Source organism: Xiphophorus maculatus, chromosome 19 (genome assembly GCF_002775205.1).
Source record: "Xiphophorus maculatus strain JP 163 A chromosome 19, X_maculatus-5.0-male, whole genome shotgun sequence".
NCBI classification, from domain to species: Eukaryota; Metazoa; Chordata; class Actinopteri; order Cyprinodontiformes; family Poeciliidae; genus Xiphophorus; species Xiphophorus maculatus.
The window spans coordinates 18,843,685-18,956,647 of NC_036461.1; the positions used below are offsets into that span (position 1 = coordinate 18,843,685).

At 39.2% G+C, this 112,963-nt stretch overlaps 1 protein-coding gene across 3 annotated transcripts; it reads left to right on the forward strand.

The window, feature by feature from the left end:
- The first annotated feature begins 242 nt into the window (after positions 1–242).
- On the forward strand, positions 243–84,531 carry LOC102222041 (protein jagged-2-like). Of its 3 annotated transcripts, XR_002754453.1 has the most exons (28): positions 243–526; positions 2,576–2,887; positions 24,535–24,592; positions 41,574–41,828; positions 42,461–42,521; positions 52,215–52,345; positions 52,489–52,608; positions 52,714–52,827; positions 53,916–54,029; positions 56,759–56,872; positions 58,483–58,529; positions 59,039–59,212; positions 59,472–59,622; positions 59,729–59,893; positions 60,089–60,202; positions 61,540–61,653; positions 62,002–62,115; positions 62,216–62,329; positions 62,941–62,968; positions 65,416–65,501; positions 66,065–66,178; positions 67,617–67,732; positions 67,844–68,107; positions 69,608–69,739; positions 74,542–74,701; positions 83,894–84,112; positions 84,232–84,368; positions 84,440–84,531. XR_002754453.1 is itself a non-coding variant. In XM_023352403.1 (26 exons), exons 1-26 carry the CDS (start codon positions 458–460, stop codon positions 78,255–78,257), a joined length of 3,738 nt encoding a protein of 1,245 aa, XP_023208171.1. In that variant the 5' UTR covers positions 243–457; the 3' UTR covers positions 78,258–80,572. The 3 variants fall into 3 exon arrangements, 2 of the variants coding, with proteins under 2 accessions (XP_023208171.1, XP_023208172.1); XM_023352403.1 differs by lacking the exons at positions 83,894–84,112; positions 84,232–84,368; positions 84,440–84,531 and adding an exon at positions 77,761–80,572; XM_023352404.1 differs by lacking the exons at positions 56,759–56,872; positions 83,894–84,112; positions 84,232–84,368; positions 84,440–84,531 and adding an exon at positions 77,761–80,572.
- The last annotated feature ends 28,432 nt before the right edge of the window (positions 84,532–112,963 follow it).

The following is a 112,963-nucleotide window of genomic DNA, read 5'->3' on the forward strand; positions in this document are numbered from 1 at the left end:
TCTAATATTGTAAATAAATGACTCGACTAAATGCTTACGGTTGTTAAAATACTTGTAGCAACGCATCAGAGACCTCAACAATAAATCCATCAGCAGTCCCTTATTGAGTTTCTCCTTCTAATTGGCTCTCAGCTAGAAACGGTTCACCTCGCTGGACTATGATTGGCCCGCTGAACTGCCAGTCACAGCAGCCTCCTTGATTCTGCTTTGAGACGCGCTGCTGCTGCGCTGTCCAGCTGCTCATATCCCGGAGAGGAGCGGCGGAGGGAGGCGGACTGTACGCGGTTCAGACAGCAGCGGCAGCAGCGGTAGAGGTGCGCTTCTCCTCCTGCAGACCTGCACGCCCTCGACTATCTGGATACTGCTTTCCCTCCATCTCCAGCATTATTCTGACCCTCTGAGGCGCACATATCTGCTTCTTTTCCCTGATGAGTCTTTACTCTGAGCGGACTGAGACATGTGGAATAACCCGGGGAAAGCACATCGCTTCTTCATACTGTGTTTCCTGCTGACTGTATGCACCGAGGTGAGAACTTGATCAGGTTGTTCTCCAAGCTAGATGATAACTTTGCTTTTGATTCAGCTTTTTCCATGTTTTATTGTTTTCCATATTTTGTAACTCCATCATGTATTTGGAGCTGAAGTCACATCTATTATTTCTAAATATACTCCCTTCAGTGAATGCAAATATTTCTCAGCAGCATGACCTGCGTATTATTTTTAATCATGTCACTTTGAATTAGTGAAATAATGATCCATGTCTGAAATGTCTGTTATTAGTGGGGCAATCTCCAGTTTGCTGCATAAGCAAATGGTATATATATATATATATATATATATATATATATATATATATATATATATACACTTTAACAGGTCTGATCTCTTTTTAGTCAGTTTTAAAGTTGTTGTTTTTTTTGGGAAGAGAAAAAAAATCTTCAGGCTAAAGGTCAGTTGCACAGCTGCAACCTGAACTGCATCTCCAAATATTGCACTGAACTGCAGCTCTAGCAGAGCGTACAGTATCTGCAGAAAGTATGCAGCCTGAAAATTAAGAGGCATGAACTAGGAAATTTCACCTTTTTCCCAACACATGGCTGCAGGAATCAACTTCAGAGAAACTTGGTTAGTTTGGTGCAGTGGTCCCCAAAGTTGAGGTTTGGCATCACTGGGGGTCATAACTCACTAAGAATGGGCTCCTTTCGAGAACTCATATCCCTATTTTATTTACTAGTAAATGTTAAGAACTCAAACAGCAGTTGGAGCCTCATGTCTCCTCCAACAGTGTTTGTGGATTTGGAAGGTGGAAACGTTTGGGATTGATTTTTAGCAGCCAGTCGTCTGCAGCTCTTTGTGATTCAGCAAGCCAGTTCAGAAAGAGTTGATAAACGTTCTGTACTCTAAAAGGCTTTGATTTTCTGATGAATGAAACAAAGAAATATGCTGTTCAGATAATTCAAAATTCATATAACAAATTAGGAATCTGACCATCATATTTTAGTTTTTTTTTTTTTCAAATTTTAGCTCTTATTATAAGTCAAGTCAAAGTTTATTTAAATAGCACATTTACAACAACCTCAACAGACCAAAGTGCTTCACAACAATCACGTCACAGGAGGATTTTACTATTTAATGAAAACAATTCTAGTTTTTAACATGTGCAACCAACCCTTTTGTGAAAAGAAAACAAATTATATCCTTTTATGGATACAAGTTTATCTGTCAGATTTTTTATGAAACTCAAGTAAATAATTACATAAGTACATATTCAACTATAGTCCATAAATTGTTGGATTTGAAAGGAGAAAACATTTGGAATTTTCAGGATTTGATTTTCTGATCATCAATCAGAGAAACTTTGATGGGTCAAATTCATAAACAGCTGCTGAGCACTGTAACAAAAATATACTTAGATTATTTTGCATAGGTGAAAATTTTATACTACTAAGCGCAAATACACATACAAGAAGCTTGCAGCATCTATGTCTAAGTATTATAATTTCCTAATAGGAATGCCATAGTACACAAAACTGGATGACTTGTTGAGCTTCTAACCACTTTAAAGTTTAATTATTACACATACACTGATCAAGCCTTTCAAAGAATCTAGAAATTGTTGTCAATTAATTTCTAGATTAATCCTTGGAGGTATGACATGCTGATTCTGACCCTGAGTAATCCCATTTTTATTTGTGTGGTTCATAAAACCTAAAGCAGAAGAAATGTGATGCATTTGATAGAGGAAGGTTAAGCAAGCAGAAAAGGAAGGAATTACTTCACTGTCCCCTTTCAGTTCTTGAATCAGTTATCTCTAATGTGTATTGGATTTTTATTTAACCAAAATAAATGTGCATCAAAGAACCTACTGCTGATGGAGGTGTTTACAGCCTGAAGATGGTGAAAATACGTTGTTTGGATGCACTTCATGAATAAGCGAAAGAAAAATAGGATTTCTGGCTTTGATTGGCTGAACACCACATGGGAAAATGACTTCTGTCTGTTCATACCACACATTGAAAGCATGCAGTAGAGACAAGCAGCTTTAGCCTTCTTCACCTACCTGTCTGCCCCTCAGGTGTGTCAGTCTTCGGGTTACTTTGAGCTGCAACTCATCTCGGTGGAAAACCCAAGAGGTCAGCTCCTGAACGGCGACTGCTGTGACTCAGAGGGCCGCCAGGCAGATGGGAACTGCGGCCTGGACGAGTGTGATACTTACTTCAGGGTGTGCTTAAAGGAATACCAGCAGGAGGTGAAGATTGGCGGACCATGCACCTATGGGTCAGAAATCACCAAGGTGATTGGTGGGAATACTTTCCAGTTCAGAGGAAGCCAGAAAGGCAGTCACGACACTGGGAAGATTGTCATTCCCTTCCAGTTCTCATGGCCGGTAAGTTGATCATGTCATAGATTATTAAACTGCATAAGTTATTATTTCAGTTTATTTTCTTCAGAATTTCATAAAAATGTTTTTCTGGAACAAGTTAATGACTAATGTTTTTGACTTTATCACTTCTGCTACCTGGGGCACATCTGTATCCAGAGGTGGTTTTGGAGATCCTTTAGTCTATTTCATGTTGTCAGACATCTGTCAGTTGGTCGGGAAGGTTTCTGTTGCTGAGTGGCATCTTCAGTCAATAGGGAATGTGTCCTGTCTTATGCACTATGAATGAAAAATATTGCTGACTATTTGATTACCATCTATCTGTCTGAGCATTCACAGAGATGGACAAAGAGTAGACAGCTCCTCCTTTAATGTTTCTGTCAAGTATCATGATACAATGGGTTTTCCCAGAGTACTGGGTGTGTGTGTTTGCTTTTTTAGGGGGCTCACCTAGGGCATCTCTGATGCAAGAGCCACCTCTGTGTGTATCACCAGTTATCTGTCTGGACACATCACATTCCTGTGTGGGGGCTTTGAAGGTAAAGCTCCACGTCTTTCCTATGAAGACAGGACTTTGGTGCTCACAGTTGTGTCTTGGTTCAGCAGTTCAGTGCATAGCTTCAGCTGCTGATGACAGAGGAGTATGATGATTCCTGTGTTTAGTTGAGGAAAAACTAATGTTTTTTTCCAAAGTAGTTCTGAATAAGAAATGGCAGGTAACCTATTATCTCATCCAAACAGAGCAGCAAGCCAAACAAAACCTGCTCCAGCTCCTTACTTGGAGAGGCAGCGTGGGAAACTGGATCAGCACTGGCAATCAGAGCTGCAAAAAACTGTTGTCACACGAAGAGATCTTAATCAGGGGAGGTTTCATGGAAGATACGTCATTCGTTTGATTCCCATAATAGCTGATGACTTTGAGTCATTGTGAGCCCAACAACATGGGAGGGAAAACAGAGAATGAGATTGGGAATGAACCCAGTAATCAGGGAATGTTTTTATGTTTTGAAGGGTTCAGTCGGTTAATCAGTAAATCAGCTGCAAAACAAACTGCTTAAGCTTCTAATGACTGATTCTCTAAGCCAGTGGTTCTCAAATGGGGGTACGCGTACCCCTGGGGGTACGTGGACGTACTGCAGGGGGTACGTGAAGCTTTTCAAAATATCTTTAAAAAATCAGTAGGCTCCTCATAATAAGTCTTGGGAAAAATTATTTTGTAAAAAGTTCGATAAAATATAAATGTGTGTTCATGCACTGAATTTTATATTCAGTATTTACAGGGTATTTACAGCACTGTACCTCTTTTTTATTCCAAAAATGTTTTGCCCGTGTCAGGGGGTACTTGACTAAAATTATATTTTTAAGGGGGTACATCACTGAAAAAAATTTGAGAACCACTTCTCTAAGCTATCTGACTGAACAGTTTTTAGCTTCCTTTAAAGACTTAATACAATATTCAATCAGGACTTTGAATGCATTTTATATTGTGAAAAGAATAATATTAGAGCCAACATCACAGTCACAAAAAATGTTTTGTCCTACAAATCAAACTACATCAAACTAATGTAGTTTTAGGTTAAGATAAGTAGAGTAAGTTCAAAACGCAGTTTTTTTATATTCTGATTACTTTTACTACAGTAGACATCTATCCAAACCAACCTGACCTAGTATTCTTGTTATTTTGATTCAAGTCAAGTCAGACGTCCTGCTTCAGGACTTGGAGCTAGAGAGCAGAATTTGTCATGAGTTGTAGGTTTTGTGGAGAGGACAAACATGGCTGGACCCTGAATTGTTTTAATAATAAACAAAAGGTGAACAGAAATCCAGGCAACACAGATGAGGGATGAGGCAAGGAAAACGCTGACACTGGTAGCACTGGGAATACATGACATTAGACACACGACACAAACAAAATCCAAATCCTCACAGAATTAATCAGTTAACTCAAGTTATTCAGTTCCTGAAGCAGGATAGTAGCTGCAGACCGTAACACCATCACCATGTTTTACTTTGGGTAAGATATTCTTTTTCTTTAGCATTGTTAGTTTTTCACCATAAGTAATGGGGTACACATCTTCCAGGAAGTGCTACTTTTGTCTCATCCCTCCACAGAATATTCTTCCCAAAATCTTTAAGGTAAATGTAAAAGAAACCTTTGGGTGCTTTTGGGTCAGCAGTGGTTCTCTTTTTGTGTGTCTCTGTTTTTTATTGAACCATGAACTCTGACCTTCACTGTGGCAGTGTGGCCTGCAGAGCTGTAAATTTTGTTCTTGATTCTCCTCTTAGACTGGGCCACTCTTGGGAAGGTTTTCCACTGTTCCATGTTTTATTCTTTAATATATAAAGATCCTCGCTGTCAGTTTGGAGAGGGTTAACAAAAAACATTTCAATGGTTTTAGGAGTCTTGAGAATCACAAATGTCAGTAACTTTGTGGGGGGATTATTCAGGTCGTTTTGGATGTCTTTTTTCCCTTCACATAGATGAAATCATCATTTGAAAACTGCTTTTTGTTTTAACTTGGGTTATGCTTGTGTGATATTAACATTTGATTGATGATTTGAAACAATGAAGTGTGAGGAAAAAAAACAGGTAATATTATCGGAGAAAAAAATGTCTTTATCAGTCTTGTAAAGTTAAAGTTCCAAATTTGTCAATATTAAATAAGCAGCAGATTGTGCGTGCTATGGTGGTGCAGGGGATGGCACAACCCATGCTTGGAGGCCTTGAGTCCTCAACCCGGCCGTTGCGGGTTCGACTCCCGGACCCGGCAACATTTGCCGCATGTCTTCCCCCCTTTCCTGTCAGCCTATTTCCAAAATAAAAAATAAGGGACACTAGAGCCCACAAAAAGACCCCCTGGCGGGGTATAAAAAAAATAAGCAGCAGATCTATACACAAGAAATGTGTGTATGCACATCCTTTATTAAATACACTTTGTTGACAAAGTACTTTTATGATTTTAAATATATAATATTGTGTTGAGCTTTCTTTATATCTAAAGTTAAAGCCAATAAAATAGAGTCAGTGTGATCATGTCTGATCACACATGTTATGAGGGTTGTGTGCTTGGCTGGCTACACGACTCCTCCATTCATCACTCCTCACGGTCAGCTGTCAGCGGAGTGGAAGATGGAAGTAGTAAGTTGGGGCCCTGTGGGCAGATAGGATTACCACTAAGTTGTATGTGACACTGGAGCTGGATATCAATAACACCAACTACTCAAACAAGTGAAGATCCCTGGAGAATGTTGTCTGGGGATGCTTTTACCTCACAGTCTCTCAGGTTCAGGCTGCGTCTGTTATTGGGTCATTGTCTCACTCCACATGCATGGGATTGCCGCTTTTCACTGTGGAGGATGAAGAGTGCTGTGTGCAAATGCCAGCAACCTCTTCTAATGGAGGTCTTAGCATCGAAGCAGATTGAGTGCCAAGCAGTAGTATTAATAATAATAATAATAATAATAATAATAATAATACTTTATAAAATATATAAATACAAGTGGTGGAACTCGAATAGAACTTTTAATTGACTAAATTTCAGGATCTGTAATTAATGAATCACATTTTAATCAAAAACTATATGTTGACAAAAAAACAGCAACACTTTCAATTTCTCTCTGAATTCTGGTGATGATGATTTTTTGTTAGTGGGCTCTTTGGGTTATAAATGATAATAGCCTTTTGTTTAAGCTTGAAGGTGCAGGATTTGAAGTGCCTGGCTCACATGGCAAGATAATTATGCTGACTTTGACCTCATTTTCCCATTCCAACAATATTAATGCTTCTATTATCGCCATTGCTCTAAAAACAATCTTAGGAGATATTCCAACTGTATGTAGTGTGTAAAGAGTGATCTAGTCTGATTAGCAGGTGGTCTGGACTGCTCTGGATTGATTTATATTTTATGTATTTATCTTTTATTTTTTAACTTTTGATAGCTTTTATGCTTTTTTATATGTATTAAAAGAATATATCTGAATCTGATCTCAAATTGGAGGTGTTCAAATTAGAGGTGTTCAACATGTTAGATCATCTTGACACAATATCACAGGGTGTCTCTCGAGGACAAACGTGAGCACAGCCTGTTGAATACGATGTGTAGCCAATAAGAGCTCGAGGTGACAGAAAGCGGACACAGAAGACAAAACAACTGCCATGACCCAGAAAGTCTTTTGTATCATTTTTCCTCTGTTAAAAATAGTCCACAAACTATCATCTTTGCTTCTTCCTCATTGATCAGGTTTCTTTACTCTGATCTCACGTTTGATCTCGAGAGGTTTTAGAAGATTTAAATCTGAAATTTCATGAGTGAAATCTGTCCATGTGGTGTGTTGTCTTTGCCATATGATTTTCTCTTCCCAATACACACAGGAATCCAATACAGTTATAAACATCTCATCTATGTCCTCTGAGCAACAACCACTATTCAGTTTCACAAATTAAATCATGAAGGCATTCATATTTTCTGACTGAAAGTAGCTGTATTAAGAGCAGTCAAAGTAAAAATAATGTTTATAATTTATCAGCAATGGGCTTTTTGCACATACGGCACTGATGTCACATCCACATGAGCAAAATGCGGCTTTCTTGTTTCACCTTTGAGTTACCATGACAGCTAGAAAAGACAAAGTCGTATTTCAAACTCAAATAAAGCAATACTATGCACATTGTTGTCTTTCTAATATAATGGGCTTTTAAGTTTTCATGGATTGCCAAGCGATAATGAATTAAAAAGACAGTGGCTTGTAAATATTCGTTGCTACCAGTTAAAGCTAATGCCGCACAGCAAAGTTTGCAGCCTTCACTTCACTCTGGATCAACTTCTTCAACCTAAAACTACCGGGGGGAACGTGGGGACCGGTTGGTAAATAAAGGAGCCATCCAGTGTTATTTCTTTGGAATCACTTCTGTATTCAGCCCGAAAGAGCGAGTGTATGGGAACGAGTGAGCAGACCACAGTCAGAGAGCCAAACAACTGAGCCACCTGTACACACTGCTATAAACACCATCCAATTTGAGCTCTTCACAAGAAACATGCAAAAGTAATAATGCGAAATAACACGGCGACCTTAAAGAATGCGGCCATATTTTTCTAAAAGCAACAACTTTGAACCTGAAAAGTCAGCTAAACTGGAACTCTGATATCAGTGCTGTCCTACTTTTAAGCTATGGGACTTGTTGTGCTTACTCATGCTTCAGAAGCATAAAGTTTGAGCCGTAATCTCCCCCATTACTTGGTCTCTGTTTGACACTAACAGCAATAATCACACAAAATATACATTAAAATAAGTACAAAATAAGGTAAAAACATTGTCCCTTAGAATGGATTAAAATGCTTAGATACTTTAAATAGCACATTTTTACAAGAAAAATGTCAGAGAATATTGCCTACTAGCATAAGCTAAAGTTAATGTTAGCCGCAAAGCTTAAAGAAAGTAAAACTCACCTTCGTATCCGTAAATGTATAACAAGGCATACATCTTAAAACCTTTCTCCAGCTTACTTGTTGGGGCTTCGGATAGATGTACATCGTTAACTTTTACGTTGGCCCAGCCCTGCAAGTACCAAGTGTAAAATGCCATTTTCAATAGACCGGACACGACTGAGCCTCAGAAGCTGACGTGCAAAGAGCCCATTGAGATGGTCCAAGTGGTCCAAATCAGCTATGCAATGACACAATATATCTTAAGATAACTTAAGTTACTTATCAGTATGAAGCAGTTTAGAACAACCTTGATACTTCATACTTCAAAGCATGGAAACTATGAAAACCTTTGAAACCTAGGAAAACCATGTTTTCAAAGCATGGAAACCTCTGGTTTGGTGAAGAGAGCTCAGCAAAGTCTGAACTTTTTACATCGGATGAGAAGTGCAAACCTCACCACTTTCTATACACTGTAAAATGTGCCCTCTGGGAAAAGATTCAGCACATTCAAATGCTGAACAATCAGATTCCACAACAGCTTCATGCCTCATGCCATAAGAACACTAAACTCCCATTAATTTAATATTTTATTGTATGTATTTATATTTATACATTTATTTATTTATTTATTATTGGAGCCTTGCAACAGAATTTATTTCAATTTGTAAATTTTTAAATGTACAATTGAATGACAATAAAATCTATCTATGTAGCTGTATGTTTTTATGCACCCAGATTTTTTTATATTGTGTACAGTATACCTGTTTAGGTGATACCAGAACAGATTGAGTCAATCTTACCTCATGGTTCCACGTCAGGCACTAATGATCTAGTCTAGTAGTAAATGTTCTGCTTTGCCAGCAGATTGAATACTGATGACGTTAACTCAGTGTGTGTTTCAGGTTTTTCTAATGGTAGCTTTGGGTCCTTGCATTAATTTCACAGTTTGATGGTAATGTCAATCAGACTTTAAGACAAAAATTACAGATATGGTGTTTCGAGGTTGACCCTGATTATCAACTATTTAACAAACCAAAATGGTGGCTTCTTATTTTTTCTAACGACTTGACAGAAACAAACTGCCCTCACCTACTTAAAGAGGACACACATGTCAGAATCTACTGACAAGATTTGATTACACCTGGATAACAAAAAACATTAAATTACAAAACTATCAATGGAAATTCTGATCATCCATATTTTCATACATTTTTCTTTCTAAAATATTAAATGAACGAATAATATGAAATGTCTCCATCACTTTAATTTTAGTGAGGCAGTCATGTAAAAATCCATCAGGTACGAGCATTAAGGATCATTAGATTGTTTCCAACTAGCTGAAAATGTTATACATTGCGATATTATATCAAATATTCAGTGTATCAAATATTTGTGGTTGTTATATTGCACATATTGATATTTTCATGACAACAAGTAGATATAAAGAGTAGATATGGTTTCTGCTGTAATTCTGATGCAAGAAAGCTTGGATTGCTTTCTTGCATCAGATGATGAGAATCTAAACAAATCGGAAATGGACAAGCAAGATGTCAAAACAATTCTGCCTGAAAATGAAAGTTATATTAGAAATTTAGCAATTTTTTTTCATAACTGGTTTTATTGGTTTTGCATACTACTCCTTTTTTATGTTTGTATGAAAGAGCACCTTCTCTCTTTGCCCATTTCCTGTCTGATTAATGAGAATAAAGACCACTAGTGCCACAAATATCTTGAAAACAAAATGTATTGGGTGAAGGTTCAGCAAAGTTTCTCAACTAAAGGAGGACTAAAATTTCTGTGTTACTCAACCTCCCCATCACAAAGAAACTACTGTAATCCCCACATTTCTGAAACCATATGAGTGACCTTACAACAAGCCCAGTCTTCTTTAAGGCTAGTGTTGAGGAGTAGGTTGGTTGGTAGATTATAGATAAATCCATCTGGCATGCTCAGAAGAACATAGTATTTTTTCATCTTCTCGCTCTTGGTTGGGATCTGGGAAACATTGCTTAGTGGAGGTCCAGTCAGTGTTCCGTTGCTTTTTGTTATGTGATCTGCTACCTTTGCTGCAGTCATTTGTTAGTGTCTGAAATAGACAATATTCAGTTAGCGATGCATTGATCAGAGTTTGTTTTTCATTTCTGATCAAAAAAATTGATTGGAAAAAAAGTTAGCCTGCTGTTAACATTAATTCACTTTTGGGTGATTTTGATTTCTCTTTAACAATCATTGTTAAGAGGATTACTGCCTCTGCCACCATATAACACTTTTATTATTGTTACAAAATTAGTTCCGTCTGAGAGACTATCAGGCAGTATTACTTAAAGAATTAATTTATGTTAATACTTTCCATCGAAAGTGTTAGAATACTTTATTAAATTCAGATACAGTAATACAAAACTTTACATTTTGTTTGTTTCTTTTGATTGAAATGTAGAGAAAATGACTAATACTGAAGTTGGTACTGGACAATGAAATTGTTATACCTTTATATTCCTTATAATATTAGACATAGGAACCATAATACTAAAGAATCAGCTAGCATTCCTCCTGAGAAAACAGTTTCCTTTCAAATAGATATGCGCAGTATTGAACCAGTTAATGCCTGAATGTCGCCCTATATCAGCAGCTTATTTCCTAAGCTTTGGTGACAACAGTAACCTTGCATCACTTTGTTAAACTTGCTGAATGCCTCAACCTTAACAGTAGGCCACTGTTGAAATAATTGCCCTCCTGTGGAAGAATTCTGAACATAGGTCAGAATTACAGAATATCATACTGTCTAATGAAATGTGCAGCTGTGACCTAAAATGTCTGCAATATTCCACCCTGAATTTAACATTTTAGTATTTACAACAGAGCCGTTTGTCAATAACACAAACACATTTCTAATAGAGTATGAACTTATTTTAACTCAAACATGACTAAATGTACACAAATCTGTTTGTGCTGCTAACCTCAGATAACAAAATAGTTTTGTCTTTGCTGCTTCTTGACTTTGTAGTACAACAGCTACACCACACTGATGGTGCAGGAAAATCTGTGGACTCCAACCAAATTTAGACTACCTTCAGTTCCTCTTCCCAGTCAGGACCTTTGCCTTTGTCTAATTGTTAACAATTAGACCTTATTTTTAGAGCTGGGAGTTTGATGCTTTCATTTTGATTAATTAATTACATACATTTTAATGTTGTAAAATTTAAAATTGTAATACAATTAATCACTTTTTATATGTATAAATATTTTAAATATTATTTCCAAACACTCATTTCTGATAAATCTGAAGCACAAGTGACAACCAAATAACGACAAACAACAATGCAGCTTCTCTTGGCCCACAGGGTGTGCTTGAAAAAACTATAGTTGTGTTCAAGTTGTTTTAAAGGAGTTGACCTATCACTGAAGCTATCCAAACCTAAAAATAGCATTTAAATGCTAAACACGTTGCAGCATCACAGATGTCCACAACACTAATGTTGGTCCACATTTCTAAAGAATGATTTTTTTTTTTGAAAGAAGCTACATGAATTACCAGGTATAATAGCACTTTGCAGCTGATGGTCGAATAACCTAAATACCCAGAAAATTTAAAAAACAAACAAACGAACAAACCAATATATATGTGTGTCTGTTTATATATATGCGTTTGTTTGTAATACCTTGTGGGGATCATTTTCCTGACACATACTACATTGGCTGGTTCCTACAAGGGGAAACGCTGTTTTGGGTTCAGGGGATAGATTTAGGACTGAGGTGTGAATTGAGTTTTGGTTAGGGTTAGGATTAGGTATGTAATGGATAGGGTTAGGGTTAGGATAAGGGTAAGGGTGAGGTTTAGGCTGTAGAAATGAATGGAAGTCAATAGAAAGTCCCCACAAAGATAGCCACGGAAACGTGTGTGTATGTGCATGTAAATAATTTTTTTTGGCTCTAGTGGGCTTTATTTCAGTGAATGAACAGTTGCGTGAGAGGGGGAACACAGAGCAACAGGATGTGTTGTGACAGCCATGTGGGGGGCCGAGGCCTCCATGGATGAGTCATACGTTTTACCGCTGCGCCTCCTCCGTACCCCAATATATAGTTTTAATTAAATTGCGGTTGATTAATAAGAGACTCTGCAATCAAAAGTATTAATGGAGTCCCACGATATGCAGAATACTCTATTCTTCATGCACACTGCTTTCAATTAGTAAAGACTTGCTAACTTTTCAATGTAACTTTCACTTACCAAATGACATTATTTTTCCCTGCATTTTATCAGGTTCAATAATGTTGAAGAAATGTTTTTTGGGTTTCCCCAAGGCATGAATATCAGTTTACCTGTGGGACTATGCAACTGATGTGACCTTAAAGAGGAACAATGACTTTTTTCCACAGCTTTTATCCTGAGATATTGAGTTTTAGAGACAAGTTAGGAAGACAAAGGTGGAGAAGTTGGACACCATAACAGAAACAGAGAGAAATGGAGAGTATCAAGAATGGCTACATAAGGAAATATTTTTGAGGGCCATTACAATACCGTAATGTCTTTAGAGAGCAGTAGGCAGAATCTGGTACTTGCAGCTGCTTTATGTGTTGGTCAATAAATCACTAGAATCCATCTAGTTAGGTTTTATAGTCTGTGTGTGTCATCTGTCAAGTTTCAAATGTCTTACATTTCTGTTACTTGCAAGCAAAAACATAAAAACTAAAAAGATATTCTACAATATAGTGATCTATGAAGAATTTGTTCATGGGAACTCCACTCTGAACAAATTCTTTTGAGTGTATTCTCGCATAACACGATCAACAATAATGTTTAAAGTAATTCTGTGTTGCTTAATGAGTTGCACTGTTAGATTTCAGTGCAGTGGTACCATGAGAATGTAATAAATAATCGTGAACACAGTAAGAAAGTAGCTGTACATTTACCTTAGCGGGAGTCATAAATATAACGGTTGTTTTTCTTCTATAGAGTTTTAGTGGATCAGAGCAGTTCCACTTGGAAGGTCTGGGGGTCGTCCTTAGCCATGCTCTTATTGTGTTTTAACAAACATTTAAGTGATGCTGATGTACGTCTCCAAGACATATGTTGCACCCTGGAAGTATTTTATTTAGATTATTACTATTTTTTAAAGTTATGGATAAAATGCCATTTTATTAATTTATTTTATATACTTTATTTGCCTATGGAATTTTATTGTTTAAAACATTATGTCTAGTTATTTTGTTCAGGCACAGAAGTTTGACAGAATCTGATCTTTGTACTACGTCACTATTAGCAGAAGTAGCATCTGTAGCATAGATTAAGCTGTGTAACTCTTGATCTGTGCATCCATGCCTGGCTGATCCAGAGAGAACAATTTCAAAAAGTATGTGAAGGGTGGGGCAAATAAAGTTGCCAAAACAGAAGATGGAGTCCTGTCTGTTTTATGCGTGAAACACATACATACCGTAAGGCAGCGACATAAATCTCCAGAAGAAGGCTCCCTTATGCCTGTTTACCTCTAACTTGGATCCATCTATCACACTAACCACACACCTCAAGACTGTCTCTTCCATGTCTTTCACCATGCTCTTATTCTTTGCCACTCGTGACTTCCTAAAGCTGCCAGCTCAAGTGCAACGTAAGCCCAGTTAAGGGTTTCTCTTTTAAATAGTGATCCTGCATTAGCAGTTATTTCATATTTTTGTAAAGTTTTTGTTGTGATTTTGCTGCTTTAAAAAACTGAAAGAAACTGATATCATGCCTATATACATGTGGTCATATCAGTTCAGCTCAGTCTTGGCATTTGTTGGCAGCACCTCAGTGAACTGTTCTCTGAATTTGGCTCTCTGCTGATCACTTCTGTTAGTTGTGAAGTTGGGTACCCAATAGTTGTAGTTGTACAATAAGATAAACAGTAGATTTAGACATCTGGTGTGTTTCTGACAGGTGGGTGTATATGCTCCAGGTCCTTGTTCTGTATTCCCCGGCACTGTGATGCGGTACAGTCTTGTAGGATCCGAGTACAGATGATTTAATGAGATGGTAATAAAACTGCTGTACAATGATTTTATCTCTATACATACTGTGGCTTTGTGATTAGACCCACTGGCTCAGGAACAAACAGTTGTGCTAGGGTCTAATAATCCAGAAACTACAGGTCCTCACACACACGTTGGTCTCACTGTAAAAGACTAATTCACATAATTCTTCTGTCACTAAGCGTGACCTGGAGCTTTTTACAGGTTTGGTGTCAGAAAAGTGAATTGGGTCATTTCAGCATCTGTTTTTATACAGCACGGTATAAAAACCTGATTAGATTAGACGGTGGGCCTGTTTTGTTAATAACGTGCTAAATTAACCATCCGATCTCCTCTCTGCCAGGAGCAACATGTTTTATTCATGGTAATAGACTAACAGGTGCAAGTTGTCAAGCTGCACCTGCTTTTTTCCTTCCTCTTATTTCAAACAGATGAAAACTTGTTGGATCTCTGGTGCTGCTGTAAGCTTCATAGCTGAGGTTTAGTCTAGCTTTGTCCTCCAGAGTGAAATGGCTCCTGTAGGTGAATTGATCCCAGACAGTGTCATTTATTGGTTTGTGACCATTAGCTTGCTGGTTAAAGGGGCATACAATTAGTTATAAAAATTGACCTTATTTGGGAAATATTTATCTTAGATGTAAAAACAAAACAATAAATACTGTAGGTTATTTAGTTTTTATAAATTTTAATAAAATATTTTCACAGGAATGTTGCCATGTTGTTCACGCTGCAATGCATTCTGGGTAAAGGACGTGTAATGGTCCAACTGCCTGGCTCCTCCAGCCAAAACAATGATGAGTAACTTTATTAAGTCTTTTCAAATTGAACCAGAGCTCCTTGAAACCAATCAGAATGTAGAAATCAGAAGAGGTGATGATGAGAAGGAGGACCAAACAGAGGAAGAGGACATAGTAATTATGAGTTTTGGCGTATCAAAAACAGCAATTGTTAGGTAATAGGAAAATTGCAACGTATTTAGGCTAACATGTTCAACTAGTCCTGGATCCTTTTAAGTCTTCACCATGAGGTTATTATCATGACATTAATGTAATTATCTTTTTGCAATCAACTGTTTTTATTTCAGTTCTTTTACATCCACAAAAACATGTACAATACAGCATAATTACAATAGGAAGACATAGAAATAGACATAGAAATAGAAAGATTTATGTAACCCGCCTGCCCCCAACCCTCAACCCCATGGTGACCCCCAACCCCATTCCCCAAGATCTCAAAATGATGATTTCATTTGTAGATCTTTATCAATAAGATTAAATTGACTCTGGAAGTTGTGTGAAGCTATATGAAGTATGAAGGGAGAAATGTCAATCCCGAGGTATCTAAAATGGCTCACCACTGGGATGCCAGATGGCAAGGAGAGTGTTCTTGCGACTAAATTTAGATGCAACAATGACGACTTGCTCCAGTTAATTTTATAACCAAATAGTGAGCCGAACAGATCAAAGATGGATAGTAAATGTGTTAAAGAGAACCCTGTGTCACCAGTATAGAGTAAAATATTGTCTGCATATAAAAGTATGCAATGCTCAATGCCCTTGACTGAGATAGACAGAACTGAGGGGTGTTGTCTAATTTTCTGGGCCAGAGGTTCAAGGGAGAGGGTAAGAAGTAATGAGGCGAGGGGATAGCCCTGGCATGTGCCCCTTAGTATGGGGAATAGAGACGAACAAGTATTACCAGTATACACCATCGCAAATGGCTTAGCATAAAGAACCTTTACTATTTGGATAAATTGAGGACCTAGTTTGAAATTGTCCAAAGTGACCCAGAGATAAGGCCACTCCAGTCTGTCAAATGGTTTTTCAGCTTTGAGAGACAAGACAGAGCATGGGGAATCAGTTGTCTTTGCTATGTAAATAATGAATAGCGCCGTAGATTTTCAGATGCCAATCTGCCTCTTATAAATCCGGTCTGATCATTATCAGTCTAGATAAATAACTTTTAAGTCGCGTTGCAAGTACTTCGCATAGAGTTTGATATTCCCATTTAAGAGGGACAAGGGTCTATAGTTACTGTATTGTGCTGGGTCCTTATTAGGTTTGAGAAGCAATGTGATTATTGCGGCATTGGTACGTGGATTGAATGAACCTTTGTCAGTTACCACATTAATCATGGTGGGCCGAGTTTATCCCAGAAGGCGAGGTATAACTCTGGAGGGACACCGTCCCAACCTGGGGATTTACCTTTCCTCATAGAGGCAAAGGTTTTTTTCAACACTTGTAACGTAATGGAGGCACTAAGTTTTTCTGAATCTTGATCAGCAAGAGTAGGGAGCTGAAGATTCAGAAAAAACTGGTCACACTTTTCAGGATTCAACACTACTTCTAGGGAGTAAAGGGAAGAGTAATACATTTTGAATGGCAAATTAATTTCACAGGGTTCAGTAAGGGTACTGGTAGGTGTTGAATGGCCATAATGTTAGAATATTTCCCATTCTGTTTCAGTCTGAAGGCTTGCAAATGGCTTGGTCTAGAGCCATTAAAATAATTCCTTTTGGTTTTATGAATGAGGAATTCAGCTCTTTGTCTTAACAATGAGTTTCACTCTGTCTAAGTCACAGATATATTCCCCGATAGCTCACCATTCTGTTTATCCTGTCTTTCTAAATCAAGTTGATTAAGTGTAGTAATTGATTAAATATAGAGTAGTCAATGAGAAATAATGCAATGATTCAAAGATGCACCATATAGACAGTGACAACCATACTGGAAATCTGTACCCACCCATATAACTCTTTCGCCATGGCCCCAAAGCACTCAAAAAACAATGGAGGGCAGAACATCCATAATATAACATTTAACATAACAAACAGCTTTTAATGAGCGTAGACTACCCCAAAACATTGGACCCGTGATCTTAGAGCAATTTCCCTCACAACCCACAGACCTCCCCTCTTCAATTAAATCAAGAGTTTACCATTTTATGTAATTATTAATCAAGTAAGGTAGGTCTAATTTTAGTTGGAATCTAGTAATAAGCCCAGCAGTACATGCAAAAATTATAGTAAAAAAAAAGAGCTCTGTCAACTTCCATGAAAAAATAAAATATATAATGTTGTTACAGTGTTTTATCAGATCATCATACGCTGTCAGAATAGCATACATGCAGTGCCTGTGCATGTGCATTAAGAAGTCCAGTGATAACTAGATAGATATACTGTACATGCATTGTCGTGGTTTCAAAGTGTATTTAAAGCAGTTAAAGTAAAACTGCAGTCATCTACAAAACACGCCCGTGTAAAACTCTCCTCCCTGTTGCTTGATGATGGTCTGACTAGTTACCACCATCCTGACCATCCAGCTGTTAATAACAAAGTGTATGACAATCTACGTCATGATTCTATGTTGCTGATTAAATAAAATCATATGGTAATGACAGCGTATACGTGTCTGACAGATGTAGCCATGAGTTCGTGCAAATGGATTTTCTCTCATTATTGTTAGCATTTTTTTACTTTCTTGTGTGCTTATTTTTACTTATCAGTATTTGAGAAGCTGAAATTTTAAAAACGTTTCCAAAGCTTAAATTTTTAGAGTTTCCATGTAACCTTCTTCTCATGTTCCAATTATGACTTTCTTCATAAGCCACAGCTGTTATGAGATTTTCTTGATTCGAATTTGTCTCACTTTGTCCTGACTCTGTTGGTCTTAAACATCAGTTTAGACATGTTAAAGGAGTAAAGATGCAACAAGCCACAGTTATTTGGAAGGCAGCACTGCCTTAACCACAATTTTCTCATTCTTCCTTTCGTTTTTGCTGTTATTGCCAGGTACTGTAGTGAAAGTAAATGCTTTACCAGAGAACATGTGGATGGACACATGATATCTGTGTCCATCTTCTGATTATTTTACATCAAAAGAAAATATTTTATTAAACCAATATCTACTAGCCATCTCTTAGTAATTAAAAGTGACACACTGCATTTTTCAGGTTTTGTATGTTCAGACTAGGTCTATATGGTATTAGGACAGCATGAATTCAGTATCATTTCACAAAACAGATTAAATTACCATATTTTCCCAAGTTCTAACTTGTAAAAACATGACTTTTATTTCTTGGTAGTTACAATCCATCTTGGCAATATCTTGTTTGGTGTTGTTGTTTTTGGTTAGATGATTGAAGATTTGATAAACCAGACATGTTGGAAGTTTAACAATGTATTCTTTTAAGAAACAAGGATCTCAGTGCTGCGTGGGAGAATTGTATACATCCACAACAGCCAGATATCCCCTCACCTTTTCACCATTTTGGTTTCACACTACTGAAGGATGGCACAGCATTGTGCAACAGGATAGTCCACGCAATAACTTAAATGTATTGTTGACGAGTAAAGTTGTAGTGCATGGCAGCTGAAATGTTATTGTGCCTCCAACCTGTACTTTTCAATTGGAATATTTCACATAGACTAGGTTTCATATATACCTATACTTAAGACTCAAAGGCTAAAAATACTTGTGGTTTCTTCTATATTTTAGAGATTTTAAAAGATACTAAGCATGTTGTAACATCAATGTTTTTCTCATTACTGACCAGGACCCTTGAAACCCTTTAAAGAGGTCAGGAATTTCTTTAAAAAATTTAATTGTAATCTTTAAAATCCAAAACAGTTGCTGTAAATGCTAACATACAGTATGTTGCATATGTTAGCAACACATAGATCAAGTATTGCTACACTTGATCTATGACTTTTAATTGTACGTGACATAGATGTGATGACTGACTTTGCAAACTCAATTTAATCAAACCTGTGTGATTTGTTGTCTGTACATTGAACTGAGATAGTTGAAAGATGACAGGTCATCCATTCTTTTTCCTATTGATGACATTCCTGCTCTTATTCTTAGAATCAGACTAAAGAAAAAAAGCATAAGAAGACAGTTGTGTAAGTCTTTTTAGAAGACAGTAAAACTGTGCCTGGTCAGTGGATGTCCATGGAGTGAAACTCCAGACCATGAAGGCTGCAACCTTTAGATGTGTCCCTGGCCCAACACACCTAACCCAAACAGCAGACTAACTGCCTCAGCATGAAGTCACATTCTAGTCCAGATAGTAAATAATGCTTGATTAAGATGTTCTAATGCAGAGGCACATGTAAAGGTAGCTACATCCCAAGGCCGTGAATCAGCTTGTCTAAATGATTTTCATCAGACCGCTGTCCTTTTAAGTTCTCTGCTGTTGGAGAAGTTCCACTGAGGCAATAACCTATTAACATGTGATAAACCAACTTCCTGCATGTGAAGCAGCTCCAGACTATACAGTTGGTCTCTAGAGAACTGTGTGTTGAGGTTTGCTCATCCTGCTCAGTTTAAAGCAGTAATTTATTCAATAAACAGGTGAAGGCAGTGAGAAGTGTGTTGGTTTCTCCCTGTCTAATGAAAACTTAAATCCCTCAGACTTTTGAAGATTAGTTGTGAGGTGTTAGGTTTCTCCCAGCATGCCTGATTTCCTCTCTGTCTTTGTTCACTCTTAAAGCCATTGCATTGTGGGTAGTATGGACTTGAATCTGTCAGGATCTGTGTTTTTCTGTGTTTATTTAGAGTTTTCTGTGTCCTTACGTCTCTTCGTTGTCCTGTCCTCCCCTTGATTGTTCCCAGGTGTGTCTCGTTCTGTCATTACCCTCCCATGTATTTAACTCCACCTGTGTTCCTTGTTCCTCGTCGGGTCCTCGTCGAATGTGTGCTCTGTCTTCCGAGTTTCTGTTTTTGTTAGCGGTTGTTACCGGCGTCGAGCCCTGGCTTCAGCTCGGCCGTGCGGCCCATTCCTAGAGCGTGTTTGCCCATCATTAAAGACATCATTTTCATCTTACCTGGGTCTACAGCGTCTGCCTCACCAACCCTCACCACACCTCATGACAGTAGGACCCGACCAGGAAGTACGGTGAGGCACGCGTTTTCTTTTCACCATGGACCCGGAGGAGTTAAAGGAGCTGACGGACACGATCAGGGAGTACGAGGAAGCAATGGCCAAGCCGTACGCTGCCGGCCGACGCCTCGGTTTCGCCATCCGCTTGGGACTCTTGCTAGACTACTGGGTTCCTCGTTTTCCGCACCCGGGGTTGGTGGAGTTGCAGAGGGAGGCAGAGTGGGAGCGTATGGCGGCTCTAGCCGTCATGTCTGGCGAACCTCTGCCTCCCAAGCCGCACAGTTTCTCCGCCAGCCCGGATCCTGCTCCAGTTCCGGGACCAGCACCTCCAGCCGGCGCACCCGTTTCAGCCGGCGCACCCGAGGCCGTTTCTGCCGGCGTTTCAGCCGGCGCACCCGAGGCCGTTTCTGCCGGCGTTCCAACCGGCGCACCCGAGGCCGTTTCTGCCGGCGTTCCAACCGGCGCACCCGAGGCCGTTTCTGCCGGCGTTCCAGCCGGCGCACCCGAGGCCGTTTCTGCCGGCGTTCCAGCCGGCGCACCCGAGGCCGTTTCTGCCGGCGTTCCAGCCGGCGCACCCGAGGCCGAATCAGCCGGCGTTCCAGCCGGCGCACCCGAGGCCGAATCAGCCGGCGTGCCAGCCGGCGCACCTGAGGCCGAATCAGCCGGCATTCCAGCCGGCGCACCAGAGACTGAGACTCCCTGTGTTCCTACCGAGACTCCCTGCGTTCCTTCCGAGACCCCGACTCTCTGCGTTCCTTCCGAGACCCCGACTCTCTGCGTTCCACCTGAGACCGAGACTCCCTGTGTTCCACCTGAGACCGAGACTCCCTGCGTTCCTTCCGAGACCCAGACTCCCTGTGTTCCTCCTGAGACCCTGACCTCCAGCGTTCCTCCTGAGACCCTGACCTCCAGAGTTCCTCCTGAGACCCTGACCTCCAGCGTTCCACCCGAGACCCTGACCTCCAGCGTTCCACCCGAGACCGAGACCCCCAGCGTTCCACCCGAGACCGAGACCCCCAGCGTTCCACCCGAGACCGAGACCCCCAGCGTTCCACCCGAGACCGAGACCCCCAGCGATCCACCCGAGACCGAGACCCCCAGCGTTCCACCCGAGACCGAGACCCCCAGCGTTCCGACCGAGACCCCTTGTGCTCCGACCGAGACCCCCTGTGCTCCACCAGAGACCCTACCTCGGGGGGCTCGTCATCGCCGACTGTGGGCGGCCCCCGGGACTCCCCATTGCCACCTCCAGCGCCGCGGACGGCCGCTGGACCGCCTCCGGGGGTCCCGCGTCCGGGGTTCCCGCCTCCAGCGCCGCGGACGGCCGCCGGACCGCCTCCGTGGTTCCCGCCTCCGGCGTTCCCGCCTCCAGCGCCGCGGACGGCCGCCGGACCGCCTCCGTGGTTCCCGCCTCTGGGGTTCCCGCCTCCAGCGCCGCGGACGGCCGCCGGACCGCCTCCGTGGTTCCCGCCTCCAGCGCCGCGGGCGACCGCCGGACCACCTCCGTGGTTCCCGCCGCCGCGGACGACCGCCGGACCACCTCCGTGGTTCCCGCCTCCTTTGCCTCCACCCACCTTGTGGGTAGTTTTTTGTTTGTTTATGGACTCTTGGCCCTTCTTGTGTTTCCGCCCACGATGGTGGGTAGTTTTTTGTTTTTCTGGACTCTGGCCCCCCGTCAGAGGGGGGCCAAAAACACAACAAAAACACCCTTGTTGTGTTTTTGTTTTTTCTGGACTCTGGCCCCCCGTCCAGCGCCCCTCCGCCCACCCTCGTTGTGTTTTTGTTTTGTGGGCGTCTGGTAGCCGCCCTTGAGGGGGGGGGTACTGTCAGGATCTGTGTTTTTCTGTGTTTATTTAGAGTTTTCTGTGTCCTTACGTCTCTTCGTTGTCCTGTCCTCCCCTTGATTGTTCCCAGGTGTGTCTCGTTCTGTCATTACCCTCCCATGTATTTAACTCCACCTGTGTTCCTTGTTCCTCGTCGGGTCCTCGTCGAATGTGTGCTCTGTCTTCCGAGTTTCTGTTTTTGTTAGCGGTTGCTACCGGCGTCGAGCCCTGGCTTCACCTCGGCCGTGCGGCCCATTCCTAGAGCGTGTTTGCCCATCATTAAAGACATCATTTTCATCTTACCTGGGTCTACAGCGTCTGCCTCACCAACCCTCACCACACCTCATGACAGTATCTTTGTTCCTCAGTCCATCATGGTGCTCAAAAACACACACTTAGACACACCTTGAAATGTGACAAGCAGTTCAAACTGCAGAGAAGCTGTGTGGCAGCTACATCGGTTTTAGACCTGGGCTCTGTGACAACATATGGCATATAAATCATGATCATGTACACTTTTTCAGAGTTATGATTGCTTACAAATTACAGCTCTGTGTTTAGTAGCAAATCTAAATGGCAACCTTCACTAGCTGACCTTATGTCAAACGACTCATGTCTGATATTTTATATGAAATATGAAAGCATATTTGGTTGAGGATTCAAATTTTTGTCAGCTCTCCAGTTATCTTGGGGCATGCTCTGTCCCACTCTCTTGCAGTCTGAATGAACTGCAGTGACTGTATATGTCATAGAGCAAAAGTTTCCTTTTAAATAGCCTCTTCCATTGGGTGCTTCCTCTGTTTCTTTGAGCACCTCACTAAGAGTGGGAATTGGTACATCTGTGTCTCTTTCACTGAGCTATAGCCTCCACAACACAGAGTGTGATTGCCCTACCTGTGTATAGTGCATTCACCAATATGTTTCTTCTGAAAATAAAAATATTTCAGAGTGGCTCTAATCAAAATCTGACACCTGTTGGTTTGAGCCATTCTCCCCCTAATCTTTCTATGTACAAATATGTTCAGCTCTTCAGCCTGCTTGATGTTGTTGACACATCCTGACGCAACAAGTGCCAACATCATGAAAGCATATTTGGTTGAGAATTCTATTCAACATATGGACATTTCCCAACCACTAATCTATGTGCATGTAACATTTCTGGTTTTTATTTAGGTCTATGTCTCTAACATCAAGCAGCTCAACTTTGTTTCTTCTCCTGCAGTCTTCAGTAGCTCTGCACCAGACTTGGGTCACAGGAACTCACAGTTGCTTGAGTCCTGTTACCCAGGAACTCATGCAGCTGACAGAAAGCAAGGTCCATCTCCAATTTGCTTGCAGATGCTGATGAAAATAAAGGGGAAAGAAAAAAAGCCCTGCACCTGAATCAATCTGGAGTTTGAGTTGTTGATGGATTACATCTCCTCTGGAAATTAGGGCATTGAGTGCATCCATGCTGGGCTTCTTGACAGAAGATAAACAGTAGACAGCATCTATTTATATAATACTTAAAAAATAGATTTAAAAATAACTGTGTCATCAGTGATTAACCATAGACGTTCACATCAATATTTTTACCAATTTGAAGTAGCCCATAATTGTAAAGTTCTAGACCTTATTAGCTATTTTTCCAGTTTGCTGAAAAGTCTCCTCTGCTTGGAGCAGCTTCTTCTGCATACTTGCTGTCCCTTCACTGCTTTTAGTAAAATACAAACAGGACTTCTTAAGAGTTTCTTTCAAAAATGACCTTCTTCTTGACACTTGCCAAAATTACAAGGGGTATTATTACTATTATAGCACTCTTGTCCAATAAAAGAACCCCTCACTACTGAAGATAAGTAAAGGAAAAATCATAGCTTCTGTGACCAGGAGAAAAAAAAAAAGAAATAAACATGTCTAACCTAGATCAATATTTGCCTGATAGTACCCTGAGTTATTACCTCAAATGAAAATGATTTTTAAGATTCATTATGCAAGGCAACATTTAAAAACCAGTTGCTGGTTTCCAGGTGAATGTTTGCTGTGTCTTTAGCTATGTAGCAGCACTAGTTAACTAGCCCCGAGCACAGGGAAGCTAATGAGTGACAGCAGTGTGGGAACAACAGATTTTTTCCCACCATTATTCCTACAATAGAATGTGTGTATGAAAATATTCATGAGAAGATTTAAGAGTTTCTAAAATTTCTGTGTTTAAGGCATGTCAAGTAAGGCATGGATGACTGTGCCCCGGAAGGGTATAGATTGGAAGGTTGTCTGTTTGATTCCTCCTGTCACTTGTGGTTGAGCCCTTGATAAGGCACTACTGTAAACGCCAAGTTGCCTACCAATCGATGTGTTAAGTTGTGCATATTGTTGACTGTGTTTTATGTAACATTCTATATAGGTTTAGTCCATTCACCATGTAAATGTCTGTATCTTACAATGGACATCCCGAAGTGGCAGTAGAACCATTCATGCGTAAAGTTTTTGCATTAGTGTGCACTGTGATAACCTTTGCTCTCCCCTCTTTCTGTTTCAGCAAGATTACACTTTGATAGTGGAAGCTTGGGATAAGGACAACGGCACACGTGGCAGTGGTAAGAGTCTTCCTGTTTTTATCAAAATGTTCTAAGTTATTAAATGTAAGTATTTAAGATACAATGAAAAAAACTCAGAAATAGCAGAAGCAGCCATCTGATGTTACCTTGGTTAAACAAATGTGAGATTCTACACAGAACTGGAAGACTTGATCAAGACTGTCTTATCACAGAATCAAAAGGTATTGGTAAGGACTGAAAGAGTATACTTGTTGCTCCCATCAGTAACAGGGGAGTTTCCAAGTTTGAGTTTTTGCAGTTTATATTCACAGAAAAATGTTTTACTGGCAAAAAGATTTTCTCCATCCACTGACTCTGCTTATCTGAAATCAGGTGATGGTAGCTGGAGGGACCCCCAGACATCATTCTCTCCTTTTTGGGGATCCAAATGTAATGTAAAGCGAAATCCTCCATCAACTTCTAAGTCTGCAAAAATCTATTTTAAAGTTCCAAGTTTTAAAATCATTCTCCAGACTATTTCAGAGAACTCAGAGAATTTAAACTTAAAGGTAATTTTTTTTAAAACCTTAAAATTTTACAGAAATTTCTGTCCATTTCCTGACTATTTGGTTGAATTTTAAAAACTTTGAATAACTGCCTCATTAACTGGGTCATATTTGTGACCCTTTTGCTTTAACACATATATTTTCAACTATACCCCTCAATTTTTCTCTGGGAGTCTGATCCGGATAGACACTCAGAACATTGACTTTGTGTTCCTTAATTCACTTTATAACCAACTTGGTGGTACTCTGAGAGACAATGTCTATTTAGAAAACCCATTTGTGGTCAAGCTTCAACTTCTTGATTGATGTCTTGAAATATTACTTCAATGTCTCCTTTGCAGTCCCTCTTTTTCCTACAAAATGTAATGATGATCACAGTGGCCAAACACTGTAAGTTTAGTTTCATCAGACCACAGAACACCACAGAACAGTATCTCCAAAATGAAAGCCTTTTTTTGGAAGTACCTGTAATCTGTGTTTTTATGTTGGTTTTTGAGTAATGGCATTTTCATTTCTAAAATACCTTTAAAGTGGCCTTTCAAACTATGCAGGTACAGGACTAATTTCACTTTGAATCATGATACATTTTTACTGTCTTCAGCCAACCTCTTTATAAGGTGTGCCTCTATTCAACTTAGAAGATGTGAATTATCTTTCATTGGCAGCTTCCCAACCTATGACATCATAATCTGGACTTTTCCAAATTGCAAATTTTTGCGCATTTAAAAGTCTGAATTTGAACAATATTATGAAAAAATATCTCTTTCTTTAATTTGGCAATTAAAACTAATTTTAAACAAATAATGAGGTACATCTGTAAAGATGAGGCTTTGGGAGGATCTTTATAAGATAATAAGGTAAGAACATTCAGTCTCGGGTGGTTTTCGACAATGTTAAATAGGAAGACCTGAAATTAACGTGGTGTACTTTCTTTTTTGACAGTGGCTCTAGATGTTGTAACTAAATATATTTGTTAGATAAACACTTTAGAGACGTCTGAATATGTCATCTTGTCAGTTTCTTTCTGTAGAAAAACTTGAGGTAGAGGGATTATTGTTACTTAAAAATTACTAAGTGTGTTTTTAGTGTGCCTGCAGCATGCACGTGCAATTGTTCTTTTTGCATTTGTATCCTGTTTACCAAAACACCTCTGATCTCCATTTTCCACCCGACCTGGGAGAAAAATGGCTAAAGGAGGGATGCAATCTATGTGATTAGTCAAAACTGTAGTAGGTGTTTGCTGACTCTTCCATAAAGAATTTAGGAACCAGGGCGCCTAAAGTTTCTGACTTTTTTACATCTTGTTCACTGAAACGAGAGACAGCGTCAGTAATATAATTTAGATAGCTTTTTGAAATCATATGAATCACCTTATTACTTTTAAGCATTTATAAGCTAGTTTTAGTGAAACACCATGGCTCTTAAACTCAATTTCTGATTTTATTCTTATTTTTTAAAATTTCTAACCAATTGATAAATGACAAAAATTTATAGCTGTAATTAATCACGATCAATCACTTTGCTTAACTTCATCAGTTTAAAAAATAATGTTGAAGAAAATGTTTTATTGTCACAAACCAAACATTATCTCAAGATGATCAGTTCTCCAGGTTTTCGTATTCAGGTAGGCTTAAAAGATTGTTGTTTCAAACTTTAATTAAGAAATGTTAACTATAGGCAAGAGCCTTGGAGTATGTACATACTAGCTTGGTTTTACCCAAACTTCGCTAAGCTTGCAGCTAAGCACAACAATCTGACTCTCCTCACTCATCTTTTCACTCGTGTTTGCGACTTTACATTGTTGACCACAGTACAAGCGGGAGTAACACACTACTACACGTTACTAGATAACCCTCCATGGAAGAGAGGCTTTTAGGTCAAAATAAATAATGCCATTGATCTCTGTTACATAATGTCAACAAGTTAAGCTTTTTAGATTAACCAGTACTGCCATTTCACTGAGAAATATTGTCTCATATTTTTCTCTCACATGATTTGCTGCTTCTTTCTGAACCTTTGCGCTGACTGAATTGGGCAAGAAGGCTTTAATTCACTCTGTTGCATCTTCATGGAACTTGTTACAAGAAACTTTCAGATTGACTGAACTCATCTCGTTTAGTGCTTTTAAATCAGTTCTTGAAGCAGATTCTATGACATGTACCTGTTTTTGATAGCTTGACTGTCATGATCTTACTTTTCGTTGCTTCATTTCTTGATTCTCGTTTGTATTTAGCCGCACCTGTGCTCCCTGCTGGTCATGAGATCCTCTGTTTTGTTTGCCTGCTTTTGCTGTTCAGATTAGGTTTGCCTAGTGACTTTTAAACCTGTTTTCACTTCATCCTGGGTCTTACTGTGTCACCTCCTCATCATTCTCCCACACATCCACCATTAGCACATTTAACAGTGAGTGAATGAGGTTGATTGACAGCGCTAAGACTGTCCTACTAGTTCTGATTGGTTGTTTTGGCCAGAACGTTGCATTACTTTAGCCAGTAATAGTAGTTCAGGGAGCAGGTGGAGGAGATTGAGTGTTTTCACAGATTATCTGTCTCATAATAAATTGGCACGACATGGCGACAGTGTTAACAAATATGAAGAAAACATATTTTTTATTAAAGCTATATACTGCAGCTTGAATAAAATGCAACTACATAGCATTTTTTCAGAAGTCTGGATTGCTTCATGTATATTTTGCATGTTGCCTATGACGGTTGCTCGTGGGGAGAGACATTTCAGTAATCTAAAACTAATAGAAAAAAATAAGCAATCTTCTTGCATATTGTATGTGGACTGTTGCATGTAAAATTCATGAGCAGTAAATATTGTTCTAGTTATCAGTATTGAACCAAAGAAAGCACGGCAGTTGCAAGCCTTTAAAATTGTGACGCTTTTTTTTTTTTTATAAATTTTATTTTAAGTTTTCAAGGTTTAGAACATACAGATAGGCAAACAGACAAAACCCAGATGCACAGGTCATTTATGAAACAATCCAGTTGACAAATGGTGTACACACATAACAAATGTATACAAAGTCACATACATGAGAATACATACACCCATTAAGGGGAGGCAGAGGGGAGAGTCCATGGAAAAGCTTGTTCAACTCAGTCTAGTCTGTGAAAAGTGTTCCAGGAATGGATTCCAATAGTATGAAAAAGTGTCTTTAGAGCCTTTACGAAGTCTTTCCATCTGTATTATGGACATCATGTCCGTCACCCAAAGGCGAAATGAAGGGGGAGCAGAGGACTTCCAGTCCCTAAGGATTAGTCTCTTGGCAACAATCAGTCCCAGTTCTAACGGTTGCCGCATTGTAGCAGGTATAGTCCCCTGCACCAGAGGGCATCCAAAAATTATAAGTCCTGGTTCAGGTTGTATGGGAGTCTTATATGCCTTGGAGTACCAATCAAACACTTTGGACCAAAGACCCGTTAATGAAGAACAAGACCAAAAGGCATGAGACAGTGTTCCTTCAGAAATGTTACACCTGTCACACATTGGGGAGACAGAGGGATAAATATTATGCAATCTGACCTTTGAGTAGTGTAACCGATGCGTGATTTTAAACTGAATTAGCTGGTGCCTGCTGTTTATTGAACACGAGTGAATTTTGGAAAGGCATCTGTTCCATAAAGGTTCAGGGATTGTTATCCCCAGCTCACTTCCCCAGGCCTCCCTGATTTTTGTGGTGTGTGTCACAATGTGGTCACCAAGTAGATGTACAATTCTTGTGACGAGATGTCTAGAGTCAGGGGGACTCCCAAGGATGTCAAAAATGCCTATTTCCCGTGGAAGAGTGTCGAAGTTCTCAATTTTTGACTTAATGTAATGCCTGACCTGCAGATATCGAAAGAAGTGTGAATGAGGCAGATTGTATTTTTCTTTCAATAGGCTGAATGATGCAAACTTATTGTCAATATACATGTCCTTAATCGACACCAATCCCCTTTCCCTCCAATCATGATAAGCTTTGTCCTGCCAAGGAGGCAAAAAACTATGATTAAAGCACAACGGCGTCTGTGCTGATGTATTTGGCAGTGCAAGGAAAGTCCTGATCTGATTTAGAATTCTCACTTCATGCTTTAACACGAAGCTCAAATTTCGGTAGGCTTCTGGCTTTTCAAGCCGGGCAAACAGCATAGCTGGTAGGGAGGAATTATTTGCCAGATTGGATTCCGTCTTGAGCCACAGAGGGATATTAGTTATTAGGTCACCCGGGGAACCCTGTTGCCAATACATTAATGCTCTGATGTTGACAGCCCAAAAATAGTGTTTAAATACAGGTAGGCCCAGACCTCCCTCCGCCCTCGGCCTCTGTAAATGCACTTTAGAAATCCTAGCATTTTTCCCATTCCATATGTAGGATTGAATGATCGAATCTAAGTCCTTGTAGAAAGCTGCTGTAAGATAAATAGGAAGATTTTGGCATAAGTACAAGAATCTAGGCAGGGAGATCATTTTGATTGAATTAATGCGTCCAATCATTGACAGAGGCAAAGTCTTCCAGTACTCGATATTGTGCTTTAATCCCGATATAAATTCTGCAAAGTTTAGTTTGAATATAAGTTTGGGGTCTTTGGGTATAGCAAGACCGAGATAGGTAAGATGGCTCTCAACCACCTTGAACGGGACTTTTTGTAAGAATCTAGATGGGAACGTATTGGAAAGAGGCATCAACTCACTCTTTGACCAATTGATTGTATATCCGGAAATTTTACTGAAAGATGTAATCAGGCTGAGAAGGAAGGGGACAGATTTCTCAGTGTTGTCCAAGTATAATATCACATCATCGGCGTATAAACTAATGAGTGTTTCAACACCGCTGACTCGAAGACCTTCAATGCTCGGGTGTGCCCTTATCGCCACAGCAAGTGGTTCCAATGCTGTAGCAAAAAGTGCTGGTGACAGCGGGCAGCCCTGCTGAACTGAGCGCTGCAGGCGAAATGGAGCTGACCGATCATTGTTTGTCAGGATGGAGCACATGGGTTCTTGATACATCAGTTTCACCCAGGAAATGAAAGTCTCGCCGAACCCAAACCTACGCAATGATTCAAACATAAACGGCCATTCTACCTGGTCAAAGGCTTTGTGTGCATCAAGGGCCAGAATAGAGGCATTAGTATTTTTATGGTCGAAGTATACAGTGTTAAGTAATCGTCTTTCATTAAAAAAAGATAATCTACCAGGGATAAATCCTGTTTGATCCGGATGAATGATAGATGTTAAACATTTATTCAGTCTAGTGGCCAAAACTTTTGTGATTATCTTGCGATCCACGTTTTGCAGTGCAATTGGCCTAAAGCTGGCCGGGTCGGTTTTGTCCCTCCCCTCTTTAGGAAAAAGAGAAATGTTGGCCTCGTAGAGAGTTCTGGGCAGTTTTCCGTCCTTTTTTGAAGCAGACATCATTCTAAACAGGAGTGGTGCAAGAAGGTCACAAAATTTCTTATAGAAATCTGAGCCAAAGCCGTCAGGCCCGGCTACTTTGCCAGATGGGAGGGATTTTATAGCTTCTGTGACCTCTTGAAGCGTCAAGTCGGATTCCAGATAGTCCCTGTCAGACTTATTTAGTTTGGGCAACGGGAGGGAATCAAAAAAATCATTAAAATCAGATTGTGTTGCATTATTCTCGGAGGAATACAGGTTGGCGTAGAACTCTCTAAATCTACAATTTATGTCAGCAGGGTTGGTTAAGAGCACCCCGGATTTTGACTTAATGCTATAAATTGATCTTGTGGCTTGGGCACCCTTGAGCTGTAGTGCCAGCAATTTTCCAGGCTTATCACCAAGCTCAAAATTCTTTTGTCGTATTTTCCAAAGCAAGTTACTAACATGGCTGCTCATAATTTCGTTATATTCATATCTAAGTTTAAGTATTTCTTTATAGTCGTCAGGTGATTCAGAGATTTGGTACTTTCTTTCCAGGTTGGAGAGAGCACAATTGATTTCAAATAGACGTTTATCTCTTTCTTTTTTAAGGGCTGAAGTGTAGGAAATTATTTCACCACGCATAACGGTCTTTAATGCTTCCCACAAGATGGGATCAGAGACTTCACCATTATCGTTTATTTCTATAAAGTCCTTTAATTTGGAGGTTATGTTTTTAACAAAGTTATCATCGTTAAGAAGATTTGCATTAAGATGCCAGGAATAAGCCTGTCTGGGGAGGGACAGATTTAGTGATATAGCTAGGGGGCAATGGTCAGAGATCAGTATATTATGGTATCTAGAGTCAGCGATTTGAGAAATAAGATTGTTACTTATTAGAAAATAATCAATCCTGCTGTAGGATTTATGCACATGTGAGTAAAATGAGTACTCTCTACTCGTGGGATGTTGAGCCCTCCAAATATCAACCATATTCCTTGCTTTGAGAAGATTATTTAGAAGTTTGGTAGACGCCGCTTCAGGTGCTGGTCGTTTAGATGATCGGTCAAGAAAGGGGTCAAGATAACAGTTTAAATCCCCTGCTATTATTACGTTTGAATGGCTATCATCGGGAAGCAGATCAAAAACTTTTCTAAAAAAATTAGGATCATCTGAATTTGGGCCGTACACATTGAGGAGAATTAATGGTTTCGAGTTTAAGGTGCCAATTACCAACACGTATCTGCCCATAGGGTCATTGACCACAGATGATGCCTGAAATGGGATATTCTTTCTCAATAATATGGCCACACCACGAGCGTGTGAGGTAAATGGTGACTGGTATATTTGAGACACCCAGCTACACTTTAGTCTATCTTGTACGTCTTTTCTAATATGGGTCTCTTGTAGGAAAACAATGTCTGCAGCTAGGGACTTCAGGTGTTTAAAAACTTTCCCCCTCTTCCTTACACTACCAAGACCTTTTACATTCCATGAGATCAGTTGCAGATTTCTCCCCTTCATCCGCCCCCCACCAGGAGCATCAGTCATTGAACACATATATTGTCAGACGTGCTAGATTTGAAGCTGTGTGATACAAACAAATACCATATGCGCATCTGGGTAGAACAAAACAGACAAATAACACCCCCCCACCCCACCCGAACTCCCCCCCTCCCACATTCCAGCGTCTAAGGAACACGACGCACATTCCCCCCCCCAAAAGCAAGACAGGGGCTGCCGGACAGAAAGCGAACCGATCCCAGTCAAGTCGCAACATCCTCCACCACAACAACCCTTAGACTGGCAAAGAAATTAAACAACTCTACCAGATAATCTCAAAATATATTTTCTACAAGAACAGGCCCGGGTTATTCAGCATGCGCTCAGGGCGTCTGTACATTATTAAAGATATAGTTCGACAGATAAACCACTGCATGGTGCAGGTGGCTAACCACAGGGAGTCAGCACACCTTAAAGCAGAAAAGAGGAAAAAGGCCATGCCACCTAGCCCACTATTCCTTTTCAGTCGCGCTGCTCTTCTTTCGTAGGCGAGCCGCCTCCGCCAGATCCGGATTGTTGAATACGTCAGGGGGATTGCCGTCCAGCCATTGCACCTGCAGCCGGGCCGGGTACCGCAGCTGGAACTTCATTCCGTCCCCTCTCAAGGCTTGCATCACGTTTCGAAATGCGCGGCGCTGGCTCATCACTTCGCTGGTATAATCAGGAAAAATCAAAACTTTGTTCCCCTTGTATTCCAACGGCTGCGTCCTGGCCAGGCGTAGAATTTGCTCTTTCATCTGAAAGTGATGTATTCGGGCGATGATGGTACGCGGTTTCTCACCCGCCGCCGGCTTGGGCCACAGAGAGCGGTGTGCGCGGTCGACCTTCAGTGGATGCGGGAAATGTTGTTTGCCCAGCAATTCGGGAATGAGCTTAGAGACAAACTCAGTTGGTCTCCCTTCTTCTGAGTTTTCTTTTACGCCAACGATTTTGATGTTGTGCCTTCGGGAACGAGCCTCCAAGTCCAGCAACTTAGTTTGCTGCTGAGTAACAAGCTTTGCGAGCTCCGCACATTTCGTTTCAAGTTCCCCCAGACGCTCCTCGTGTGCGTTGATTGCTGATTCTTGGCCGATCATGCGGTTCTGTAGGTCAGTCTGTGCAGCTAGAACGGACTGGAGCCTGGCCTCAAAGGCGTCGAAACGCTCGTCAAGTTTCTCCAAAATTGAGGCCGACATATTTTTACATATTTCCTGGCACATTACCAGCATCTGGGCCTTGTCGCCAGAAGCGCAGTCCCCAATCTCGTTCGCAGTTCCGCTGGCGAGGCCACTGCTAGCATTAGCCTCGTTAGCATTAGCACCGCCGATGTATCCGTCCATGGTCTTATTTTTCCCGGAGTTTGTGGCTTTTTTCGGCGGCGGCATGATGCCCGGTTACTAGTCGGAGGTGCAGAGTCAACGATGCCTGCTCCTAGATGTTTTTATCGTGGTATTTAGATATTTGTTTAGAGTTGTGGTGGAGAGCGCAAACCAACACGTCTACATCCTACAGCCGCGCACTAGCGCCCCCCAAAATTGTGACGCTTTTGATAGGTCAGATAGACTCAAAAATTGTAACAGTAGCTGCATGGGGGTGCCAATTTAATTTTTTGTCATTGGGCCCAAGTTTCCTGGTGGCGCCCCTGCTTACGGCTACCGTAAGCTATCAGAGAGCTGCTCAGTACAGAGGATCATAATTATGAGTTTAATCATGGGCAGCGACAGGAAAAGAGAGTTAAATTTTGTGACGTGAGTTAGCAGCACTGCTAGCAGCTCGTTTCTCTGAAGAATAGACAGTAATAAAAAAGAAAAACAGAGAAGCTGGTCAGAGTTTTGAGCTGCCGTTTTGCGCCGACAATGTAAAGCACCAGAACTACATAATATTAGCTTGGTGTGATGTGAATTTTATTTTTTGTTTGAATTTAAAATAATAATAGTAATAATAATAATACGGGCTGCACAGTGGCACAGTTGGTAGCACTGTTGCCTTGCAGCAAGAAGGTCCTGGGTTCGATTCCCAGCCTGGGGTCTTTCTGCATGGAGTTTGCATGTTCTCCCTGTGGATGCGTGGGTTCTCTCCGGGTACTCCGGCTTCCTTCCATAGACCAGTTAACCTAACATGACTGTTAGGTTAACTGGTCTATCTAAATTCTCCCTAGGGGTGAGTGTGTGTGTGTGAATGGTTGTTTGTCCTGTATGTCTTTGTGTTGCCCTGCGACAGACTGGCGACCTGTCCAGGGTGTACCCCGCCTCTCGCCCAGAAAGTAGCTGGAGATAGGCACCAGCAACCCTGGTGCTGGTGCCCCATTAGGGACAAGGGTGAACAGAAAATGGATGGATGGATGGATAATAATAATAATAATTTGGTTAAAAATTCCAAACTTGAAGAGAGAACCCAAAATGCTTTATGCGTGCTCATTTCATTGTGTGGACAAAAAGCCAACGGTAAAAACTCGCATCTGCATCCAAAGCAACTGAGTCAGCGAAGTAGCTACTGCTAGTGCGGGTTACTTCTTCAAGTCACCATCCCTCCCCGCAATAGCTGTAGGTAACAGTAAAACAATATTGCCACATATTTTATAGCCTAAAACCACTGTGGAAAGCCGGTTAGCGAGTTTCTAACATGTAAACAAATGGCGGTTCCGGTTTGCGGCGGAAGTCGCGCCCATAAATCATGCAAACCCTCATGGGGGCTATGAATAAGGTGGGTAAATAAAATTACCTAACCTTGATTTATTTATTTTTTTAAAAATTTTTTGGAGTGTGTGTTGCAGTGACTGTTGACTCTCTCAAACATAGTTGTTAAGTTATGTGATATGTTTATGTGTATAAACATAAACATAAAAGTTTTTTCCCAAGAAATCTAGCTAAAATCTCATCTTGTTCTCAGGAACTCAGTGTGATATATTTTCGAGCTAAATGTATAATAGAAACCTTTAGATCAGGATTTAAAAGAACAGAGAGAAAGCCAGGAGGCTTGAACTGCTTCTCATGTGAATGAGTGAAGTGAACTGAGATGAATCAGGGGAGGTGTGTCACTGCAGAGAGAGAGGGTCTGTCTCAACATGCTTCCTGTTCATTAAATCAAAGAAAATGAAGAGCCATCCTAAGAGTCTGCTCTGACTTGTAAAAGACAGATTATTTTGCTCCTCTGTCACCTTCTCCCTCTTTTCTCACTGTTTGTATGCTTTCTCAGGCTGTCTTTAGCTCTAGTAGTAGCACGTTAAGCAATTAATTACAGTCCACAGGCCCTTCTGTCCCGATGTGCTCCTTCCTTTGATGTTTGATTCCTACTCAGCCTTCCAGATTCTCCCAGACCCGGCCTGCTGTGCCGCTGACTCACTCTTTACATGCTCTACCACCTTCACATAAACATTGCATGTTGATGACTGAGGGTCTGCATATCCCAGCTCATGTACAGAGTCTGTCAGCACTACACACCCCATAACTTTCCACTGGTTGTCATTTTACAACCATAAACCTCAGTGGGTTATATTGAGCACTTTGTGTAGTGGTGAATTGGAAGTAAAAGGGTACATCATTTCAAAATTTGGAACAAATAAAAATGAAAAAAGTGTGGTGTGCATTTGTAACTTACTCTAATGCCCCTAAATAACATGCAGTTCAACCAGTTTCCTTCAGAAGGTGACCATTTAGTAAGAGCTGTTAGATTAGACAACAAACAGCCCCATGATGACCGAGAAACATAGGTTCTTGGTAACTCTAGAGGAACTGCAGATTCATTGCTCAGGTGAAGTACCTGTCACTATTAGTCATGCACTCTACATATCTGACCTTCGCAGCAGGGAGAAAGCCATTGTTGAAAGAAAGCTATAAGAAGTGCTGACTGTAGTTTATACTGCAGCAGACACCACAGACATGTGGGAAAAGATCTGAACAGAGAACAAAACTGAAATTAAATAAATAAATATTAAATGCAGAGTGGCGCAGTTGGTAGCACTGTTGTCTTGCAGCAAGAAGGTCCTGGGTTAGCAGGAGTTTGTATGCTCTCTCTGTGCATGGTGGGTTCTCTCCGGGTACTCCGGCTTCCTCCTACAGTCCAAAAACATGACTGCCTAGGTGTGTCTGCGTGTGTGTCGGGGTGTGCATGCATGGTTGTTTATCCTGTATGTCTCTGTGTTGCCCTGTGATGGACTGGCGACCTGTCCAGGGTGTACCCGGCCTCTCGCCCAAAACGTTCACTGGAGATAGGCACCAGCACTCCTCCTGACCCCACTAGGGACAACGGTGTAAAGAAAATGGATGGATGGATGGATGGATGGATGGATGGATGGATGGATGGATGGATGGATGGATGGATGGATGGATGGATGGATGGATGGATGGATGGATGGATGGATGGATGGATGGATGGATAATTTAAACATTGTTTGTGGTGAAAAACTTACACTCCACAATCACCCTGCCCACACTGTCCTAGAGAAAATGGGTTGTGGCAGCATCATGCTGAGGGAATGTTTACTTTGGGAGGACCAGGGTTTCCATCCCATATGACTGACTGACCTTGAGCTTTTATGAAGTAGAATGGGAAATCTTTTATTCTGGTAGAATGATGAGTTGCCATTAGCTGCAATTTAAACTACAGCTAATGGCTGTTGTTCAAGGTATCGATCGGGATGCTGAATACAAACCACACTGTGACTGTGTATTTAATAGACGTCCTTTTTTTATCAATTAGTAAACTAATTTGTGTTGGTCTGTCATATAAAATCCCAATAAAACACATATAATGTTAAAATTGTAAAGTCACAGAATCTAAAAAAATGAAAGGGATGTGAAAGCTTACCAACTTTGTGTAGAAACGCTTCATCCATCAGGGGTGACTATTCAGTTAAATAAGGATCTTGGGGATTTAAACCACATCCTTTCCTTCTTGTTGCGTGCAGTTATACTCACAGAGATTTCCACCTCCTATATCTGGGAATCCTGCATTTTCCAGAAATGCTTTTGACATACATCAGAGAGCAGGTAGAAACCTGTAGAATCGAGTTTACATATGCAGGTGGAACCCACATTAGTGATGTGGTATAATTATAGAGAGAGAAAGTCCTCATCTGCCCAGGTGTACAGAGGAAAAGGTATTTAATGACGTTGCAGTGAAGTTTTGTTTTGCCCCAGAGCCCAACGTGAATCCTCTGGTTCTCTGCCAGCACAGGTCTGATGACATTATCCTCCATATTCATGTTGAATACAGCTCCATTATATAATGTGTGTAAGATGTCTGCTTGGGACAGATTAATGCTGCCGGACTGCTGATAATATTTAAGCAATTAAGACAAAACCAAATAAATAAATAAATAAAAAGCCTGACTAAGCTTGAATATATGACCGCGTTAAACCTTAAAGAAACCTGAATGTTAAGTCATTGGGTGAAAGGCAGGATACACTCTGGACAGGTTGCCAGTCCATTGCAGTACATCAAGTCAATAAAAAACTTTAATACAGACATGTAGGTTTAATGAATAGTATTTTAGTATTCTACATGGTTCTATTATAAAAGTTGTACAGTGAAAATAGTTAATAGTAAATGCAACTTACAGAGTTGGAAATCATATATACATATCTAAACCTTTAATATATAAGCAGCTGTTGCCAAGGTGTTGAGGGGATCCGTTTTGGTGGCCTTAGAATCGTATCCCTGCTTTTTGCAGATAATGTGGTCCAACTGGCTTCAGCGGCCGAGATCAGGATCAGTGCCTCCAGGCATCCCAGGGGGGATGTCCTGTCCCAAGTGGAGGAGTTTAAGTATCTCGGGATCTTGTTCACAGATGGATTGGCGCAGTGTCTGCAGTGAAGCAGGCGCTGTACTGGTCTGTCGTGGAGAAGAGAAAGCTGACTCAAAAAGCGAAGCTCTTGATTAACCAGTCAATCTACGTTCCTACCATCTACTATGGTCATGAGCTTTAGGTCATGACCAAAAAAACAAGGTCACGGATGCATGGGGCTGAAATGAATTTTAACCATAGGGTGTCTGGGCTCTCCCTTAGAGATAGGGTGAGAAGCTCAGTCATTCATGAATGAGGGACTCAGGGTCGAGCTGCTGTTCCTTCACATAGAGAGGAGCCAGTTGAGATGGTTCAGGCATCTGGTTAGGATGCTTCCTGGTCGCCTCCCTGGTGTGGTGTACCAGGCACATCCCACCAGAAGGAGGCCCAGGGGAAGACTCGGCTGGTCTGGAAAAGCCTTGGGATTCCCTCGGAGGAGCTGGCCCAAGTGACTGGGGAGAGGGAGGTCTGGGCCTATTTACTTAGTCGGCTACCCCAACAACCCGACCCTGGATAAGCGGAAGAACGGATGGATGGATGGATGGATGGATTGGTAATTGTGTGGGATCAGCAAAATGGCAAGTCCAAATCATCAACCTTCCACCACTGTGCTTGATAATGAAATGTTTGCAGAATGTGCTTGTGCTGAATTTCTTTCCAATTTTTTGAACTGAGGTTACCTTCAAAGAACAGGGCTTTTCTACAACATGGCTGCTCTGCTAAATAGTGTAAGAGTGAAGCAACAGGAAGAAGATTCCTTACAAAATGAAGTTAAACTGTTTTCATTGCTGATTCACTGTTGCATGAGTAATGTTTTGGCAGAGCTTTCCATTCCAGGCATTCATCCTGAATTATTTTAACTGTCACATCTGGTGTATGAAATAAAAGAGAGTATGAAAGGTTAGACCCCATGCTGTTATGGTCCTGATCGAGCAAATTCAATCAAGGTTCACAGTGGTTAGATTAGAAGGTGTAATTCATTCATTCAGCTGTTTATTTCGTATTTTATTCGCACAGGGTAAATATTGGTCATTGATAGCAGTAGAGTGATTTGAACTGAAATGAACACATGCAGCCTTGAATTTGATCCTTTCTACACACTTGGTTTCTGAATGCCAACATAGCCTGACTGAGAAAAAGCTTCAGCTGTTGAGAAACATCTAATGTTATGCGAAGGTAAAGGCCTTGGCTCCAGGTCAAGGTTCAGCTCTGTCTCAAACAACAATTTTAAAAGAAGTCAGGGGCCAAAGAGCTGGAGCTCCCCAACGAAGCCCTTCACTAGGACCTAAAGACGTTTTGCTCTCTGCTTTTGAAAAGATGTTCCTCTTAAGATGTTCCTTCATTGTGCTGATCTTGACACTGTTTATGTAAGCTGGTCTTAAGAACTCCCGCCTAACCCCTCGCCTGCTCTCCCTAGTAACAACCGCCTCTCCTAGTATGGCTCCTGCACTTCAGAGAGAGTTCTTGATTGGTCTATATTTTTATATCTAATTGCTGAAGATGAACAGCCGTGTTGGGTGTGGAACTGAAATCTGTGGCAGTGTGTTAATTCTCAGCAAGATTCAATAAACTAGGACAGTGAAAAAATAGGGTTGTTGTGCTTTTTGTGAAGGAACTGATTATGTTAAACACGGAAAGGCATGCAAGCTCGGTGTCACGTTCTGCACACTATTAAACAGAATTTGTGGTTAAGTGAGCTACTTTTCTGAAATTGATATGGAAATCAATGTCATTAATAGTTTTTGGGTTTATCTACTGCAATTTTGTTTTCCTATTTTGTGCTTATGGTGCTAGACTGTCAATGCTAAATGCAAATGTTTCTACTATAAAACAGACACTGGAACGGCAGGACTAAGCATAAGAAGCATCACTGAGGCTCTGCAAGCTATCTTACAGCAAACTTACATGTTATTTATAGGGATTTCATGAGCGCTTAGCATAAAGTAGTGCAACACTGATGTGAAAGAATGAAGATATATGGTTTTCAAAATGTCTAATAACTGAAAATCTGAAAATATCTGTGATGGGCATTTCAGCCTCCATGAATCCAGACTGCTGCAGCTCCAAATGCAGGTCTTCAGAGATCTGTCTGAAATTTATTTTCTCTTTGGAAAATACACCAAGCTCAGTCTAATTTAACCATGAACAAAAACATTCCACGTCTTACAGCAAATTCTTGGTTGAATTTAGGTCTAGACTTTGACTGGACCATCATACGAATAGGCGTCAATCCAAAGCACTCTGTTGTAGTTCTGGCTGTATGTTTAGGGCAGGGGTGCCCAAAGTCGGTCCTCGAGGGCCGGCATCCTGCATGTTTTAGTCCTCTCCCTGGTTTAACACACCTGGATCAAATGATGGCTCGTTAGAAGGCCTGAGAAGAAAATTGACACGTTGAAAAGGTTGTTGGTACTACCAGGGAAAGAACTAAAACGTGAAGGATGCCGGCCCTCGAGGACCGTCTTTGGGCACCCCTGGTTTAAAGTCACCTATGTATCAAGTCTTCTGCAGCTTCAGCTTTGTTCCAAGACTGTCCTGGATTTAGCGCCGTCCACCTTCCCATCAACTCTGGCCTGCTGAAGAAAAGCTTCCCCACAGCATGATGCTGCCACTTGTATGTCTCCTAACTAATGATGCAGTGGTACCATCACATCACGCTGCTTGCAAAACACAACCAGGTCATAAACCTGTCTGCCATATTTTAGGTGAAATTACACTTTGGGTTTTTGAATGGGTTGTCTAGTTAGTTACTTTGCTACTGTGTTCTTGCACAGTTTGGTCAGAACTCGAAGTCTTGCAGTATTGTGTATTATGTAATGAATGTGATGTCATGAAAATGACATTATTGCGTCTAAGAAAAAACTTACAGCATTATTAAAAGTGCTCAGACTGTAACTAAACTCAAGTGAAATGACTATAAGGGCAACAGGAGCAAACCTGCTGGGTCCATGGGTGTTTCTGTTCCTTGAGAACAAGCTAAAGTGCCTTTCCTATGTCGCCCTTCCCTGCCTGTCCCTCGTCTCATATTATTTCCTTTTTGGCTCCGATGAAGTCAGGGCCAAATATCCTGAGAGAGGGGAAGATGGTGGAGGGGGCAGAAAAGCAGGAAAACACTTTTTGGTTATCAAGCTAGCACAGGCCTTGCTGCTACACCCTCTGTTTGTGTTTCCTTCATTTTTCTATTCTCTTCCACCCTTTCCTCCACTTATTTCTTCTGCATTCTTGTAAAACATGGAGATGTTTGATAGGAGATCCCCCCCGCCCTCTCTTCTTATGTGCACTAACAACTGGCATTTTCCAAAGCTCCATGGATTCATTTGGTGGAGTTAGACAGACCTGTTCAATGGAATGTCATTCAGAGGTTTAGGTGGTTTAAACCAGGGGTGCTCAATGCAGCACCGAGAGAGAATAAATAAAAAATTGCACTTCTAGAGACTCAAAGTACACAAAAAATTTATTTAAAGGCTAAAAAAGTGGATTTTGCATGATATGTCCTCTTGAAATCAAAACAAGGTGTGTAGTTTATTCAATGCCAGCTTTGCTGTTATGGGGCAGTTTATGTCCTTTAAAAGTCTTACATTTTTATTTCAAGATCAGAGAATAATCCTCTATGCAGACGACACTCACGTATTTGTACCAAGTTTAATAATTATATTTGCTATATAACAAGTATAACCAGACGTAATGTCTAATTTGGATATTTTTTCATTCAAACAAATCCCCCTGTCATTCACCTCCATATCTAACAAATTATGTTATTTTAATTTCTTTGTACTTTTGTTGTTTGCAGATGATGAGCTGCTGATTGAGCGGAGCATCTACAAGGGGAAGATTAATCCTGGCGAGGGGAAGCAGTCAGTAGAACATAAAAGCTTCATTGCCACAATTAAATATACCATGCGTGTACGCTGTGATGAACACTACTATGGCATGAGATGCAACAACGTATGTCGTCCCCGGGACGACTACTTTGGACATTACGTGTGCGACCATTTTGGGAAGAGACATTGTATTGAAGGCTGGGAGGGAGAGGATTGCAAAACAGGTGAGCAGATACAGAAGAATACAGATCAAAAGGCAATAGAGTTGCAAATTAAAAACATACTTCTAAATTTTGGGACACAAGTCAGTTCAATGAACAAAATTTTAACAAAAATAAATGAAAAAAGAACGATTTTCTTCACTTTGACTTTTCTTGGCTTTTCTTGTCTCCCTAATTAGGAGTTCATGGTTTTCTTTCTTTCTTTTTTTTTTTTTTTTAAGAAATTCAAATGCAGTGGAACAAAAAAGAGCAGAGTCATAAGTAGAGCAGCTGGACAGAATAAGAACTACACAGAAATGCTTCCTTAGGTCATTGGTCACACATCCAAAGTCAGATCTGACTTCCTTGTTTGCCGTTTTGGAAAAAGCTCAGAGGCTGACGGAAGTTCATGTAAAGTGTCACTTCAGAAGAATCTGAAGAATGCTTCCAAACTCCTGTCAGTGTTGAACAGCACCCCCAACTCTTTCACAGTTTGTTTCCCATCCATTTCAAAAACAACAGCAACTTCATCCCATAAGCAAAGACATAAATTCAAATTTTCAGAGCAATATTGGGGTTTTCTGTGAATTAAAATAGGTAATCAGTAGGAATCTTTCTATTAACTCAAAAATATGTTTTCTTTTTTTCTCTCAAAGCCATCTGTAAACAGGGATGTAGCTCGTTACATGGGACCTGCAGCACCCCTGGGGAATGCAAGTAAGTCAGCTCTTTCATGCATGTGTATGTTTGTCAGTGTTTGCTCCTCTGGCCACATGCTGTTGGGGATCTGTTCATGTCAGATGATGGATTTAATTCCTACAAATAAATAATGATTTATAATTTATTATAAATTTATTTGTATAAACAAATAAATTTATAATAAATATAATAGATATAAATCTAGTCATTTTGAACTATTCACTCTTTATTATTCACTCCTATTCCCTTTATTATTCACTCCTATATATATATATATATATATATATATATATATAGATAGATAGATAGATAGATAGATAGATAGATAGATAGATAGATAGATAGATAGATAGATAGATAGATAGATAGATAGATAGATAGATAGATAGATAGATAGATAGATAGATAGATAGATATATATATATATACAGTACAGATCAAATGTTTGGACACACTTTCTAATTCAATGGGTTTTCTTTATTTTCATAACTATTTATAAGGCAAGAAATCCCACTTATTAACCTGACAGGGCAGGTTGACCTATGAAGTGAAAACCATTTCAAGTGACGACCTCTTGAAGCTCATCAAGAAAATGCAGTGTGCAAAGCTGTAATCACAGCAAAAGGTTGCTACTTTGAAGAAACTAGAATATAAGGGCTATTTTCAGTTGTTTTACACTTTTTTGTTTAGTGCATATTTCCACATTGTTATTCATAGTTTTGATGCCTTCAGTGTGAATCTACAATGTCAATAGTCATGAAAATAAAGGAAACTCATTGAATTAAAAGGTGTGTCCAAACCTTTGGCCTGTACTGTATATATATATATATATATATATATATATATATATATATATATATATATATATATATATATATATATATATATATATATATATTAGAAATTTTGTATTTATCACCTAAGATGGAGTAGCTTTCAACACATAAGCAATTTCCCTTTGGGGATCAATAAAGTATATCCTATTCTATTCTAACGCAGGTTAGACAGTGTCACTCCTCTTCCTAATCTTGCAAAGTGCCCCTCATGCTCCAAGTTCATCGTTTGCTCTGCTCTGAGACCCTTGCTCTGCTTCCTGTCATGAAGCAGGCCGGCTCCTGGCCGTACACACACACGCACACGTTTGTCACGCTATCTTTGTGGGGACTTTCCTTTGACTTCCATGCAGTCTAGCCCTAACACTACCCCTAACCAAAACTCAATTCACACCTTAGTCCTAAACCTAACCCTACATCCAAAATCATAATTTCCCCTTGTGGGGACCAGACTTCAGTCCCCCCAAGGACTCCACAATGTAATATGTGTCAGGAAAATGAGCCCCAAAACGCATCCAATACACAGCGCACGCACACACGCAGTTAGAATGAGACAAACATTACTTGCTTATGCCCTTTCTGTCGTCCTCCATGACTATTTGTAGCTCTTATCACCTTGTCCTGTTTTGCACCTTGTTGTTGAAGCTTGACAATATTGACAAGAACATATTGTACTGTTGGAACTCTTTTCGTTTGTACAATTTGGGTGGCAAGTAAAGGTGTGCCGATCAATCGGCCACCGATCATAATCAGCTGATTTCCGTAAAAAGGTGTATGATTGGTGATCACCAATCACTGTCTCTTGTTGACGATCATCAAAATCGATCACCTGCATCTCACTTTGCAGCATGCGTGCGCAGCTTATCTCCTCTTTTCTTCACATTGCGCAAGCACGCAGCAGTAAGTCTGAGTTCATCTTTAAGATGATGAATGCATGGTTCTAGAAGCATTGAAGTTGCACTTTTAAACCGTTTGTGTGCCAGCATTCTGCATCCTCTGTAGACAAATGATACTGGCTAAATGTTTGCTGCTAAAGTTGGCATCTGCTTCTTCTTGAGAGTTGGTTTTTCTCAACAGAAAAACTCAATATTTTCTGATGAGTTTGGATTATATTTGATTATCGGTAGCTTAAATTGTAGAATGTTTAACCATATAAAACATAAACAGGATTATTTTATACTAAACGGATTTTTACAACATAGTTTGAGGTTAAACCTTTACTCTATTTGTGAAAACACAAATAGGGAGCATTTGCCAGGCTTTCATTGGCATTAGGACTTTCTTAATATTGGAATAGCAGAAAAGAGTCAATGAGAACTACTCAAGGAATACTCAAACACTGAAACACAACTGGATTATTCAACACTTATTACAGATTCTCTAACATGCATTTTGTCTGCAACATATTTTCTTTTGTTAACAATAAACTATATTATGTGTTATTATAATATAAAAACATGAGTAATTATTATATTACAAAGATCTGGTACCAATCATGTGAAAGCAATATTATGTTATGACAGATTATGTGTCATCTGGGAGCTGGGTGCATCGTTCCACTCCTGCAAATAGGTCACTAATTGTGTGGACACATGCTATTAAAGTTGCTTTCTTGATTAAATATATGTCCTTAACGTTGTTCATTTTAAGGTAATATCTTTATTTATCATAAAGCATAGTCCTCCCATGTCTCTTCTTGCCATTTCCTGACTGAAACATAAAATAGAAGCCGCTAGCAAAATAAATGTATTTGTGCTGAAACACTCAGATATAGGCTATGTAGACTGTAATGATACATCCAGCTTGCAAAATATAATAATACACAAGACTGATTCAGAGATGACACACAACTAAAGTAAAGGTTTCATTTGTCATGTTTTAAAGAGTCAGCATTTTATTGAAGATTATTTTTGAGTTTTTATGTTTGTCTAACTTTAAAGAAATTAATAAATCTTAAACAATTCAGTAGCACCTTCTGAGACACTAGTTTAATGATAAATATTTTGGGCTATGTGAACTTGGTGTGATGCTAGACTTAATGTACAACTTTTACATTGTTATCTTCAAGCTCCAATCTGTGGTGATGTACTGTACATTGATGTAGTTAATTTATGTTCTGTTTTAACAATGCAGAGTCACTGAGCTGCCAGCAGACAAATAAAGGTAATACAGTGCTAAGAGCTTGGAAATGCCAGGAGAGTAGTGAGAAGGAGGGGATAGGGCGTTTTAAAGATGCACGTTTGATTTAGTTAAGCACTCATAAATAATGAAGCTGACATTTTCCACTGAAAATGGCCAGAGGATTGGTGGAGCGAGAGGAACACCCAGGAATGTGCCTCAACATGTGATCTGAAGCTTCATGGCTATGAGGGAAAACACACACAAATTGACTCCTGTGAAAAGAGAAGAGAGGATAAGAGCTTCTTTATTATGAATTTCTGGGTCGTTGTTTAAATTTATCAAAACAGATGCAGAAAAAGGGCCTTCTTAATGTGCAATGGGTAAATCAGTTGGGCCTGCTGGGTCTTACAGGAACTTGGTTCAGGAAAACTTAGAACATGGCTTACAATTTTCTCATGCTATAGAAAATGAGTTTTCCCAGCTCATGTTCACTTTCCTTATTTTTTTCTTTCTGAATTATAATTGTTCAAAACTTTTCACTGCCACTTTTTTTTTTATTAATAACCATCACTCTCTCATATTATTAAAACATGTCTACATTTTGTTGGAAATGAATGACACTGATGTTGACTCAAATTTCACATCATTGTCTTAGAAAGTGCCAAATACATGAGTTTGCTCCCAAACTCACACTATATTGACAAAATTATTTGCTCACCCATCCAAAATATTGGGATCAGGTGTCCCAATCACTTCTATGTATAAAATGAAGCACGTAGGCATTTACAAACAGAATGGTTTGCTCTCAGGAGCTCAGTGAATTCCAGTGTGGAACTGTGATAGGATGCCACCTGTGCAACAAATTCAGTGGTGAAATTTCCTCACTCCTAAATATTCCACAGTCAACTGTCAGCTGAATTCTAAGAAAATGGAAGTGTTTGGGAATGACAGCAATTCAGCCACCAAGTGGTAGGCCATGTAAACCGACGGAGCGGGGTCAGCAGATGCTGAAGCACATAGTGTGAAGAGGTCACCAACTTTCTGCAGAGTCAGTCACTACTGACCTCCAAACTTCATGTGGCCTTCAGATTAGCCCAAGAACAGTGGGCAGAGAACTTCATGGAATTTGCTTCCATGGTAACCAGCTGTATCCAAGACAAACATCACCAAGTGCAATGCAAAGCGTCAGATGCAGTGGTGTAAAGCCATCGCCACTGGACTCTAGAGCAGTGGAGGAGCTTTTTCTGGAGTGATGAATCTCGCTTCTCCATCTGGCAATCTGATGGACGAGTCTGGGTTTGGTGGTTTCCAGGAGAACGGTACTTCTCTGATTGTATTGTGCCAAGTGTAAAGTTTGGTGGAGGGGGGATCATGGTTTATGGTTGTTTTTCAGGAGCTGAGCTGGCCCCTTAGTTCCAGTGAAAGGAACTCTAAATGCTTCAGCATACCAAGACATTTGGACAATTCCATGTTCTCATCTTTGTGGGAACAGTTTCGAGCTGGAACCTTCCTTTTCCAACATGACTGTACACCAGAGCACAAAGCAAAGTCTGTAAAGACATGGATGGAGAGTCTGGTGTGGATGAACTTGACTGGTCTGCACACAGTCCTGACCTCAACCCACCTTTGGGATGAGTTAGAGTGGAGACTGAGAGCTAGGCCTTCTACTAGTCCAACATCAGTATGTGACCTCACAAATGCACTTCTGGAAGAATGGTCAGAAATCCCCATAAACATTCCTAAACCTTGTGGACAGCCTTCCCACAAGAGTTGAAGCTGTTCTAGCTGCAAAGGGTGGACCAAAGTCATATTGAACCATATGGAATGAGATGTGACTTAAGCTCATATGTGAGTCAAGGCAGGCGACCCAATACATTTGGCAATAAAGTGTACTATCATAATGATAGTGTGAAGCTTTATTAATGATGATGTCATCATCAATAACAACATTCAGGGACAACAGCCTGTCCCTGAATGTAAGCAGTAGATCTGTCACAAGATGTTGGTGATTGGGTTTTAACAGCTTACCCGTCATGAAATGAAGCAGTGCTTTGTTAGATATGCTTTACTGTCACAAGACGTATTGCGGCATTTAGCTACAAAATACTAAACAACAAATGAAAAGTCCCACCAAGGTGGTGAGGCAAACCCTGTAGACCCAGGTTGAGATGATAGATGGTTGTTTTAATGAAAAAGAAACATCAAAACAGTCCAAAACAAGTCCAAAAACACAGGCAGCATGACTGAGCGGAAGCCAGGGCTCAACGCCGGTAGCAACTGATTTACGACTGGACACACGAAGGACTGAGCGCACATTAGACAAGGACCCGACAAAGACACAGACACACAGGTGACACTAAATACACAGGAGGTAATCAGGGAATGAGAAACACCTGGGAGTAATCAAAGGGAGACAGGACAACACGGAGACACAGGAAACTCAAAATAAACACACAGAAAAACACGGAACATGACAGTTCTAGCTTCTGACACAAACTACGCTCCCAGGCAACAACAAACTAAAGTCAGTCTCCTGGATTTAGCTGTGAGATCTGCCTATGCATAATTCAGTGGTCCTATGTGCGCTGTCAGGCTGTCCAACAACCCCTGTTCTGTCAAGTCAGCATATGCTGTCAGATCGTCATATGCTTAGCACGAACTGATGGCTATATCTGTCAGACAAGTATACGTTGTCATTAACATATGATTTTATTTAATCAGCAACATCGAATCATGACGTAGATCCTCATACGCTTTGCTACTAACAGTTGTATGACATCTTGACTTAGTGGTTAACTAGTCAGACCATCATCAAGCAACAGGGAGGCCAGTTTTACACGGTCGTGTGTTGTAGTTGACTGCCGTTCTAGTGAAAAAAAGTGATTTCGATAAGTAACTGTAGTCTGACTACTGGATTTGAAATAGCCACTCGTTAGATTACTCGTTACTGAAAAAAGTGGTCTGACGTCACTGCTCTGGAAAAATTTCCTTCCAATTTACAGATAGTTTGCACTTGGTGTTCCTGATAAAATACAGTGAAAATAACAAAATGACAAAATGTGAGCAACTTTAAGATGCATGAATAAATGTGCAGCTTGTGCAGGATGTGCATAAAACATAACTGTCTGGACATGTGTGACGTGTTTAAAGGGGCTGCAATTACGGATGGCATGAAACTGAATAAAATCTGATCAAGTTAAATCGTCAAGCCGGAGTGTTATGTGTCATCATTAAGCAACAGGTTAGTGATTAACCTGAGGACTAAAGTGTCTCCCTGTTGCTTCTGTGTGTGCGCTATATCACCACTGTTTGGTCAGCATCTATTTTGGAGTGTTTGTGGGAGCTAGAAAAGAGGGTTAGGGATGGAGGAGGAGGGGGTGGTGGTGAATCCTTCCCAAAATAGACCTGACAGAGAAATGACAAGACAGGTGGGGGCAATGTTACCCAGTGGCCTTGAAATAACAGAGAGCTGCTATAAACCAACAGATTAGCTAACCCTGCACAGGCCTCCCCTTCAAGAAGACAAACTCTTGTTCCACACAGCCAACTGGTCATTCCAAGTTTGACCTCAGCTCAGCTTCCACCACAAAGCCCGAGTTAAAGAAAAGAATAGAAACAATGTTTTTTTTTATCACACTAAAAGGAAATTCAGGTGCAACAGATATAAAGTATCACACAAATTCTTCTTAGTATTAAAAACACAATGTAAAACATTTGTAGGTGGTTTAACTTGAAAATGAAAGTCCACCTGCTGCCTCAAAAATGCAATTTAAGTCTATAAGAAACTTGTATTGGTTTTAACTCTGAAATTAAAGTTCATGAAGTAGATTTAACAATAAGAGACAAGTTATCTAAATATTGTTTTTAAGTTCATTAATCTTAAATTGTGAGTTTTAACTTATTAGTCACCAGTGCACTCTCCCTTGCCCCCGTCACTTCTTCTTTCTCTCTCTTTCCTCAATCTGCCTTCTGCTCTCTCTCCTCACATTTTCAACCCGTTAACCCAGGTATATTGTTTCAGCATTAATTCTCCCAGTTTTTAATTACAAATCCTTCATTTACTCCTTTACTCCTTGTTAGTTACCCTCTCATAGGGATGCTACGATCAGCTTTTTTGCTGCCGATACCAATCACCCATGAGGCCGATCTCCGCCGATCACCGATCTTTGCCGATTGCCTGGAATGGCTGTTAATTTTTCACTTTAGGTATAAGTGATACTAAGTGATCTGGCAAAAATAAAAAATGATCTGGCAATAAATTCACCAGATTTAGACATAAACATGCGCAATACTTTCAGGCACAATACAGCTGCTGTTCAGTCAAAAGGACAACTGAAAAACCTTCAATCAGTAAAATAATACTTAAAAGTAAGTCTCTCGGTACTCTAAATTATTAGTCAAATAAACCTGCCTAATAATGTCAAGTAATAAAGGAGACATTCATTCAAAGTCAAATGCAGGTTGCATTAAAATCCTAATTTTCTGATTCAAAACTTCGTGATAGCATGGCTAGCTGATTAATGCTGGCTCTGATTGGTTGTTTCTGACTGAGTAATTCTGCAGATCACAGGGATGAGGCAGAGGAGATTGATTATTTTCAGATATTATCTGTCTTATGTTAGGACAGCGAAAGTTTTAATACATATCTAAAATCATTTTGTTTAAATTACATGTTGCAGCATTAAGCAGACATTCAGTGTGAGAGTTCACTGCAGGGACAGGTTGAGCAACGCTACGTCTGTGAAATATTACCACCAGTAGCGACTAGAGGCGGTCCAAGAACAAGAGCAGAACCAACGTCTTACACCGTTAGCTCGAAGACTTAAATTATTTTTCATGTTATTTGTTTAGCTGCCTGACCGTGATGCTAATCCAGGTGAGTGTTGGTAGTTGTGCGCTGTTTTACCTGCTATCTGGCCGCTCCGGATGTCCTTTTTTCCTACATTGAGCCTCGATATAGCAAACTCCGTCTAGTGCTTGTTTTTTAAGTGCTATATTAGATTCGTGATGTTGATGCATTTTGACGTGGTAATGTATAAGATCGTTAGCTGTTAGTGGACAACATTGTTGGTTCCTCACTGGTTTGTGACCAAAAACACACAATGGCCACGGACATAACTTGAAACTGACTATATTAATATTACGTTAAAATGTATTGAAAACGAACCAAGAAAAGTTTTCAAATGTGGTTCAACAGAATAATAAAAAACAAACTAATGAAACAGATTTGAAAAGTAATGATGGGTATACTGTATGTGAGCTGTTCTGAGTCATGGTGCACTGCAGCTAGAGCAGTTATGGTTGACGTGTCGACCGTAACTGCAGCGTCTTAAGTTGCTGCAACTTTCAAACAAGTCACCATCTCAGACTTCAATAGGATCCAAATCAAGAGCTGAAACAACAAATGAAATTTGAATTTGAAAAAAGATAGTCCTATAAACACATGCACACACACACACAGAGACACAAAATAAACAGTGTCTGTTGAGAACTGTCCCCTGTTCTAAAAATAGTCACTGTCACTCAGTTTGATGATGATTTTCTGGAGGCAGATTACTGTGGTCACGCTCTGCTTTGTCAGCACTTGTCTGTGTAGTCTGACCCTCTCTCTGTTGATCTTTGGTCTCCACCACCAACTTAAAACACTCTGAAGGATCATCATTATTTGTTATTTTAAACAAGAGTTCATCCAGCACTCTTCACTGGCAGCAATTGCTCCCAAAGAGTGAAAGTATCTATTGTGGCATTTATTGTCACCTCACTGCATATCTCAGTAACCCAAATTGCAAATAAGACACTCAGTCATTTTTCTGTGACAGAACTTCTGTGAGTGTTTGGTCACACCTGAACCATATCTTCTTCATTGGTCTTCACAATGTTAAACAATATTCACAAAAGAGCAAATTGGAAGGAAAAGTGGGTATCTACACGTTCACATTAATACAGACAGAAGGAAATGGCAGGTGACTTTCACTAGAATTTGATAGATAAAGTAAACCAACAACAAATATTCACAAGTAATTTTTTCTGACTCGTGTATGTGATTTTGTTTTGCACCATGTGTTTTGTTTGAGTTGAGGCAAAAGTGTAAGTGTAAGATTTAAGTGTGACTCAAAGAATACAATCTGTGTCTTGTACTTAAGAATTTGAAGAGGCGTAAGTGCTCTTTTGTATTTCTGAAAAAATACAGAAATGTGTCTGAAATAAATCTATCGTTACAAAACTCCTCTAGGATTTTTTCCAAAAACTTTAACTTCTCAGTTATAAACCACAATTACTTTTGCACCAAAAATGTCTTCATTAAAACAATCATTCTGTATGACTGAAGTTACTTCAGATTGGACTTCTGAGCATGCACAATGTCTTCTTAACATGATATGATACGGTAACAGATCGGGTTGTTGAATTCACTCAGTCCTGTTAAGTTGCATTTAAAAAAAGCAGTTTCTGTTACTTTAACAAGTCACAATGAACAACTGTAAGATAAACTTATGAAAGTATGCTATATTTATGTTTAATTCCAACTCCTTCATAGTAATTAATTAGGTTCTAAAACAACATCTCAAGCTCTGATTGTCTGTTCAGTCCATTACTTGGACATGTAGAGGAGCACCTGCAGACCTACCAAAACATGGAGGTTCACCTAAAGTAAAACGGTTGGCAAGGAGAGCATAGATACCCATGTTAACTCTGGAGGAGATGCATAGATTTACAACTTAGGTGCACAATGTCTAATAATAATACCAATGTGTTCCAGGTGTAACTATGGGTGGGATGGCCCATTGTGTGACAGGTGCCTCCCATACCCGGGATGTGTTCACGGTACTTGTACTGAGCCCTGGCAGTGCACCTGTGAGAAGAACTGGGGTGGGCTGCTCTGTGATAAAGGTCAGGTTTCTCTAACCTTTTGTTTAAACAAATCTATGTCTGCTATTCAACAATAGATAATACGTCCATGTCCCATTCCAGAAGTGCAACAACACAAAGCCTCTGTCTAATCTAAAGAGTTTATTACTGATTTTGGTGTCCAGACCTGAACTACTGTGGGACCAATCAGCCCTGTAAGAATGGAGGAACCTGCATGAACACAGAGCCAGATGAATACAACTGTGCTTGTCTTGACGGCTACTCCGGCAAAAACTGTGAGATTGGTGAGTATGTTATTAATACCCAAATCAAATATGACTGTTTTGTTGCAACAGAATTCCTGAAAATTGGAAAAAAATCAGAAGTAAGATGTACAACTGTCTCTCTAGCGGAGCACGCTTGCCTCTCTAACCCCTGTGCCAACGGAGGGACTTGTCATGAAGTCCCTTCAGGCTTTGAGTGTCACTGTCCTGCTGGCTGGTCTGGACCAACTTGTGCTGAAGGTGAGAGGCAGAAGAGATGCTTGGTTCCCTTTCAGTTCAGAATGAAGGAGCAGACATAAAGAGCTGATCATCAGGCAGGGGCTTTTCATTGGTGGCAGCCTATGTAATGTAGAGCAGTCTGAAAGGAAAAACATTTTCTAGGGTCAGAACAACGTCCTTTATGAAAATTACATATTCCCTTTAAACCAACCAATTAGGAGAACTAAAATGATTGCTTTTAGTTGTTTAAAGTAATTGATACAAACACCCTAATCTATAGCAAAATTAGAGGCAACATCAAGTTTCCAAAATTGTCCATATCTAAAAACAGCTGACTGTTTGCAGCATAAATTAGAGCAGAGCAAGAATCAGTCAGTAGACAACCATGTGTAGTCGAGCTGTATCAATCCGCTCGAAAACGTTTGTTCGGTTTGTGTAGCAAAAATTTTTGGTTTTGCTGCTTTTTCTTTGAAAATGTTAATGAAAGTTTAAAGGTTAAAAGGTCAACCAGCCTTTGGTCAACACCAAATCTAACAAATTGGTGTGAACTGTTTGTGCTATGTTTGTGCAGGAAAAATGTCTTTTGTGCCTATCATTTTGAAAATATTAATAAAAAAGTTTCCCGAGGTCATTAGAGGTTAACCAACGCCTCCCTTTTCCCCCTCCCACTCAAATTCATAAAGTCAAACAAATTTGGTGTCAATCACCTCGGCTACATTTGTGCTGGTTTGTGCAACAAAAATGTTCATTTGTGCTGCTTTTGCTTTGAAGATATTGATGATGACCTCTGATCTTTAAAATAATAGCAGCACACACAAAAGGTTTTACTGTCCAAAACAGGAGAAGCATAGCACCAATGTTTGATACCAGTTTGTTAGATTTGAGGAGGGGGTGGGGGTTATTTAACCCAATATTTTTTATTGAAGTTTAATTCTGAGCTGTATGTATGAGATATCTAAACCTTTAATGACAGACAGAGATAGAAAGCCCTAAAGGATTCAACGGCTCCTATGGATTTTCTTAGTGTTCCCAGTGCAACCTAGAAAAATCCAATTAGGGCTTGGAGGCGGGTCTTGTGATAATATCTGTATTGTATGTTTACATTTCAGACACAGATGAATGTGCCTCCGCCCCCTGTGCTCATGGAGGGACCTGCATCGACATGGAGAACGGCTACGAGTGCCTCTGCCCTGTGCAGTGGACAGGAAAGACCTGCCAGATTGGTGTGTTGTCCCTATTGTCTCTGTCTCTGGTCATCCTGAGACAGACACATACAAACAGATGATCTGCTTTTCCTAGTAAAACAGAAAGAGCTTGGCCATTTCAACATTAAATTGCTAACTAGTACATGTGGGATGACTTTTTGCTGTGATAATGCTGGTGTGTACCCCTTTGTGCAGCAGCAACAGCGACGGTTGTGTTGGTTAACATGAAGTATCTCCACATTTTGTCTCATTAAATATTATTACAAATACAAAATTTGGTGTGTTTGTATTCAGCACCTCTGATACAACTCTTGGTAGGACTTGCTACTACTGCAGGTTTGTCTCTACCAGATTTGAACATCTACAGACTGAACATCAAAACAACCGTAACCAAGTCAGGTTGGATGGGGAAGATCTGTGAACAAATGTTTTCAAATTCTGCCACCTATTCTTAGTTTGAGCTTAACTAACGGCCAAATCTGCTTTGATGTAAACCATCACATTTCAGTGTCAGGTCTTCTGCAGCTCCGTCCAGGATTCTCCTCCACTGAGCTTCAGTCATCTTCCCTTCACCTGTGAGACACTTTTTTCCTTGCTGAAAAAAAAATCCCAACAGCACGATACTGCCACCTCTGTGTTTCACTGTGGATGGTTAGTCCAGAACGTTGATTTTCATCTACACATGAGGTTTTCCATGTTGACCTAAAAGTTCAACTTTGGTTGCATGACCAGAACAACTTCTTGTTTACTGTGCTCTCTAAAAACACATTGTCCTCTGAGGTTTTAAATGCCCTTCTTCTTGCCGTTCTTTCATACAGACTAAATATGTTTGCTGCATTTTAATTTTTATCCTGTTGAGAGAGTCCCCCACTGGAGCTGTGGATCTCTGCAGCTCCTCCAGAGTTACTATAGGGATGTTGGTTGTTTGTTGATCAATGCTCTCTTTGGTCAGCCAGTCAGTGTAGGAGGACGTAAATGTCTCAGTTGGTCCATCCTCTCTTTATGTTCAGGTTGAACAGAGAAATGCTCAACGCTTGGGACTTTTTCTGTTCAATTCAGCTTTTATGTAGTGCCAATTCACAGCAAATGTCTTCTCACGCCACTTTGCAAAAACAAAAATTGTTGATTCAGACCAATCATAGAAGCAGATTCCAAGTAAAGTATACACAGTCCAAATCGATTCTATTTTTTGAACAGTTCAGGCAGCTTCTGTTTATTATTCAAATTGTTTAGAGTTTTTATCAAAAGAAACTCAAAAAGCTGCTCTGAGTCAATGACGAGCTCCTAGAGGAGCATGTAGTGACAGCAGACTGTTGCTTGCATTGTGTCGTTGACCTGGCAGCAGCCCCTCCTATTAACCATGCATGCTTTAGAACATAACTCTGCTCTAACTTCCTTCCTGACATGTCTGCTGTGTTCCTTTGTCTACATGATGCTGGTTGTTCTCTTATGATCTTTAGCAAACCTCTGAGGTCAGAAACAGAACAACTGGAGCTAGACTAGCATTCAGTTACACACAGTCAGACTCCCTTTAGGTGACTGCTGAAGGTTGCAGTAGCTTTCATGTAGGGGTATCAAAGTATAGGGTTATGAATACAAACGCACACCAAACTTTGTGTTGGTCTCTCACAATGAATAAAAAACAGAATGCATATGGCTTTCAACTGAAAAATGTGGAACATTTTGAAGCAGTATGAAAACTTTTACAAGGTTATATGTGTCTTTGTATGTGTGTGTGCGTGTGCGCGCGTGTGTGTGTGTGTGTGTGTGTCTGTGTGTGTGTGCGTGTGTGTGTGTGTGTGTGTGTGTGCGTGTGGGTGTGTGTGTGTGTGTGTGTGTGTGTGCGTGTGTGTGTGTGTGTGTGTGTGTGTGTGTGTGTGTGTGTGTGTGTGTGTGTGTGTGTGTTGTCTACACCCGTCCCCAGCAGTGGTAGTGTCTGCAACCCAAGCCAGGTGACTTGAGTAAAGCTAAAAATAATCACTGCGTGGCAGCTGCTGGCCTTGGGAGCAAATATCATCCTGTAAGGAGAATTGGGGGGAGGGGCAGAGGGCTCCAGACAGGACACAACAGAGGAGTAAATGCTCTACGGTCTGCCCCTCCAGCTTCTCCCAGGAAACATTAACAAGCAGAAGTAGCAGCAGTTTGCTCTGGGTGCAGAGAGGACCCTGTGGGACACAGAGAACTGGTTTGGAGCAAAAGCTTCTGGGTGTTTCATTTAAGAAGGGCAACAGGTGCCATTCACCTCCTGGGAGTACTATTAATGCTATGTTGGGTTCAGTGGATGAAGTGGTGAAACTGACCACTTGGAATGTCACAGGTTGGCCTCTAGGGAATGCAACAGAGACACATTAACCCTGGGGGAGCAGTGGAGGAAATAAATCACTGTTCAACATCTGCCTCAAATGTTTCTAGTAATCTTACATTTGAATCAAAATCTCATACAAAAAAAAACTGTTTTAACATCTTCTCAGAACAACACATCATGGAGCTCTTTGACATCATTTACTGTTTTACAGTCAAAGATCTGGAGGGGAATCATATTTGGTTTCATTTGTAATTTACTACTAAATTTGTTTAAATGACATGCAATTTAACACCATGGCACAACACCGTATAGCAATGTAAACTTTAATGAAATGTCAAGACATGTAAATACTTTGTTTTTGGTGGGATGAGTGTAACACAGCTGTGCTTGGTGATGGGGCTTCTTATTCCCTGTCTTTGTGTCTCTCGTCTCCACTTTGCAGACGTTAACGAGTGTGGGGGAAAGCCTTGCCTCAATGCTTACTATTGCAAAAATATGATTGGTGGATATCACTGTGCCTGCTTTCCTGGATGGGTGGGCCACAACTGTCACATAAGTCAGTATGATTTCAGAAAAGTGTTGGTCTTCAGTCTGTTTCCCGCCTGGCTGCATTACTCTGAGCTGTAATCCAGAGCCTTTACTGACCAACCTCTGTTCCACTGCCAGCATGTTATATGTGTGGGTGTACTTTCTCAAATATCCCCAACATCCTGTCCATGTTGTTGGTTGGTTTTACATCAGAAGCTTAAAATGTATGCATAAAAGTACAAGTTCCATTTGCACTAATGGAACTACTGCTAATGGTTCCATTATGATTTTTTTATATGGGAAAAAAATCATAATTGAAATAATCTGCCAATGGAACCAGTACTACCTCATCAATATTAAGGAATTTAAACAAGTTCATATATATGCTGAAGAGGTAGTTGTAAGATAGTCTCCTCTTATTTCTAGTGTACTCGATTTTTGCACTAAAAACTGAATCAAAATTGCTTGGTAAGATTTTGTGTTTTTGCAGTATTCACCTAACGCCACTATTAATATTTTTCGAAATGTTCCTGAATGCATTCTTTTTCCAGTCATGAAGAAGCTTCTTAATTTGGTTGGCATGAATTTTGGCCAGGATTGAGGTTTGGGACATTCCATGTTAGTCTTTTTAATCCTTTCGAAAACCATGGAACCGTCCCGTTGTGTTTCATACGATGCATTAGTACCGCTGACAGTGAAACAGCCCCTCAGCATGATGCTACCTCCACCATGCTTAACAGCAGGTACTGTAATGAAAAGCCTCTCCTTGATTTACCAGTGACATACAGCAGTTCAGTCTTTGTCTGGTCTGACCATCAGAGGTTGCTTGGCTTGACCGTGTGGCCAGCTGGAAAGAATCCCATCCTGAACAGGACTGCTGCTCACAGTTGGTCTTTGAACATCCTACCTCATTTCCTTTCATCAGAGGTCAAAGTTTGGGTCAGATGATTGGAACTTTGAAACAGTTGGACGTCCCAGCCTGACAGTGATCAAAAACACACATGAAAACTGGTTCTTGTAAATCATGCCATATCTCAACCCAATAAACATTCATGTACTAGCAGGATTTATATTTTAAGGAGCAGGAATGTGTCTATAATTTTAACTATATTTAGAAAATCCACAGTAAATGCAATATTTTGCACCAATTCATAGCTTTTATATTCTTTGAATTTGTTTGCGACGTACATACACAACCATTCCACCTGATGAAAGAGTGATTCAAATACGTCATTAAATGATGAGTGGATATAAACTTTTGATCTAGTTCATGTAAATGCAATAGAAGCTGGTCAGTGGAGGTTGCTGGAATTTCTTCCTCTGTCTTTAGTCTTCATGCCTTTCTGCTGGATTGTCCCACGCTTCACCTGGGCTCCAGGGTCACTGACTAAATCTAAAATTTCTAAAAACTCTGTTCAGTCATCCATGAGAGAGTTTCCTAATTAGTGTAATTGTTTAGTTCCACATCTTTCTTCATCTGAATCTGCATCTCTTCTGGGCATTGATCACCCTGCTCTGAGTGTACAGCAGTGCACCACTCCTCCCAGCCCCCAACCACTTTCTTGCATGTTGCTCAATCAGTGTGCTTCTGTCTCTGTTTTCATTGAATTTCATTTCAGACCTTTGGTTTTTCCTCAGACATGAACAGTTGCCATGGACAGTGTCAGAATGGAGGTACCTGCAAGGTAAGTCCCACTTGTCATTCTCTTCAAACATGCTGCTGGTTTTAATGAATTTTTTTAATGTTTTTTTGAAGATATGAATACAAGAACAATAGGCGTGTCAGCTTTCTAAGGGCTTCAGCTGCTATCTAAGCCATGCTTCCTAACCACTTTACCAGATGTCATTGTATGATAAAACTGTCAACACAACTACATTATTATGCATTTTTCTATGAATTAATAAATTATTAGTGTTATTGATAAATAATTATTGACTCTGAGCTGAATTTAGAATGTCTTTGAAGTTGAGTTGGACTTTAGTTCAGTTGGATGACTGAATTACGCATTAGCTGGTGTAGTTTTGCAGTTTGATAAAGTCTTATGTTAAGTAGATTATCTGGTGCTGCTTTAGTGATCTGGTCTTGTCTCTCTTGCAACTAAGTGAAATGAGAATTTAAACCTGAGTTACTTTTGACAGCTGTTGGATCTATTGACTGACTTGCTGAGAACCACACTTGTTGTCTTCATACCAGAACACAGCCAGAGGCTACCAGTGTGTTTGCCTGCCAGGTTTTGTGGGTCGGCACTGTGAGGCTCAGAGGAACCATTGCCCTAGCAGTCCTTGCAGAAATGGTGGCCGCTGCCATGCGCATCTGGAAGGTTTTGTGTGTGACTGCCCACCAGGGTTCACTGGAACCACCTGTGAGGTGAGGAAAATATTGTAAACATAGCGACAGTTAATGAAAATGAGGCAAAATGAGATTTTAATATTTTAAAGAACATGGCAAACCTCAGTTTTAGTTCCTCAATAAAGCTAAATATTACCTAAAAATTGATGCAATGAGAATGCCTAACAAAAGAGCTCATGAAATATGATGCAAAGCAACTGTTTTGTTTCTTATGTTGAATAACATTGACAGTGAGGAGAGTTTGAATGTGCCTCAGTTATTGATTTCTTCTCTGAAGGTCCAAAATGATCCATGTAATCCAAATCCTTGCCAAAGAAAGTCTCAGTGCAATAGCCTAGCTGGTGACTTCTACTGCAGCTGCCCTGAGGATTATGAGGGCAAAACTTGTTCTGAGCTCAAGGACCACTGCAAGACCCACCAGTGTGAAGGTAGCAAGGCTTCTACTAGAGTCATTGTTTTTTCATTATTTCTTTCAAACCAGTAGCAATGCTTTGACTTGCTGATTTTGACCATTTTCTTGTCTGTAACCCAAAGTGATTGACAGCTGCACTGTTGCCATTGCAACCAATGACACTCAACAACAAGTGTGGCACATTTCATCAAATGTGTGTGGGCCACACGGCCGTTGCATTAGCCTGCCTGCCGGGAACTTCAGCTGCTCCTGCTATCCGGGATTCACTGGCACCTACTGCCACGAGAGTGAGTAATTATTAGCTTGACACTCACACATGTTCTATATTTATCACCAGTTACCATCACTAGGAACCACAAGCCTTATGGTAATTCAGGCTCAAGTTTCGCTAATCATCACCATCAGTTTGGTGTATAGTGGAAGTAAAACGTCCAGAGAAAAACCTGAGCCACATGTCACAGCGTTACCATTCTCGTTTGCAGATATCAATGACTGTGTATCATACCCATGTAAAAATGGAGGCACCTGCATAGATGGGATCAGCTCCTTTGAGTGTGTCTGTCCAGGCGGCTGGGAGGGTGACCTCTGTGATGTTGGTGAGTTTGTGACTAGGCAGCACAAATTTAAGCTGGCAAAGTCAAACAGCTCCGGTGGTAATCTAAAGAAAAATGTTTTTAAGTTACAGCCTTCTGCTACAGAACCACCATACCTGACTCCCCAACGCATACATATGATTTAGCTCCAAAAGTGATGGTATTTGGTATATTATTATTATACATTATTTTATTGTTTTTTATTATATCTCTCCAAAACCATAAGGTGTGTCATTATATTTGATGTAACTTTGTTACATCAGTTTTACTTTAGAGCATTAAGACATGTTCACAAGTCATTTTTCTGAAGTCACCAGTCATGTGACTAAACATTACTCATCTGACCATAACTGCATAAATATAACTTAGAAATGCAAACCTGTATTGTTTGTCTTAAAGCCTAATTTAACACTTGAATATTTATAATTATCTTTTAACTTTTCAATGTGCAGAGAAAACAATTTAGAGTTTCACTCCTGATCACTTAAGATAAAGATTGTGAATAAGATTCGAGTCTCAGACCATGAGTATTAGTCAAGACTGAAGTCTTTGTTTTTGCTCTTTTAGTTTGTCTCAAACCACTGTTTCTGGTTTGTTTACAATATTTATTTTGTTGTTCTTTTATCTTGTTTGGGCTCATATATAGCACATGAATTAAGCATGCATATTTTCAGATGATACTGTTAACTGCGTTGTAAAGGCGTTGGCGCAATCCAATCCTTTGTCGATTCTGCATGTCATACCTACACATTGTGATTTTGTTTCTCATTGTACTTTCATTTTGTTACTGTAAAACTGTTTAGTTACTCAAATCATAGTGAATTGATTTCACCAATTATGAAGATGAATGATGATAAAACTTCTCAAATCTCATGTATAATTTGTTAAAATGTTATATTAGTTTTCAAAAACTTTAAGACTTCATTGCTCTTTACTTTGGTTCTGATCATGATTTGCACTCATTATAACAGACTATGATCCAAGAACAAACTAAATAACTCATGCTAGTTGAAGTTATTCATTGGAGATCTAAGTATGATCATGTCTCCTTACTTTAGACATGAAACTTTTGCCTGATCTGTACAAAAAATGTCTACCAATAAGGGGCAAGCTTTTGTACCAAAAAACATTGATCATAAAATAACCAAAATAACCAAATCTTCAAAGGCATGAAATGATAAAGATGTGAAAGACCAACATCTGCTTTAAATGAGAAAACTTACCAACAAAAACAAGTCCTTTTCCTGGTTTGATGTGATCATCTGTCCGTCTTTTCCTAATCATTTTATTTAAGTTCCCCACATACCTCTTCATAACCCAAACTGACCTTTCACTTCCAGATGTGAATGAGTGCAGCAGCAACCCCTGTCAGAACAGAGGCCAGTGCGTGGATCTATTTCATGATTTCTCCTGCAACTGTGTAGACAACTGGAAAGGGAAAAACTGTCACTTACGTGAGTTCGACTGCAGTCATTTATGCACACATTGAAAACTATTTCTGCGATTACCACAAACTGTTAGACCTTCCTCCCACTCGCATATCTGTCTTATTAGTGTCAGTCAGCAAAAAAAGGTGCAATATGTTTTCCTTCACATTCCTTGCATGTCAGGTCTTATATTTCTGAACTACTTAATCTACTTGATCTTTGGGGTGAGGAAGGATTCCAGAACTGCTTACATGTCAGTGAACACGATCCTCTTACTACTCTGTTCTTTTCACATGTGGAGTGGAAGTAGGTACTTATCAACAATGGCAGAAAGACAAATACCAGCAGTGTTTGTGTGGTGCTTCCACTCTCCAGGTGAGAGCCAATGTGACTCCAACACATGCAGGAACGGCGGGACTTGTTATGACCGTGGAGACTCGTTCCTGTGTCGCTGCCCATCAGGGTGGGCAGGAAACACCTGCAACACAGGTCAGCCATTGTTTCCATGCAAGTTAATCATGATGACTGCTCAACTGCTGTTACTAGACAAAATTAAATCAGTTGATGATCAAATGTTGTTTTGTTTTAGCTAAGAACAGCACTTGTGATTCGGATCCATGTGAGAATGGAGGAACATGTGTTGGAGGAGAACCTTTCACCTGCATCTGCAAGGCTGGCTGGGAAGGGCCCACTTGTGCACAAAGTATGCTTCTATTTCATAAACACACAGAGAGAGAAGTTATTGTGTCTTAAATATAAGCCACATATTAAAATACACTATATAAAAAGATGCCTAACCTTATTTTGTCTTAGCCAGTAAAGAAAATTAACTGTTCTGTGTTCTTGATGTATGAGGTTAAAGAAGAGTCAGTGAGTTGAATTCATGAATTCCATTTATTAATACCAAAATACAGCTAGTCCATTCTGACATGCTGCCTTTATGAGCTAACATGCAAAATGGCGACAAGCAACAGTTGGTAACTACTTTTGTTAGCCTCTGTCCAAAGAGGGCATTCCCTAGTGTGTCATTTCTTCTAAGCAGAGCTCTCCTTTTGCATTTCCTAACATGTCATTCTTGTAGGCTTAGCTTAGCAATTAGCTAAAAGAAACAAAAGGAAAACAGAATTATTTATTCTCAACACCAGACTAACTGCTTTCTGTTAGATTACCAAAAACGTTATTTTCTGAATGCCACAATAAGGACAGAGAATATCTTGCGCAAGTCCAAAAATTTGTGAATTTTTGAGAAGTCTTGCACAAATGATCTCATTCATTCTGAGCCATCTGATCTTTTATTGTTCTTCCGTTTTGCAGATATTGATGACTGCAACCCACATCCTTGGTAAGACAAACTGATTTAGATTACATTTTTATGTTTGAGTTACCCCTGTTATTCAAAAATCCATAATTTAGTCTTGTAATATTTATCTTCTTTTAGGCTATGTTCACACAGCAGGTAAATGCGACCCAAGTTTTTTTCCCAGATCCTGACTGAACAGCCCCATTCCGATCTATTCACCCCAAGAAAAGTCTGATTTGTGCCTCTTCCATCTGTTGTTCTAAATTGGATACATATCCAATAGTTTTCCAAGTGTCTGTAGTCCGAGCCGTCAGTTTGCATTTTATTCATCTTTTCCGTCATTGATGTGAGGCATTCATCAACAGATGCACCAGAAGAAGCCAGACTGGTAAATCCTGACGTAAACAATGTCTGAATCAAGCAGCACCAATACTTTTTTGTAGGCTGTGAGCCGACAGTAGTCAGCTGCCATTACTCAACACCTTTGTAATCGATCCATTATTACTTCTGCAAACAGTACACTGCTGTGCGTTGTCTAGGTTTTTCTGTGCATGTGGGTGGCACTGGGATCATAAACTGTTCACATACAAGTCTGATTGTGCTTGCATTTAATATTTATTTACTATTAATCTATTTGTATGATTTGTTCTTTAAACTGCCATCTATATTATTTTTCGGTCTCAGGAAATGAGTGAGGGATGAAGAGACTGATGTCTGGTTCTTTAGGTTCTGACTGGTCTGCGGTTCCTCTCCTGATCCATTCTGTCTGATGTCAAACCCACTGGGTGCCACTGAATGTCACCGACACATTTATTTTAATGCCCCTGTTAAACTTCACTGTGATTGTTTAGCCTGTGTCTTCCCACTACCATCTGTATTTTCATATGCAAACAAATTTCTAAGGACGGTATAGTATCGGGTGGATATTTTAAAAAGACACTGGTAGCAGCTTACTGCATAGTGTCCATCTCTAGGTAACCATGACAACAGCGTCAGTTCGTGGGGTCCTATTTAGGTCCCGCAATGACAATTTAGCTGACCCTAATATTTCCCATGTTTTGTTTTGGTCATTATTATTATACATATTGTTGAGATGTGTGTGATAGGTGTGTCTATCAGACATTATAGCAATACGGAATAAATCGTGTCCCGTATTGGATAACAACAACCCCCTGTCATTTTAGGCTAGCTTAAGCTAACCTGAATATTTACAACTCTCTTGTTGATACACTGACATTACTTACCTACTGTCTTTCAACCACTTTGAAAAGCTTTTCTTTGTCTCTCCAACATCTTTATCCTTCCCCCCTTTCCTTTTTCTGTTTTGTGCCCAGGAGTTTTTTCTGCGCCCATCTTTAGCTCCCTGTTGTCGAGGCATTACTACAAATTTAAAAGAAAAAAAACGCGCCTCAGCTCGTTCTCGAAGGGCCGCTGCCCAAGCTACCTGTATGGGAGGGAAGAGCGGCTGGCAGGGAGGGGGGCGCCTAATCAGTGCTGTTCCTCTGTTATTGATCATTTCATACACAAACAGCTGTTAAGTACATAAAATGCTGACAAGAAAAAAAAATTCCCCACATCGTTTTTACGCCCCCTCTACTGCAGCGCCCCTATGCGTTGCATACACTGCATAGCCACCTTTTGCGCCACTGGTCAAGGCCCTGCATGTTTTAGGTGCTTCCCTGTTCAGCACACCTGATTTCAATGGATGGCTGATTAACAAGGTTTTACTGAACTGCAATAATCTGAATCAGGTGTGTTAAAGCAGGGAGACATTTAAAACATGCAGGGCAACATTCCTTGAAGACCAGTGTTGGAAAACACTGCAATAGCGCACCAAACTTCAATGGAACTGTGTAACTGCAAAACTATTCTTTCTTACTACAAAGTTAATATTTAGGATCCATATTGAACTGCAGTCACATTGGTGCTATTCTTACAGTGGTCCACAAAAGTCAATCCCAATCTGGCCCTCTGACCCCCACCTACCCTCACCATGGCTCTTCAAGGACTGAGAGGTGAATTAGTGGTGGTTAAGCTTTAGGAAGAGAGGAGGTGGAAAAGGAAGAGAGGCAGGACAGGGTGATGCCACGCCTTCTGCGCTATTCAGGGCCCAGAACCTGGGGCAAAGTGTGAGAATTGGAGCTGTTCAGAGGTGGGGCTGTGACCCTCACTATGTGGTCTGCATGGATTTACATATGAAATCTGGACATTGATCTGGCTTTAGCTTGAAGGTCTCATCAAAATCAAAGAAAATAGTAGCACCACGACTTTATAATAAAGACAAATTTCCATCTTTTTCACATTATTAATGGATAACAGATCAAAATGTTGGCTCTTGGTTTCCACCAATTTTCTGTACTTGAAGCTGATTTTAAAAGCACTGATATTTTATTGAAGAAACCTAAAAACCTTCAAGTCATTTAGGAAAACAGATGCAAAAAGATTAAGTCAAATTTCTGAATGAGGTTTTGCTCTTCTCTTCTTTGCAGCTACAACAGTGGCATCTGTGTTGATGGTGTGAATTGGTTCCGCTGCGAGTGTGCGTCAGGATTTGCTGGACCAGATTGCCGCATCAGTGAGTGCATGGGAACCGAAGGGAGCTGGAGGCTGGGGTCAGGTGGGCTGGAGCGTTAGGAAGGGGGTCAGAGGTGAAGGGCCTTGGTAGGGGAGCCTGAGCCGATTGTTTCTGGGTGACAGATTTGAAAGCCTTTTAGGAAAATGGTCTTAACCTTTCCCCTCTGTGCTGAGCCGAGGTCAGAGCTTGTGTTGGTTGGGCACTCTCATGACGTCTCTGACTGGAAAGCTTTTCAGAGAAGATTTTGCAGAATCTCCAAATCTCCATTTGGAGATTTTGCAGAATCTCCAAATCTCCATTTGGAGATTTTGGGACCAAACGGTGATCAAATTGAAAGAAAATAATCTCCTTAAAGATTTTCAAATGAACATTAAAATACACACAAGGTTCAGGTTTTTACAGCCTAGTATTTGACCTTCTACAAATGTAGAGTTTGACTTGTTTTACTTGATCAAAACACTATTAGTTCTTCTAAGTTTAAAATTCAATTCTAATCCTGAGCTTATGTCTTTAAAAACAACATTTCATATGTCTGTGAATGTTCTATATACTTGTTTCCATAGATATAAATGAGTGTCAGTCGTCTCCCTGTGCTGAAGGCTCTACATGCATAGATGAGATCAGTGCCTACCGTTGTGTCTGCCCTCCTGGACAAGCTGGACCTCAGTGTCAGCAGTGTAAGTTAAATACAAATAAATTGTTTGTTTATTAATTTAAAATTAAGGCTAAAAACTAGTGATGAGATATTGCAGTATCTGTGATTAATGAATTGGATTTTTATGAAGAAGTACAATCCCAAGCAACATTCTCAATTCAAAAGAACATTTTGCTGCTGAATTATTAAATACAAATATAAATATAGAAATATAAATATTAAATACAATACAAATACAATAAATAAGCATATGAGCTCAACATTATGTATTTCATGTCTTTATCATGTTCTTCACATTTTTCAAGCATCAGATTGGTACAGTGTCGTTCAGATTTCCAGTGTTTCAAGAACTCCTGATCATTCATAGAACATCTACAAGAAAATGAACCCTGGGCACTGACATTAGCATTAGCTGCTACATGTTTAGCATTGAGATGCTATTTTATGAATAGCTTCACTGATGGGCTAACTCTTTTTAGCACAACTTATACACAACAATAGTCTTTTCCAGCGTCCCATCAGATCGGTTCAGAAGCAGAAACAAACCTCCAGTGGGCTCACAGATACAAAAGTTTTGGTTGTGGTACCAATGTAAAAAAAAAAAAAAAAGCAAGTAATTCAGTTAAAATATTTAACATGTTTTACAATATTTTTTGGACTACTTCGCTACTTTTTTCCAACTCTTTGGAAAAACGTGTTGGAAAAGTGTTTTCCCAATGCTTTCCAACGCTTTGAATGCGGCTTTTCTGTGGATTTTTCTTCAACTGCCTGGGGGCTCTTTAGCAGGAAGTGAATCATTGGAAGTCAAAATTGGAAATCAAAGAAGAGAGTGCTGCTTTTCATTTAGAACAAGTACATGCAAGCAGCAGGCATGACTGGGAAATTTCTTCAAACTCATAGCCCCTCTTCATGGAAACAACACGAAGAAGTTCACATGATGCCACTTTTAGGTTGAAGGCTATCGATCTGTCAGTACAGATTTTTATTTTTATTTTTTTATCCAGTTATATTGGGCTGGCCCATTTGCTTAGAGTTGCCTTTGGCTAATAATAACTGGAATATAAATAAATACTGGTCTGGATTGCAACTTTTCATTACTTTTTTGAGTCTTCTGTAATATTTCTCTTTTTTTTATTTACTTTAACTTTATTGCTGCTAAAATGTGCTCTACAAATAAACATGACTTTTCTCGCCACTGAAGTTTCATAGTAAGGCTGCCTTCACAGGATTTGGTATGATACAGGTAGAACGTAGATGTTCTTGCAGATCCTTGGTAAGGTTTTGGTGAGGTTTTCCATACTTTTGCAGCAGGGTTGTTTATGAAGCTTTGTGATATTCCCAAGCTCTAAAAGAAAGTTATTGTGAAATTACAATATAGATTGATTATTTTAAAGAAGTTCATCTTTGATAATCATTTATAGTGAGTTGCATCTTAATAAAGCTGCCTTTTACCTTTTCAGTCATGGGACTTGGAAAGTCATGCCGCCATGCTGGCCTGCAGTATCCTCACAGCAGTCACTGGGAGGAGGATTGTAACGCCTGTCAGTGTGTCAATGGCGAAGTTCACTGTTCCAAGGTTTCACTGATGAATTAAAGATTTTTTTCACATATATAAGCTGAGAGCAATTACTGATCCACTTTAAATATTTGAGGCATGTACTAAATCCCTCTAACTGTCCACTTCCAGGTGAAGTGCGGCCGTCGCCCCTGCGTCCTCCCAAATGCTGTTTTGCCTTCAGTCACCAGCCATCAGCCCTGTCCTGGAGGCCTTGAGTGTGTGAAGCATCCGCTCCTCACATGCCTGTCTCCACCATGTCATCAGTGGGGCGTGTGCTCAACACCTGACCCTCCCACTCCTACCCAGCATACCCAGTGTGAGCCCCATAGTGGCTACCTGGACAACAGATGTGCTCACATCACTCTCATCTTTAACAGGGACAAAGTGCCACAGGTACTCATACGTAGAGGTGTTAGATGTTTTGGAAAGCATTAATCAGAGAAACACCCAGTAGACAAGGATTGTCAAAATAATCTATATTGAGACATAATTAATGCTGAAAATATAAATTACTCCAAGGTACTCATCAAAACAGATATAAACTGAACCATTTTCAAGATATTGCCCTTCTTCAGACACCAGCACTGCAATAACAGAGATCCTTAGAGTCTCCTTTCCCTACTAGAGGTTCACCTGCAGATTTAAGGCTCAGAATAAAACTAGTGGTGTCCCGGTACCAGTGTCAAGTACGCCTACCTGTACTCATAAAAGCAAACCGATACTCCTGACACACTGTTCTGCTGGACTTTCCTCCTGTGGTTCACTATGGTGAAGAGGCTAAACCACACTCCATACCAGGTGGCGATGGTAATACATCAATAAGTTATTTGCCGATTCTCCAAAAAAACAGAGAAGTTAGACAGTGGAAGGGGCGAAAATGTCCATAGATTTCTAGCAAAGGTTGCACTACACTTTCGTCGTACATCATTGTAAAAATTGGTGGAAAAAGAAATCATGTCATAATCTAATTTTACCATGAATTTTTAAAATGATAACATAATTTAATTGCATTTAATTTTCATTAAATTAAACGCAATTTAATTAAATTAAATGGAATCTGAACAGATAATCCTCATCATGTTACCATCAAACTGAATACATTTAACTTTTTCTGCAGTGACAAAGTTTTGAAATCAGGTAACATTTCACCAACTGAAGTGATCAGAAGTCGGCAAGACTCTCTGAGTGGTACCTGATCTAGCAAACACTCCCCTCAGCAGTGGTTCAGCTGCCAGACGCTCTTCAAGTCTCTGGTCCGTAACTCTTCAACGCGCCGCTGTTTGCTCTCAGATACTCTGTTGGAAATTCTTGTTATATTGATTGATTTAGTGACCTCAGTCATGTTCTCTGTTTGTGAATTTGAGATCATGTGTGTGTAATTACATAGGATATAAGCAGACTTCTCTCTGTGCTTGGTTAAGCCGTCAAGCGGGGCGAAACCCAACCTTTTATTTTAATCAAGCTTTTACTGCTTTCGTTCTTAGACCATCATTAGAGTAAGCAGCGTAACTTCTAACTTTATAGATTTTATCATCTCTGATGTGTGATTAATTGGAGTGGAACGTGGAGCTGTTGTGCAATTATTTTGCTGCGCACTGCGCTTGTTAGTCTGATGGACATCTGCTCTTTGATTTCTTCCCTTCTTCTATGCCATAAGCTACCTACTCCTCTATTTATAGCAAGTCACAAGTTGATCATGTATTCTCTTTTAGTCTTCTCTGTGTATTTAGTGTCAGTTTATAAAATGCACCATAAAAGCCCGACCCACCATCAGGCTAATAATTTTGGCTCGACTGACACGGATATCCTAATCTGAAACCACTGTAATTTAGACATTTTGACAATGTTATTACTAATTTACCTACTTTGTGGGCGTGTGTGTGTGTGTGGCAGGGCACTGCTGTAGAGAACATCTGCTCTGAGCTGAGGTACCTCCCTGTGACTCGGATGCTGGCTGTGGACCGAGAACTGATCATCCTCTGTGACTTGTCCTACTATACAAGAAATGCTGTGGAGGTTGCCATGGTAATTACTACACATACTTACCTTAGCACTTATATTTTCACTATTCAGCCAAATATGAGATGTTTGTTAAAATGATTCGTATGTAAGCTTTATAATGACTGCCCAAAAAAGACATATGAATTTTACATTTTAAACTTGAGATGCACCAAACAGAATCAAGTGACCAAATTGGCTAGTTTGTGTTTTAAGTTCCAACCTTTTGATGCTAATTTATCTATAAAATCAACACTAATATAAGATTAGTCTTCAAATAAATTCTTTCCATCCTTCCTACTCCAGTGGTGGTATTTTTTCCATTTGTGTTGTGGCAGCAGAAGCAGCAGTATACAATCTGTGTATGAGAGCAGTTACAGTGAAACAGGACTTAGTTATAATCAATTAGCACAGGTAGCACAGCTGGCTAAATGTGGATTCTGAACTTACTTAAATAAGCACAGGGATAAAATAAATGTACAATGTCCTACTTTTACTATTCTTTTTAAACAAACATTGCTTAGCTTACCACTAAATAATTTTCAGATAAATGAGAGCAAACATTAGAGCAAGTCTTGATGTCCATCCATCCATTTTCTAACACCCTTGTCCCCAGTGGGGTCAGGAGGGGTGCTGGTGTCTATCTCCAGCTAACATTTTGGGCAAGAGGTGGGGTCACCCTGGACAGGTCGCCAGTCTGTCCGGGGTGTTGATGTCATCCTCCTTTAATTAGATTTACAAAAACAAAAAGAAATAAGAGCAACAGTAAGGAGAATAAATTTAGTTTCAGCAACTTCTGGATGAAATGTCTATATTGCTTGGAAACACCTTAGAAAGTAAAATGTCACATCTCTGACATGTTCTCTTTTTTCTCCTTAGAATCATTGCTTCTTAGCAATTGCACCAATCACAGATTTTGTAGATCTGCTGATACAGATTTTGTCTCTAAGAATTATGAATAACAAAAGACTTATTTTTGTTTTCATTATAAAAACAGAAATGTGTCAGCATAAGTTATTTTTGTAAAATAAAGCAATGTTTTTGTTCAAAAACTAGCCAGATAGAAGCTTTTCTGTCGCGACTTGTCAGTCATTATGCATATCAGAAGAACCTTACTGTAATAGGTTCAACTACCTGTTCTCTGCTGAAGTCTCACCATGTGTGAGCAGCAGCTGGAAAAAAAAGCAGTCTTTACACCACAGTAGGAAACCTTGCTGCTTTTCTTTGAGTTTTCTTTATTCAGCAGCAACTTCCAAACTGAGGAGCACAAATCATTCATCAGCTGGTCACCAATTACAACTAGTAAAATCCGATTCCAGCCAGCAACAGATTTCCAGTGCATCTCTGTTTTTTTGTTTACTGTTATGTATTTTTCTCCTTGTCCATCTGTCTTGACCACCTAGACTTGAGAGAAATCAGCAATTTTGGAGCTTAACGCACTTAAACAGGGGATTAGCTCTGATGATAGGAAGGCAGCTTTGAGAAGCTGATGTAGGAAAGGGAGTGGTGAGCCTGATCCACTGCAAGGTTTTACAAAAAACACAACAGATAGATGAATACTCATGGTTGATGTGGGCTCCTGTTGCACCAGAATGTTAGCAGTTTTAGGCTTCTTTTAATAAGTAACTACAAGCCAGTTTATGTCAAATGCCTGTTCAGTAGATAGGGGAATGGTGAACAGACATTTTTTATGAAGGTTTATGTAATATATAAATTAAATCAAATATTTTCACTCAAACCCTAGCCAGATTTAGATTTTGCATTATTTTCTTGGTTCTCTTATTGAAAATAATACAGGCAATTATTCTTTTTTATTTACATTTGTACAAAAAAATTGAAGTCCAAAATTGTTCATATCTTTCTTGGCTATAGCAATAATAAAATGCTTAATTGCTCACAGTTTGTCTCAACTAAAATCTCTGTAGTTCAGAAGGTCTTCTTGCTATCTCCCCATAAACTCTCTGACAAGTTGAAGTCGGGATTCTGGCTAGGCCAATCCAAACGTATTATTTCACTGCATTAGTAGTTTTAGCCTTTGCTGCCCCATGCAGCCCCATTTTCAATATCTTTACTCTATGTGTGATTCCTAGTTTCTTCAGTACATTGTAAAAATCTTGTCTTGTTTTGATGAACCCAGTATTCATCAAACACTGGCTTTGACGAACATTGGATCAAATTGAATGTATGGCTACACAGCTAGCTGCAGCACATCCCGATGCAGTGACGACTGTGTAAAATTCAGTCAATAAGCTCTGGTATACAACACTACAACCTCTATTAATGAGCATGTTGCTGTAATGTTAAAATCCCTTATTATCAGTTTGTATTACTAACATCAGTAACAGTTAGCCTGCTCACTGAACAGGAACACTGTTAAGTTATCTGTGTTTTTTCTCTGCTATTTGAAAATAGAAACAGCAAATCCTTTTGGTTTCTTTCTTCCCAGTAGATTCTTGGTGTTTATATTGAACCCAGTGTCAGTCTATGTCAGATAGTAAGCCAGATCAGCAGGGTTTAGAGGTGAGGGAATGAACTGCTAATTTCCTGAAGAGAAATAAAGAATGCTGTTTTATACCCGATCAAACAAAGAGCACAGCCACTCTTTTCTCTATTGCTTGGATCCATTCAACTACACAACACTAAGCTAATCCTCCTTGTTCTCCATAGCGGTTTTACCCACAGCACCTTATTAGGCAATTAACTCCACCTATGTTCTCAACAGGGGATGGAAAGAGCTCCAAAACATGCCAGATGTCAGGAGTAGAATCTCCTCTGTTCAGACAGATGAATGTGATTTTTCTTCTCTTCTTCTGTTTCTCTTTGTTGTATTACATATCCTCTGGTAAAATGTTGACCATTTTAAAGTAGGCTTGTGTTTACACACTAATTATGTTTACACAACGTTTTTTTTGTTCCAGCAGAAAATATTCCTGAACTAGGGCTTATGTTTTTTTTGGGGGGGGGGGTGACTGCTACAATCAAAAATTAAACTATTTATGGAAAGTTAACTATTCCATAAATAATTAACTTTTTTTCAATGTGATCAACTAGATTCTAAACAAGATTGAACAAGATTTAATTTGAATTAAGTTGGTTTCCAATGTGAAGACAAGTTACAAACCACTAATTAAACCCCATTTAATTATTGGTTGGGACAATAAACAGGGATATTTCCTAAGAGCAATTTTGGAGGTGTTGGCAAAATGTGTTGGCAAACCTTTACAATTTAAGAATTTTTAAGTCTCTAAATAAAAGGTTTTAATGAGTAACTCCACTTAATAGAATTCCTTATAAACATTGATTTTATCCAGTAGGTAGAAATAATTAATATCTGGTAAGTATCATAACTTAAACTTAACACTCAAAGCACCATGATTTTTATAGAGAAATACTAACGGTAAAGACTGAACATTGGAGATGGTAAGAAATAAAAGCATACTTTCTTTTTTCTATCTACCATCAGCTCCTCTGCTCTCAGCTCTCACATTTCGAGTGGCTGTCAGTCACCCATTTAAAGCTTATGTTAATGAGAAGACTTTGAGAGGGGAAAATATAATTGAAATATTTGTTACCTTCGACAAAAAAGGCTTGAGTCTATCAAAGCAGAACTAGAATCAAGTACGGAGAAGCAGCATTCAGCTTCTAGGCACTACAAATCTGGAACAAACTTCTGGAAAATTGTTTAACAACTGAAACACTGAGTTCCTTTAAATCTAGACTAAAAACCTATCTGCTGAGAGTTGCTTTTAAACAATAGTAAATGAAACACTAACCAACATTTGATGCGGAATGACAGCACTTGGCAAAATATAATGTTTCAATTGATGACTTTTTTTTGTCAACAGAAATGTGATATAATGTCCTTAATGATGTAAAGTACTTTGAATTGCATTGTTGCTAAAATGTGCTATACAAATAAACTTGATTGAAAGCAATGTAGCCAGTTTTGCTAGATTTGATTTACAAGGAATAATGAGGCTGTTTATTGTGATTCAGCCCAAGTAATGAAATGTACAAACTATGGTCTGATTTCTATTGTTAATATGTCTCATTCTATTGTGACTCAGCAGTGAAAGTAAATAAAATGTGTTACATCCCTTTTGCTTAAAAGTGGACATATCATGCTCTTAAATCCTTCCTGTTCACATGTAAATCACTCACTTTATGGTCTATTTAAGATAGAACTTCTTTGGTGTGAATTCCTGGTTATTGCAGCTCCACAGACCCTCCTTTATCTCTGCTCTGAGGTTCTTTTTAGAGCAACTCGTTTTGCTGCTGTCTTTTGAGACATGCCTCGCCCCCTTCCAGGTAGCAGAACTTTCCACTCCACCCCGGTCGGCCATGTTTGTAGTTTAATAGCAGCGATGCAATTATCTACCAACAGAGAAACATTTTATTCCCAAGTGATTTTACTTTTTATAGATATATGTTTGAGTAAAATGGACATTGTTCTTTCATTCTATGACATGTCTCCAAAATTCCAAGCAAAAATTTAGTATTTATTTGCAGAAAATGAGAAATGGTCAAAATAATGAAAAAAATGCAGTGCTTTCAGACTTCAAATAATGCAAAGAAAACAAGTTCATATTCATTTAGAAACAACAAAACTAATGTCTTAACTCAGGAAGAGTTGAGAAATCAAATTGGTTTTCATGGTTATTCCACCATGAGTAACCATCATTTGATGGTTATTCATCAAATGACCAATGACCACTGACCATTGGTCATTTATTCAGTCCAATGACTGCATAAAAATGATGAAATTCAATAATTACACCCAAGTTATTAAAAACTGTTTCATGTCTTTCTTTATGTCTCCTTCTCTGCAGTCTTTTGAAATGGATGGACAATTGAAGGACAGTGACTGTGGCTATATCCAGAATGCAGCAGCTGCCATTACTAGTGCATTGTCCAAATACCACAACAGCACCATCCTTCAAGCTGTAGTGGAGGCCAGGGTGGAGATGCAGGCTGAATGTCGAGCTGAAGGTGAGTCCAACTTTAATGGCAAAACTGATTTTTTTCCTCATTCTGCTCTTTATCAAAGCCAGCAACTGGGTTGTGGAAGAGTATTCTGTATAAGCCACAGGTCCTGGGTGTTATAGAAATCAAAGATAAAATGATTCTTGGTGGAAGATTAATGGTGATGTGATATTTTGAAAATAGGAAAAAACATGGAAAAACAAAAAACTGTGAACCCAGTACTGTGATATGTACCAAACCATTAATAGAAACACTTACATGATTGTAATTAGAAGTTTAATGTGTGAATAGCTGCTTCATTGACTTACTGACAATTCAACAATAATTTCACTCTCTGGCTGCAACTCTAATGACTTCGCTGACAAAGCTAGCTTATTAACCACTGTGGTAGAATGACATTTTTCCTGTCAGTGTGAGGAGCTATCCACCAGCTCTCTGCATAGTGAAAAAGGTGATATGAGCTGTTTGTTTTCAATGGGCATATTAGGAAACATTTTTAAGAAACAGTATGTCGAAATTAGTAATCAGAAGAAGTAATGAAAGAGCTTTAAACATTGACTATACCTGTTGGTTAAAAATTACGTAACTTGGAGCATTTTAGATGTTGGAATTCTCTTTTGAATTCTGTGAGAAGTTGGAATCTGAATCACAAAAGTTTCTTCTACTAAAGACTTTTATAAGTTCTTCCATAACACAGTCAACCGATAAAGTCTGATGAAATTTGACTCTTTCACTAGAAGAAATGTCAGCTGGCTTGTAACAATTCTTTTATTAAGCTAAACAGTTATGCTTGCTACTGTAAAATATGTTTTTGCTATACTAAACGGCAATAGAGGAAATTGTGAATTTAAACAAAAATACACACTTGAATGCATTAATATTTTATGTTTTAAGTGTGCTGTTTTAGTTAAATTCTGAAATTAAGCTCTGTATTTTTTTTCCATTGATGAAAATAATGCATTTACATATATTTGAAACTTGAACAGACAACTTATTTATTTGATTTAAAAATGTTTTTTGTTTTTAAATGGTTTTTTTTGTTGTTGTTTGACCAAAACATTAAGTTGTCTGACAACACTTTAATGACTCCAGTACTTTGAAATATTATGGTTTGGAGCATTCTGGGATTTTAGTTAAAAAATACACAGTGATTTGGTTCTTCTATGCTGCAACTGGTTAACAATTACACTAGCTGCTAATAACCGTAAATTCAGCATCTGCTCCTGAGCTTCTTAAGGGACTTTCATCATTTTTTAATCAAATTAGACTGCCTTTGATCATGTCTTGATCAAAATTCCAAATACTTTGTGATTAAAACTGAACTGAAACAAAGATTAATATAAAGGTCACAGTTTGTGATTTCCAAACCTTTACTCTATTTGTAACCAAAAAGTTAAGGATGCGTTTTAGTTTTCTTAACAATATAGTTAAAATCTCATCTGCCTGCAAATAGCGTGTATTTTTATACCTCTACTAACACCCTTAATTGCATGTACACCGTGTTCCAAATTATTATGCAAATTGGATTAAAGTGTCATAAAGTTTAAATTTTTATTGTGCTATTAAATTTATAGATGGTATTGTGTGTTAGGGCTCTTTGAATCACTATAATTAATTTCAGGAAGCTGGGTTGATTAGTTTGTCTGGTGAGCTCAATTAAAGGAAATCTACTTAAGAAGGATGTTCCACATTATTAAGCAGGCCACAGGTTTCAGGCAATATGGGAAAGAGAAAGAATCTCTGCGGACGAAAATCATCAGATAGTTTAGTACCGTATGACAAGATATGAAAACATTAGATATTTAACGAAAACTGAAGTGTTATCGTACTGTGAAGAGATTTGTGGCTGATTCAGCATAAAGATGGGTTTGTACAAATAAAGACATAATGAGGAAAGTTTCCGTTAGACAAATTCATCGAATTAAGAGAGCAGCTGTTAAAATGCCTTTACAAAGCAGCAAACAGTTATTTGAAGCTGCTGGAGCCTCTGGAACCTCAAGGTGGAGGATCCTCCAGAGGCTTGCGGTGCATCAACCTACTATTCGGTCACCACTAACCAGAGCTCACAAGCAGAAACGGTCTCAGTGGGCCCAGCCATACATGAAGATTCATTTTCAAACAGACTTGTTCACTGATGACTGGTGTGCAACTCTGGATGGTCCAGATGGACGCAGCAGTGGATTGGTGGTGGATGGCCACCACATCCCAACATGGCTGTGACGTCAGCAAGCAGGTGGTGGAGTCAAGCTTTGGGCTGAAATCATGGGGAGAGAGAGAGAGAGCTGGTCGGCCCCTTCAGAGTCCATGAAGGTGTGAAAATGACCTCAGCAAAGTATATGGACTTTCTGACTGATCACTTTCTTTCATGGTTCAAAAAGAAGAGCCGTACCTTCTGTAGCAAAATCATCTTCATGCATGACAATGAATGCTGCAAGGAATACCACTGTGTCATTGGCTGCTATGGGCATAAAAGGGGAGAAACTCATGGTGTGGTCACCATCCTCCTCTGACCTCAACCCTATTGAGAACCTTTGGAGTTTCCTCAAGCAGAAGATCTGAGGGTGGAATACAGTTAGTATCAAACCAGCAGCTCTGGGAAGATATTCTGACATCCTGCAAAGATTCAAGCAGAAACTTTCCACAAACTAACAAGTTCAATGGATGCAAGAATTGTGCTGTGATATCAAAGAAGGGATCCTATGTTAACATGTAACTCGGTCTGTTAAGATGTTTCTGATTGACATAGCTTTTGATTTTAGTACATGTGACCACTTAATGCTGCACATTCAAAGAATGACCGTTTGCAGTTCTTTATAATCCATAAAATGTTTAGAAAATCTGCTCTGCATAATAATTTGGAACAGTGCATTTTGAGTTTTTTATTTTTGAAAATAATACTGCTTTCATTCTTTGTTCAGTAAAATTTGATTTATACTGTAATAGTTCATGACTCGAAAATTATACTGACCATCATTTGCATTGACCATTTAGGGAAATCTGAGAAAATATCACTTGCGTAATAATTTTAAGTCAACTTCTAAATGTTTTGTATCATTCTTGTTCAGGTTATTTAGTCCCTGTGCTTGGAGTTGTCTTCAGCCTCCTTTGGGTCTTCTGCCTTGTTGTCTGTGTTTGGTGGACCCGTAAAAGAAAGAAAGAGCGAGAGAGATCCGCCCTGTCCGAAGACACCACCGTTAACAACCAGCTGGAGCCCCTACGGAGCAATACCCCAAAGGACAACCGAGACAAAGACATTCAGTACGAATGCAAGAAATTAATAGGCCCCTCCGATAGGACGTGTGATGAGCCTGAGGAGGAGGAGCAGCAGCTGGAGGAAGACGAGGAGATGGTCTTGGGCTTGGGGGACAAGTGTTTGTCTCATAAGTGTCCCATAGTGGGAGCTCAGGACAGGAGCACCAACATAAAGGCAGAGGTGATGTGCACGATACTCAGCGGCCCAGTGAAGGCACCGCATCGGACGGCATACAGCCCCAAAGACAACCGATGTAAAAACCTGAATGCAGCCAAGTTTAGCGAGGACATTACAGACCTCTGTGTGTGAACAAATAACAAATTCAGAGTCACAGACTTTAAAACTTTTGCACCACAAATGAAGACTGCAGATGCTTTCATTTTCTATTGAGTTTATAATGCCTTATTGAAGTTTATTTGCAGCTGGTGGCTTTTTTAAATCATGTAAGAAACTTAAAAAGTGGCATGAAAAAATCAAGTCCTTCAGGGATTCTGGAGTCCACAAGCTTCTCTTTTTGGTTCAAAACTTTACAGGGAAGCTGAAGCTTTCTGTTTTTATCATTAAGGTGAACATTTATGGCTGACTGCTGTTTACCTTCAGCCCAAACCCTGACATCTATAAAAAAGATTTACATTGTGTGCAAGTTGGCATATTAACCTGGCTGACTGATGCATACAATAGCTTTTTTCTCTATTTTTTAAATTTTTTATTTTTGTTGAAGCTTGCAATTTCTTGCATTTGCCCTTTTAAAATGAGAATTGTCTCTTATTTTTCTACGCAGTGATCTTTCAGTATTTCTTTTTTTAATTAAAGTGCCTTGAATTGCTAACTTCTCCCTTCTTTACAATAGAAGATTCTTAATACATATAAAGGGAAAGTAGCTATAATCACAAACTTCTCGCCTCTATTGCTTGTTTTATTGTGATGTACAGAACACTTGTAAATAGGACAGAAATTACTGTGTATATTTGATTTTAGTAAGTTAAGAGATTATTTGTATTACAGCAATAAGGCTTCCTGTATGTTTGGATTTGTATGTCATTCCGTTTATTAATGACAGATTTTATTTGAATCATGTTCAGATTTTGTAAATTCTCAAACCTAATTATTAATACAGAATTGTTTAAAGATTATTTGTTCCTCTAATTAAAGTGTAAATGCTGCATTTAAAGAGTTAGCCCTGTGATTGGTTCAACAAACTACTGTACTGTTCATATTTAGTTTTGGCATATTTGAGCTTTCAAAATGATATATGCGTTTTTTCATCCCTTCCTGAATCCTTGTTCCCAAAAGTACATTTTGTTCTTTAAAACAAAACAACAGTGAAGACATTGTATAGTTTGTTGCTGTTCTATCACTGGTCCCAGTATTACTGTATTCTTGCTATGATCTTAACACAAAAACCTAACCATGGCCAACATTAAAAAAAACTGATAAATGTCCTTGTTTAGTACAAGGTCTGGCTCTGAATTTCCTCATTTTGTCCTATGAGTCTAAAGTATTGTTTTTGAACAGCATAACAACCTGTAGGCCTTCTGATTGAAACAGTTCACTATTCATGACAGACGTCTTATGCTCAAGTTGCTCTTTAGCTGAATCCAGATCAAATCATGCATGTTGTGCTCCCGATTCTAAACACACTCTCAGAAGGCAAGTAATGTGAATTTTAGACACTTACCTATAAATGGCATTCGCTTAGCAGACATAATGATGCACAACTGACTATGCACAGATCAGATATTGTTGGTAGAGCCTCCCCCATTACCCATTTCATGCTTTTGTGCATGTCTTCCAGTATCTTAAAATAGATGCAACAGGAAATGCACAATTGAAAAGGCTTCAATCCCCACAGCTAAGAAAAGTGGAGGCAGCATCATGATTGGGGATAGTGTGAAGTAGGGAGAAGAAAGCAAGTCAGGAGTGATGAGAAGATAGATCAGCATGTTAACTCGTGTGGACTTAGGCTACATTGTTCTGCTGCATGTTGTCTTTTCAGGCAACTGAAATTGAACTGAAACTGACTCAAAACTGTTACATGTACCAGCAAAGGTTGGCTCTTACATGCATCTGATTTCTATTTTCAGTTCACACTTCATGGGTCACAGCCGGCAGTCTCTCTTTAGCCTCCTCATGTTCCAGGTTCAGATCTACAGTTTTACAGTCTGTTGACAGTGTAATCACTATAGAGTGTTAGGGTGCCTGATAGTAAAGTGGCCTTTAGCAACATCCTCACTGCAGGCTTTATGGTAGGAATGGGAAAGTTCATACTGTAGGCATGAGATTCTTCTCATCATTTTGTTTCCCTGTGTTATGTTTTCCTGGTTTTATGAAGGGAACAAGTTGTATAATCGTTGATCACTCTTTTGAGTGTTTATGGGGTAACATCAAATATTGTCAATATTTGTGTATGTAAATTGATTTTTTTTTAAAAACAGACATTTTTGTTAATGGTGATGAAAGAGAACCTACACTCAATATCTGACTGTAAAATGTACTATGTGTTAGCCCTGGAAGAGAAACTGAATGTGCAGAATTTTTTAATGATTTTGTACAAAATTTTGAAAAACTTGGTTTGTTGGTTGGCTTTTTTTTCCAGAAAAATCCTATTATTTATTAAAGTATTTTATACCAAAAATTATTTTGTTGAGTCTTTATTGATGACTCATCATTTCCTCTCGTGGATAATGTTGCTGTGTATTTGATACTTTTATAAATACAAATTTAAAAACTTGTAGCACTATTAAATAGAATAAGAGAAAAAGACAAAAGCTTTAACCATTTTATTTTTATCACATGTTTTTTTAGCTATTGAAGATCTGAAGATGTAAAAGGCATTATAAATAAAATCTTTTATTATTATTACTACTACCACTACTATTATAGTTTATTTTATTTTGTGTTTATCCATTCCAGAATTCACATTTTTATCAAAAAAGTTAGAATGTTAAAATCTTATCTGTCAGTGGCATTCGCTTAGCAGACATAATCAGTTATTACAAAACTATGTATACCAACCATGGCCAACATTAAGTCTCCAGAAACAAACAGCCCTACTGATTCTACTTTTGCCCAATCAGAGTTTTAAGACTCAATAAAAAGCATGTGCTGTGCTGAGAAGGTAATAATGAACATTGCTTTCAGTTGCCTTCAGGTTTATTGAGTAAGGAAAATCATTGTTTGTGATCTTGTCCAGTAGGACATTTACATATGCAACTATTAATCCCTTGTCTCTTGTAGTGCCAAGCCAATGAGGTGAGTTATTTGTGTGACTCTATCTGCCCTTATAATGACACTGTGGGAAATGATTAACAATACACAGCCCTGCATTAAAAGCCTCCAGCAGCTGTGATGGATATCATTAATGCTCAGTGGGACATTATGTGCCATGCTGGGAGTTCATTAGCCCAACAGTTGTTTTGGGAAGAATTGGAAATGTGCTAGGAATCCTGGATGGTGCAGTGTTTGGGTCACATGCACATACAGTGCACCACACTCACTGACCTACTTGGAGAGAAGTACAATGAAGGTGTGTGAGTGGTGGTGACAAAGCGAGAAAGAGGAAGCCGTGATGGTATTAGGATCACATGTCGCCCCACAATACAGCCTGTTAACTGATCCAGAGATGCAGACCAAAATCTATTTAAATCCATTTTGAGATATTAAACCCAACTAGCACTTCCTGGTCCTAATATTTCTCTTCTGTATTTTACTAGTTTTACTAAGAAGTTTAGAGAGAAAATTAAATAAATTCCAAATCATAACTCTACATGGTTTTTGTATTCGAGTCTAACTATTTTTAACCTGTAACCTATAGTACATGCCATTCCATGAAGCAGCAGACAAGACTCACACTAAATGCAGAGGATCAATAGGAACATTTCACTGTATAAAGACAAAACTGAGATTATGATGCCATTTCATTTTAATCTGAGCAGCAACAGATGCTACAGCACTTTGCAAAAAAAAAATCACACCCCCTGAAAACCTTTACACATTTGATCAAGCTTTAAACACAGACTTTGCTGTATTTTATTGAAAAAGGATCTGACATCTGACAACCTTTGCAGTCTTAGTGGGTCGCTCAGGAAGAACGTGGAAAGGCAGTTTTGCTGATGAGTGAGAAAACAATCTGGTGTCTGCTTCAGTGGTTCTGCTTCTCATTATGCTCCTCCTCATTGACGTTGATGAGCTTCAGCGGGGAATTACCTGCTGACCGTGGTGTGTAGTGGAGGAACTTAAAAGACACACACACATACTGTATATCCCTATACACATATCTGTGGATATGACACATCAGCACTGGTCCCACCCCATGCATATGTCAGGGATTCACAGGTGTCTGTATTTTATTTAGTTTCTTTTGTGTTTATGTTCAGTAAGCCTTGCCATTGTCAGCTTGTTTCCCAGTGTTCAATATTGTTAGAATGGTGTTGCCATATTTGTTTATTTCTTTCTGTTTAGTTTCTTAGTGTATTCTTATGTTGTGTTTCTATTACATTTGACATTGTTTTCCTGTTTACAAAGGGCTTGTTTTCAGCTCCCTTTGTTTCCTTGGTTTCTCCCAGCTGCAACTGGACCACATTTGCTCTGAATAGTTTATCTTATTCCATTTTCCATACCTCCCTCTATATTTATTGTTCTTATTTTTCACTGTTCTTCGCTGGATTCCTCTATGTCTGTGCCTGCACCTCACTGCATTTCACCTGTAGTTGTTTATTATCATTAAAATACTCTGTTTTACTGCAGCAGTTCATGACAGCATAAAACTGTTCCAGAACTGCAGCGCTCCTTCAGTGACAGACTTTGCAAAGGTACCTTGGCACAATCTCAGGTGGAAAGTTCCAACAATGTTTTGCATAATATTAGGTGCACAAAGATGCATTATCATAGGTCCTTCCTCTCAGCAGTTGTTGGAATTAATAGCCAGCACTACTCCCAACAAACTCCCAACAACTTACATCCCTGCTGTTATTTGCAAAGTTTTTTCAAAATTTTGAGTAGTCTGTTTTTGTTAGAACACATATTATGCATTTTTTATATTTTCTTTTAACTATAACCTTTAATAGAAACAGAAACTCTAGAGAATTATCCTACTTAGTGCACATTCCTTTGAATCTGCATATGCTGTTTTCAATAACTACAGATTTTTCTTATGTTGAAAACTAGATTTAGCTTACAGTCTTGTGTTTATATTTTGTTCTATTTTATCTTAGCATGAAATTGCATGCTTTCATTTGCTTTTTACTTTGATGCTAGCACATGTGGATTTCACTGCTGTGATACAAAGAAGGATATTTCTATTCTACTCCAATATAATCTAATGTATTTACTCTTAAACCATGTGACCAGATCACAACTTCTCTGAAAGACAACTTTATTCAGTTCAGAACACATGGGATGATGAACATCCCACACACTTTTCAGTCGCAGGTGAATAGGTGCCGTGAAAAATATTCTTCAATAAATTAGGCAGTGTATTTGAGTTCATGTTTGATGGTGAGGTACATGATCAAGTCAAATTTATTTGTAGAGCATATTTTAGCAATAAGGCAGTTCACAGTTCTTTACATTATAAAAACATCACAGAGTCACCAACTACGAACCAAACAATAAACATCACATTTTGTGAAATGCCACCATCAGAATCATCAAATCACACCACAAATTAGATCAATCTTCTGGGAAAGCATTTAATCAGCACCATTCCAACAAATTTCAGTTATCAAGTTTTCAGTTATTTCAGTTATTGTTGCCAAGATGGATAATTGCTTTATAATGCTTGGTTGAAACTAGCTAAATGGAGTAATGAGTAATGATTGCACCATTACTGAGTTGATATTCGTCTTCTTGGATAATTTATATCACCAACACTGGTCATCTCTTTTGTGATACAATGCAAGCCTTGTTTTACGTTTAACTAATTGTAGTCTCCTTATTCTATTAAGACAGATGGATCAGCATGCCATCTACTGAGAGGACTGATTGTCAGAGTTCCGGTGTGAGAGCGTGTGCATGAGAGTGCGAGTGTTGCATCTTCCTTCAGCGAGGATCTTCGTGAGGAGTCTGTGGAGCCAGCGCAGGTGAAGCTGATCTGCCTCATCAGCGTGCTGGAATATAGGAGCGGCAGAACCCTTCAGTCTTCGCTAGATGGTTAACGCATACCGGTAGTCACTCTGGCCTCACCTGTTGATCTTGTTCTAGAACTTTGTTGTGCAACTCGTAGCGACTAGCTCTCTGTGTCCTGTTCGTTTGTTTAAGGAAATTTTTGTCTTCTCTTTTCAAGAACTTGCCGAGAATACCTGCCTGCTCCGCCGTTTCCACCGACCCCATCTCGCTCCAACCACCCGCGATTCCGCCTTGCACTCCCTCGTGCCGGACCCTGGCACCTCACCCCCACGCTCTGAAAGATCCACGCCAAATGTAAGAAAGTTCCTGATTCCTCCTCCACAGTCTCTCACTCCGAGCCCATTATAATTCAGTTCTCGTTTCAGGCCACCTGGTCGGGCGACCCTCGCCCTCCTGCCGAAGTCCAGAGAACTGAATATAATTTGTCCTGTTGTAAATAAATCACTTACCTTTTCCATCCAGCGTGTGGTTTCTGCATGTGGGTCCGCAAACTAAATCAAACCATGACACTGATTGTCCATAGTGAATATGTTCAGTAAAAGCTGATTGGTCAGGCTTTGAATTGGTTGGCTGAAATGTATTGTGCGTTAAAATCCCATAGCAACTGAAGTTAAAACACGTTTGAGATTAAAGAACATATAGTTCCCACAAGTGATCATCTTGGTAGGCAAGTGCAGCATAAACCGTGGATGAATTATGGCTTTGACACAAACAAAAAGTATATTGTCCCTCTTGACGAATATCTAAGAGGGATATAGATCAACAAAATTGCTGTTGTCGGTATCAACCCATATGAGACAGATAATGAAAGCATGCTACACAATGTGGACAAGCTTCTTCCAATCTCCTATTGTGACATAGTTCTAGTGAACACAGAGAGTGTCTACACCTTGGAGGAGCTTCACGGCCTGAAGTCCATGGATGCAAACAATCAGTTTTTCAACGGCTTTGTAAAGTAGATCTGAATTATTCATAAGAATAACGAGGTTGTGGTGACTGACAGAGTAAGTACACGTAGTAACATACATAGACTACATGAGTCAGTTATCAAACCTGGACTTAAAATATGCTGGCAGACAGCAAAGGAAGGTCAGTTGTATTACTACTGATCCCACCCACCCAGTTCGCAAATTGTTTGTACCGCTGCCATCTGGTAAACAGTACAGGCACTTAAAAAGCACAACTAGGAAGGAAAAACTATTTCTCAAGAGATGTAAAATCCATCTGTCCACCTTCCATCCCCTCTGACCGTCTGCAGACACACACACCCATTGTGACTGATTGAGATTATTTATTTATTATTAAGGTTAACACTACAATTTTGTTATGTTCTCAAAACAATGACAAATTAAAGCCACAAGCTTTAATTAAAGAGGAAAAATTAAAGTAGCAAATGTTAATTTGGGCTCATGGTGATCACATTGGCTCAGTACCTCTACCTCAGTCCTGTTGTAGACGCTGTCATGTCATTAACTCCATGATACGTAACGTAGGGGGCGCACTGGAGTCAAATTCCAATATCGGCCTCTTTAGAGGTTAACAAAGGTTGTTTATTTTCAGTTTGGTGCAAGTCAGATGATGCACGTGTAATTTGGAGCCAACAATATGCAAATGGTGAGGGATAGACCTTTGCAGCTAAGCGATGCAGTAATGGCAAGATTTCTTAATTTAACATGTCCTTTTGGAGGCCTTAACATGTTCAAAAACTCATCAAACTTCACCAAAATTTGTCCCCTGTGTGAAATTTTTGGGTTCCAATGGAATCAAAAGTGGTCATGGTCAAAATGCTTTATGGCAACCCCCAGTGGTGGGATGTAATGAAGTACTTCATTAATGTACACTTAGATAAATTTTTCGTGTATCTGTACTTAACTGAAGTAGACTTAATCTACTTCAGTAAATTACTGATGAAGTGGTTTATTGTTAAAGACTGTGGTTCCAAAGACAACACCTTCTGTCATTTAAAAAAGAAATTAAGTCTTGTCTTTAATTGTCAGAGTTGGTATTTTCCCTCCAATATTACAGAATTATAAAAACCACAAAGTCTCTCAGTTCCTCAAACTGAAATTTACTCATAATCACAAGGACCAGATCTGAAACTCCATATTTCTGCATTTGAACTGTAACTCTTTTGTTTTTCTACTTTTTCTAAATACTGTTGCATTGTTGTTGTTGGGGTTTTTTATTAGGTTTTTTGTTCTAATTTTGAAGCACTTTGTGATTTTTATTTGTGATAAGGTATTTACAAACACAATTGACTTACTGATGGAAATTTAACAGCAGACATTTATTGGGCTAATTTGGGCTAATTCTCACCAGGAATCTGACAGAGTAGTTGTTGACATTCCAATACAATGTAAAGAGTATCCTCATACACTAGCTCAGTCAAAGGTTAAGAAATAAAGGCACAGAGTGCTCAGTACAGTGACCACACCTCAGCCAGCCTGATAGCAGTAAGCCCTCTGACTCCTCCCAAGGTTAGGGCCACGTCCACATGTTCAAACGGAGATGAAAAGGCTCCTGGTAGGAAGATTTGCTGGTGCCAATAGCAACCGCCTGCCAAGGGAGCCTTTCTTAACACATTCCTCCAGATGTTACCAATACCAAACCTTCACCCTCCCTAGAGACAAGGAGTAGCCTCACTTTGAGTACTTACTTCAAAGCGTAGAGAAAGACACAAAACAATGAGCATTTCCAGGAAAGACTGCTTTGAGTTTGTGTGTGCTTATACATGCTACATATGAAGAACCAAAAACACTTTCACACCATAAAGGAGGCCTTTTATTGGAAGTGATGACATTTTCCTAATCCTCACTTTTTTGTCTATCTTTAAAATTCTACTGAGTTCTGCTCATTAAGTTTGTACGTTTGATATGAATTGATGTTTGATTAACGGTGGGTTTAGGCATATGTTAATATGGGTTAGGGTTAGAGTGTTAGCATTGGGCGTAAATGCAGTCACCAAAATGAATTATTTAGCAAACCAAACATTTTGATATAACTGTCAAAGTTGCTATTTGAAAGAACCCAAAATCTAAGTCATATTTGTTCATTTTTACTTTGCTCTGCATGATTATAACCACTCACATTTTAGCTATCTTCTTGGGGAATCTTCAACATAAGAAAGTGACAAACTGTGTCCAAAACTTTAACCATTAATGGATTCTGTTTTGTTATCCTTGTTCTATGAAGATCGAGTTTAAGCATCTGAATGTGAGCGTTCACCACTCAGCACATTCCCTCATATGGCAGCCTCTTAATGGCCAGAACAGCTGCTAATGTTTTCTGAATTTCATAATATTCCAGGTAACCACCGACTCCAAAAAGCAGAAATTCTACTATTGAAATCCAGTTATGTACACATCTTCAACATCTTTGACTGACAATATGGACAGACATGTTATCTTCCACTTCCCCCAGGAAACCAAATGTCTCTAGCTGCATATGTCCTGACGGCTCTCCTTTGCTCAGTCTTCTCGTCAAGAAAATTTGATCCTTTGCGTTGAGAGAACAGCTGACTAGATCCATGATTTGCAATGTGGAAAATATGCAAAGAGAGGCTCTGAAAAGAATAGTCCTGGTCTCAAAAAAAAGTAGGGCAGATAAGGGAGGAAAAAGAAAAAAAAGGCATCCAGGAGTAGGAAGAGAAAAACATTACTTCTAGAGACTCTAGTCAGGCTCGACCAGGAGGCATGGAGAACTCATGAAGTACCTTGTCAGGGGTAAACCGTGTGACTGGAGGATCCTCTGAAGTCTGGTTGACAAGACATTGGAACCCATGGATTAAACTTAGAGAGTAGTGCTGGGGCCAATGGAAGGATTTTAAAGGCTCTATGTTGAAGATAGTAAGAAATAAAGGTATACTTTCTTTTTTTTACTGTCAGCTGCTCTGCAGTAGACCCTCTGCTCTTGGCTTTCACCGAACTGTCAGCTAGTGCCAACGCTCAGCACCTCCTGCCCATTTCAAACTCTTATTAATGTAAGAAAAGTTTAGCCTTTTAAGAGTTAAAGGCCTAAATATAATTGAGATATCTGCTACCTTTATGCTAGTTTTGATTTAAGGCATAACAATCCAGTTTATTATGATTCAGCCTATGTAATGAAATGACTTCTGTGGTCTGATTTGCCCATGATGATAAGAGCTATTTCCAGGCGTGTCGTGGTGGCGTAGCGGTTAGCGCCACCCATATTTGGAGGCCTTGAGTCCTCGACGCGGCCGTCGCGGGTTTGACTCCCGGTCTGACTTCCTGTCAGCCTATTATCATATAAGGGACACTAGAGCCCACAAAAGACCCCCTGGAGGGGTAAAAAAAAAAGAGTTATTTCCACTACAAATAATGTAATTGATGACAATTTACTTGAATCTCCTTTCCAAAAATATGAACTAGCTAGGTAAAAATTCCACAGTTTGAAAAAGTGAAAAAAGAGTGTAATATTGTTCCTTTAACCAATATCAGTTGGGGCCTCACTCAACTGTGCCCAGCTGGGCAGAGCCACAGTTTTGGCACTACTCCATGCTCCAAAACTATTGTCAGTCTCTCTCCAGCATCTCATTTACAGGACTTTGAACTGTAGGAAAGGTAGAAGGGAAAAAGCATCAGTTTGGAAACATTAGTTTCTATAAATATAATATGCAGTTTTATTTTAAAACTGGTTCAATATCAGTTGACCAAGTTTTAAAATAATGTTTAATATAGCAGTATTTGTGATCTAAAACAACAAAAATGTGCTGATTGCAAACATCTAAAAGAGAAAGAAAAGCAGCTATGAAACATTTAAACTAATTTATTTAAATATACAAAGTGCTTCATGCAATATCTAAAAAATATATAATTCTCTTAGTCTCCTGTCCTGACATGTTTTCCAGCCTACATGTGTTGCACTTTTTCAAGTAGCAACAGTGAACAGTTGAGTTATTTAATGGTGTTCTGAGATCTACAGACTGATGCAGCATGACTTTCATATACTTATACCACCCAAGGCTACACATTGTGAAGACAAGCCTCAACTCAGAAAGGAAAGTTGTGACTCTTAAGATTACCAAGCTATTCATCATGACTAATTGACTGGATCACTTTCAAATCAGTGTTGTGCGTCCTGCAAATAGCTTGAGTCTTGTCCTCAGACAAGGCTAAACTAAATCTAGGATTACTAAAACATATCATATGCTTTTATATAGGTCCATGTGCTATAGAGTCTAAATATGTCATCTGATGTGGAGAAGTGTAATTACAGAACAAAAACAGCCTGAAGGTGAAGTTCAGTGAGGGTAAAACCATACAACTGGTAGATTTCTGAACTAACACATATAGACAACTGGATCTGAATGCCTTGAACTCCTTTTTGTTCCTTGTCACTTCTTTTCTGTCTCCAACCCAAGTTTAACATTATGCTATAATACACAAGGTTACCCAAATACAAATTATTTAACAAATCATAAAATTAGGCTGGGAAGAAATAACCAATACAAAAAGTAAAAGACATTTTTTTCAGCTGGATTTTTGCATTTTGTGTCCCTTGACAGAGACACAAACAGAAGGTGGTAGTGACAAGCAGACAAAAAATACTGTTCATAATATGTTTAGTTTATGGTGTTCCAACATGCACAATTGTGGTCAACATAAACATTTGACTGGTCATGCAGCTGTACAAGATGTGCATCATCAGGTAGTATCAGCCAGTGTTTGGCAAAAAAATCAGATTCAACTGATGCTGAAGAAATCTGGGAAAATGTTCTGTTTTTTGTTCTTTTACTTCTGGATAGTAGATTTCTATCTAAGCGGTCTTTTGTCAATGTTTGTTGTCAATATATCTAATGACAGTTAATGTGAAGCATTTCTCTTTATTTCTCTTTATTTCTATTTCTATTCCATTAAGATTTGTTCTTATAAAGTATTGAATATAGTTTAGTTAATGCAGATTTATTTCCTTGGACATTTTTTTTTCATTTTGAACCCTGGAAAATTACAATTGATAGACTACAAGAATTCATTTAAGAGAAAAACTGACTCTCATATTTCAATTAAAAGGTTTTTCCTCATTTAAATGTTAAAAAAGGTCAACCCAGGAGTGACATGAAGAAATTAGATTAACAAAGTCGCCATAAACTATAACTCTCTGACTGCATGAGAAACAACTTGTCTGACTTTTGTTTCACTAATCATTTCTAACTCCAGTGAAATGTTAACACTTTCTCCAAATTGATTCAGGTGGGATAAATCATCGTACTCACCATAAAAGAGAGAAGTCTACCTATTTTTCAGCACAAGGGTTTAGAACTGGATACAGCGATAAGCAAAGTTAAAGAATAAAATTTATGTGGCTCAAGACACATTTTTCCTGGTTCCATCTAAACTGTGTGGGCAAGACAGGAAGTTGGACCAAAGTTAAAAAATTTAGCCTTTTATCTTTTGTCTGAAACAAAGAGAGTACCATATGCTTCTTTATAGACGTCCAGCTGAGGGCTAGGCACAAAGTCAAAGAAGGAAAAGCACACAAACATCACTCTATGGGTCAAGAGTACCATTTGTGTGGTATCAAAATTACTTTGCACTCTTTTCAGTTCAAGACATATTAATGTATGCTGTCTCATCTGAATTAACTGTAGGGTTTCTGGGATCTAAGGCTAGATTTAACGCTCTGAGTTCTATTTATTTAATGTTACACCCCAAGAAACTGGTTTCACTACATTTCCCATGAACCACCAGGTACTGATTTCTTATAACAAATTCCACTTAGTTGAACTGCCTATGTCTGACCCCTCAATAATGAGACTTCATAAAGCAAAAAGTACTTATTTACCAAACTTCAGAATGAAAATTAAAGTAGACCACATGTGAAATTGTGGAATATACCATCACACTGAATAGTGTCACCAACCGACCTTATGTTGGACTGAATGATTATAAATTAAAACGAGGTGTTATCTGTTTGCCTTTTCTTTAACCTTCAAATACCCCAAAAAATACAAATAAAAATACAACAGGCTTTGTCAACCACCTGGTTTATAAATAGGGACTTTCCCTTTCTTTTAAATGCTTATGAAGTTCTAAATTAAATTATTTTTGAACAGTCCTGAACACATAAGAGTCCTTTAATCTTAACACAATACACAGAAAATAAATGACAGTTTTTAATTAGTGGGCCCACCAAAAATAAAACAAGTGAAAGCCGGCAATATAGTCAATAAACCCCCCCATTGCAGGCCTGATACTGACGACACTCACCATTGGTCCTCAATCCACAGTGACGGGTTTATATAATGGCCTGACGACTCATCTCTCCAGGTAACAGTCAGCTAAGCCACGCCTTTCTTGGTAAAAGCGGAGGAAATCCAAATCCAAACAGTAGGCCCAGCGCAGGCACAGCTAGTCTCTCCCTCTACTTTAGCACATCTTTTTTGGTTTTGTCCAAAATTACATAATTTTTGGTCTCTCATTTTTCAATGGTTCTCATCTGTGTTTAAGGTCATAGTCACACCAGACCCTGGAACTCCTCTGCTAGGGTGGTTCAACAGCCTGGAGAATCTGGATTGTAACATACTGACTGCTCTAACTGTGTATGATGATTGCGAAGAGGTGTAATCTGAAATTGTGGAAGTATGATTTATCCCCCAAGATTGAGACCTGGTTAACTGAACTTGTAAGCATCCTGCATGTGGAAAGACTAAGATACAAACTTTTGGAGTGGTGACTATGACTACAAAACAGTTAAATTTCAGGGGAGTCAACTTTTGCACGTGATTAAATGATAAAACAAGCTTTAAGAAAAAAAGACATCAGTATCTTTATTCAGTCATAATAATGATTTGCTCCTTTTTCATCATATTAATTAAAGTACTGCACTTTAAAAAATTAACCATGAGAGGCAGCAAATCAAATGCGTGCTTAGTAACCAAACAGCAGGACCTTTTGTTGCTTAAGGATTTAACATTTGAGGAATTTAGTTGAGGATTATGAGATATCAAATGCTTTTCATTCTCTTTAAATTGATGTCAAGGCAAATAAAACGCCAACACACTGAAAACCTTTTTTTTTCTACTCTCCCAGTTGAAAGCCCACAGTGAAACTCTTAGTTTTGGGCGTGCCACCAATAGCATCTCATTTCCATGAAAGTGAAAAAGAAAGAACCAAATCACACACCCATGGAGGTTTTCATGTTGAGTCAATCAAACAGTGCCTGGGCCCTCAGGCTAGGTGTAAAAGATGTGTATTTTGTGCCAGAGTGTTTTATCCAGCTCTGAAACACTCTTGTTTCCAAAATGTTTGTCTTCTCCCTGCCCAGACAAGCACAGCTAGGCATGGCTAACGCAACATGTTAAGGCAGAGTAGGGTTAAGCTTGCTCACAGTAATGTTCAAATGAGGAACAAAGCAGCACACCTCAGTGTATTAATCACTTCTTACTTTCTGTGACACTAAGTCGTCCGCCTCTTTCATTAAGGATCAGGAACCAAAAGCAAAAACAGCGGATTTGATTGGAGTCAGTCTCGGAGCCTAGTCAATGCAATGCTTTGTATTTGCAGGGTTTCATGAGAGCAATCTCTGGATTAATACGGCCCCCATAGAAATATTCAGATATGCTGCCTCTCCCACGCAGGCTTTGCTTGTTGTGGGTTTGAGGAGGAAGCGTGCATCTTAGTGAAATTCCAGATTTTTTTTTCACAATCTATGGACTACTACTTTTAAAAATATACCATTCCATTCCTTTTAAAGGATTAAGTAAACAGTGACTTTGAAAAGTCTTCACACCACATTTAAAACTGCCATCTGGTTGGGATGGAAAAAATTTAAGCTACGAAAAATTATTCAGATTTTTACACCTTCACAATGACATTTTATGTATATTTCAACTGAAAAACTAACAATAGATGGAAAGAAAATTCTAAATAAAATGATCAAGTACAAGCGTCAGTATCTTGAATGAACTCTCCCTTAAATGCATACAAACAAATGTGCAAACACAAGCTGATGCTTAAGTACCCATACAAATAACACAAAAAGTTAAAGGTCATGCAAACAGATTATCATATTTTATTAATGAAACCTATCTACCATGACACCAAATTGAACTTAGTTTAATTCAGTTTATTTATATAGCACAAATTCACAACACATGGTGTCTCAAAGCATGTTACAAAAATGTCAATTCAACTGAGTTATATGAACTCATTGATAATTCAAATGCATACATTCTAATATGATCCTACTTAAACAATGCTGTCATGTTCTCTTTATTTTTCAAAATGGTTAAAAGGCTTTCTGTCTAAGGGAACCCAACAGATTCGCCAGTTTGACCAAACAGTCAGAGCCAACTAAGATAATGAAGACTTTTGCACACACCTGCCTCATGTGTGCACCATCTAACATCGCCATCTATGTACACACCTAAATATTTTAAGAATGTGACCTGTTTAATGTTAATCTGCAGTTTATGGTTTGCAGTTTATGGTTTATGGTTTTATGGTTCTAGATTGGTTTGATTGGGAGTCAAACCAATCTAGAAATCTATCTATGCCAGCATTATGACTGTTGGCAAGTATTTTTCCCAGTGCAGCACACAGCAGGATATTCTTCTGAATATGGTAGCTAAAAGATGCAAACACCAGTTTTTAAATTTGATGTCTCTTCTTGTTCCGGGGTTTCTGTGTTGTATTACACCAAACCCTGAGGTTTACATTGGCAGTCCATCAGCCTGTAAAGGATAATCATTAGATCAAGACAGATCCATGATCAAATCCAAAATATGTCTCCCACGCATTTCATATTCTCAGTGTATTTGGGTTGTTGATGTTCCGGTCCAAAGGCATTAATGAAGAAAGCATAATTGAGAAGCTGAAAAGCAATGGTAAATAAATGTTCAAAGCCCCTCTTCTATTCTTCACAGGCATGACTTATGATGGTGTAGCTCCCAAATAATCAAAACAGGTAATTTGTATGGATTCGGAAAGTCTAGCAGCTAAAGAAAGTGAAATAAATCTGGTTCCCACAGAAGAAGCCTGATATCAGGAGGTATCTCAAGAGGAAGGTCAACTGAGAAAAAACTGACAATGTATTTGTTTGAACAAATGCTTTACAGCTAGACAGTTACTCTGCTGGGTAAACACAAACTAATTTTCACCTGTCTTGTTTTTTTTTGTTTTTGTTTTTAAAGAAAAACATATTTGGTGTAGATCAAAACATGCATATGGTTCTTTTTAACTTTTTCTTATTTACTCTGTGAGCAGGTGAAGTTGAAGTCAAGTAAGTGAAGTTTATTTGTATAGCTTATTTCAACAAGAAGACAGTTCAAAGTGCTTCACATAAAAACATATTACAGTAATCAATTATGAAACAAGCAATAAACATCACATTTGTAGAATGTCATCATCAAAATTGTCAAGCAAAGGCACATAAAATATATTGATCAATGTTGCAGTTATTAATCAAAGGAAACTCTAAACAGGTGGGTTTTTAGCTTTGCTTTAGAGGAAATTAGGGATTTTGTATAAGTTAAATTATATAAATTAAAGTTACATACTGTAAATTTAACAACCGCTCACATTTCTCTTACCCTGGTTCTCTCTCCCATCTTATCCTCTCTTTCTTACCCTTCTGAGGGGTCTGACGGAGTAACAGCATTAAATGCAGAACATAATATTCACATATATTAAATATAAGCTGGCAAACAGAACGAAGTATATCATTAAAATAAAAGATGATGTCACTAAAATCAGGGAGGAGAGTTTTTTCTCTTGTTCATCTATGTTGCTGTGGATAAAGCCATCAGAACGTTGGTTACGTATTGTAACCCCAGATTCTATGAGTATAGCTGCAGTCATAAGGCTATCGCTAGTGGGTTTATCCCTCGCGCGCAGTGCAGCACTGAGAAAGGCTTAGTCCAAGCCCACCTACTGGGTGGGCCTTTCCCCGGTCTGTATAAAGAACAGTCAGCCCGGACAAGCTGCTCCCTAACAGCGTTTTTCTTCAGCTATTCAGGAACAAGTGAGGCCCACAGGTTAAAGGGCTGCGCCTATACTCATAGTATATGATACGCTGTTAGGGGTTACAATAAGTAACATCTATTTCATATAGGTTTCACCCTTTAAGTCTATCGCTAGTGGGTTAACGGCAAAGTCTATGCCTCACTGGGTCCATCCAGACCACCACCATGAAGCATCTGCTTGCATATAACAAAAAATAGTCTCAGCCGAGAGTGCGTAATTACGCACTCCCGACCTCAGATACAGCAGAAGGCTACAGAGAAGAACAGCCTCTGGTTAGAAAGGTTGAGACAAACAGACCTGCTGCTGTGAACAGGAACAACAATGTAACGATGAACAGAACATGTAACTTATTATACAGCATTTTGGACAACCATGTTGTTCTTAAATGCTTTGTAAATAAACGTAGAACTCTCCAGGAAAAAAAATAACACATAACAAAAATAATTATTCTGTCAGAACTCTGAGAACAGAATAAGTCATAGATAATGTGGAAACGTCACACAGGTAAAACCGAATAAATGAGCACAGAGATGACCAGGAAGCTGCCGTGCACAGACATTCCTCCACGCAGAGCTGTGGAGGATGAAATCCCTCTGGTAGAGTAAACTCTCAGATTCTCTGGAGGATCCAGTATAGAAGAAGTGTAAGCCTGTGAGATGGCCTCACACAACCAGTGAGAAAGACGCTGGGCGGACAGAGGACGCCCCACTGAGTTATCTCTGTAATGCACAAACAGACGCTGAGAACGACGCAGTGCAGACGTGCGCGCCACATAACAAGAGAGCACGCGCACGGGGCAGAGAAGATGAGATGCAGCTTCCGCCTTAGAGTTATGAGGAGGAGGGTAAAAACCCTCCAAAGATATCTCTCTTGATCTGAACGAGCTTGTGATGCTTTTAGGAGTAAAAGCAGGGTTGGGACGCAGCACAACTGAGCTGCCGTCAGCTTGTATTCTGAGACAAGAGGAATCAACAGAGAGAGCGGATAAATCGCTCACTCTCTTTGCAGACGTAAGGGCCAACAGCAGAGCAGTTTTAAAAGACAGGAAGGTTTGTGGTGTTGCAATTATTACTTGGGAAAACATTCCTTTTAAACATAGTTCAACACTATGTGATCCAAATGGCTGATGCGTCAATGTAGCAGGATATCTTTATTATATTCACTTAACACTGTTGAATATCTATGGGCCCACTATTGATGATTTAAAATTGTTCAGAAAAACCTCTGAGAAATTGTCTGACCTTTCAAGCACAAATTTAATAGTTACTGAAGATTGATATAGTTTGTCTACCCAAGTACAAGGCAGAAATTTCTGTTAAAAAAAACATCTCAAAAAAGATGATCTAATGTGAGTCTCTTGAAGGAACACCACGTCAGCCGCCAAAGATTTAAGGAGCACAAAAACCTTAGTACGTTTAACTGAGTGCGCTGCCACGGACATTCTAACTGACCAAATTAATGCCCTCATTCTTTCCTCTGAGAGTCTTGAAAAACTCAAGGTTGAACTAGAAAATTTCGGAAGAAATTTAGCCGGAGCCTGCCGAGGCGCGCCAGTGGGGTTTGGGCACGGCGTCGTCGCTACAAATCGGCATCGACGCTAAAGAACGCCGCGACGTAATCAGTGGCACGCGGAGAACCGCAAGAACGTTAAGCGAGGTGGACGTGCACCATTCGGTACGATTTAAAATGTTGTCAAGGCTTTTATTTTGGAAGTTTTGTTAAACTTCATTTCAAAGGGACAAACTAATCCCATGCGTAATAGTCCTTGGGTGAAAATAGTTATATAATGCTCAAAACACAAGTAGCTGATGTAAAAATATTCAAGGCTTTTATTTTGAAATTTTCAGTATGCTTCATTTTAAAGTTCCGAACTAATACCACGTGTAAGAGTGCTTTGGATGAAAAAGTCAAATAAAGCCAAAAAGAGCAATTACGTCATGTAAAAATATTCAAGGCTTTTATTTTGAAATTGATGAAAAAGTCAAATAAAGCCAAAAAGAGCAATTACATGATGTAAAAATATTCAAGGCTTTTATTTTTGGAAGTTTTGTTAAACTTCATTTCAAAGGGCCAAACTAATCCCATGTGTAATAGTCCTTGGGTTAAAATAGTTATATAATGCTCAAAACACAAGTAGCTGATGTAAAAATATTAAAGGCTTTTATTTTGAAATTTGCAGTATGCTTTATTTTAAAGTTCTGAACTAATACCACGTGTAAGAGTGCTTTGGATGAAAAAGTCAAATAAAGCCAAAAAGAGCAATTACGTCATGTAAAAATATGCAAGGCTTTTATTTTGAAATTTTCAGTATGCTTCATTACGTCATGTAAAAATATTCAAGGCTTTTATTTTGAAATTGATGAAAAAGTCAAATAAAGCCAAAAAGAGCAATTACATGATGTAAAAATATTCAAGGCTTTTATTTTGAAATTATTATTATGCTCCATTTTAAAGTTCCAAACTAATCCCATGTGTAACAGTGCTTTGTATGAAAAAGTCATATACGGCCAAAAAAAGCAATTACATGATGTAAAAATATGCAAGGCTTTTATTTTGAAATTTTCAGTATGCTTCATTTCAGAGGGCCAAACTAATACCACGTGTAACAGTGCTTTGGATGAAAAAGTCACATAAAGCCAAAAACAGCAATTAGCTGATGTAAAAATATTCAAGGCTTTTATTTTGAAATTATTATTATGCTCCATTTTAAAGTTCCGAACTAATCCCATGTGTAACATTGCTTTGGATGAAAAAGTCATATACGGCCAAAAAGAGCAATTACGTCATGTAAAATATTCAAGGCTTTTATTTTGAAATTTTCAATATGCTTAATTTTAAAGTTCCGAACTAATCCCATGTGTAACAGTGCTTTGGATGGAAAAGTAAAATAAAGCCAAAAAGAGCAATTACGTCATGTAAAAATATTCAGGGCTTTTATTTTGAAATTTTCAATATGCTTAATTTTAAAGTTCCAAACTAATCCCATGTGTAACAGTTACTGAGTTAAATCAGTTATATACAGCCCATAGCAGCAGGTAGTTCTAAAGGCCAGTTCTCAGTCCTGATCTGTTTCAACTGAGGATAGATAGAACTACAGCGATGCGAATTTGTAGTCCTGACCACCAGCCAATAGCCTCTTGAGTTCCGTTGCCATGGTAAATAATGGTCTCAGCAGGTGTGAGCTGTGAGTCATACATGCTCAAACACACCATTGTGTGTTTGAGCCTACACGTTTTACTGAAAAAAAGCATTGGAAACAAATCCTTCGTGTTCGGGAACCGTAATACATATTCGAAAAGCGTTTCGAGCGTATGAGAGGTCAATGTGTCTTCTGCGATAGTCCCGAGATTCATATCTGTACCTCAGTCAGAGCATTTACAGTGATGAGAGAAAGAAATGTTGTGCCCAGATCTGAAATTCTATTCAAATACATGGGAGAGAGCCTCAGACAGCCTCAGAAAATCCTGTCGCATGACTTTGCTCTGAAGCACTGTGACAGAAAACCGTACGGTCTAGATAAATTTTGAAAACATTTTACCGGAGCAGACAGGCGTATCAATGTCAGGACCGATTTTGATACTAATCGTGCGATATTTGTGGGCGTGATGGCGATTTCAAAAATGATTTGGGCTGAAAAAGTTGTCTTCATCTCTCACTCTAAGCAGCCAGAGACGCACTCTAACTTTAGGAAAAATGAGAAACTTTGGGTCGCTTAGAGGCAAATTGTGGACAAACCGTAACTGGTATCGACGAGCCGTCTTCACTTTCGAAGAGATCACAGACGTATCTACAAAATGAAATTTGAATGGCATTTCTAGGTGAAATTGTGACGACACAGAAAATCCTCAAAAATAGGGTATTTCTAGGATTTTTCCCATTGACTTATAATGGGGTTTTTTTCGTAGTTTTTTGCGAATTATGTCGCCACGTTAAGCCCAAATCCCACCAAAAGTAATAGCTGGAATGGCGTGAATTTTCTGCACGTTTTGATACCTCATTTGTAGGTGTGCACCCAGCGGTACGAGCCGCATTAACGGTTACGGAAGAAAAATAAAGAAGAAGAAAGAAACACTTTCTCCGACAATAGTAATAGGTTCCTGCCATTGCTTTGCATGGCAGGCCCCAACTATGTGCACAGAGGCACATGAAATTGCCCAAAATATGTATAAGAATAAATAAAAATAAAAAAAAGAAACAACATTTTTAGAAAGACACATAAAGAGAACTTACATTTGCCCATCCCAAGCTCCCACTTTCCCAAACAAAAAAGGAGAAAGCAACCTAACATGCTGTGCTCGGGTGTCATATACTAGTTAACCCTAAGCTAGTTATCCAACTTACAAGAGTATATAGCATTCCTTCTGAAAACTGACGACAAACATTATTATTTCAACATTTCAATGACAAAAATCAGAAGAAATCCTGTTGTTGATATAAGAGCTAAAGAAAATTGTGTTCGCCTCTGTTGAAAGAAATATGACTTAATCACACTGTTGACTTGGCAGTAGATTTTTCTTAAGGGGTCAAAGAAGAAAAATCAAAGGTAGAGATTCTACTAGGCCGACAAGGACCGCTGTTTCATTGAGTTTTGGACCAATGAAAAAGATTTCTTCAGTCCTGGCTCAGAGTGTGAACTAAGGCAGTGACAGGCTAACCCATCTCTTTCCTTTGGTTACATCATTCCCCAGCCTTGACTGTGATATATTAAAGATGTTGTACTAATTCACTTATTTCACTCACCACCACTGTTTCCATCTCTTTGTCATCCAGTCCAGTGAAGGATGTTCTCAGAGGAAGGAATTGTTTTCATGCATGACGTCCATTTTCTGGTTCATAGAAGAAGTTTCCACTTTTGTATTTTTGGAGATTCACAAGCTTCACTCTGCCTTGTCTGCCTTGTAATAGCATCTTTCACTCCTGTTCTTACATGTTCTCACCAGCTTGTCAAAGAAAATTAATGGATGCATCCATCAGCTAAAAATGGTGAGCAGTTGGCTCTTGTTACTGGCCGTGTGGTTGGTAATCGTCACCTCTCAGTTTCTGGTGATTTGTTAAATTAGCATGCTTGAAATTTTTTATTTGAGTTGTTCCTGAAATATTGAGACACAAGCAGCGTGAGTAATGGGAAGACTGTGAACTTCACACAACTCCAGTTTCTGTGGTTAAAAAAAGACAAGGATTATAAATGGGGTCACTCTAAGAAATAATTTTGTAAATTTACAGTAAAATACTGGCAGCCACACCGTAAATGTCCATAATTGTACTGTAATTTACTGAAAGTAAATTACTGTTAAAGTAGATACAGTACAGATACTGTAAAAAAAATGGTACAATACTGGTGAGTTTAGCTGCCAGTAGTTTACTGTAAATTTACATATTCAGCACTGTGATTAATTTTCATAGAAGTTAAAGTAAATTCAGTGATGAAACCACATATGCAGTAAAATTCTGATATCTTCAACTGCCAGTATTTTATTGTAGGTTTTATTACTCCATCTACTTTATCAGTAAGCTTCTGCAAAAAAAGGAAGTGCAACCTTTTATTGCACAGTTGTAAAATGCATAATCTTTACGCTACATGAGACAAAACAGGTTGAGCTAACATTCTTTAGGACAGATTTTTTATTTTTACAAACTATTTTTTCATTTATACAAGTATGTGATAATGTGGGTTTATGTGTTTGTATTTTGGTTAATTTAGTCCCTATGTGTCTAAAGTACACATGGACATAACAGCTGTCCCTTGTTATGCCATGTGTATTTAGTCTGTATGTAAGACTAAATACATGTAAGTAAATGTAAGAATTACAGTTTCTACCGTCTTAAACTGCATTTACGACGGTAGAGATTGTAAAAATGTAATTCATTTTTACAATCTTAAGGACTCAAAAAAGTCTGTTAAAAGAAAATTCACATATCTATATGCCTTTTGGTATTATTAAAGAAAAAAAGAATAAAAACCCTTCCAAATAAAATAAAAAAATTAAGCATGGCTGCAGTAATGGTGAAACCAGTAATAGCTTGCTCTCTAAAACTCTGCTTAGGATAACACAATGTGATTCTACACTTCTTATTCAGATGCAGGTGAAAGCACCATTGAGCATGGGAAAATATGAGAAAATATCCATTAGACCTTAAGTTACTTGGAAACAGAAATATTTCAAAGAAAAAATGACAACTAAAGTGAAAATGAGAAAATGCTCTTTCACTGAAACTTTTAAGAGCGGTCACTAAATTGTCAAAGAGGATGTTGATGGGCGTGCCGTGGTGGCGTAGTGGTTAGCGCGACACATATTTGGAGGCCTTCAGTCCTCGACGCGGCCGTCACGGGTTCGACTCCCGGACCCGACGACATTTGCCGCATGTCTTCCCCCTCTCCATCCTTGTTTCCTGTCAGCCCTAGTGTCCCTGTCATATAAGGGACACTAGAGCCCACAAAAAAAGAGGATGTTGACGAGTAAAATTAAAAAGTTTCACATTAAGATCTAAATTCATTGTAAAAACATATTTGATGTTAAAAAGCATGGTTTAATTTTTATAAAGGGGTCTGTGAAGTTTGTAAAAAAAAAAGGGCTCTTTGGGGTGAAAGACCCATGTTATAGCAAATTTCTGTATCTTGAAGCAAATCAAACTATCACTTTATATCTGTGATCTCATGAGCCGGATGTATCATTATACCCTACTAGTTGAATAAAATGTTATTTTTCTACTAACAATTCTTCATGGGAAAATATTTTGGAGGTTACAGCAAAAAAGAACATATAATCTCAAAATCCTTCAAACAATTAGACCACATGAGTGACTCTACCCAGAAGACTGCAAAAGGTATATTGATGGCAGGAGTAGTCCTGTATTCAGTCATCACTATTAAAGACTAATGTGTTTGTGTCAGTTCAACAAATGATCCTCCCATTACTATTTTCTATTTGCTAGCTTGTCAGCTAACCAGGTAGTTTTTCTGTTAGCCATTAAGCTAATGTCTTCATTCCCAATTCTTCATATCACTTTTTGGCTCTTAGACATACACATCCATGCTGAACTGTGATACTGATGCATTGTTTCTCTATTGTGTTACTATTTTTCATTATTTCATTAGTGTTTCAGTTATTCCTCATTATCACTTTTTGTTTTAAATCATCCACTATTTTATCAATTTATCAGGTTGCTTATCATTTTCTTTAGTTGAACAATGCAACAGAGTTTATTATCTGACATTTTTTAACTGTAAAATTAAACTATGTTGTTTATAAACATGTTTTGGAGAGAATCAATCTGTGTTTATTCTGTATGTGTGTGCAGAACTTTCTGTGACACCATTGCATGAATCCACTCATTTATCTGTTCGTTAATGTCACCTCTTCAGATTAGTATTCATAGAACATAATACCTAAAAATGATTTGGCTAATCATACCATATAATCAAGTGGTAACCCGACTTGTTAGTTTTGACCCTCCCTTTACTCGTCCCTCCACCCCACAGTAGTTTCACAGTGAAACTTTCACTTCATATTGCCCAAGTCCTTCCAGTAGATTATATATCTACGGTAGGGGCAATGAAAGAAAACCTAACATTAGAATACTACATTGACTTATAAAAAAAACTACTTTTAAAAACAAAAATGTGGGATTATTGAAAAGCATGTTTAATTTCTGCTTGAATTACTTTTAATGAGCAGTTCTGTAGTAGTCATACAGGCTTTTACAGGTGTTCTGTTTTGTATTTGAATTTGTTTGGTGTTTCTTGTCGAGGCTGACTTTTGTTATGGAAGTCTGGCTGTGAACTACAGTTACAGTGATAACTAGATTTGTGTGTGCAGACATTGGAGTCTTTCATTTCACAAAACCACATGTGTGGTGTTAAAGAGGGCGGGAATGCATTTGGTTATCTTTTGGAGTCCTTTTAGCACTGTTATAATTGTGAAATATACCAATCTGACTTATTGTTAGCAGCTTGTGGCAAAGGTCTGTGTGGACCGTAAGCCTTCCATTCATCAAGCTACCATAACTGATTAGGTCGGTGCTGAGTTATGGTGGGAATCAGTAACATTTCCTCCCTCATGTAGACTCGGGTTCCTGCTGATAACAAACAGCTCCATATAACTCACATGTGGACGTGCAGCACAGTCTTTAATGCACTGCAAGAAGGGAAAATTGTGTATTTGAAGGCCTTGTTGCATTCACACCACAAAGGGGGGTATTAATAGATTTATGAGACATGGAAGAGCTTATATAAAACAGGAAATCCACATCAAATGGAGTTTCCCCCCAATGCCACTTATTCTATTTTCTATCAAATCTCAATTTTATCTCACCACACAGCTAGATTTTGGATGTGCTTGTGTTTCACCAGCTCTGTGTTTCGTACATTGTCTGAGAAATGATTTGTTTTGTGCATTTGTTTCCCATGTGAGCTGTTATTTTAAGAGCAGATCCTGTGACTAATGATTTGAGGTTTATTTTCTAGGTTATTTTCACTTCTACGGCTGAATGATAAAATGTCCTCAGAGGGAATGATTGAATTTTGACAGCATTTGGTCCACATCTAGACCAGTGTTGGGTGTGTAAATGTTATGATTCAAAAGGAAGCTGGGACATGAAGAGTGGACATGAGGCAGTTGACAGATTATCTTACAGTTAAGTTGATATAAATTTTCAAACAGAAACTATTCAACATAGATGTATAGTGGAGAAAAAAAAATTGGGAACTTATTTAAAACATGTCAACCTTGGCCAAATCCCATGTACCAAATCCTACAAGCATCCAAAGGTCAACATTTCATCAGGTTTAGTCATTGATATGGGTAGGATCTAAGCAAGAGATCTTTCACTCCTGACCTTAAGGGTTGGTCTCCTGTGACTTTTGAAGGAATGAATATACTTTATCAATTCTCATGAATTAATAAAATATGTTATTCTTTATTATTATTCTTAATTATTCATGAAAATTCACATGTCAGCATAGTGTGTCTTGTTAGACACAAAAAACCTTTACACATGTAAGCAAATTAATTAGTTACCTGGCAACAAAGAAGATCCTACAACTCTCAGCACCTAAAACCAGTTAGGATAGTGAAATGGCCTTAATGTCATTGTTTTAGACTCACTGAAACCCAGATGTAGTGTTGAGAGATTGTATTTTCAATAATAGATGTGGGATTGTTTTCTGGCAGGCTTCATGGTTTGGTAGATGAGGTAGAAAGTATTTTATGTAAGCACAAAGTTGTGTGCAGCATAAGATACACATCCATGCAGAGCTAAAAAACACATGAAAATTTCTTAATATTGTATGTTGCTAGGTAAATTGCTTGTTTTGCAGCATCATAGAAACCTTTGTTACTTTATTGCTCTTCTTGTGCTACTGCTGGTTGTCAGGAAGCCAAACAGCTGTGTAGAGCATTGGAGATCTGCCGTCAGGGATGGCTGGACTTTCTTTTCCATGTCTGCTTTGCTGCCCCAGTCAGCAGTCAGCATGTTAGCACTTGCAGAACTGACTACAAAACACAGAACATTTAACTCAAAATAAGTAAAATGATTACTTATTACACTGTGTTGCATTGTTTTAATACTTCTTAAACCAGTTCACCTTTTGTCACATTACAATCACAAAACTTTTGTTGTTATTATTGTATGATTTTATGTGACAGACATACACAAAGCAGTCAATATTTGAAGTGGAAGAGAGGAGGTATATAGCTGTCAAAATCTACATAAAACAGCATTTCTGGGCTTTGCCCAGTCCCTCAAGTTTTCTACCTGGGTTGTCCTGCATTTTACCCCAATCGTCTTCTCATCCACTCTGTTTTTTTTCTCTGTCCTACCTGAAGAAAAGCATCTAGATGGGATTATCCAGCCACCACCAAGATGTGTTTAATTATGCATTTTTTTCATGGAAGTCAGAATTAAGGAGTTCATGCCTAATATTTGTCCTTTGGACAGATTGACCCACCTTAACGGTGGAACTCTGCAGCTCCTCCAGAACTATCTCTTGGCTGCTTCATTGATTAATGCCAGTTTAGACATATGGTTTTATAAGGAGGCTTTATGGTCTGCATAAGGAGCACAATGTAGTATTTGTTGGCTCATGGGCCTTATAAGGTAGGAAATGCTAAAACACACATAAACACACACACTGCAATAGCAGGAGACAGAGTGCGTACCTTCTGCAGCTCTGCTCTGATAACAGCTGAAAATAGATCCATCTTGTCTGAGCGTGGAGTGTTCAGGCCTTCACTACTGGTTGTGAGGCCCAGACAATAGCAGTGAGTCTGTGGGATGTGACAAGAGCGTCACCGTGGGTGGAAACTCCTCTCAAAGGAAAATTCCACCCACCAATCCCCTTGAAAATCATCAGCGCTCATTCACCTGTAAGGCTTTGCGTGGGTAAAGCTGACAGAGGAATTTTTGCTTTGCTGTGCAGTTTAGCATGAAAGTCTAGTCATTGCAGCTTGAAAAATAACTTGCTGACAAAATAGCCTAAAATTTAGGAAACACTTTTAAATGTGTCTGTAATGGCTCCAGAGTAAAAGAGGCAATCCTTTTATTCTGGAAACCATTACTCGAGATCCATTATTTTTCACACTCAGGTTTCTAGAAATGTCATTTTTAAACAACTTTTAAAGCTGCATCTGTTCATGGACAAATGAAAAAATAGTAAATAATGAAGGAATGGATGGAACAACTGAGGACAGAAGGAGGGATGTGAGAATGGATGCAACACTTAGACAACTGAAGGATGATATATAAGTATTTTTTTGTGCTGTACTTTGTCTTTCCATATTTATCCAGACCTGGAAAGTTGTCAAAAACAAATGACAGCCTTTTGTAAAATGGGTAAGAGCCCTAGAAGCCATAGATGTCAGGAGAATCCAGAGTTGCTGTTAAACAGCCTTGAAACCCTCATGTGATGTCATGGTGTGAACTCCTAGTTGCTTCTGTTCAAGAATAAAAGCATGTCTGAGTATTCATGCCAGCATTCTGTAAATTATAAGTTCACAGAAACTTATAATTAAGTTTCTGTAATTACAAAGAAACTTAAATAAGAAATCTTTTTAGAATATAATAAAATACTGCTGGGTGTTCGAGGCTCAACACAATAGTCTGGATCACACAGCTCACAGATGAAACTAATGATTTGATTTACAGTGCTGTCGACTCATGAAACTTCTGGTGTGTGAGTGTGAGTGTGTTTAGGGGTGTGTTGAGGTGTGCGGTGGTGCACATGGGTGGGTGTGCTGTGCATTCGTGTTTGTGTGTGTGTATGTATTATTCACCAGAATCCAAACCTCCCCCAGCCTTCATCGGTCTTGTTCCCACGCCTATCAGGACTTCCTGCTTGTGCCGCTCTGGCTCCACCCACATCTTAGCATTATCTTCCTTCCTTTTGGTGGTGTCAAGGCCTCTAACTGGGCAGCATCATTACAAGCTTGTTTTACATGAAATGTGAAATGCTTCGTGTGACTCTTTTGGCTGTGAAAGATGATCGTTGTGTTATTCAGTGGGGGAGAGAAGAGAGGTTTTGACATTCGTGGTTGCTGTTCATTAGGCAACTGCAGACATTGAGACAAACACATTTGCTGTGCAACATTACTTTTACAGCACAATGTACCTTGTTAATGAATGCTGAAAACTTTTGCTTTGGCTTTTAAATAATTTTGCTGGCTACATAAGTGCTGTGACTGTGAGCTCCAAGAATTAACACATTTCTGGGATACACATCGAACATGGCGTCATGGAAATGCAGAAAGGGCATCACATTCCAAAAGGCTTCTGTTGAACTGTAATGAGACAAAGGAATGCGAAACAACAATGAGTTTGCTAGAATTAGACATTGGGTTGTTTTGAGTTGTTTTTAAGGTTGGATTATTCTATTTCTTTCTTTGAATTGGTCAGTTTTGTTTCTTTAGAGAACCAAAGTAAAATGCAAATCTTGCTTAATGTTTCTAGTTATGTTTATTTCTTGTCTCTAGTTATTCCTTGTTTCCCTAGTTTAATTCTGGCTCTTAGGTCTAGTTATTTTTAGTTAGATTCATTTCCTAGTCTCTTGAGTACTCTCCCTCGCCCCCTGTGTCATTTTCTCTCTCTCTCTCTCTCCTCAGTCTGGCTTTTGCTCTCTCCCCTCACACCTGCAACCCATTAGCTCATCAGCCCAGGTCTTTAGTTCACCCTCTCAGTATTTAAACCCTTCTCCTGCTCACATTCTTGGCTGGTTCCTCCTGTTGTACTTCTGTTACTGCCTCGCTCTACCCTGTGTTCTCTTCGTGTCTCCTTGTTGTTTTTTCCCCTTGGATTTATGGTTTGTATGCCTTGGCTCTCTGGGATATTTTTGTAAGTTTTTTTGGGTCATCAATTCATATTAAATATTTCTCATCTAAAAGTAGTGATGGTGAGATGAAGTCTCATGAGGCATTGAACCACTTGAGCCAATTGGTTCGAGAAAGGGTTCATTTCTTGAAGCTTCATGTGCACACGAAACCACCTACTGGCCAGGTGTATAATCACAGCCAGCTGTATCTTAACACGTGTGATGCATTGAATTTTTGTCTATTATGGCTCTTGGGAAGGACTTCACAAAAGGTGTAGGACGAAATCATTTGTCTACATAAATTATGTATACACATATGTGTATAATAAAATATTGTTTGAATGTATTCTCTGTGTGTAATTATTCCCAAAATAGTAGTGTCATGTGATATGGCATGTTGTGTAATAATGTTTTTCTGTGACTCTAGAACAATGGCCTGGGCTTAATCAGGCAGAGGACAGTGAAAGTGCTTGTGGAACTAGGGAGGGGGTGGTGAATAGGCTAATGCTTGTGTAACTTGGATGATTTCATGCATTTTTATTAAGAAACAACAATTTCTTCACAGTTTTTGGTTTCAAACGATTTCTCTTTTTTGACACTACATGGATGAGGTGTTATTATTGTACCCCAACTCCTTGGAGCACAATAAACACCTCACCTTTAAAGAAAATAAGAAACAGTGAAAAATACAGTTCCTCATAAGCAAACCTAATGCATCTGCAAATGTTCAGTTCACCTTACCTTGTTAGGGCTTATCAAATCGAAATCGAAAGAGGAGGGGAAATCCTCCTCTTTCTCGCCGGCTCCATCCTTCTCCTATCCTGTCCTCGCGCTCCTAAATCTTCTATCTATCTATCTATCTATCTATCTATCTATCTATCTATCTATCTATCTATCTATCTATCTATCTATCTATCTCTCCTAAACTCTCCAAACACCAAACTAACTGTCTCAAACTAAATAACCACTATCCAAACTCTGCTATCCAAACTATCAAAACTCTATCCACTTTCTCAACTGACAACAACTCGCCTACAACAACACACATTTGAATGGAGCCTGTGGGGTTTCTAAAGCTGTCAAACCCCGCGCCAAACTCTGAGCCACTTCCCGAAGCAGTCACGTGGTACAGCCGGGCAGCGAGGCTTCGGACGTCATCGTTTTCGGCTCCTCCCCTAAATGAAGCAAGCCTCGATACGCGCTTTACGGAAACGCCCCCTCCATTACTCGACACACGCCTCGAAGCCTCGGTACATCACGTAACATCACTATCTAAAAGCTTCCTCCCTCCTCTCTGCATTTGGGTTCACTATCAACCACTATCCATCATGACACAGCAAATATGTTTTTTCATAGTGAAGATGTGAAAAACTAAATGCTATGTTTTAACAATCTGTCATCAGTCTAGAATAATTCAGTGTTGGTTATATTGGTGCAGTACAATATTTTTCCTATATCCTTCTGAGATGGGACAATTTTCCATGTGTTCGGATTTTCTGCTAACTCAAATATTTTATGTAAATATTTAAAATATTTACAAATTCAAATGGGAGACTCTCCAACTCACCTTCATCATCTAATGGCCATGTCTCCAACATGAAGTCGTTGCTCTGCCTCAGCCAATCATCACTTTATGAGGCCCATCATCCATAGATCCACCTGCTTTCCATCTGTGATGCGACCCGGCTCCTTCATTGAATCAAAGGTTATTTCAATAAAGTATTAAGTTAAAGGAGAGTACTCTTGTCCAGTCAGGTTATTGCACCATTCTTTTACCCTTTCCCAGCTCAGAGTAATCTGTTTTTCAGATGTGTTGTACAGCATAAAAGTAAGATATATGAAGAAAACCTATATCAAAGAAATAAAGGTTCCTTGATAAAAAAAAAAAATCCATCCAATTTTTACAAAGAAAATTGGTATTTTAACAGGAACGTGTGGGGGTGTGTGTCTATGTGTGTAATTTTTATGTAAAAACACAATTTAAGAGAACCTTCTACTTCCATAATTTGTGCTAAAGTAATTTCAAGAGTTAGTGAACCACCTGACACTATTCGACACTTGATTAACTGCTTTAATTGGTTGTATGATTTTAGTCCCTGCTATCTTTCCTATGATAAACTGGCTAACTGACTTGTTGAAAGGTGAGTTCACAACAAAGCATGCTGCAACAGCATAATTTGATTGATGCTGATGTCTTGACGCTGGCTGTTACGCTTTGTCTTGTGTAGTGTGCTGACATTGGGGCTATCATTAAAAGACCTTTAACCCTCCTCTTTACGACCAGATGGTTCAACACTCCTTCATTAGCGCCATCTCTACTTTACCTGTTGGCCATGTTCCTACCCTCCTCTTATCACAAGCACCACCTAACTCTACCCCCACACCCTTGTCTAACCTCAGCCTCCTGCTTTTCTTAATCTGACTAATGTGTGTGTAAATATTGCTTGCATTGTCCAGATAGCTTTTGTTTTACCATCAAACAAGTCTGAACCATGGGAACCTGGTCATTAATTACAATGTGATTCATGGTTATGGCTCTGTTTCTCGTCTCGCTTCTGCTCTGTCATTAGGACTTTCCCAGACTTCCCATCCCAACCTCACCCTGCTAAAAGCACCCCCACTGCAGCAACCAGGCCTGCTAAATTATCAGGCCATGTTTGCACACAGATCAACACCTTTGCTTCCTCTTGGAATAGAACATTTGCCACTTTTATTACTTATGTTACTGGTTTACTTCAACTAAGTAATGTTGAAGTAAACCAGTCTCTTGAGTACTATGTGTGTATGTATGTGTATGTATATATATATATAATGTTGTTATAAAGGATTTAGAGAGTGTAGACAGACATAGAATGTGTTTTAAGAAATCCATGTAAAAACAGAAGTGTTGGATGAATGAATGAATGAATGAATGAATGAATGAATGAATGAATGAATGAATGAATGAATGAATGAATGAATGAAAAAGGTAGCAGATGCAAACAAATATTGTGGAGAAAGGAGTAGACTGATCGCAGAACAGATTATCCTTCTAGGCCTTCTGCACCTCCCCATGTGTCCTGACTCCTACCATTATCATATCCTAACCATCTTCTGTCCCCTGTCTCCTGTTTCTCTCTGTGTCATCCAGAATATGATGCAGAAAAATGTGAAGGTGCTCCAGATCAACCAGACCCCACTGTATCAGGAGGTGAATGTCTCACTGCAGGGGTGACGTTTTCAGCGAACGTTTGGGCAAGAGGCGGGGTATACCCTGGACAGGTCGCCAGTCCATCACAGGGCAACACAGAGACAGACAAGACAAACAACCACGCGCGCACACACACACACACACACACACGCACGCACACGCACACACACACCTAAGGAGAATTTAGAGAGACCAATTAACCTGACAGTCATGTTTTCGGACTGTGGGAGGAAGCCGGAGTACTCGGAGAGAGAAACCATGCACAGGGAGAACATGCAAACTCCATGCAGTAAGACCCCAGACCCTGTGAATCGAACCCAGGACCTTCTTGCTGCAAGGCAACAGTTTTTACCAACTGCACCACTGTAGAGGTCACGTGTTCATTACTCAAATCCATATTCAAAAATCACTTATTGATCTCAAAGGGAAATTAAATGCTGTTATAACTCATATTAATTCAAATTCTTCAATCAAAAAAATCATCAAAAGAAAGGGATGAAATTGAAACATGCATAAAGTACTCTTCACCTCTTTTTTGCTTTAGATTATCTGAATACTCTCATGAGATTGATCAGCTACCGTGTAAAGGAAGAGGTCCTTGATGCTCGAAGCTAACTTGCCCAACTTATCAGGATCAGAGCTTCCCTTTTTATGTCATACTCAACCCCATTTTCTTACCAAAAGGTGAATGACACCTCTTGGTGAACTCCACAGAATCCTTGGAGCATAACAATCAAATCTTCACACCTATAGTCCAAACCAAGCCGCTCTTCTCTCTATTTGGAAACACTGACAACTTTCTGTTACAAAATCTGCTGACCAGAACCTGTTCTGAATTCCCACTAGAGGGCATGGTTGGACTGATAATATTGGGTCAGGCAACAGCTAGGACAGCTAATTGTACATCGAGGTCCTTAAACTGTGCTACTTTATGCAGAGCTTCTTTTTCTTTATTGCAACCCAGCAGGCAAGGAACTTTATATGCGACTGAAAACGTTTCGTATTGTTTCACATGGTATAGTTATGTAGTTTATAGTCCTGTTAGGGTGTGATTCCTGCAGCAGTGCTTGTTATGACCGTTTCTTTTTTGTAATGTTGGAGTTCATTCATTTTTGTCTCTGTGCTCCGCCAGGTCCGTTAACCAGTTTCAGGACCTGACCAGAACCCCTCAGCATAAATTCCCTTGAGAAATAACGAGATTTGGTTATATAAAAACAGGCTTTAATGCCGAAAAATGATCAAATGTTACAAGCCATACATGTCATACAAATGGAACAAATACAGAGTTACATTAACCGTCCAGCGCTGGGCCACACTTAGCACACCATAGGGGTGACACCAAGTGAAGCAATTCTAGCGCGAGGGTAGCTTTTTATTTTTCTCTGCAATCTGTACCCTCCCTAAAGGGTTGTCTAATCAGTTTCTGTCTGTTTACATATGACTGCTGGCAGTCACACATAAACATGGTTATGTAAGCTGCAGCGTGTGCGTGTAAACAGTAAAAAGAGGCTAAAAGAGATAGAATCTACAACAGTAAGTTTGCAGTGTAATTTATCAGTGTTACTGATAATAAGCCAATTTAGTCAGCTAAATGTCATGTATATGATGTAGCCATTATATGTTTATTTACATTATGTTATGTGTGCATTATTATATTTACAATGACCCATCCAACTTGTCTTGTAATCCCATGAAAAGATGTGAGCCTTCAGTAAACCTGCTAAATTAAGAGCTCTGCTTCCGTGTCACCTCTTTAACCAGAGCCTCGCTGTAGATGAGGACCTAGCAAAACAGTCTCAATTTATTACAATGGTCTGTCGAGCCGGATCTAGATCACGACAGGGAAGATTATGGACAAACAGAGAAGGCTGAGGCAACTGCCCTCACATTTGTCGGACTACCATGTGACCCTACCTCCTACACTGAAGCCTTCTACTATGGCTGAGGAAATGCTGGCTGTAAGTAACACATCCCAGAGTACAAGCATATCACATCTGCAGGCTTTAGGTATGTACACCAAGCCTACTACCAATATAGCAGCCTACTACCAAGAGTCACGCTCTGTGTTCAGACTCTTATCAATGTTATCACAGCAAGATTCACATTAGGTGTAATGTGAATCTTGCTGGTAGACGGAAGCATTTAGTCCATGATCTAGCATGTGAACTCAGCAGTAAATTACTTCTGACACCAAAGACTATATTAGATGTTGGGCCTGAAAGCAACAGTCGCTCTGCATCAGAAGATGAATCAGAAGGGAGCTCCATTATCAGTGGTTAGGTGAGTTCAGCTCAGTCATTTCATGACTTATTACCTGCAAATACAGTTCTACAAGCAGGAGAAAAAGCTGATGGACGTTGGCAAACTGAAGAACTCTCACATTATATATTTGGAGCAGGAGCTTAAGAGTCTCCAA

Excerpts from the sequence above, each read along its gene's own strand:
- LOC102222041 (XM_023352403.1), top strand. The coding sequence starts at position 458 with ATGTGGAATAACCCGGGGAAAGCACATCGCTTCTTCATACTGTGTTTC. Across the intron at positions 56,873-58,482 it reads GGGCCACAACTGTCACATAA|ACATGAACAGTTGCCATGGA; the intron begins GTCAGTATGATT and ends GTTTTTCCTCAG. Across the intron at positions 59,213-59,471 it reads TCACTGGAACCACCTGTGAG|GTCCAAAATGATCCATGTAA; the intron begins GTGAGGAAAATA and ends TCTTCTCTGAAG.